The 120,837-nt window shown below is 40.2% G+C and overlaps 5 protein-coding genes across 9 annotated transcripts; 1 reads left to right on the plus strand and 4 right to left on the minus strand.

Annotated features, from left to right (window-relative positions):
* Positions 1-17,641: 17,641 nt before the first annotated feature.
* On the minus strand, positions 17,642-50,262 carry NME5 (NME/NM23 family member 5; the record flags this gene model as incomplete). The annotated part of the gene is made up of 5 exons (XM_082652542.1): positions 17,642-17,725; positions 30,634-30,752; positions 42,692-42,792; positions 43,458-43,663; positions 50,134-50,262. The coding sequence occupies 5 exons, from the start codon at positions 50,260-50,262 to the stop codon at positions 17,642-17,644; spliced, it is 639 nt and encodes a 212-aa protein (XP_082508668.1).
* Positions 50,263-51,298: 1,036 nt separating this feature from the next.
* On the minus strand, positions 51,299-53,984 carry LOC309821037 (bromodomain-containing protein 8-like). The gene is made up of 4 exons (XM_082652112.1): positions 53,686-53,984; positions 53,519-53,587; positions 52,106-52,283; positions 51,299-51,536 (listed from the first exon to the last, which is right to left on the minus strand). Exons 1-4 carry the CDS (start codon positions 53,700-53,702, stop codon positions 51,486-51,488), a joined length of 315 nt encoding a protein of 104 aa, XP_082508238.1. The 5' UTR covers positions 53,703-53,984; the 3' UTR covers positions 51,299-51,485.
* A 6,749-nt stretch (positions 53,985-60,733) lies between these two features.
* LOC309820648 (bromodomain-containing protein 8) lies at positions 60,734-80,660 on the minus strand. Of its 5 annotated transcripts, XM_082651543.1 has the most exons (22): positions 80,538-80,660; positions 79,362-79,458; positions 74,314-74,383; positions 72,937-72,986; positions 72,581-72,703; positions 72,387-72,467; positions 71,901-71,965; positions 71,107-71,243; positions 70,349-70,567; positions 69,812-69,956; positions 68,756-68,965; positions 68,084-68,364; positions 67,283-67,735; positions 66,878-66,971; positions 66,629-66,675; positions 65,640-65,854; positions 65,360-65,452; positions 65,096-65,164; positions 64,329-64,506; positions 63,248-63,352; positions 62,725-62,769; positions 60,734-61,097 (listed from the first exon to the last, which is right to left on the minus strand). In XM_082651543.1, the coding sequence occupies exons 1-22, from the start codon at positions 80,554-80,556 to the stop codon at positions 61,038-61,040; spliced, it is 2,856 nt and encodes a 951-aa protein (XP_082507669.1). In that variant the 5' UTR covers positions 80,557-80,660; the 3' UTR covers positions 60,734-61,037. The 5 variants fall into 5 exon arrangements, with proteins under 5 accessions (XP_082507669.1, XP_082507671.1, XP_082507673.1 ...); XM_082651545.1 differs by lacking the exon at positions 72,387-72,467; XM_082651547.1 differs by lacking the exon at positions 70,349-70,567.
* A 963-nt stretch (positions 80,661-81,623) lies between these two features.
* Positions 81,624-88,896, plus strand: KIF20A (kinesin family member 20A; the record flags this gene model as incomplete). Its single annotated transcript, XM_082651924.1, has 18 exons — positions 81,624-81,788; positions 82,960-83,049; positions 83,152-83,271; positions 83,852-83,990; positions 84,094-84,281; positions 84,368-84,497; positions 84,679-84,873; positions 84,986-85,097; positions 85,207-85,275; positions 85,495-85,638; positions 85,780-85,945; positions 86,056-86,220; positions 86,350-86,489; positions 86,632-86,734; positions 87,052-87,250; positions 87,495-87,586; positions 87,811-87,948; positions 88,579-88,896. The coding sequence occupies 18 exons, from the start codon at positions 81,624-81,626 to the stop codon at positions 88,894-88,896; spliced, it is 2,673 nt and encodes an 890-aa protein (XP_082508050.1).
* Positions 88,897-89,795: 899 nt separating this feature from the next.
* CDC23 (cell division cycle 23) lies at positions 89,796-112,476 on the minus strand (the record flags this gene model as incomplete). The annotated part of the gene is made up of 16 exons (XM_082652637.1): positions 89,796-90,965; positions 91,809-91,928; positions 92,006-92,084; positions 92,785-92,846; positions 93,178-93,253; positions 93,574-93,693; positions 93,814-93,967; positions 104,229-104,310; positions 104,452-104,549; positions 104,635-104,812; positions 106,375-106,507; positions 106,602-106,707; positions 107,472-107,514; positions 108,462-108,599; positions 112,158-112,230; positions 112,316-112,476. 16 exons carry the CDS (start codon positions 112,474-112,476, stop codon positions 90,795-90,797), a joined length of 1,794 nt encoding a protein of 597 aa, XP_082508763.1. The 3' UTR covers positions 89,796-90,794.
* Positions 112,477-120,837: the final 8,361 nt, after the last annotated feature.

Here is a 120,837-nt window from a genome sequence, read left to right on the forward strand (position 1 = left end):
TCACCTTCCTGTCAAGGACTCATTCCAAGGCATTACAGTGGCATTCAGATTCATTAGTTACAACCCTACACTCCTTCCCTTTTGGCTCATCCTTAACAAGCTGGCTATCATTAAGGTGACAGAACAGTAAAACCCCCGTGTTTGATAGGTCCAGGGCCCAAGACAGGCAGGTTGGCAGCCACAATCTGATAGTAGATCTTGAAAAGCTGCTGAAAAAGGAATTGACTCAATGAGAGAAACCTGTCCATGAGCCTAGTCCCACATTTCAGTAAATCCAGGCACTGATTCACATTGCCTGGAGAACAGAAGCCTGTATTTTCTCAGTCTATGCTTGCCAGGCCCCTACAAAACTTTTTCTCCTCCTCCTCCACCTCCTCTTCCTTCTCCTTTTTCTTCCTGTCTGATCTTTGCCATGGGCAGAATTAAGAAAACCCTAAGGCCTATTCCCAGAGCTTCCCATGGTCCCCTGCCAGTCTCCTCAGGGCTTGCTGGTGGGTGATCACAAGGGTGGAAAGGGAGTAACTGAGGACCTACTAAGTGTCAGATGCTTAATATATACTATCTCCTTCAATCCTCAGAACAATCCAGTTAAAGAGTTACAATTATTCCCCTCTTACTACTGAGGAAACTGTGGCTCAGAGAAGTTAAGCACCCAACCTAAAATTAAACACATGGAGGTAGATTTGAATTCGGACCTATTACCACATAAATCTATACTCTTCCTTTATACCACTTACACTCTGGGACCCCAGGGATCTCTTGCGACATTCTCCAGCTGTCATGACAGCTTTGTAGAATGACTCCATTTATATGCAGTGAAAGGTGTCCTTTTCCTCCCTCTTCTACAAGTAGAAGAGTCACATTTCTCAGCCCTTCTCCAGAAAGAAGAAACCTAACTTTTGACTTGCAAAGGCCTTCCTTAGAATGATAAAGCAGATAGCCTGGCTCCTGCTGACTTGGGAGGGCAGAATCCTGGTTCTCCAGGGGGTACTCAAAGAAAAAGGCTAACCATTGTGGTCTACATTAGAGGTCAAAGTTTCAAAGGAATGTCAAAAGAGGGGTGTTTATTTTAGAGGCTAGAGGAAAAAAATACAGGAAAGACAGAAAGACAAATTTCTAGCCCCAGATCACATACCACTCATATCATTGATCACAAAAGACAGTGACCAAGGGCCCAGATAATGAGGTTTGAAGTGTGGGGGATGAAACGAAAAGAAAGACCAGAGCAAAGACTTCCAGAAGAAGTTAAAGACCTTCGGGTAGGACTAGTGTTCTACACCATTTTAATTCGGTTGCATTCCCTACCAGAGGAGGTAAGCTAGGTTTAGAGGAGGAAAGTTCCCCCGCACCCAGTATCACCAAGTGAGATAGCTGAACGTTAGACTCCAGGGCCCTGCACACTCTCCATGGCTGGTGCCCTGCCCACCCTGCCAGGCTGCCCTTTTTATCAGGAAATGAATGTATGATGACCAATGAAGGCACTGAAGAAATTAGGCCCAGGCTCTGGGAAGCCTCAAACTGCACTTGGTCAGTGAGGGAGGAAGGAGGCTGTGGGTAAGAGAAGTGGAATATGGGTAGGGGGTGGGTGGGATGTGGGTAAGGGAAAGGTGGTGCGCATTCCTCTCAGATTCTCAGATACCTGCCTAGACCTATGATAGGACTAGGGGATCCTAAAATGGCCACTTCTTCATCAGGAGCTTCTTGCAATCTATAAGAGATCACTTGATTCAGCTACCTGCTTCTTAATAGGAGAGCTCCTAATCTAAGGCCTAAGGAAGAGAAGCACATTTTACACTCTGTGTTGAAAGACCATCAGAGAGGGAGGGAGAAGCTAGTACTTCCCTCCCTGGGATAAAGTGCCTATTAGGAAATTTGCTGCATGCCTAACTGAATCAGCACTGCTATATTTTATTTTATTATTTATTTATTTATTACATCTTTATTGGAATATAATTGCTTTACAATGGTGTGTTAAGTTTCTGCTGTACAACCAAGTGAATCAGCTATAAGTATACATATACCCCCATATTCCCTCCCTCTTGAGCCTCCCTCCCACCCTCCCTTTCCCACCCCTCTAGGTCGCCACAAAGCACTGAGCTGATCTCCCTGTGCTATGTGGCTGCTTCCCACTAGCCATCCATTTTACGTTTGGTAGTGTGTATATGTCAGTGCTACTCTCTCACTTCGTCCCAGCTTTCCCTTCCCCACCCCACCCCCGTGTCCTCAAGTCCATTCTCTATGTCTGCATCTTTATTCGTGTCCTGCCACTAGGTTCATCAGTACCGGTTTTTTAGATTCCATATATAGGCATTAGCGTATGGTATTTGTTTTTTCTCTTTCTGACTTACTTCACTCTGTATGACAGACTCTAGGTCCATCCACCTCATTACAACCAACTCAATTTCGTTGCTTTTTATGGCTGAGTAAGCACTGATATATTTTAAGTCTACGAAATCTTCTAGGACCTCTCATTATGGATTGAGGCCTTCAAAATACTCCTTTTCTCCAAGCCGAATAACCCTAATTACTTCAGTTTTTCACTAATTCTCTCTCACACACTTTTTCTTAGACCCTCTTCAAATGCACACCAGCTTTGGGTTTCTGTGAGGGGTTAGGTGAGGGTGTGAGCCAGAAACCCTTCTCAAACCTCAATTGCCATCACCTCTTTGCCCTCAAGTATCTGAAGAATCTGCCTATGCTTGGCTGTCACAGAGCTTTGATTGCCCCATCAGGCCCCACTTGCATTTCTCCATGGCCCAAGTTCATTTCTAACCCCTCCATTTCAGCCAAGTAGCCTTGATTCCCAGCTGCATCAGCTGGAACCTCAGTCATCAGGGTCCTCCTGTGCTAGAGGCTTGCAGGCAGTGCGGGGCAAGAACATGAAACTGACAGGACACACTTCCTTCTCTGCTCTCACCCGTGAAGCATTTAGCTACTTTAAAAGTCCAGTTTTATTTCTGTGCTGATGATTCCAAAATCCCCACTTCTGTGCAAGGTCTAGGCACCACAGCTCTAATATTCCACAGGATGTTTCAACTTGAGTGACAGAATTGATTTTCTCTATGATTCCTCTGCTTCCATCAGTAATCCAATGAAACTTTGAGTGACTAAGGCTTACTGATGAGTCACCCCTCACTTGTCCCTCTGCTCAACTCTTCATATTGTACCTGAATTTTGCACTAACTCAATAACTGATATTTTGCCCCTCAACTCTCCACCTAACACAATGCTACCATACTTATCTTACTAGTACACTACATTCAATTCATCATTACCTGATTAAAAACAAAAAACCTGCAATGTCCTAGAGAATACAATTCCAGTTCTTTGGCCTGACATTTCAAGTCTCCTAAACTTGACACTATCTTATTGTAAACATTAAAAATTTTTTTCTATGAATATAATCTCATAAAAATCCGAAAAATTTAGAAGTAAACAGACCAAAAAGTGAATAATACCTTCACTCCCTTCTTCCCCCAGCTCACTGCCCTCCCCAGAGGTAACTGTTCCTATTTTGCTTTTCCAGTTTTATTCCTTGCTTCCTCAGTTCCAGCTAGACCAGGTTATGACAATTCTCTGTATATGCCATTCCCATGCAATTTCTGTATCCCAGTTGAGACCATTTCCCTCCCTGAGATACCTTTGCCTCCTCAACTTCAAATATTCCCTCCTTAAGGTCTATCTGCTCTTTGAAATGACCTGCCATTTATTTGAAAGAATCTAAATTTCACTGCCTATGATATCTAGGCATTATGTATTTCTCTATGCCTCAACAATAGAGCTGACAAGTCTCCTCCTTGGAGGTAGGGCCATGTTACCCACCTTCGTGCCTCTGCAAGCCTCTCACGACACTCTGCATTTGGTGGGTGATTACTGCTCTCCAGACACTAGCCAGTCTTGCCCAAAGGTGGTGTTAAGTGTACAGGTCATGGAATTTCAGAGATGGAAGAGACCTTAGAATTCATCTCCTACAAACCTCTCACTTTACAGAAGAGGAAAGACATTTGCCCAAGGTCATTTGCCTAGTTAAAGGTCAAGTTGAGGATAGACCTCAGGTCTCCTAATTCCAAGTTCAAGCAATTGCTAGGACCTCTGCTCTTGGGGGTGGGGGAAGTGGCCCAAAATACTCTCAGGACCAATCAGCTAGGCAGTAACTCAGACAGGTAACTGATGGGGGAGGTCTTGTATATGGTATGTGATATTAAAAAATTTTTAAGTTTAAAGAGAACACTTGAGGTTCCCAAACATACAATTACCACTTGAGCCCAAAGCAAAGGAAAAAGTCAGCCCATTCATTCCCCCTGCTACACTACACTTCATGGCATGTACCCCTTTTCCCCCTCCTCGGTATTCACCTTAAATTGGCTTCACCTGAATAAAAATGTTGAAGGGCACAAAATCAGAGTCATCTTGGATGCTGATATTTCTAGAAATCCACTGCTCTTCCTATTGCTTCATGGTTTATGCCTGCTGTCCCAAGTATAATTGTAATTGCGCCTCCTTTCACTCCAAAAAGTGTACTGTTTGATGGCAATCATATAGTCCTCCTATTTATAACCCACTTCATCCATTCAATAAACGTTTCTTGACCACATACTCTGTTATAGGCATAGCACTAATGCGAGAGATGAAGAAGTTCATGACATTGACAAGGTCTCTGCCCTCATGGAACTAGTATTTTCATGGAGGACACATACAATGAACAAGTTAAAAAACAGATTATTACAGATTGAGATAAGTGTCATGATGGAAATAGTAGGGTTCTTATAACAAGGTGGCAACATCTTAAGAAAAAGTGGTCAGAGAAGGTTCTCTGTGAAGTTGACATTTAAAGTTATACCAAAGGAACTAGTTATAAGAGCTTCAAGAAAACATATTTCAGAGAGAAGCATTAACAAGCAATAAGGCCCAAAGCAGAAAAGAGCTTGGAAAATTCCAGGAACTGATAAAAGTTTGATATGACTGAAGAATGCTTTGCGTGTGGTGGCATGAGATGAACTTAGAGAAGTAAGCAGGGGTCAGATCATTGAAGACCCAATCGGTCACAGTAAAATGTCTGAATTTTGTTCCAGAGAAATGGAAAACCATTAAAAGATTTTAAGCTAGGGGATGATAGGATCCTATTTACCTTGTAAGAAAACTGGCTGTTATCTGGAAATAGTCAAGCGTGGAAGGCTGAAGACAAGGAGGCAGTTGTATTAAGACAGGCAAGAGCTGATAGTGACTTGGACTAAGGTAGGGATAAAGTGAACAGAGGGAAGAAGGAAGATGGGCAGTATGTATAAAAGAGGTAGAACCAATAAAATTTGCTGATGGATTGGATGTGATGGGTGAGAGAAGGGGAAGGATCTAGGGTGACTTCCAGTTTCCTAACTTTAGTAACTGAGTGGCAGGTGGTGCTGTTTACGGACATAGGCAAAATGAGAGGACCAGGTTAGGGCTAATGGGAAGATGGGGATCAAGAGTTCCATTTCAAGCACATTAACTTAGAAATTTTTCTGAGACATTCAAGTGGAAATCAAGCAGGCAATTGGCTATTAAGTCTGGGAAAGATACTAAATAAACTAGAAAAGAAAATTGAGATGGAGATGCAAACTTAAGAGTCGCCAATACAGAGAGAGTTTCTGAAGCCATGGGAGTAAATGAGATTTCCTAAAAGGAGTAGGAAGTGAAGGGAAGAGGGCACAGGTCCAAAGAAGCACCACACCTCTCCCATTGACGTCCACAAGTGCCTATTGAATAACCTGAGCAACTGAGCCTCTTTTTTTTTTTTTTTTTTTTTTGAGCCTCTTTTTGATTTTAGGAACAGATGGATACAGATTTGCCAGCAGGTAGGGAAATATAAGAGCTAACCTTTGTGGGGGGCCTCCATCAATCTATTCAATCAGTAAATGTCTTCTATGGGTCATGATGGACTGTGCTAGGTGCCTGTCTGGGAGGTAAACACGAAGGGACACGTTCCCTCCCAATCAAGAAGGAAAGCACACCTATGCCCATAAAAACGTGGTGTGATAAATATTCTAATAAAAGTGTGTACAAGGGGGCTTCCCTGGTGGCGCAGTGGTTGAGAGTCCGCCTGCCGATGCAGGGGACACGGGTTCGTGCCCCGGTCCGGGAAGATCCCACATGCTGCGGAGCGGCTGGGCCCGTGAGCCATGGCCACTGAGCCTGCGCGGGAGAGGCCACAACAGTGAGAGGCCTGCTTACCGCAAAAAAAAAAAAAAAAAAAAAAAAAAAAGTGTGTACAGGGGCAGTAGGAACATAGGGATGAAAGCAACCAATTTCTGCCTGGCCCAAAACTGAGGCAAACTCATCCAAGTAGTGAGAGGAGCTGAACATTAAAAGGGTGCTCTGAAGCCAGAAAGGCTTCCTTGCACGCTGTTTGTTTCTGTTTTGCTTTAAAACAAATCTCGTACTTCCTAGAATCAAGGTAAAATCATGACAGGTTGGTAGGGGTAAAAAAGGAGGCTTTGGCTCTCTGTCCTTTGACGACAGAGACTAGCCCTTTCCAATGAGCCTTAATCAGGTGTGGGGTGGGGGTAGGGGTTAGAGGTAAAAGTAGAAGAGAGTGGTTTATGGCTGTTCACAAAAAAAAAAAAAAAAAAAAAGCAATAAAATACTTTGCCCTGAGCTGCAGAAGGGTCATAATTGGTATGATAAGCTATCATTTAACATGAGGAGGAAATTGAAGTTTCATTTCCTTGCTTTTGTGGCACCCCTTGAATTGGGTTGATGACACCATTCAGTCAGTCAGCATGAGGCCTGCCTTACCAATTTTGTTTTGCAAAACAAAGCCAGTCACGGTCAAACTCAGTTGGTCAATTCCACAGATTAACATGAGAGACCCCTGGAAAGCAAGACAGCTGGGTTAGCTCTGGCTGGGAAATGACGGGTTAATCCTAGGCCAGCTAGGCAGGGCGCTTTCATAAGATCTTTCAGGCTCCTGGCACCCTCCCACTCCTCACCCCTCCAAGAGCTTCCCACACTCACCAGTGTCCTGGGGTTGACTCTAAATAATCTCCAGAGTTTGAAGGACAGGGCTGAGCTGAGAGTATGGATGCATTTCCCCATTGTGCCATATGTTGATTGCCATCTTCTCGTCTTGATTTTTTAGACGCAGACTGGGTAGTATGGTGTGACAGAAAAAAAGCAGGCAGGAATCTATATGAGCACAAACTGGGAAGAATGAAATTTTCTTTAAAAATTGACAATAATACAACATTTCTCTCAAATTCTGGGCTCCAATAGGTGTACCTACTCATTCCACAACCTAAAGAAAACAGCAAGGATGAAAATTTTGTTAAAGTTCTACTGAACAGCCAGACAGTTTTGTTGTCTCTATGGCTAAGACATTAGAAAAGAATCATTGATTCTCTTAGAGAATGATTCCCATTCTGATTCTTCTCCATGTCCAGAAAGTTGCTGAAAAATCGAGGCCACTTTAGAATAGATCACAATCTGGAGACTTTCAAAGCTCCCATTTAGCTGAATAATTCCATTTTTCTCTCTTTCTGAAGTCTGATGTTTCTGGTGAAAAAACAATTCTGCCAGTAACACATAAGGACTATCAAAAAGCCAAGAAAATCTGCACATGCAATGAAGTTGCCTGAATAATAATGGGGTTCATGTTCCAAAAGGAGATTAAGGTAATGTTTAATTTTAGTTCCCTGAAGGTTGTCTTACATTTTTCCAAAAGGATTTATTCCTGCAATCTTCTGTGACAATCAACACAATTTAATTTTGAGGTAATCAAGAGAGGTAATTTAGTATTGTGGGAAAAGTGCTGCTGATTTTGCCACAGATTTTACTGTAAAGCCATGCAAATCACTTTCTGTGCTTCAAAATCTTTACTATAAAAAAGAAGGGAATTTGATTAGATTACATTAGATATTCACAACATTTTTTTCAAATTCTAAAGTTCTATTCTGAGCCTCTAAATTTTTCTATCCTGACAGTTCTGGCCTTTATAAGATGTCCCATGCCAATTGCCATACAGAATAAATTAGAACCCCTTCTGGTTTCATGAAACATATAGCCTGTAAAATAGCAATAGTCAGATGTTCTTCATGTACACAGAGTCTTATGATTAGATTTTACTAATTTGAATTTAGTGCAGAAGGAAGCTTCTTTGTACATTATATTTTACAAGGATTTACTATTAAATTACCACCACAAGTAAGATGGCAGGTGGAGGTTTTTAACTGCTTATGACAATAATATTTTCAAGTGCTTCTTCTCAAGGGGTTCCTGGTATAATGAATAGCACTCTGGGTATGAGCCAAGAACATGGATCATCAGCCATTAGCTTTATGTGTGACCTTGGGCATGTCTCTTAGCTACCCTGAGCCTTGTTTGCTTCAATTATAAATAAAGGGGTTGGATTAGGTGGTTCAAAATTAATTAGTGGGCTTCCCTGGTGGCACAGTGGTTAAGAATCTGCCTGTCAATGCAGAGGACATGGGTTCAAGCTCTGGTCCAGGAAGATCCCACATGCTGCAGAGCAACTAAACCCATGTGCCCCAACTACTGAGCCTGCACTCTAGAGCCTGGGAGCCACAACTACTGAGCCCTCGTGCCACAACAACTGAAGCCTGCATGCCTAGAGCCCATGCTCTGCAACAAGAGAATCCACTGCTATGAGAAGCCCATGCACCGCAATGAAGAGTAGCCCCTGCTCACCACACTAGAGAAAGCCCACGCAGCAGTGAAGACCAAATGCAGCCAAAAATAAAGAAAGAAAGAAAGAAAGAAAGTTCCCTTTAAAAAAATAAATAAATAAATAAAATTAGCAAAACTTTTTTTTTTTTATAAAGTTGATGTGCAAGAGCATGTAGTGGTTAAGTGTAAATAAAGGTATCAGTGCCTTTAGTAATACGGAGAATGAAAAGGGGTTTGGAAGCACTTTCTGAGTGAAGAAGGAAGAAAACCTATGACTGTCAGCCACAAAAAGCAATAGCATAAATGGAGTAAAGCCCCAAGTCCCACTTCATTAATTTATACACAATAAATCCATTAAATGAATGAACTTGGTTTATACACAACACTCAGTTGGCCCTATGAGAAAAACAGGAAGTTTCCCATGTCTATGAAGAACCACCATTAAGTAATGGAAAGGCTTTAGAGCCAAATATAATTAAGTTCAAAACCCCAGCTCTAATAATTCCCAGATATGGCCTCTACATCAAATCGTTTTTTTTTTTGTTTGTTTGTTTTTTTTTTTGCGGTACGCGGGCCTCTCACTGTTGTGGCCTCTCCCGTTGCGGAGCACAGGCTCCGGACGCGCAGGCTCAGCGGCCATGGCTCACGGGCCCAGGCGCTCCACAGCATGTGGGATCTTCCCGGACCGGGGCACGAACCCGTGTCCCCTGCATCGGCAGGCGGACTCTCAACCACTGCGCCACCAGGGAAGCCCCCATCAAATCGTTTTAACTTCAAGATTGTTGTGAGGATTAAGATAACATAAGTGAAAGTGCTTAGCACAGTGCTTGGCACATAATAGGTAACGACAGATAGTAATCCTTCCATTAATGATGTGAAGAGAGTCCATATATAAGTTTAAAGAAAAAGACCTGAGGTAAAAAATTATAGCTAACTTTAACTGAGTGCTTACTCTGTGTCACAAGGCACTGTTAGGTACTTTTACACATTTAATCCTTAAAACAACCCTGTAAGGTAGGTATTATCATTATCCCCAGTAGAGAGAGGAGGAAACAGACTCAGAGAGGTTAAGCAAATTTTCCCACAGTCACAGAGCTAGGAAGTCATGGAGTTATGATAGAAAACTGCTTTGCTGTTTCCAAAGGCCAAATGCTAAACCATTTCACCATATGTCCAGTACATTATGTCAAAGGAGTATATTATTAAGTGCCAGATAAGTCAGCAATTAAGCTGTATTAGAGCAAAACTATATGAAATTGTCTCCTAGGCTAGGAATTATACAAGCATAAAAGAATAGGAGAATCTTCAGTGTTTGTGATGTAGGATGACAGAGTAAAGCAAAGAATGGCTTTAGCAAATGAACAGAATTAGGAATGGGCAAGGCGAGCAAACCAAACACTCTAGCTAGAACAGTGTCCATACGGCAAGTTCTGAGGATATATGTTTGGAAAGATAAGCATTGACCAGTCTGTGGGAGCCCTGAATGCCAGATTAACAACTATAAAATATTTTTCCAGCATATTATGTATATACAAGATAATAAGTATTTGTTGATTGTCACAAAGTAGTGAACATTAATTTCAAACAGCTACCCATGGAAGTAGGAAACCTGTTTTCTATACGGACAATGTCTATTCAACTTGGGTTCCCCTGACCAAACTGAATAGGAAGAAAACATGTTGGCACACTCTTTTTAACTCTTTCACTCTGTGATGTGCTTCATAATTTCAAAATCTTTTTAAAAATCATATTACAATATAACTGACATATCAAGATCTTTATAGCAGCTTATGGTCAAGAATACTGAACTCACTGATAAAGATAAAGGGAAATGATCAAGATGAGGACAGGAAAAAAGATGAGGAGAATTTTAAAATAATAGAGCTCTAAAAAGGAAGAAGAGTATTCTAAGAAGATACCAGCGCATGGAATCCAGTGAAAAGGTCAGCTCAGATGGCATAGGAGATCCCAGGGTCAGGCCTCAGACCTAGGTAACTACTGAAGAGCTGAGGACAGGTTGAGGGCACCCAGACCTACAGGAAGCTGGACAAAGGGTCTGGCTTCCTAAATACAAGAGTGTGTTCAGGTTGGACGTACAATATTAGCAACAGAAAGAGGAATATAACAGTGTGATTTCACTAATGTGCCTAAAAATATTACATTTTGACTTAATTTAGTATATTGTGTTTCTTACCACAAAGATTACAGTGGTTTCAAATAATCCATTTTCTCAAACCATCCCTGAGAGGCATGAAGGAACTCATAATGGTTTGCTACTTACGTGTTGAACTTGTATCTCTGAAATGTGCAAACAAGTTAGACTAGAACTTGGGGTTCCTAGTAAATATTTTATTTTAATTGAACTTTGAAAGACTGAAGCTTTAAAATCTAAAAATTTTCATCTGGGATGTTTAGTCTGTAGCTAGTCATCGGATGGTTAGAAGTTTGGCATGACTAATTCTTCACAGTCCATTTGCTAAATGACACATTATAAAAGCAAGCACCACTGAAAAGGATGTGCTTGTTTCGAAAGCTTCAACCTCATTGTAGACTGACTGTTTTATGTGGGTCCGTGGCTAACCGTTTTATGGTGCAAGAGGCTCTAACCACATATATATGTTAAAGACGCCTTGAAATGTTCTCACATTGGCAAGGACTAGGAACACTAGATAAAGACCAGAGAGGCTGTCATTCTGGTCCCAACATAAAGGCCACCCAGAAGGATCAGGATTTTATAATCCTGATTAAAATAAGATTTATTAACCCCTGAGATGCTTATTCTTAAAAAATAGCTTTACCCTCTCTATCCCAAAATTAGAAAACTTGAGCTGAAAAGTAACTAGATCTTAGTAGAACAGTTGAGAATGCTTACTAAGTAAGTTCAGTAGGGCTGCTTCAAAACTAAAAAGTTGAGCACTGAGAGATCCGAACAATGATGACAGAAAGTTTAAAGAAGGATCCAGAAATTGTAGTTTAGGTTGACACATTGTTGGTAGCTGTGTCTTTAAAGGACTTTGTCTATTTCACCTAATTTGTCAAATTTATAAGCATAAAGTTGTTCCTACTATTCCCTTATTGTCCTTTTACTACTGGTAAGGTCTGTAGTGATTTGACAATATTGGGCTAAGTAGAATTGTTTGAGAAAGAAAAAAAAAGGGAGGGAAATTTGAGATTGCTTTATGTGAAGCCATAACTTTTCCAAGGAGCATTCCATCGCCGTCTCAGCCAAGAAATGCAGATGAGGCAAGCGGGGGAAAAAAGGAATTTTTTTTATGGTTCTAGTGATGGGCTGTTGGTTGGATTAGCTGCCCATTTGTCTGCAAGCTGCTTTCTCCTCCCATTCCGAGCTCCCTGCCATCACAGTGCAGCTGCTGGCCAGGAAGCCTGAGGAAGGGGCTCCCTCTGGAGCTGATGGCAGTGGCACTTTGGAAAGTGCTGGCAGGGGGTGGGCTATAAAAAACAATTTGGTCTGGGAACAAAAGGCATCAATCACAGCAGTGTCATCAACCCTTGATTTGGATGAGGGGAGAGAACTTTCTGGGTCATCCTGGAAGCAGGAAAGGAACAGACATCATATTTAGTAATCTCCCCTTTCCAATGGACTAAAGTATGTAGTTAATTTAATAGGAAAACTATGCTGGACTGCTCCACAAAGATTTTTTTCTTTAGTCATGTCCTTCAATGAGGTGGGAGAAAGCTATCTCCCTTACAGTATTTATCTGAAATTGCCAAAAATCATTGGACTCTACATTTAGAAGTGAACTTCTCTACTAAAGGCTCTCATAAGCCAGGGAGTTTCTGAGATTTAGTTAACTTCTGTAAAGTAAATGAAAGGTGCAAAGTTAGTACAGTGAATGTTATTAGTAAGGGGACTAACAAAAATAAAGAACCCAAGATAAGCACCTAAAGTCAAAGAAGTAGCAAACAAAGAAGAATTGAACCATCTCTGAATGAAAATTCAAAGCTTAATCTAAATAGTTCTTACATAGAGTTAACAACAAGAGAGAAGTGGCAGTATTTCTGAGATGGAAAAGTACTTCTAGAAAGTATCTGTGACACTTTCAAATCAAGCTAATCTGTGGCACCCTTAAGCCAGGGCAGATAAACTATTGCCCTGGGTTCTCCAAATGGGGGGGGGGGCGCTTCTACATGTCATCCCAGAGCTAAACTTCTAAAGAAGTAAAGAAAAATCTAAACTTCTGTTTAGTCCCAAGTCATAAGAGAGCTGCATGCTTGCTTGCTTTTTTCTATGATCTCTTTGAGTCCTAGAGAAAGAAACTAAATGAAGTGGTATATCTTTTTTAACCAGAATACCACACTATCATTCAGTGCAAGAGAAATGCATTAAACCACCACTACTTAACAATAACAAATGTGTACACAGGACTTTGATACCACCTGACAGGTTATGTCAGAAGGCAGTCTTCTCATTTTCTTATTCATTCTATGCTATACTTTCCAGTTCTGGCCCATGAAATAATGACCTCAAATGTGTCCCAAGTTTAAAAATCCTATGGCTAACTACATTGTTTTCCATCTGCATGTATTTTTATCTATTTTTCCTCCAAAATGTATCTCAAATTAGTCTGTTTTCTCTATTTTTTTCTTCCACTTAAAAAAAAACCCAAAAACAAATGGCAGGTCTGGCGACTGAAGCTGACTTCCAGTATAGAATTTTTCTGCCATACACAGTGCTGCCTCTTTTTTGCACAAGAGGAGGCTCTTGTGGTGGAAATGACCTCCTGAAGCTGGAATCTCATTGTAAAAACTATTTGCTTTTTCCTATGTGCTCTTGACCATTGCTCAAAATATAGCCATCCACTATTTATCTTTGTTTTTAAGATTTTAGTTTGTCTTCCCAACACGATGTTAAAGGTGTTTTGAAATACAGTGGGCACACCAGTCCCAGGAGGAATATGTCCAAAAATTCATATAAACACCATAACTGAGAACTTGTAAAACATCATGGCTCTAGATAGCTTAAAGATAGTCTATTAATAAGGAAGTGTTGCTAACCCTTTTAATGTTGACAACCATTAAAATATTTATCTTTTTAAACCCTTAAAAAATGACAAAAGCAGTAATATGAACACTGTAGAAAAATTAAAATACAGCTAAGCAAAAATAAGAAAATCAGTGTATTCCCACCATCCAGAGATTATATAATAACATTTGAGTGGGCGCCCTTCTACATCTTATTCCACACATATATATGTATTTCTTTATCAAAGTAAGATCTCACTGGGCTTCCCTGGTGGCACAGTGGTTAAGAATCCACCTGCCAGGGCTTCCCTGGTGGTGCAGTGGTTGAGAATCTGCCTGTCAATGCAGGGGACACGGGTTCGAGCCCTGGTCTGGGAAGATCCCACATCCCGCGGAGCAACTAGGCCTGCGAACCACAACTACTGAGCCTGCACGTCTGGAGCCTGTGCTTCGCAACAAGAGAGGCTGCGATAGTGAGAGGCCCGTGCACCACGATGAAGAGTGGCCCCTGCTCGCCGCAACTAGAGAAAGCCCATGCACAGAAACGAAGACCCAACACAGCCAAAAAAAAATAATAATAAATTAAATTTTTAAAACTTTATAAAAAAAAGAATCCACCTGCCAATGCAGGGGACGCAGGTTCAAGCCCTGGTCCAGGAAGATCCCACATGCCACGGAGCAACTAAGCCCGTGCGCCACAACTACTGAGCCTGCACTCTAGAGCCCGTGAGCCACAACTACTGAGCCCACGAACCACAGCTGAAGCCTGCGTACCTAGAGCCTGTGCTCCGCAACAAGAGAAGCCATGGCAAGGAGAAGCCCGCGCACCGCAGCAAAGAGTAGCCCCCGCTCGCCACAACTAGAGAAAGCCCACACACAGGAATGAAGACCCAGTGCAGCCAAAAATAAAATAAATAAAATAAATTTATTTTAAAAAAAGTAAGATCTCACTGTACATATTGCTTCGTAACATGTCTTTTCAGTTAACCATCTTTACCTTCCAAGACAACACATTTTCATTGTATCTAATACTCAGTCTAGATTCAAATCTTCCCAGTTATCTCAAAAATGTCCTTTGCAGGGCTTCCCTGGTGGCGCAGTGGTTGAGAGTCTGCCTGCCAGTGCAGGGGATACGGGTTCGAGCCCTGGTCTGGGAAGATCCCACATACCGTGGAGCAACTAGGCCCGTGAGCCACAACTGCTGAGCCTGCGTGCCTGGAGCTTGTGCTCTGCAACAAGAGAGGCCGCGACAGTGAGAGGCCTGTGCACCGCAATGAAGAGTGGCCCCCGCTCGCCGCAACTAGAGAAAGCCCACGCACAGAAACGAAGACCCAACACAGCCAAATATAAATAAATAAATAAATAAAAATTTTTTCAAAATGTCCTTTGCAGCTTGTCTGCATAAATGTGGGTTCAATCTAGAAACTAGTGTTGATTCTGATTATGTATCTCACATCTCTGTTAATCTAAAAGAGTCCCTTTTCTCATAATACCAATTTGTTGAAAGACCAAGGCAGCTGTCTTACAGAACATCACATCTTGTAAATTTTTGCTTCTTTATGGTATCATTCAGATGGCCACATTATTTCCTACTACTGTAAGCAGGAAGGTGGGCCTAAAGGCTTGATAATTTTAAGGTACACATGTTTGGCTAAAACACATCATAGATGATTAGTATATGTCATTTTTATATCAAATCAAGAGCTATATAGTATCTGAATGTTTCCCTATCAACAATGTGAAAAACTGAACACCAGCTTTTGATAATAACATACAGATCTTTTTTCCCCAACTTCATTTGTGAATAGTTTTAAAGCACAGAAAAGTTGAAAGAATAGTACACTAGAGTGCCCACCACCTAGACTGAACAATTGTTAATATTTTGTTAACTTTGCTTTATCTTTACATGTATAAAAATATTTCTTGCTGAACCATTTGAAAATAAGTTGCAAACATCAAAAAATTTCCCCTAGAAATTTCAGAATGCATAACCTAAACATGATATTCTCCTTTTATGGCCATATCATTTTGACCCTTTGAAATTTAGCAATTATTCCCTAATATCACCTAATATTTAGTCCATATCTAAATCTCCTTAATTGTCCCCCCAAAGGTCTTCTATAGATGTTTTTTTAGGCAAGAGCTACTCATTGTTTTTGGTTAAGGTGTTTCTTTGGTCTTCCCCATTTCCATTTTTTGTTTTATAATGACATTGCCTTTCTGAAGAGATGAGGCCAGTTTAATTATTTACTCTTAAAAAAAGTCTTTTACAACTTGGATCTTTTTTTAAGTAAATTAAAATTTCTTTAATAACTGAGAATTTTTCATTTTTTGAAAACTAGCACTTCATCACAAAAACATAATTGAGAAATATTAACCTAAAGACTTTGGTAGAGGGACCAATCATTCCATTTTGTGAAGGATTAAGGGGCCTCAAAGCATGCAGGACTTTCAGTGATACAACCAGAAATGAGTTGTCATGCTACTGTCGCTCACCCTTGTAGGGCACTTATTAATGTTGAGGAAATAATTATATATGACTGGTTAAAACTATAATTGAGTTCTAACCATTTTCATTTTACTAAATATAGGTAGCCCCCCTTTCTGAAAGTTCACTTGATGCCACTTTGCTCTTACGAAAGACCTGCATTCGTATCTGTTTTCACTAACCAAAAGAAATCTGAAGAGGATTTTTGCTTTTATGATAAAAGGGAAAACAGAACTATTTGTTTTGCAATGAGCCAATTCAGAGGCAGTGCGCACAGCGAGCAACAAGAGTAGCACCACGAATATCATTCCTAGGGAACTACACTCAGCATCCCAGCATCAAGCCGTGATAGCTTTGAACTGTCAGTGAACACCTGGCCTTTATCCCAATTGATTCTGTGAATCTGTTAGCAACTTGTGAACTAAGGTAATTGATTCTTCACATTACACCCTTTCAGCTTACGAAAGGTTTCATAGGAACACTCTACTATTGGATAGCGGAAAAAACCCGTAATTATTTATATACTTATACTTTTTAAACTCAGCTGTCTGAACTATGCATTAATTATGCATGTAGATATAGGCTAGGGAAAATATAACGAAAATTCCATATCTTCTCGAAATTAAAAAATAATAAGCAATATCTTACATCAGCCTTCTATTACTTAATGCTTACGTCATTGTTATAATCATATCCTAAATCGACAGCCATTGCAACACAATGAGCTCCTCCACAGAGACAGCACCAGGGCAAGTGAGAGCCAGATGGGCACTGGATGACTGTGACTCATGGAGGAAAAATAACTAAATATGGGAAAGGATATCCTAAGAGACCGAGAAGCACCATCATATGCATTCTTTGGGCAAACTTGCCAGAAGGAGCACAAGAAGTACCCAGTCACCTTCTCAGAGTTTTCCAAAAGTCCTCAGAGAGATGGAGGACCATGTCTTGCACTGTAAAGCTGTGCAAAACTTGTTTTTAAACTGTATGGTGTCTTTTGTGTATAGTTAACATACTACCAAATGTGTCTTTAGCTACCCCTGTCCTGGTGGTATTTTCAATAGCTACTAACCTTGCCTAGTACATTATGGAGGTTGTAAATTGGCAGAGAAATTTAAAGTAGGTTCTTGTTGGTGCACAGCAAAAATCAGTTATATATAGAAATGGTATCTTATTATCTTCAGTTGTCTCTGTTGCATCCTATATGAACTGTTGTTCTCTTAACTGAATACCACTTTGTAACTGTAAAAATAAAAAGTTGCAGTTACTTTGTTGACATTCTAAATCCTGCTAATACAATTTTCTTATTAAAAAAAAACATACCCTAAACCAATATTTTACTTTAGATAATGTTATGTGCTGCATGAAATAGTTATTCTTTTAAAATTTATTTTTAAGAAATAATTTATGTCACATGTAGTTACTTAAACCCTTAGGAGTTACTTCTTTCTTAAGTAGAAGCATGCCTTTTACAGTGAGACAGTTCATGATTTGTTCTTTGAGAGCTTTATTTTAATAAGGTTCTTCTGCAACTGGATGATGACAAAGTTTGGGTTTGTTGGGATTATTTTTCAGCAACCAATCAGCCAGCCAAATCTATGGAAAAAAGAAAAAAAAAACCCCTTACGTTAATTAATGATTACATATTTCTTCAATATATACTATTTCAATTTAAAATAGTTTCCAAAATCACTTTAAGAATAATAAGAAAATGAGCATTAAAAATTGAAACAGGGGGCTTCCCTGGTGGTGCAGTGGGTAAGAATCCACCTGCTAATGCAGGGGACACGGGTTTGAAAACTGGTCCGGGAAGATCCCACATGCTGCGGAGCAACTAAGCTCGTGTGCCACAACTACTGAGCCTGTACTCTAGAGCCCGTGAGCCACAACTACTGAGCCTGTGTGTGACACAACTACTGAAGCCCATGTGCCTAGAGCCTGTGCTCTGTAAAAAGAGAAACCACCACAATGAGAAGCCCGCCCACCACAAGGAAGAGTAGCCCCCACTCACCGCAACTAGAGAAAGCCTGTGTGCAACAACAAAGAGCCAACACAGCCAAAAATAAATTAATTAATTAAAAAAATTGAAACAATAAGTTTTACATTATGCAATACTGTCAAGTATAGATCCAAACTGGAAAGGAAGGTAAAACTATGTCCATTCACAAATGACATGACCCTATTATATATAGGCAGATCTCCATCAGTTTACTGCACTTTGCAGATAGTGCATTTTTTTTTGTACAAATTGAAGATTTTTGATCACTCTGCATTGAGCAAGAGCAAGATTATTGGCATCATTTTTCTAACAGTACTTGCTGACTTTGTGTCTCCATGTCATATTTTGCTAATTCTCACAATATTTCAAACATTTCCATTATTATTATATTTGTTATAGTGGTCTATGATCAGGGATCTTTAATGTTACTATTGCAAAAAAATTATGACTCACTGAAGGTTCAGATGATGCCTAGCATTTTTTAGCAATAAGGTATTGTTGCACACTTAATTGACTACAGAATAGTGTAACCATAACTTTTATACCCATTGGGAAACCAAAAAATTTGTATGACTTGCTTTACTGCAATACTTGCTTAATTGTGGTGGTCTGGAACCTAACCCACAACATCTCCATGGTATGTCTGTATTAAAAAATCCCAAAGAATCAAAGAAAGCTACTAGTGCTAATAAATTAATATGGCAAAGTTGTAGGTTACAAGATCAATACACAAAAATCAGTTGTGTTTCCATATATCAGCAATGAATGATTCAAAAAGGAAATTAGGAAATCACATTCATTTATAATGGATTTGAAAAAAATATCTAGGAATAAATTTAACCAACTTGTGTCCTGAAAATTATAAAACATTGCCAAAAGAAATTTAAAAACCTAAATAAATGGAAAGACATCCCATGTCCATGGATAGATTTACTAACATTCAGATGCTAAGATGTCAATATTACTCAAAGTGATCTATAGATTCAACACAATCCCCATCAAATTTCCAACAGTTGTTTTTGCAGAAAAGGAAAAGACAATCCTCAAATTCATATGGAATTTCAAGGAGCTCCAAATAGCCAAAACAATCATGAAAAAAGAAAAAAATCAAGTTTAGAATTTGTTCTTCCCAATTTCAATATCTTCTATAAAGCTACAGTAATTAAAACAGCGTGGCATATAGATATACATATAGATCAATGGAATAGACTTGAGAGCCAGAAATAAACCCATATATATATGGTCAACTGATTTTTGACAATGGTATCAAGTCCATTCAGTGGAGAAGATATAGTTTCTTCAACAGATGGTACTAAGAAACTGGATTTCCACATGCAAAAGAATGAAGTTGGACCCCCTATCTCACACCATACATGCCGTGCAGCATGGTCAAAAAAGATAAAATAAAATAAAATAATAAAATGTATGGCATTGGCACAAAAACAGACACATAGATCAATGGAAAAGAACAGACAGCCCAGAAATGAACCCACACTTATATGGTCAATCAATCTATGCCAAAGGAGACAGGAAATACAATGGGGAAAAGATAGTCTCTTCAATAAATAGTTTTAGGAAAATTGAACAGCTACATGCAAAAGAATCGAACTGGACTACTCTCTCACACCATATACAAAAACAAACTAAAAATGGAATAAAGAATTAAATGCAGACAGGAAACCATAAAATTCCTAGAAGAAAACACAGGCATTATGCACTTTGAAATCAGTCTTAGCAATATATTTTTGAAAAATTTTATTGAACTATAGTTGATTCACAATGTTGTATTTTTAGAAATATATTTTTGAATATATCTCCTCAGTCAAGGGAAACAAAAGCAAAAAAACCCAAATGGGATGACATAAAACTAAAACACTTCTGAACAGTGAAGGAAACTATCAACAAAATGAAAAGGCAGCCTACTGAATGGGAGGAGGTATTTGCAAACAATATACCTGATAAGAGGTTAATATTCAATATATACAAGTGACTCATACAACTCAACATCAAAAAAACAAAAAATGAATTTAAAAATGGGCAGAGAACCTGAATAGACATTTTTCTGAGGAAGACAAACAGATGGCCAACAGACACATGCAAAGATGCTCAACATCGCTAATCATCAAGGAAATGCAAATCAAAACCACAAGGAGACATTACCTCACATCAATTAGAATGGCTATCATCAAAAAGAAAAAATAACAAATGTTGGCAAGGACATGGAGAAAAGGGAACCCTGGTGCACTGTTGGTGGGAATATAAATAATTGATACAGCCACTACAGAAAGCAATATGAAGGTTCCTCAAAAAGTTAGAATCACAACTACCATATGATCTAGCAATTCCGCTTCTGGGTACTTTTCTGAAGAAAACAAAAACACTAATTTGAAAACATATATGCACCCCTATGTTCATTGCAGTATTATTTACAATAGCCAAGATAGGGAAGCAACCTAAGTCAATATATGAACAGATTAAAAAGATGTGATAGAGGGCAGACAGCAGAAGCATGCAGAACTACAATCCTTCAGCCTGTGGAACAAAAACCACATTCACAGAAATATACACAAGATGAAAAGGCAGAGGGCTACGTACCAGATGAAGGAACAAGATAAACCCCCCGAAAAACAACTAAATGGAGATAGGCAACCTTCCAGAAAAAGAATTCAGAATAATGATAGTGAAGATGATCCAGGACCTCAAAAAAAGAATGGAGGCAAATATCGAGAATATGCAAGAAATGTTTAACAAAAATCTAGAAGAATTAAAAGTACAAACAAACACAGATGAACAATACAAAAACTGAAATGAAAACTAAACTAGGGCTTCCCTGGTGGCACAGTGGTTGAGAGTCCGCCTGCCAATGCAGGGGACACAGGATCGTGCCCCAGTCCAGGAATATCCCACATGCCGTGGAGCAGCTGGGCCCGTGAGCCATTGCTGCTGAGCCTGTGCATGCGGAGCCTGTGCTCCGCAACAGGAGAGGCCACAACATTGAGTGGCCCACGTACTGCCAAAAAAAAAAAAAAAAAAACTACACTAGAAGGAATCAATAGCAGAATAACTGAGGCAGAAGAACGGATAAGCGACCTGAAAGACAGAATGGTGGAATTCACTGCTACACAACAGAAGAAAGAATGAAAAGAAATGAAGACAGCCTAAGAGACTTCTGGGACAACATTAAACACAACAACATTTGCATTATAGGGGTCCCAGAAGGAGAAGAGAGAGAGAAAGGACCCGAGAAAATATTTGAAGAGATTATAGTCAAAAACTTCCCTAACACAGGAAAGGAAATAGCCACCCAAGTCCAGGAACTGCAGAGAGTCCCATACAGGATAAACCCAAGGAGAAACACGCAGAGACACGTAGTAATCAAATTGGCAAAAATTAAAGACAATGAAAAATTATTGAAAGCAGCAAGGGAAAAACGACAAATAACATACAAGGGAACTCCCATAAGGTTAAGGTGATTTCTCAGCAGAAACCCTACAAGCCAGAATGGAGTGGCATGATATACTTAAAGTGATGAAAGGGAAGAACCTACAACCAACATTACTCTACCTGGCAAGGATCTCATTCATATTCTATGGAGAAATCAAAAGCTTTACAGACAAGCAAAAGCTAAGAGGATTCAGCATCACCAAACCAGCTCTACAACAAATGCTAAAGGAACTTCTCTAAGTGGGAAACCCAAGAGAAGAAAAGGACCTACAAAAACAAACCCAAAACAATTAAGAAAACGGTAATAGGAACATACATATCGATAATTACCTTAAACGTGAATGGATTAAACGCTCCAACCAAAAGATACAGGCTTGCTGAATGGATACAAAAACAAGACCCATATATATGCTGTCTACAAGATACCCACTTCAGACCTAGGGGCACATACAGACTGAAAGTGAGGGGATGGTAAAAGATATTCCATGCAAATGGAAATCAAAAGAAAGCTGGAGTAGCAATACTCATATCAGATAAAATAGACTTTAAAATAAAGAATGTTACAAGAGACAAGGAAGGACGCTACATAATGATCAAGGGATCAATCCAAGAAGAAGATATAACAATTATAAATGTATATGCACCCAACATAGGAGCACCTCAATACATAAGGCAACTGCTAACAGCTATAAAAGAGGAAATCGACAGTAACACAATAATAGTGGGGGACTTTAACACCTCACTTACACCAATGGACAGATCATCCAAACAGAAAATTAATAAGGAAACACAAGCTTTAAATGACACAATAGACCAGATAGATTTAATTGATATTTATAGGACATTCCATCCAAAAACAGCAGATTGCACTTTCTTCTCAAGTGCACACGGAACATTCTCCAGGACGGATCACATCTTGGGTCACAAATCAAGCCTCAGCAAATTAAGAAAACTGAAATCATATCAAGCATCTTTTCTGACCACAACGCTATCATATTAGAAATCAATTACAGGGAAAAAAATGTAAAAAACACAGACACATGGAGGCTAAACGATACGTTACTAAACAACCAAGAGATCACTGAAGAAATCAAAGAGGAAATCAAAAAATACCTAGAGACAAATGAGAATGAAAACACGACGATCCAAAACCTATGGGATGCAGCAAAAGCAGTTCTAAGAGGGAAGTTTATAGCTATACAAGCCTACCTCAAGAAACAAGAAACAACTCAAATAAACAATCTAACCTTATACCTAAAGGAACTAGAGAAAGAAAAACAAACAAAACCCAAAGTTAGCAGAAGCAGAGAAATCACAAAGATCAGAGCAGGGCTTCCATGGTGGTGCAGTGGTTGAGAGTCCGCCTGCCGATGCAGGGGACACAGGTTCGTGACCCAGTCCGGGAAGATCCCACATGCCGTGGAGCAGCTGGGCCTGTGAGCCATGGCCGCTGAGCCTGCTCGTCTGGAGCCTGTGCTCCACAATGGGAGGGCCACAACAGTGAGAGGCCTGCATACCGCAAAAAAAAGAAAAGAAAAGAAAAATCTTCCAACTAACAAAAGTCCAGGACCAAATGGCTTCACAGGTGAATTCTATCAAACATTTAGAGAAGAGCTAACACCCATCCTTCTCAAACTCCTCCAAAAAATTGCAGAGGAAAGAACACTCCCAAACTCATTCTATGAGGCCACCATCACCCTGATACCAAAACCAGACAAAGATAGTACAAAAAAAATTACAGACCAATATTACTCATGAATATAGATGCAAAAGTCCTCAACAAAATACTAGCAAACAGAATCCAACAACTCATTAAAAGAATCATACACCATGTTCAAGCGGGATTTTTCTCAGGGATGCAAGGATTTTTCAATATACACAAATCAGTCATTGTGATACACCATATTAACAAATGGAAGAAGAAATACCATATGATCATCTCAATAGATGCAGAAAAAGCTTTTGACAAAATTCAACACCCATTTATGATAAAAACTCTCCAGAAAGTGGGCATAGAGGGAACCCACCTCAACATAATAAAGGCCATATACAACAAACCCACAGCAAACATCATTCTCAATGCTGAAAAACTGAAAGCATTTCCTCTAAGATCAGGAACAAGACAAGGATGTCCAATCTCACACTCTTATTCAACATAGTTTTGGAAGTCCTAACCATGGCAATCAGAGAAGAAAAAGAAATAAAAGAATTACAAATTGGAAAAGAAGAAGTAAAACAGATGACATGATACTATACAAATAGAATCCTAGAGATGCCACCAGAAAACTACTAGAGCTGATCAATGAATTTGGTAAAGTTGTAGGATACAAAATTAATGCACAGGAATCTCTTCCTTTCCTATACACTAATGTTAAAAAAATCTGAAAGAGAAATTAAGGAAGCACTGCTATTCACCATTGCAACAAAAAGAATAAAATACCTAGGAAGAAATCTACCTAGGGAGACAAAAGATGTGTATGCAGAAAACTATAAGACACTGATGAAAGAAATTAAAGATGATACAAACAGATGGAGAGATATACCATGTTCTTGGATTGGAAGAATCAATATTGTGAAAATGACTGTACTACCCAAAGCAATCTGCAGATTCAGTGCAATCCCTATCAAATTACCAATGGCATTTTTCACAGAACTAGAACAAAAAATCTTGAAATTTATATGGAGACACGAAAGACCCCGAATAGCCAAAGCAGTCTTGAGGGAAAAAAACGGAGCTGGAGGAATCAGACTCCCTGACTTCAGACTATACTACAAAGCTACAGTAATCAAGACAGTATGGTACTGGCAGAAAAACAGAAATATAGATCAATGGAACAGGATAGAAAGCCCAGAGATAAACCCACGCACTTATGGTCAACTAATCTATGACAAAGGAGCCAAGGATATACAATGGAGAAAAGACAGTCTCTTCAATAAGTGGTGCTGCGAAAACTGGACAGCTACATGTAAAAGAATGAAATTAGAACACTCCCTAACACCATACACAAAAGTAAACTCAAAATGGATTAGAGACCTAAATGTAAGACCGGACACTATAAAACTCTTAGAGGAAAACATAGGAAGAACACTTTTTGACATAAATCACAGCAAGACCTTTTTTGATCCACCTCCTAGAGTAATGGAAATAAAATAAAAAATAAACAAATGGGACCTAATGTAACTTCAAAGCCTTTGCACAGCAAAGGAAACCGTAAACAAGACGAAAGACAGCCCTCATAATGGGAGAAAATACTTGAAAACGAATCAATGGGAAATACTTGCAAATGAATCAATGGAATCAATCAATCTCCAAAATATATAAACAGCTCATGCAGCTCAATATTAAAAAAACAAACAACCCAATCCAAAAATGGGCAGAAGACCTAAATAGACATTTCTCCAAAGAAGACACACAGATGGCCAAGAGGCACATGAAAAGCTGCTCAACATCACTAATTATTAGAGAAATTCAAATCAAAACTACAATGAGGTATCACCTCACACCAGTTAGAATGGGCATCATCAGAAATCTACAAACAACAAATGCTGGACAGGGTGTGGAGTAAAAGGAACCCTCGGGCTTCCCTGGTGGCGCAGTGGTTGACAGTCCGCCTGCCAATGCAGGGGACACGGGTTCATGCCCCTGTCTGGGAGGATCCCACGTGCAAAAGAGTAGCTGGGCCTGTGAGCCATGGCTGCTGAGCCTGCGCGTCCCGAGCCTGTGCTCTGCAATGGGAGAGGCCACAGCAGTGAGAGGCCCGCGTACCAAAAAGAAAAAAAAAAAATCTACAAACAATAAATGCTGGAGAGGGTGTGAAGAAAAGGGAACCTTCTTGCACTGTTGGTGGGAATGTAAATTGATATGGCCACTACGGAGAACAGTATGGAGGTTCCTTAAAAAACTAAAAATAGAATTACCATATGATCCAGCAATGCCACTAATGGGCATATACCCAGAGAAAACCGTAATTCAAAAAGACACAAGCACCCCAATGTTCACTGCAGCACTATTTACAATAGCCAGGTCATGGAAGCAACCTAAATGCCCATCGACAGATGAATGGATAAAAAAGATGTGGTACATATATACAATGGAATATTACTCAGCCATAAAAAGAACAAAATTGGGTCATTTGTTGAGATGTGGATGGATCTAGTGACTGTCATACAGAGTGAAGTAAGTCAGAAAAACAAATATCGTATATTAACGCATATATGTGGAAGCTAGAAAAATGGTACAGTTGAACTGGTTTGCAGGGCAGAAATTGAGACACAGATGTAGAGAACAAACATATGGACACCAAGGCGGGAAAGTGGTGGGTGGTGGGGGTATGGGTGTGCTGAATTGGGTGATTGGGATTGACATGTATACACTGATGTGTATAAAACTGATGACTAATAAGAACCTGCTGTATAAAAAAATTAATAAAATAAAATTCAAAAAAAATGATGTGACATATGTACACACACACACACACACACACACACAATGGAATATTACTCAACCGTAAAAAAAGAAAATTTGTCATTTGCAACAAGATGGATAAACCTAGAAGGTATTACACTAGTGAAATAAATCAGAGAAAGATAAATACCATATGATTTCACTTATGTGTGGAATCTAAAAACCAAAACAAATGAATAAATATAACAAAACAGAGTCATAGATAGAGAGAACAAAGAGGTGATTGCCGGAGACAAGTGGGGTTGGGAATAAGTGAAAGAGGAGAGGGATATTAAGAGATATAAACTTCCAGTTACAAAATAAATGTCACAGGGATGAAATGTACCGCATGGGGAATATAGTCAACAACATTTCAATAACTTTGTATGGTGACAGGTGGTAACTAGACTTAATCATAGTGATCATTCTGTACTGTACAGAAATATCAAATCACTATGTCGTGCACCTGGAACTAATATAGTGTTGTAGATTAATTATAATTCAGTAATAAAAAAGGAATTCATACAAAACTCCAACAGATAACTGGACAAAAGATAAACAGATAATTCACAAAGGAGGAAATACAACTAAACATAGAGGGAAATGTTTAACCTCACCATTGTGTGAGGTTAGAACAACTGAATGGAAGTTAAAACAATTGAATTACCATCTTTAATCTATTTTTCCTCTCATCAAATCAGTCCCACTCCCACTCCAGTGTTTTTAACTTAATAAATAAATTTATTTAAAAAAAAGAAAGCAATGTGAGAGTATGTATTGTGACTGAAAATATTCACATTAGAAATTATAATGCAAAACAAAATTAAGAAAATTCTGAAAAAAAAGAGTAATTGAAAGGTTTAGAACTGACTTTGAAATATATTACAAACCTATGACTTAAAGCAATGTGGTACTTACAAATGAACAGATGAAATTAACAAACCAAAAAAAAAAAAAGAGAAACCCACTAAATGCATGTAAGAACTTAGTATATATTAACAGTGGGTTTTTAAATCGATGAAGAAAATACATACTGTTCAATAAATGGTTTTTGTCAATTGAGTAACCAAGTGGAAAATAAAATAAAATGTGGCTCTCTACCTCACTCCCTATAGCAAAAAAATATTCCAGATGACCAAAGACATATACATGGGGGGAGAAAAAGGAAATATTAAAAAGTACTAGAAGGCAGAATGAGAGAATGTTACTTATAATCTTGAAACAGAAAACCTTCTTCAAATATAACAGAAACCTGGAAGGCATAAAAGAGCTCAACAAATATAGTACAAAAATATTAAAATATATCCTGGAAGTAGTATTAAACTGAGAAAATCTAGTAACCAACAAAATATGTTGGTTAAAATATGTTTAATTTCTTAAACATAGAGAGTACCAATACAGTAAGAAAAAGACCTAGACGATCAAGCGCTGGCAAATGGACAAAGGCCTGGGGTAGGAAGTTCACAGAAAAGGAAATGCAAATGGCTTTAAGTAGCATATACTAAAAGATACTCAAACTCACTCATAACAAAAGAAATACAAATTAAGTTACGAGATAACCACTTTTCACCTGAGATTGGTAAAAAAAAAAAATAAAACCCACAAAACTTGAAAAAACATCAGGTACTCTCATTCACTTTTTAAAATTTAATTAATAATTTATTTTTGGCTACATTGGGTCTTTGTTGCTGCACGCGGTCTTCTCATTGTGGTGGCTTCTCTTATTGCAGAGCCTAGGCTCTAGGCACGCAGGCTTCAGTAGTTGTAGCTCACGGGCTCTAGAGTTCAGGCTTCAGTAATGGTGGCACATGCGCTCAGCAGTTGTGGCTCACGGGCTGTAGAGTGCAGGCTCAGTAGTTGTGGCTCTCGGGCTTAGTTGCTCCACAGCATGTGGGATCTTCCTGGACCAGGGCTCGAACCTGTGTCCCCTGCATTGGCAGATGGATTCTTAACCACTGCACCACCAGGGGACTCAGGGAAGTCCCCTCTCATTCATTTTTGATCAGAGTATAAAATGGTACAACCACTACAAAAGGTAATTTGGCAATATTTATCCAAATTAAAAATGCACACATCGGGCTTCCCTGGTGGCGCAGTGGTTGAGAGTCCGCCTGCCGATGCAGGGGACGCGGGTTTGTGCCCCGGTCCGGGAGGATCCCACATGCCGCGGAGCGGCTGGGCCCGTGAGCCATGGCCGCTGAGCCTGCGGGTCTGGAGCCTGTGCTCCGCAGCGCGAGAGGCCACAACAGTGAGAGGCCCGTGTACTGAAAAAAAAAAAAAAAAAAAAAAAAAGCACATATCAAAAACATCAAAATAACATTCTTTTTGACTTCGTATTTTCATTTGTAGAAATTTATTCTACAAATAAATGGTATGCTGACAAATGAATGAAGATATTCACTGTAGCAGTTTATAATAACAAAAGAGTGGAAACAACCTGAACAACCATCCATATGTGACTAATTAATAAATTGTAGGGAATTCCCTGGTGGTCCAGTGGTTAGGACTCCGCCCTTCCACTGAAGGGGGCATGGGTTCGATCCCTGGTCAGGGAACTAAGATCCCACAAGCTGCACGGCCAAAAAAAAATTTTTTAAATTTGTAGAAAATCCATAAAACAGAATGCCATAAGCTGTTCTTTTAAAATGGGGCAATTTTGTTTATGGTGCTATTTAATAATTTATAATACATATTAAGTATATAAGGTAAAAAGCGTCAAATAGTGTGTTTAGTAGCTAGCATTTGTATCTATATGTGTTTTTAAGTACATATAAATAATAAGTATTTTATTTTATGCTTATATATGTATAGAGTTTCTCTGAAAGGATATACTAGAAGCTGGTAACAATAATTAACTCCAAGGAACAACTGGGTAGCTGAGGAAGAGGAATGGAAAGGAGAGTTACTTTTCACTATATATCCTTTCGGAACTTTTAAATTTTATACCATATTCCAACATTGCTTATTCAAAAAATTAAACAGCTTAAAAAATAAGTAAGTTTTTTAAGGGATAAATTTTTTTTTTTAATTTCATGTTTTGAATTATAATTTGACTTTTTGATCTCTTTCCAAATGAAATAATCTCAATGTGTGAAAAGTGTTATACTCAGAGATGTTTATTGCTACAGTATTTATAATAGCAAACAACTCAAACAGCAAAAGAATGGTAAAGGTAACAAAAGAAACATCATGTAACTATTAAAATAATCTCTATAAAATATATACTTAAATATACCAATATTTATGGGATATGTGTTTATATGTAGTGATATAAAAAAATAAAATCTGGGCAAAGAAAAAAAAAACAGGACTAGTTTTTTTGAAACTAAACAGGATTAGTTTCATTGGAGATATAGGCTTTAAAAACCAAACCAAACCAAACCAAACCAAAACCAGTAATAGCAGCAGCTAATGTTTGAGCACTTACGCACCAAGCACTTTAAGAATTTTACATGCACTAATACATTTAATCCTAACAATATCCCTACTAGGTAGACAGTTGCCAATATACCTACATCTTATTGATGAGAATAAAGAGACTCAGAGAGAGGTTAGGTGTCTAGAGTCAGAGCTGAATCTAAGCAAGATGACTTGGGAGACCATGTTTAGGAAATGGAACCAGGAGTATCTTTTTCTTCTCTTCTTTACATTTTTCAGTAGTTTCAGGTTTCTTACTAAATGAAAATATACTATTTTCACAATGAAAAAAGACATATTAAAGAAATAACCTGTCAATCTTTTTCTTTTTGGTAAAAGTGGTAATGTTAGTGGGAAAGATTAAATCTTTTGTCTTCCAAAGGGGATTCCCTTTGAGAATGCTAACAAAGGCTAGAGATATTATTTTGGTACGGCTGGTATTAAAATAACCTTCCTTGATTATCTCAGATGGGTGGGAGTATCTATAAAGAAGGACCCCGGCTGACACTTGGCCCTGGACAATTATCCTAGGTCCTCATACTCAACCGTTCTTCCCCCTGAATGAGCAATGTTGAGGCCTCTAGGTATGTGAATAAATGTTTTCTGTTAAAAAAATTTAGATTGCAAAAAAAAAAAAAAAAAAAAAATTTAGATAGCATGAGAAACAAAAATGTTGAACACAATTCAAGTAAATAATTTTATCATTTGATTATATAAATTATATACAAAAACAATGCTCAGCAATGAAAGGATGCAAAATGACTGAAAATGTACTTAGGAAGAATTTTTTTTTAAGAGTTAAAGCACAGCAAGAAAATAAGTATAACTGACCCTTGAGCAACATAGGTTTGAACTGCGGGGGGTCCACTTACACGCAGATTTTTTTCCAATAGTAAATACTACAGTACTACACAATCCACGACTGGCTGAACTCAGGATGCAGAATCACAGATACAGAGGAAATGAAGATACGAGGGTCTACTATAAGTTTTATGTCAGATTTTTGACGGCACAAAGGGTCAGTGCCCCTAACCCCGACTCTCAAGGGTCAACTATAATCAAAAGTTATACAAAATGAAGTATCTAAAATGTATATATAAAGTTTTTTTAAATGACTCTCAATATGTTTCAAAGAATATAATATTTTAACTATGAAAACTATAGACAATATTGTTCAGTATGAATAAAAAGATTTCTTACAAAAGGATCTGCTGGTTTTTGCTTACAAAGCTCTGAAAGTCCTTTAAGCAGAGTTGGCATTACGTGCACATTTAAATAGTCCTTAGCAGCTTGTCCAACTGGAATGGGCTCAACAATCACTGCAAATACAAATGATTAAAGCTAATATAAATGATGAAATATTACACAATCATTAAAAAGGACACCTTCAAATAAATTTTAACAGCATGAGAAATACTTGAGTTATTTTTTTAAAAAAAGGAAACAGAACTATATACCTAATATTTTGTTCAAAAACACACAAGCACACACATACAGAAAATAATAAGACTCATAAGACTGGCAAAAAAACCCATCAAAATGCTGACAGTGCTCATACATAAGATTCCGATGATATTTTCAACAATCTCCTTTTCTGCATTTACATTTCCATGTTTTTTACAGTAAATACATAATGGACAATATTATGAAAAAGAAAAATATGAAGAATGTGTATAATCTAGGAGATTAATTCATCACAAAAATTAACTCCTGTCAACAAAATGGTAGGCATTTTGCAAAGTGTTACAGATACAACAGTGAATAATACATGCTTCTTGCTCTCTTACAGACTACTGAATATACACATAAAACCTATTTCTATAATAGTCTGAATATTCCTGCTGTTATTTTTCAGGTTTTAAAATAAATAATGTAAGATTTAGGGAAATTTTAGTGTTTTCAGCTTTTTTGAACACTATGTAGGTGAACCAGACTTGCAGTACAACAAAAAATATATTTCTACCAGAAAGAAATGTGTAACTCTTCATAGGTCTTTTGAGGTTGATCTCCATCAATGTGCTTTTTTCTTTTTTAATAAAATTTTTAATTTATTTTTGGCTGAGCTACGTTTTCATTGCTGGGCGCAGGCCTTTTCCAGTTGTGGCAAGTGGAACTACTCTTCGTTGTGGTGAACGGGCTTCTCACTGTGGTGGCCTCTCTTGTTGCAGAGCATGGGCTCTAGGTGCGCAGGCTTCAGTAGTTGTGGCTCGCAGGCTCAGTAGCTGTGCCTCACGGGCTTAGTTGCTCCGTGGCATGTGGGATCTTCCCAGACCAGGGCTTGAACCCATGTCCCCTGCATTGGCAGGCAGATTCTTAACCACTGCGCCACGAAGGAAGTCCCAATGTGCTACTTTTGATAAAGATAAGAAAGCAAAGCGACTAGTCTCATGTGTTCAGATCTAAATCCTCACTGACTGAAGGCAAAGGAAGGTGGGAGGATAATTTCTGTATGACTGTATGTATATGTGTATAGGCGCAGTCTCAATGAGACAAAGACTAACAATGGGAGTCATTTGCCAGGATGCCATGAAGAGCTGGGAGAAGTCTCACAGGTATTGGGTAACAGGCTCCTTTCCTATTAGTCTCATGATAGTACCCTTTATTACACTGATTACTGTAATAATTTTGTTTCATTTTGATGATATAAATATTTGTCATCTGTCTCTTCTACTCTGTAAGACCATGTTAAGACAATGTTTATCATGTTCACTGGCCCCAGGTCCTTTTATATTATTTTAAACATGAAAATCTGAAAAAAAATAAAAATAAATTAAAAAATAAAAATGAAAATCTGATTATATCGCTTTCATCCTTAAAATGCTTCACTGATTCCTTCTTTTTCTGTTTTTTTTCTTTTTTTTTTTGCAATACGCAAGCCTCTCACTGTTGTGGCCTCTCCCATTGCGGAGCACAGGCTCCAGACCTGCAGGCTCAGCGGCCATGGCTCATGGGCCCAGCCGCTCCGCGGCATGTGGGATCCTCCCAGACCAGGGCACGAACCCGCGTCCCCTGCATCGGCAGGCGGACTCTCAACCACTGCGCCACCAGGGAAGCCCCTGGTTTTTTTTTATACAGCAGGTTCTTATTAGGTATCCATTTTATACATAGTAGTGTATACATGTCAATCCCAATCGCCCAGTTCATCACACCACCACACCCCCCGCCACTTTCCCCCCTTGGTGTCCATACATTTGTTCTCTACATCTGTGTCTCAATTTCTGCCCTGCAAACCAGTTCATCTGTACCATTTTTCTAGGTTCCACATATATGCGTTAATATACAATATTTGTTTTTCTCTTCCTGACTTACTTCACTCTGTGTGACAGTCTCTAGATGCATCCACGTCTCAACAAGTGACTCAATCTCATTCCTTTTTATGGCTGAGTAATATTCCATTTTATATATGTACCACATCTTCTTTATCCATTCATCTGTCGATGGGCATTTAGGTTGCTTCCATGACCTGGCTATTGTAAATAGTGCTGCAGTGAACATTGGGGTGCATGTGGCTTTTTGAATTACGGTTTTCTCTGGGTATATGCACAGTAGTGGGATTGCTGGATCATATGGTAATTCTATTTTTAGTTTTTTAAGGAACCTCCATAATGTTCTCCATAGTGGCCATATCAATTTACATTCCCACCAAGAGTGCAAGAGGGTTCCCTTTCCTCCACACCCTCCCCAGCATTTGTTGTTTGTAGATTTTCTGATGATGCCCTATCTAACTGGTGTGAGGTGTTACCTCATTGTAGTTTTGATTTGCATTTCGCTAATAACTAGTAATGCTGAGCAGCTTTTCATGTGCTTCTTGGCCATCTGTATGTCTTCTTTAGAGAAATGTATATTTAGGTCTTCTGCCCATTTTTGGATTGGGTTGTTGTTTTTTTAATATTGAGCTGCATGAGCTGTTTATATATTTTGGAGATTAATCCTTTGTCCATCGATTCATTTGCAAATATTTTCTCCCATTCTGAGGGTTGTCTTTTCATCTTGTTTGTAGTTTATTTTGCTGTGCAAAAGCTTTGAAGTTTCATTAGGTCCCATTTGTTTATTTTTGATTTTATTTCCATTACTCTAGGAGGTGGATCAAAAAAGGTCTTGCTGTGATTTATGTCAAAGAGTGTTCTTCCTATGTTTTCCTCTAAGAGTTTTATAGTGTCCAGTCTTACATTTAGGCCTCGAATCCATTTTGAGTTTATTTTTGTGTATGGTGTTAGGGAGTGTTCTAATTTCATTCTTTTACATGTAGCTGTCCAGTTTTCGCAGCACCACTTATTGAAGAGACAGTCTTTTCTCCATTGTATATCCTTGGCTCCTTTGTCATAGATTAGTTGACTATAGGTGTGTGGGTTTATCTCTGGGCTTTCTATCCTGTTCCATTGATCTACACTTCTGTTTTTCTGCCAGTACCATATTTTCTTGATTACTGTAGCTTTGTAGTATAGTCTGAAGTCAGGGAGTCTGATTCCTCCAGCTCCGTTTTTTTCCCTCAAGACTGCTTTGGCTATTCGGGGTCTTTCGTGTCTCCATATAAATTTCAAGATTTTTTGTTCTAGTTCTGTGAAAAATGCCATTGGTTATTTGATAGGGATTGCACTGAATCTGCAGATTGCTTTGGGTAGTACAGTCATTTTCACAATATTGATTCTTCCAATCCAAGAACATGGTATATCTCTCCATCTGTTTGTATCATCTTTAATTCCTTTCATCAGTGTCTTATAGTTTTCTGCATACACATCTTTTGTCTCCCTAGGTAGGTTTCTTCCTAGGTATTTTATTCTTTTTGTTGCAATGGTGAATAGCAGTGCTTCCTTAATTTCTCTTTCAGATTTTTTTAACATTAGTGTATAGGAAAGGAAGAGATTCCTGTGCATTAATTTTGTATCCTACAACTTTACCAAATTCATTGATCAGCTCTAGTAGTTTTCTGGTGGCATCTCTAGGATTCTATTTGTATAGTATCATGTCATCTGTTTTACTTCTTCTTTTCCAATTTGTAATTCTTTTATTTCTTTTTCTTCTCTGATTGCCATGGTTAGGACTTCCAAAACTATGTTGAATAAGAGTGTGAGATTGGACATCCTTGTCTTGTTCCTGATCTTAGAGGAAATGCTTTCAGTTTTTCAGCATTGAGAATGATGTTTGTTGTGGGTTTGTTGTATATGGCCTTTATTATGTTGAGGTGGGTTCCCTCTATGCCCACTTTCTGGAGAGTTTTTATCATAAATGGGTGTTGAATTTTGTCAAAAGCTTTTTCTGCATCTATTGAGATGATCATATGGTATTTCTTCTTCCATTTGTTAATATGGTGTATCACAATGACTGATTTGTGTATATTGAAAAATCCTTGCATCCCTGAGAAAAATCCCGCTTGAACATGGTGTATGATTCTTTTAATGAGTTGTTGGATTCTGTTTGCTAGTATTTTGTTGAGGATTTTTGCATCTATATTCATGAGTAATATTGGTCTGTAATTTTTTTTGTACTATCTTTGTCTGGTTTTGGTATCAGGGTGATGGTGGCCTCATAGAATGAGTTTGGGAGTGTTCCTTCCTCTGCAATTTTTGGAAGAGTTTGAGACGGATGTTAGCTCTTCTCTAAATGTTTGATAGAATTCACCTGTGAAGCCATTTGGTCCTGGACTTTTGTTTGTTGGAAGATTTTTCTTTTTTTCTTTTTCTTTTTTTTGCGGTATGCAGGCCTCTCACTGTTGTGGCCCTCCCGTTGCGGAGCGCAGGCTCAGGACAAGCAGGCTCAGCGGCCATGGCTCACAGGCCCAGCTGCTCCGTGGCATGTGGGATCTTCCCAGACTGGGGCACGAACCTGTGTCCCCTGCATCAGCAGGCGGACTCTCAACCACTGTGCCACCGGGGAAGCCCTGTTGGAAGATTTTTAATCACAGTTTCTATTTCATTACTTGTGATTGGTCTGTTCATATTTTCTATTTCTTCCTGGTTCAGTCTTGGAAGGTTATACCTTTCTAACAATTTGTCCATTTCTTCCAGGTTGTCCATTTTATTGCCATAGAGTTGCTTGTAGTAGTCTCTTAGGATGCTTTGTATTTCTGTGGTGTCTGTTGTAACCTCCTTTTTCATTTCTAATTTTATTGAGTCCTCGCCCTCTTTTTCTTGATGAGTCTGGCTAATGGCTTGTCAATTTTGTTTATCTTCTCAAGAAGCAGCTTTTAGTTTTATTGATCTTTGCTATTGTTTTCTTTGTTTCTATTACATTTACTTCTGCTCTGATTTTTTTTTTTTTTTTTTGCCAGCCTCTCACTGTTGTGGCCTCTCCTGCTGTGGAGCACAGGCTCCAGACGCCCAGGCTCAGCAGCCATGGCTCACAGGCCCAGCCAGTCCGCAGAATGTGGGATCTTCCCGGACCGGGTCACGAACCCATGTTCCCTGCATCGGCAGGCAGACTCTCAACCACTGCACCACCAGGGAAGCCCTGCTCTGATCTTTATGATTTCTCTGCTTCTGCTAACTTTGGGTTTTGTTTGTTCTTCTTTCTCTAGTTCCTTTAGGTATAAGGTTAGATTGTTTATTTGAGATGTTTCTTGAGGTAGGCTTGTATAGCTATAAACTTCCCTCTTAGAACTGCTTTTGCTGCATCCCATAGGTTTTGGATCGTCGTGTTTTCATTCTCATTTGTCTCTAGGTATTTTTTGATTTCCTCTTTGATTTCTTCAGTGATCTCTTGGTTGTTTAGTAACGTATCGTTTAGCCTCCATGTGTTTGTGTTTTTTACATTTTTTTCCCTGTAACTGATTTCTAATATGATAGCGTTGTGGTCAGAAAAGATGCTTGATATGATTTCAATTTTCTTAATTTGCTGAGGCTTGATTTGTGACCCAAGATGTGATCCCTCCTGGAGAATGTTCCGTGTGCACTTGAGAAGAAAGTGTAATCTGCTGTTTTTGGATGGAATGTCCTATAAATATCAATTAAATCTATCTGGTCTATTGTGTCATTTAAAGCTTGTGTTTCCTTATTAATTTTCTGTTTGGATGATCTGTCCATTGGTGTAAGTGAGGTGTTAAAGTCCCCCACTATTATTGTGTTACTGTCGATTTCCTCTTTTATAGCTGTTAGCAGTTGCCTTATGTATTGAGGTGCTCCTATGTTGGATGCATATACATTTATAATTGTTATATCTTCTTCTTGGATTGATCCCTTGATCATTATATAGCGTCCTTCCTTGTCTCTTGTAACATTCTTTATTTTAAAGTCTATTTTATCTGATATGAGTATTGCTACTCCAGCTTTCTTTTGATTTCCATTTGCATGGAATATCTTTTACCATCCCCTCACTTTCAGTCTGTATGTGCCCCTAGGTCTGAAGTGGGTATCTTGTAGACAGCATATATATGGGTCTTGTTTTTGTATCCATTCAGCAAGCCTGTATCTTTTGGTTGGAGCGTTTAATCCATTCACGTTTAAGGTAATTATCGATATGTATGTTCCTATTACCGTTTTCTTAATTGTTTTGGGTTTGTTTTTGTAGGTCCTTTTCTTCTCTTGGGTTTCCCACTTAGAGAAGTTCCTTTAGCATTTGTTGTAGAGCTGGTTTGGTGATGCTGAATCCTCTTAGCTTTTGCTTGTCTGTAAAGCTTTTGATTTCTCCATAGAATATGAATGAGATCCTTGCCAGGTAGAGTAATCTTGGTTGTAGGTTCTTCCCTTTCATCACTTTAAGTATATCATGCCACTCCATTCTGGCTTGTAGGGTTTCTGCTGAGAAATCACCTTAACCTTATGGGAGTTCCCTTGTATGTTACTTGTCGTTTTTCCCTTGCTGCTTTCAATAATTTTTCATTGTCTTTAATTTTTGCCAATTTGATTACTACGTGTCTCTGCGTGTTTCTCCTTGGGTTTATCCTGTATGGGACTCTCTGTGGTTCCTGGACTTGGGTGGCTATTTCCTTTCCCGTGTTAGGGAAGTTTTTGACTATAATCTCTTCAAATATTTTCTCGGGTCCCTTCTCTCTCTCTTCCCCTTCTGGGACCCCTATAATGCGAATGTTGTTGTGTTTAATGTTGTCCCAGAAGTCTCTTAGGCTGTCTTCATTTCTTTTCATTCTTTCTTCTTTCTTCTGTTGCGCAGCAGTGAATTCCACCATTCTTCCAGGTCACTTATCCGTTCTTCTGCCTCAGTTATTCTGCTATTGATTCCTTCTAGTGTAGTTTTCATTTCAGTTATTGTATTGTTTATCTGTGTTTGTTTGTACTTTAATTCTTCTAGGTCTTTGTTAAACATTTCTTGTGCCTTCTTGATCTTTGCCTCCATTCTTTTTCCGAGGTCCTGGATCATCTTCACTATTATTATTCTGAATTCTTTTTCTGGAAGGTTGCCTAACTCCACTTCATTTAGTTGCTTTTCTGGGGTGTTATCTTGTTTCTTTATCTGGTACATAGCCCTCTGCCTTTTCATCTTTTCTTTCTGTGAATGTGGTTTTTGTTCCACAGGCTGCAGGACTGTAGTTCTTCTTGCTTCTCGCTTCATTGATTCCTTACTGCACTTATATTCAAGACAGAATTCCATACGTTGGCCCACTGACTACACTATGTGTCCTCTATTTACCTCTTCAACCTCATCTTAGTGTCTCTTCCTCCAAATCTTTCAGTTTATATATGTGCCATGTACCATATTCTTTCCTGCTCATCACTTGAGCACTTGCTGTTCTTCTCCTAGAATGTTCTTCCCTTTTGTCTGGTTAACCACTATTTATCCTTTGGATCTCAACTAAAATGTCACTCCTCAGTCGGGCCTGCCTTGTTACCAGTCTCTCATGATACCCTCTAATTGCCGTATAGTACTTACCACACAGTAACTATGCAACTCTTAGATAATAACTATGCAATTATATAGGTAATTATTGTTTAGTGGCTATCTTTTGAACACTAAACTATAAACTCCATGGGAGCAGAAACCTCATCTATTTTTTATAATTTTATTTTTTTAAAGTTTTATTGAGGTATAATTCCCTTATCATGAAATTCTTCCACTGAAGTATACAACTTATTTTATTTATTTTTTTTGCGGTACGCGAGCCTCTCACTGCTGTGGCCTCTCCCGTCGCGGAGCACAGGCTCCGGATGCACACGCCCAGCGACCACGGCTCATGGGCCCAGCCGCTGCACAGCATGTGGGATCCTCTTGGACCGGGGCACGAACCCGTGTCCCCTGCATTGGCAGGCGGACTCCCAACCACTACACCACCGGGGAAGTCCCTATACAACTTATTTAATAAACTTATAATTGTGTGATCCTCACCGCAGTCCAGTTTTAGAAAACTTCCATCATCGCAAAAAGGTTTCCTTGTATTCATTTGCAATTCACCACTACCACTCCCACCCCCAGCCCTTGGCAACCACGAAGCTTCTTTCTCTTTCTAAAAACATCTTTTCTGGACATTTCCGATAAATAGATCATATAATATATGGTCTTTTGTGCCTGGATTCTTCTACTTTGCATAATGTTTTGAGGTTCACCCATGTTGTAGCATGTATCAGGAGTCTGTTCCTTTTAATTGTTGAGTAGTATTCCATTGTATGGCTGTATGGCTATACTAAATGCTGTTTATCCATTGGTGAACAGTTGGATTGTTTCCAGTTTGGTGCTGTATTAAATAATGCCACCATGAATATTCACATGTGTTTAAGTAGAGTTACGTTTTCATTTTTCTTGTGTGGGTACATGCTGCCAGGAGTAGAACTGGTAGTGGAGTTACATGTCACGTGGATGTGTTAACATTTTAAGAAATCACCAAACTGTTTCCCAAAGTGGCTGTACCATTTTACAATAATGTATGGAGAATGCCAGTATCTCTATACCCTTGCCATTGATTATAGCATTCTAGTGGGTATGCAGGTGGTATCTCATTGTTTCATTTGCATTTCCCCGATGATTATGTTGAGCACTTTTTCATGTGCTTATTAGCCATTCATCTTCTTTTGTGAAATGCCTATTCAATTCTTTTGCCCAGTTTTTAATTCAGTTGTTTGTCTTAGTATTGAATTGTAAACGTTCTTTATATATTCTGGATACAAGTGCTTTACCTGATATATCATTTGCAAATATTTTCTCCCAGTCTGTCGTTATCTTTTCATACTTTTTAAATATATTTATTTATTTATTTATTTATTTTTGGCTGCATTGGGTCTTCGTTGCCGCGTGTGGGTTTTCTTTAGTTGTGGCGAGCGGGGTGCTACTCTTCACTGCGGTGCACATGCTTCTCATTGCAGTGGCTTCTGTTGTTGCAGAGCACGGGCTCTAGGCATGTGGGCTTCACATGGGCTCAGTATTTGTGGCTCACGGGCTATAGCGTGCAGGTTCAGTAGTTGTGGTGCACGGGGTTAGTTGCTCCATGGCATGTGGGATCTTCCTGGACCAGGGATAGAACCCGTGTCCCCTGCATTGTCAGGTGGATTCTTAACCACTGTGCCACTAGGGAAGTCCCCTTTTCATACTCTTAATGATGGCTTTTAAAGAAGAAAAGCTTTGAATTTTAATGTAGTCCCATTTATCAATATTTTCCTTTATAGATCATACTTTTGATGTCATATTTAAGAGCTTTGTCCAACTCAAGGTAATGAAGATTTTTTATATTTTCTTCTAGATGTTTTTAGCTCTTACGTTTAGGTTGATGATCCATGTTGAGTTAAATTTTGTGTGTGGTGTGATCCAAGGGTCTAAGTTGTTTTGTTTGTTTTTGCATGCGGATATCCAGTTGTCTCTGCACCATTCGTTGAAGAGCCCACCCTCTCTCCATCAAATTTTCTACATACTTTTGTCGAACATCAATTGTACATAAATGTAAGAATCTAATTCTAGATTCTCATTTCTGCTTCATTGATCTTTATGTCTACCCTTATGTCAGGACCATACTGCCTTAATTATTGTGGTTTCATAATAGGTTTTGAAATCAGGTTAGTGGAGGTCCTCCAACTTTGTTCTTTGTTTTCAGAATTGTTTCAGCTCTTCTAGGTCCTTTGCAATTCCATATAAATTTTAGAATCAGCTTGTCAATTTCTACATAAAAGCATTCATAGACTTTTATAGGGATTGTATTAAATTTATCAATTTGGAGAGAACTGCCATCTTGACAATATTGACTCTTCCAGGAACAAGTGATGTCTATTTATTTAGATATTCTTGAATTTCTCTCAGCAACATTTTGTGCTTTTCAGTGCACAAGAATTTCACTTCTTTTGTTAAATTTATTATTAAATATCTTATTTTTGATGCTACTGTGAATAAAACTGTTTCCTTAACTTCATTTTTGGATTGTTTGTTTCTGTTTTTGCTGACCATTTATTATCTGTCTCTGACCACTTATTATTTGGAAGTTGGAGGACTTCCACTAACCTGATTTCAAAACCTATTATGAAACCACAATAATTAAGACTGTATGGTACTGACATAAGGATAGACAATAAAGATCAACGAAGCAGAACTGAGAATCTAGAATTAGATTCTTACATTTATGGCCAACTGATTTTCGACAATAGGGCTGGATGAATTAATGAGAAACTAAAAAGGGTTTTCATGTTTCTTACATAGATAAACTTTCAATGTACTTTTAAAAGCTTTTTCATGGCATAATTTATATACTGCATTGTATATTTATTTTTATAGACTTTTAAAATAGAGTCTTCTTGAAAAGAGCAGAGACATCTTATTCATCTTTGTATTTCTGGCACACAGTAGTTAACTCAATAAATTTGTTGAATGAATGGAATATAGCAAAGCTTTGAATCAGCCATCCCTATTAAAAGGGAAGGGAAGAGCACTAGCTTTTTCAAGGATTAGGAATATGTTTTAGAATATCTTTGTAACTTGCTTTAGTGACTCCTCATCATATAGGGTTTTGCATATAGTTCCTGACTGACTGCTAAGCAAGAAGGAGCTCATATCATCAACTCTGAGAACTTTCTCTCAAGAACTTCACATTCTCATAGCAAGAGATCTGCAAGGTAGTAGGTAATAAATCATTTATCTTTATCCTACAACTGCTGCTTCTCAAATGTCTAACTGTATCTAGAGGATTAATTAATGGGTAAAATCAATCTAAAATAACAGTTTAGAGATATAACCCTATGAGTAAGAAGTGCTTCCAAAAATATCTTCTACTTAAGATAAATAAGCTTTTAACTCTATTTTAGTTAAAAGCTAAGGAGGAAAAGTCTAATTCACTAGTAGGACTAAATCTAAAGATCTACCACATTAAAAAGACATCTCATGTTTAAGATGTGCTCCAAAATAATATGGAAGCAGGAAAAGTAGGAGCAGGGGTTATAGATGAAATAATACTGAACTAAACCAACTATACTTCAATTAGAGAAAAAAAAGACTGACCAAAATTGTTGAAGCTGGGTGATGGGTTCATTAGGAGTTTATTATACCATGCTATCTACTTTTGTGTAAATATTCCACAATGAACAGTTCCAACGAAAAAAATATCTTAATGGGATGCATACGACAGAAACTTCTGTCACAGAAATAAAGTATGTAGTAGGCAAATCCTTTTTGTGTACAGATATCTTTAAAACAGTTTTTGTTCAAAAATCTGAACTTTTAAATCTCCAAGACAATTTTCAATTTTCTTTGAATAAATCTTCAGCAGAAAATACTGAGGAACAGGTCTAAATTACTTAGAGAAAAAAAAAAAAACCAAAAAAAATTCAAAATTGCCCAATGCTTAGACTTTTCTTTATAATGAAAATCACCAAAACTCCTTTCTGCTCTAAAAATATTACTGAAAATAAACTAAAAACCTCAGTGCTGCTCCTTATTATACCCACTTATAAAAGGTTTATAACTTTCATAACAGGTTGGAAACAAAAAGAGGGCCTGAGAACTATTAATTTCATAAAACCATGAGTTTGTTAGACAAACAGTAAACTGTTAGAGAAAATGGCAAATCAGTCATAATTTCCAAAGAAGATTCTTTTTCAAGTGTAACAAATTTGACTGATGCATTTAGGGATAACTAAAAGGAATTACAACACAGAAGAAGAAAAACCCAAGAGAAAAGAAAGAAAAAAAAGTAAACTCTTCTCAAAATATTCCCTAGAGGTCACAATTTAGTTCTGAGAAAAATGTTTTCTACTCTTGGCTTCAAGTTAAGTAACTACAATTTGACAATATGACAGAATATACTGGAGAAAAACCCTGTTATCTTCCTTCCCAGCTTCATCTCCAAAATAAAAGAGAAAGCAAACAAGTAGATGCAACTAATTACTCATCTGTAACTCACCTGCAGGAAACATGAATCGCATTTCTCTTTCTGCTGCAGCAAAATCATTACTTCCATGAAGTGCATTCCTTAGCTCATCTGTGCCATAAATTGCCCTTAGACTAAAAGCAAGTTAGAGATGATGACCATCCAATCTGACATGCTTTCTTTACTTTTTACATATGCATTCTATTTAGGAATTTTACAGAAGCATCGCCACTTCTCACATATGGAGGTCTTAATCTATTTTGAATTTAAGCATAAATCTATCTACATGAGGGTCAAGTATATTTAAATCTGTGGGAGGGATACACTGGAAAAATAAGAGTTACCTGGGTGAAAAAGAGGTGTTGTTTTGTGACAACTGAAAAAGCAATGCATTTTCAAAGTGCAAGAACTCAATGCCCTCTGGTTTCCAGACATTAATGATAATGCTGAAAATCTGAGTTTCTGGTCCTGCGTTACCAATATTCTATAAAATACCATACCAATTTTCCCAAGAAAAATCCTACACCAGTGGCAGTTTAATTCAAGGATGAGAGAAAAATAAGGCTAGTCAACCATAAATCAAAATTCTCTGAGACCTTTTGTGGTATTTGATATTAAAATACAGATTTAAGTAGTTAAAACACAAAATGGACCTCCCCCACCCAGCCCTCCACCACCACCAAAAAAAATCAGGTTATTTAGGAAAACTTTCAAATTAAAGGAAATTCCTATTACAATGAAATCAGATTTTTTTTTTCATTTTCATAGTTGGATTCCATTTCTCCCCCAGGAAAGTTACCTGTCTGGGTGTGTCTCCTTAGCTACTAAGCTATTACTTGGTCCCAAGAGTTCTTTCCAGTAAGAGATGGCTTTAAATCTAGCTAATATCATGGCAACAAGTGGTCCAGAACTCATGTAAGCTGTTAAATTGGGGAAAAACATTTTCCCATACTGTTCCACATAAAAGTTACTACAGTGCTCAGGGCTGAGACGCAGTTTTCTTCTCTAAAAGAGAAACAAAATCAACAAAAGCATTATTGACAGTTCAATAATACCTCATTCAGTCATTAATAACTTGAAATTAGTACCAATCTGACCACAAATTTGAGATTTATTTTTGTATTATGAACGAAGGGCAAGATAAGAAAGTTAAATGTAGGCTGTAAATAAGAATTATTTAACCTACTTAAGAAAAACTATTCCTGTTGGGCAGCCTCTTTCAACATATGGTATGTTAATGACAAATTCATCATATCTCCTTCTTAAAGTAAAAACACGCCAATCATCAATATTCTGTTAATACGTACTTTGTATAAAGCAACAAAATTGAGGGGCTTCCCTGGTGGCGCAGTGGTGGAGAGTCCGCCTGCCGATGCAGGGGACACGGGTTCGTGCCCCAGTCTGGGAAGAGCCCACATGCCGCGGAGTGGCTGGGCTCATGAGCCATGGCTGCTGAGCCTGCGCGTCCGGAGCCTGTGCTCCGCAACGGGAGAGGCCACAACAGTGAGAGACCCGCGTACCGCAAAAAAAAAAAAAAAAGTAACAAAATTGGACTTTAGAATATTCCAAATTCATCTTTCCCTATCTATTTGTGATATTTTCCTATTCATTGTGAAATTTTCCTACATATTTTCCTACATATTTAGAAATAGTACGCAGTATAATGATGCAGTAAACAAGTTTTTCACTTGAACATGAAAGTTGTATATTCTTTATTCTGGTTCTGCCATAAATATGTTGATTCACTATGATCTTAAGAATGATTAGTTAGCATTAAGTTTGTTAATTTGAAAGAATATGAAATGTTTGGGACAAATAAATGTTAATTTTGTTCACAAATGAGAAACTATATGAATTAATTATTAAATTTTAAAAACCACAGAAGCTGAGTCAGTCATTCTTCCAATTAGAAAGCATCACATTTTCCCTAAGAGCAACTATTTGAGTATATCTCATTTATTTATTTATTTTTGGCTGCGTTCGGTCTTCGTTGCTGCACAGGGGCTTTTCTCTAGTTGTGGCAAGAGGGGGTTACTCTTTGTCGCCACGCACGGGCTTCTCATTGCAGTGGCTTCTCTTGTTGAGAAGCACAGGCTCTAGGCACATGGGCTTCAGGAGCTGTGGCAGGTGGGCTCAGTAGTTGTGGCTCGCGGGCTCTAGAGTGCAGGCTCAGTAGTTGTGGTGCACGGGCTTAGTTGCTCCGTGGCATGTGGGATCTTCCCAGACCAGGGCTCGAACCCGTGTCCCCTGCATCGGCAGGCGGGTTCTTAACCACTGCGCCACCAGGGAGGTCCCTTGAGTACATTTTAAAAAAAATAACTCCATTACTACTGTTTATCAAATTCACTAAAGGTGGATCAGGAGGGAAAGGGCTCAAAATAGAATACAGGGATTCAAAGTAGACATCAAGGAAAACTTGCTGGAGTAAGGATGATGAGACATGGAGATAAATTACTAGGGGAAGGCTAAAAATCTCCAAGATTAAGGCAGATATCTATCTTTCTAAAATGGGTTAGAGGGCTTCCCTGGTGGCGCAGTGGTTAAGAATCTGCCTGCCGATGCAGGAGACATGGGTTCGAGCCCTGGTCTGGGAAGATCCCACATGCCACAGAGCAACGAAGCCCGTGCGCCACAACTACTGAGCCTGCGCTCTAGAGCCCGTGAGCCACAACTACTGAGACTGTGTGCCACAACTACTGAAGCCCACATGCCTAGAGCCCATGCTCCGCAACGAGAAGCCACTGCAATGAGAAGCCCGTGTACTGCAACAAAGAGTAGCCCCCGCTCGCCGCAACTAAAGAATAGCCCAAGCGCAGCAATGAAGGCCCAATGCAGCCAAAAATAAATAAATAAATAAATTTATTTAACTAACTAAATAAAATAAAATGGGTTAGATTTTCCTGAGAGTACAGTGTGAATTTTACCAAGTGACCTACCTCTTAAAGTTCCTTCCAAAACTATCATGTGTCTTCAAGTTTCAGAAACTTGATAAAATTGCTTGGTTTGTAGAGAGGGATCTAAACTGCCCAGAGCAAGAATCTTGTAGAGATGCTTACTAGGTAAGTCAGCAATGCTATGAACAGGCTCTACTGGACAAACATAACATTCTCACTAGTCAAGGATCAGTTACAGTACTGTAAAAAAAAAAAAAAAAAAAAGGTGCTGACATCTATTCTCATATTAAAATTCATACAGTCAAGAAATAGAAGAAATTTGAGAAGTTATAACAGTGCCTGATTTAGTATAATCCTTGATTCTATTATTTAAAATTAAGATATGCCAGTATTTGTGATTCTTATGCATATTGATTTGAGTTTTTTTTTTCCTGCACTGTAAGCCCTTATCTGCCATTATACCCCTTAACAAGCAAGGGAAGCTATATTCTGCAGGTATGCTAGCTAATGCAGCGTAATTTTAAAAATTAAGGGCTCATCTTAAACTAAAGTTGATACTGAATCAGTGATTCCATCAGTTGCTTTAAAATTAGATCAGATAAACTTTTTTGAAATTTAGATTAATATTTTCACAAAGAGGGAATTCCCTGGCAGTCCAGTGGTTAGGAGTCTGTGCTTTCACTGCCAAGGGCATGGGTTCAATCCCTGGTAGGAGAACTAAGATCCCGCAGCTGCGGCCAAAAAATGAATAGAAATCAACAACAAATATTTTCACAAAGAGGAGTTATTAGTTTGTAACACAGGAAAGGCTGCCACCTACTGAAAGAATACATCATATTTTAGGAGTTTTTTCCTAGATGGAACAAGAAAGCCTCAAGTTCAAGGAACTCCCACCTATAATAGAGCCTACTTTTAAAGCATACAGTACAAAGGACAAATGATTCCACTGACATGAGACACCTGGAATAGCAAAGTCATAGAGACAGAAAGTAGAATAGTAGTTACCAGGGGTAAGGAGAGGGCTGAACAGGTAGTTAGTGTTTAATGGGTACAGAGTTTCAGTTTGAGATGACGAAAAAGTTCTAGAGATGGATAGTGGTGATGGCTGCACAACAGTGTGAAGGTACTTAATTCCCCTGAAATGTACGCTTAAAAATGGTTAAAAAGGTAAATTTTATGTTGTGTATATTTTATCACAATTAAAACAAAAAAGAAGCATACAATATACCAAGGCGTTCTTTGGTTTGAAACTTCTTGCTGACTAGGGAAAGTGTTAAATATTAGCATTTACACTAAGTTTTTTTTTCTAACACTGTTTTAATTTATAGTTATCATTAACTCCTTAATTATTAAGTTTTTCACTCATTCTTTTCAAAATATGATTTAAAAGACAAATTGGAAACTTTATATTATTTGTATACTTTGTTTCTTTCTCAAATTAATGAGTAATATACTTACAGGGCTAAAAAATTCAAAGCAATATAAAAAGGTTTATATGAAAAATCTCATTCCCATCCCTGTCCTAACCCAGCCTGTTCTTCCTCGCCCTCAATATGCAACCATTTTTTAATGGTTATTTATCTCCTAGTTTCATTTTGCAAATACCGGCAAACATGTATATTACTTTTTCTCTATCATAGAAAGTAGCTACACATTGTTCTGCATCTTGCTTTTTTCCATAAAAGGACACAGAGGGGTTTATAATTAGTTGCATAGTATTCAATTTGGTGGCTCGCCAGGGTCAATTTAACCAATCTTCTAATGCTGGGTTGTTTTCGATCTTTTGCCTGTAAATAAATAATGCTGCAAAAAATAACCTAGATATAGGTCACTTCATATTAATACATGGGTTATAGGAGAGATTCCCAGAAGAGTACTGCTGGGTTTAAGGGTATATGCATCTGTAATACTGATAGATAACTGCCAGATCCCCTTCCATAGGGGTTATGTCATTTACTTTTATATTCTTGCCAGATGGTATCTCAGTGTCATTTTAATTTGCTTTATTTCTGCTTAGAGATTGAGCATCTTTTCCTATGTTTCAGAAGCATTTGTTTTTCTTTTTCTGTGACCATCCACATGTACTGCCCATTTTCAACTGAATTTTTATCCTGTTCTAGCAGCTTTTTATATACTAGGGAGATTAGCCTTTGTGATATGAATTACAAATCTTCTTCCCAAGTCTTGTCATTTGTGTTTTGACTTTGCTTATTATGTTTATTTGGCCATGTGCAAGTTTTTTATATTTATACTTTTTTTTTTTTTTTGCGGTACGCGGGCCTCTCACTGTTGTGGCCTCTCCCGTTGCGGAGCACAGGTTCCGGACGCACAGCCTCAGCGGCCATGGCTCACGGACCCAGCCGCTCCACGGCATGTGGGATCTCCCCGGACCGGGGCACGAACCCATGTCCCCTGCATCAGCAGGCGGACTCTCAACCACTGCGCCACCAGGGAAGCCCCTATATTTATACTTTTATCAATCTTTTCCTTTACGGTACCTAGACTTTATTTTTTTTTAAGTAAATTTATTTATTTATTTATGTCTGTGTTGGGTCTTCATTGCTGCACATGGGCTTTCTCTAGCTGCGGCAAGTGGGGGCTATGCTTCGTTGCAGTGCATGGGCTTCTCACTGCGGTGGCTTCTCTTGTTGCGGAGCACAGGCTCTAGGCACACGGACTTCAGTAGTTGTGGCTCGTGGGCTCAGTAGTTGGGGCTCGCGGGCTCTAGAGTGCAGGCTCAGTAGTTGTGTCGCATGGGTTTAGTGGCTCCGCAGCACGTGGGATCTTCCCGGACCAGGGCTCAAACCCATGTCCCCTGCATTGGCAGGTGGATTCTTAACCACTGCGCCACCAGGGAAGCCTGAGTTTTCTCCTTTTTCTATTTTCTAAAAGATTCAATAGGCAATATGACACTGTATATTTATTAGAGAATAAAAAACTGAAATTTCAAATAAGGATGGTAGAGAAAAAAGGAAGATTAAAAATATTCCATTTTAAAGACGCAGACATAGAGAATGGACTTGAGGACATGGGGAGGGGAAAGGGTAAGTTGGGTCGAAGTGAGAGAGTGGCATGGACATATATACACTACCAAATGTAAAACAGATAGCTAGTGGGAAGCAGCTGCATAGCACAGGGAGATCAGCTCAGTGCTCTGTGACCTAGAGGGGTGGGATAGGGAGGATGGGAGAAAGACGCAAGAGGGAGGAGATATGGGGATATATGTATATGTATAGCTGATTCACTTTGTTATAAAGCAGACACTAACACACCATTGTAAAGCAATTATACTCCAATAAAGATGTTTAAAAAAAATTCCATTCTATTTAAGTTTTTTTAAATTTGATAATGTTTAACAACACTCTATATTCATTTTCAAAACTATCAACTGCAGAACAAGTATAAGGCTTAAAACATTAAAAGTTTGTAAATAACTGGAAAAAAAAAAACCAACCAAAAAAACACCCAACAGGGGCTTCCCTGGTGGCGCAGTGTTTGAGAGTCCGCCTGCCGATGCAGGGGACCCGGGTTCGTGCCCCAGTCTGGGAAGATCCCACATGCCACGGATCGGCTGGGCCCGTGAGCCACGGCCGCTGAGCCTGCGCGTAAAAACACCGAACAGTCAAGAGAAGACCAAGTAAATAGACTGTGGCTCATCTGTACAGAAGAGTATTACACAGAAGTTAGGAAGAATGAGATAGATTCACATGTAATGATCTGGAATGCTATCTGAGGGACTCTGTAAAGGGGGTCAAGGGAAGGGGACTGTCCTACTTTATGGGGGAAAAATGTTTGTAAATGCATAAAAAAAATCCTGGAAGAACAGGAAAGTGTTAAGTGGTTGCCTCTCTCTGGAGTTTAGGACTTGAGCTGGGAGAGGAGAGATGGAAGAAAAAGAAATTTTACTTCTCATTTTATATCCTTTTGAAATGTGAAAAAACTTTTGTAATATTATCACATATAGCTTTTATACTTATAAGAATAAACCTAAATTTCATGCTAAATACTAAGGATCTAAATGGGCTGACACATTTACATAAACATTTTTAAAAGGTAAAATCAAAGGTAATCTTGGACTTCCCTGGTGGCGCAGTGGTTAAGAATCCGCCTGCCAAGGCAGGGGTCACAGGTTCGAGCCCTGGTCGGGGAAGATCCCACATGCCGCGGAGCAACTAGGCCCGTGCGCCACAACTACTGAGCCTGTGCTCTAGAGCCCACAAGCCACAACTACTGAAGCCTGCGTGCCCAGAGCCTGTGCTCCGCAACAAGAGGAGCCACCGCAATGAGAAGCCCACGCACTGCGACGAAGAGTAGCCCCTGCTCACTGCAACTAGAGAAAGCCCGTGTGCAGCAACAAAGACCCAATGCAGCCCAAAATAAAAATAAATAATAATAAATTAATTTTAAAAAATAAGGTAATCTAAAATAACAGTTTAGGGATATAACCCTATGCCTAAGAAGAGTTTCCAAATATATCTTCTACTTAAGTGAATTTTAAATTCTATTTTAGTTAAAAGCTAAGGAGGAAAAGCCTAATTCACTAGAGAGAAAAAAAACATGATGATCCTGCCCAGAAGTTACCTGAACAATGGTGAATCCAGATCTGAGAATAATATCTTGTATCTCCTCCTCTTTGTCAACAATATCTGGTTTGATAATGGCCAGAGTCTTTTCTACATAGATCTGAGGTGGGGGCATTGATAGCTCCATTCTGGCTTTTCAGTGTACAATTTAAGAGATTCTTGACTGGTATCAACTGTAATGACAGGCACCCCCCACCAACCCAAATTTAATGTAATTGTGACTAAAGAGCATTATCAGGTGCTTAATTTTATTAATTTATAAAGCTGGAAACTGTCATACCTTTTTCAACAAGAAGCGTCTCAATAATACGATTTCTACTCTGCTTCTAAGTCCTGCGGTGGGTTTTCCTAAGCACTTTCATGGAGGTGGAGAGACCAAGGAGCAAGGCGAAAGCCTAGACCCTTGGGACCCAGGAGGAGACTAGGTCTGCAACCCTCCGCGCCGCTCACCGGCCCGCACCACCCCGCCCCCCCCCTCCGCCCCCCGGGGAAGCTTAGCGTCAGGCCCGGTTGGAAAGGAGAATCCCTGACCCTCTGTGGGCTGCACCCCCAGATTCCTTCCGAATCCGACCCTCAACTGGGCACTCACCTCAGCCCGGGCTCCTGGAGAGTCACCACATGTTGTTGCTAGGAGACCGGAAACCCAGCTTAGAGACGGTGGCTGCAGAGGCCCAATTCCAGCAGAGCGCTTGGCAGCCCTTGGCTAGCTCAAGAAAGGGAACCAGCCACAGGCATTTTTATTCCCCTTGCACATCTTAAAAGCAATAGACGTTTTCTAACATTTTCCTCATAATTTATCTTACTTCATCCTCCTAGCCATTCGAAGGACACTTCAATTATCTCCACTTTATAAATGATGAGACAAATCATACACATTTTCCCTCGTCCTACCCCAGCCCCTCCCAGACAGTGTATGTAAGAAAACCCACGTTAAATACCTTCCTTATTTCACCAGATAATGCTATCCCCTCTATTCCCAGCTTCTGTAAACATTAAAAGGCAATCTTTGACTTGTGAAATAACATTTATTTAAAGAGCAGTAAAAGAAGTTTCATCTATTTACCTCTAAATTAAGCCTATGAAACAAAGACATGGGCAATACATATGGCATAACCCCAAATCTCAGCTTTCTGTGTTTTCTTTGTATTATGTCCACGGGCACCTTTAATTCTTTGGTTGTAAGTTAAGGCATTATTCTTATTGGAAAAGAAAACAGAGAAATGGTAAACAAGTACTGGGATCTTCTCTAGGTCAGAGTCTCAATGAAAGATCCAAATTCCAGAAAAGTTCAGGGTAGCAGCTCCAAGTTAGCAAAATAGGTTTTCCATCATCCATGGGGCTCGTTAGTTCTCATTCCAGACTATTTAAGACTCTTCTTTCATCTAACCAAATACTCAGCACCTACAGGGTCAAGGCAGACAACAAGCTATGAATCTTTATGGAGGTTTGAAAGCAGTTTTATTTCTTTCTCCGCAGAGATTCAACTACACTTTTTTTCTTTAAAGTAAGAAGCTACCCAGAAAAGAAACCCTCAAATGTCTTCTTCTGGCTACCATATCTTACCTTCTATAGATGGGACAATGTGAACATATATTAATACCAACAGGTACAGCAACCAAAAAATGGACAGTGACTCCAGCCTCTGGTTTGCATGTTCAGCCCTCTGACTTGAGGCTCTGGAAGCAGATGCGCCCATTATTTATCTATCCCCAGGTCTCTTAAGAGCTCTTCACTGCTGCCTGCCTTCCTAGACTATTTTATTTCACTATCTATTAAAGCTGGTCCCACAGAGGCTCAGAGTTTTCCAAACCAGCAGGTACAATGTCAGTCCGTCAGGTCCTTGAATCACCTCTGAACATAAACTCTGGGAACGCAAGGTCACTTCAACACCACCCTTATTCTCACAGACTTTCTAAAATCAGATTCCAGAAACTACATTCCTTTTTCTTGCAGCTCTCTACCTACAGTACCTGAATCTGTTCCAAGACTTCTCGCTGCATCTCCACAGCCATACGGTACACCTGATGATCAGAGTCATTGTACATCACAGCATTCTGGAACATCAGCATCAGGTCCCTCTGGAACTGAGCCACGGTGCGAATACGTCCCTTAGACAGGTTCCTTTTCAGGCTAGTTAAGTCCATGGGTCTACAGGTGGCCAAGAGAAACCAGAGGAAATCAAACCTTCATGTGGAACATGTGGTGACCTAACATGCTCTCCTGAAGAACTAACCAGCTCTTAATGAAAACAGTAGTAAAGATAACAATCCCCATCAGATAATAAAATAGCAATAGCAGCTAACATACGACTGCTTACAATAAGCCAAGTGCTATGCTAGATACTTTCTATATGAACTCACTTGATCCTCTCAATAAACCTATATGGTAGGTACCATTGTCACAATTGCCAATGAGGAACCTGAAATCAAAGAAGTTAGGTACTTGCCCAAAGTCACACAGCTTAGTTTCCAATTCAGAAACAGCCTGACTCCAGAGCCCACAGGCCCAGCCATTTCACTTTACAATTGGAGGTATCAAAGTTATAAAGAGCTCCAATGATCAGTTTGTCACAGGGTAGTTACTGACCGATTGTTTACAATGTGTAGTCATATACTACGTATTTAATCAACTGTTTTTACTGTATCATCAAAAGCTCAGAGGTTTTTTTTCTTCTTTCATGGAGATGAAAAGAGAATCAAGTGAATATTAAGGTAAATATTATATAATGCAACACAGAGAGTGGGTATATAAAAGGCGGCACAGCAGCGTAGAAAGAGGACTGAACTGGGAGGTAAGACTCTGGGGTTTAGTTCTAGCTCTGCTATTCACTGTTGATCACAGACAAGTCATGACCACCTCTGAGTCTTAGTTTCCTCATCTACAGAATTAAGGAGTCTGTCTCCAAAGGTTCTTTTCTGATCTTTTATACACTACTAACACACACTGGTTTATGACAGCATCTTAGATGAACTATGCTATAAAAATCCAAAATACTGCAATCAACCAGTGTTTATAACATCCATTTGGATTACCATCTTTGCCTTAGCATACCTATAACTGCCTGAATGAATACAGTGTTCCTTTTAAAGTTTTGCTCTGAAATAACAGTGCCAAAAACTACCAAAGGCAAATGTAAGATTATAATAAATGGATCATACTACTTAAAAGTCAATACTGATAAAAGCCTCTTTATCCTTTTGTTCCCTATATTCTCAAATGAGGACTGAGCTTACCTTACCATAACTTTATAAACTTGTTCAGCTGTAAAATATATCTTGAGCTTAAGTAATGTAAATGAAATAAATAATCTAACAGATGTGAAATAAAGTATGAAAAGACAGATATAAAAGCAACCAACCTTTCTTGACCCCATTTCCACTGACCTTTTCACCACATCCTTGTATCCTGGGGCCTGCCTTTCTGACACAGGCTTCAGAAACAGACTGCTGAACCTGTTAAGGGACAAACCCAGAGAGGATGAAGAAACCCTGGAAAGTCACCCTAAATGAGAAGAGTGGCTGTGAATACCAAGAGTGGCTTGGAGTCCTACCTGTGACTGGCTATCATCTTCCAGACTGGCAGGAGAGTCTTCTTAAATAGCAAGTGATCCTGAACAGGGTCACTATGGCCTAGATCAGACCTATAGGATAAAGCAGAGCAGAAAACAAACAGTAACTTCACAAATGGTATTCTGTTCCCCCTAGATGCTTGATAAGGTTTCCTCAACACATAGTGCTCCTAGTTAACATCTGAAGGAAATAACACCACAGGAATGAAAACATGCTTTCATAAAGGACCCCAGACTCTATAAATATTCTCTTACTGATCAGTATTATCAAATGAAGTGGTTAAATTCTTGTAAAGTGTACTAAAAATAGGCAACTGCCTTTGCCTTTTGGAATCTTGTTGATTTGCCCTTTAGCACCTGTGACTTTAAAGAACTGGTCTATAAAAGTAGTCTTTGTTCACTGATGTCTCCCAAGTTCCTGGTACATACTAGGTGCTCAAATAAGTATTTGATAAATGAATCTGGTCCTGTTTTTTTATGCAGAAATATGCCACATTAAGAAGTATCTCTCCCATACTTCCAGAGGAAAAAATACTTGGTTTCATATCCCAAGGAATTCTCTTACACTTCATCTGAATGCTATACAATTTAAATACTTTTCCTTTTCACTCTCCTCTGTATAGTAATCTTTAAAATACCAAGAAAAATCCATTTCTCCTCATGGTCCTTCCTTCTCTGGGCTAAACTGCCTAATTTATTTAGTTTTTCTTTAGAGGTGCAACTGCTCAATGTTTTATTTCATTTTATAATTTTCCCAGTTGGCAAGTTTTCTATTTACCCCAAAGTTAAACATCATGTTACACTTCACACTTTATACACTGCATTATTCTCTCTAAATAGGCTCTCTTCACACCTAAGGTTTCACACCCTCATTTTGCTTTATGTATCACATTGTGTGCATCCATTTGAGCACAACTCATACCTTATCATTCTCCAATTTGAACAGCTCCACATAACTATTCATTTTCATGATGCACTATCTCACCTGTATCTAAATTACATACCACAAAAATCAATTTTTCCTTAAGCCCAGAACCCTATAAGAACAAGGGACTTAAAGCCCAAAGCAAACCTCTTCCTTTGTCTCTGATCAGTCAGTCAGAATAAACAATAGGTCCTTGGTACTGATGCAATTTTGTTCATATAGCCACAGAACAGGTATTTATTGTTTCCATTACGTGAAAGGTACTACAATAGGTTTTGTAACTTCATAATCAATCACCTTTGCAATATTTTAAGAAACAATCCCTTGCTTACCTTTATTTCCATCTATTTGGAAATGCATGCCAAGCAACTACAAGTGAAAGTGTGGGAGTGGAAAGGATATGCACTTGGACTGGTACTCCAAAGGTTCTACTTTACTCCTGAGAGTCAGTACAGACTAAGGAAGAAGCCAGAAAAGAGGGGCCTAGGGAATGTCTATCTTTCAAAGTAGTTTTAAGGTTCCCTAGTGATAGCACAAGAACTCAAATGCCTATCTCCCCTTAAGCTATCTAGCCAAGCAGACTCAATTACTAATATCTACTGCTTTCTAATAAAGATTTCATGTTTAACCTAAATTCTAAGATAAGAGTGTGGTGTTTGCGTTTCAAGATGCTGAAATGTCATGAGATAAAACATCCCAGATTATTAAAGATTTCCCATTTTGGGGATAGTCATCATATGCCATCTGCTCATACTCACAAACGGAGTTATAGAAAAGCAAAGGAAGCGATTCTTCAACAAGCTAGGTTTTTAGCTGTATTCTATTTGTGTAACAAAAATTTGTAATCTGCTATTTACAAAAATATATATGCATGGCTCAGTTGTATACCTTAAACAAAAGAAGGCTAAAATAATTACTGGTTTGCCTCCCCACAGATAATGTGGGTGGATCTGGGATACATCAAAGAAAAAAAAACAGTTCATACTATCTTCTCTCAATACTTAGACACAAAACTAGGCCCAGAAAATGAACTATTTGTTACATAACAAAAATAACTTTGTTTTTCTGATTTAAAAAGAAATTCACTTTACTGAAAAAAATTAAGATTCTAAAATGTGACCTCTGGCCCCATAGTTATTTATGTTAAAATCAGATAATTATATAAACAATTTCCCAAGATGTGTGAAAAAGGAACAAGGGCGATAATAACTTAAAAATAATTTTTAATTTCAAGTTAGTAGGAGATGTTTTAGTATTTTTAAAAGTATAGTTTGTATAATAGTAGACTTGAGTGACAATCTGACTCAGCAACGTTTCCTGAATAAATACAGAGAGAAGGATTACTTATGAAAGAGATTCTTAATGTTGATAAAACAGTCTTGTTTTATAAGATGAGAGCATATAGACTGCTATTTATACAGTAAAATTATATTTAATTATATTACTAGTGTTTTCGAGCTCTAATTCTCTACTTTTCAATTTACAAAAGTAATCAATGCCCGTGGCAACAAATTCAAGTAGGCGTAAACAGATGTAAAAGTATTAATCCTAACAACATGGGATAAAAGTCTATACTTACAGCTTTGAGGAGGTAGCATGGCTGAAAAGGATATCCACCAGAGGAGTCTCCTGGATGCTGAAGCTATCATCACACTCACCTGAAGAATGCTGGTCTTCCATCTCTGACACATACCCTTCACTCTGGTCCTGCTCTTTGGATTCTTGCTGAACCTCCCCCTGGGAATGCCAGGAAACAAAGGAAAGTTTAGAAAGAGATTTACTATCAAGGTAATTTTTCTTGCATGGGGTAAATGAAGGCTGATCTTAAGGTAAGAATAGGCCAGTTATATAAAGCTATAGAATAAGTTGGAGAAAGGTGACTTAACTAGACCTAAGACAAAGAATTCTTAGAGAACTCTGACTCTGTATCCCAAGAAAAAATGAAAAAGCAATATACTCTATTATAGATAGATGTTGTTTTCTTTTAAAACTGTCATTATTACTTGTGGCCCTGGAGCTAACTAGTCTAGCTGGCCAGATGATATTAATGATAACGGTATTCTAAATTTTACTGATTGCTTACTATGAGCCAGGGACTATGCTAAGTGCTGCACATGAATTATCTCATTTAAAACTCACAGTACACCTGTAAGGTAGAGCACTATTATTCCATTTCAGCAGAGAAAACTGAGGTTCTAAAATGTTCACTAGGGCTTCCCTGGTGGCGCAGTGGTTGCGAGTCCGCCTGCCGATGCAGGGGACACGGGTTCATGCCCCGGTCCATGAGGATCCCACAAGCCGCGGAGCGGCTGGGCCCGTGAGCCATGGCCGATGGGCCTGCACGTCTGGAGCCTGTGCTCCACAACAGGAGAGGCCACAACAGTGAGAGGCCCACATACCGCAAAAAAAAAAAAAAAAAGTTCACTAACCTGCCTAAGCCTACACAGCTAACTGATGCTAAAACCAGGATTTAGACCCAGGTAACTGAACTCTCTGGAGTTAGCCTATGTTCTCTAACCATTCTGCCTGCCTCTTTGGTCAGAGGACTGATCAGACAGCTGGTTTAAGTTATTCACTTACCTCTGCACTCGCTGTGGGTTGTTCCTGAAGTGCCCAAATATCTGAGGGAGGTGGAGCCACCTCTGGCCTTCCATTTTCTCCCAGTAATGACTTCTCAGTTACCAAGGGGTCTACCTTGGCTGAAAGCTCTTCAGGCTCTTTGCAGGGCTCCCCCTCTCCTTCAGTAGCTTCAATTCCCCTCGCCTCTTGTTGTCTGATGCCAGATGAAGGGGAGCAGCCTTCACCTGATTCTTTTTTGCTAATGCACAACGGCTCCATTAAATAGACTACCTGCAATCATAGTTTACTGTTAGATGTATAAGAACACCAGTGGAAATCATCATCTACATATCAATAATGCCACATCACAACACTACTACCACTGTGACTAAGTTTGAGATGGTAAGGGTTAATTGATTCATTCAGTCATTTTAAATTTATCAAATATCTTATATACACAGGTACTGGGCTAATTGGTTGGGATCTAACAGTAAACAAGATAGACATGATTCTTGCCTCAAGGAGCTTATGTTCTAATTTTTCACCTCAAGTGTCAACTCAAATCAACTGGTAACGACTGTCTAAAAAACTGCTGAAAACTTTGTCTGCCACAAACAATGCAGATAGAATTGGCAATATGTGAACAACTGGCAAGACCAGATTCTTGCTGGTCTTGACCTAGGTTCTACTGAATATGTAGAGTTGCCACATAAATATAAACTCTCTGTCCAACTCTTTATTTCTGGTCCTCAGCCCTTCACTAGGGAAATACGAACACTGCAAAATATTGCCTGGAAGTCTTAACATTATAAGCGTCAAGGGGAGTTTGGGCAAGTGTCACCTCCCATGACTCTGAAAGAATGAATTACAAGGATACTCCTAAAGACAGGCCTATATACAGAAATCCCACTTCCTCTGATCAGGCTCCTAATGACTGGGATCTTAGAACATTCAGTCAAAAAGTACATATTTGGCACATGTTTTGTATCAGCACCAAGTGCTGGAGACACAGAAATGAACTCAGTTCCCGCCTATGTGGACCTTATATTTTAGTAAACAATAATGAGAGCGGTAGATATATGGGTAAACATTCTCTTAGGAAGTTGAGATTCTTCCCACCTTTGGAAATAATGGCTCCCCATTACCTCAGAGATAAAGTGGAGGAGGTTCTGGCGGCTGACTTGCTCCGCCTCTTCCTGAGATTCCTCACTGCCACCGTCCCCCACAAGCAGCTCACGAGGTTCTCTCCCTGGGCTGCTTTCCTCTAGTTCCTCAGCCCCTGGCTCCTCAGTTTCCCTCCAGCTGCCCAAATCAAGATCCAAACTGGAGTCCCATGAGCTGAAGAGTGACCTGCAATCGTTGCTCAACTCAGAGTCATTGGGATAGTCTTGTTCAGAATCCAACCAAACCCATTCATGCCTCATCTGTAAATACACAGAAAAAAATGCATTAAATTCACTCAAATCAGTATTCCTAAGGCATTTCCATCTCCCAATTTTGGTAGAAAGATAAGGGGTCAGAAATTTTTTTCGACTCAACATTAGGAAGAGTAAAAACTAGCTGAAGGGAGACATCAAGAGAAAAAGTGATCCGTCATTGGGAATAAAGAAAAAGCCCTATGTCAAGCAGTATAATAGAATTATCACCCAATAATTATTTGCTGTTAGATTTCCTCATACTCTAAAAGAGAAAAAACTGGAGCACTGCTAGCTGAAATGAATGCCTCTATCCCAAACCACCCTTAAACTCAACTGCAAGGCAACAATTTTGATGGACAAGGGATCTTTTCCTCAGCATACAGACATTTTTAACCTATCAACCATTAAATCCTCAATGCATACTAAGATACCTGTGGCATCCTTCTGGTCATATCCAGCTCTCACTTCTCAGAAAGAGAACTGCAAATCAAGTTTTAAAAATATCTTTCCTTGCTTTCAGTACACTGCATTCCTGGTTTTCTTAGTCCTTCATCCTCTCCCTTTTACTACTTTAATACATCCATCTTCTATGTTCTTGTTTGGGCCTCTGCTTCCTTAATATGTCCTTAAAAAAATGTAGCTACTTTGAGGTTCCAACTTTGATCTTTATTAAGGTGGCTTCCAAATCTCTCCACCTTTACTTTTTATATGCATTCTGGTCTCATTTCTCCATGTACCCAAAGGTCAACTCCCTTAGGTGCCCTACCATCTCCTTCAACTCAACACTTATAAAACTAAAATCACTTTTCTTTCTGAACATCTCCCAATAATTGCTTCTCCCCAAATTCCTTATGCCGATCATCAACACTATTTTCTTAGTCCTATTTTGACTCTTTCTTCTCTTATATTCAGTAAATAAGTCCACTTGCCAATTTTCTTCCACAATAATTTTTCTTAATGCCCATCCTTTACATCTGAATAAATGTGATAGCCTCCTGGTCAGTTTCTCTATTCTTAATCCAACCTGCTCTGAATAGTCTCCCTATTCAATGCTTTACAATAGCTATCACCTCAAATTTCTCAATCTGTCACTCAAAGCCCTCCATAAATCAAGCTCTATTTTGTCCCCTTAGCCTGGTACCTGTAATTCACTATTCTTTAATATGATTCCTAATTACATTAGTCTCCTTATTTCCCCCACCTCAGATGCCTATACCTTAATTTAGCTTGCTAAGCTTGTAAATCACATTCTCTACCAACCCAAAATCTACGTCCTTTAATGGACCTCTTCCTCCACAAACTTCTCCAACTTTTAGGGCTCCGTTGCTTATATCACATGCATGTTTGCAGACTGCTTTGGGAATGTACTGTAATTGTATTTAATTTTCTAACTCCTGGATTGATTGAACTATCACTCACAAAGACGGTATCTTCTACTTCCTTAGGATCCTAGCAAGCTTTATAGTTTTACTTAAGCCAAAAAGATCCGTGACTTCCAATCATAAAGTTCTATATCTTTCTCAAGAAGGCTCAAAATACTAGACAATACCCTATTAATCTCCATCTCTTTTTAATAAAAAGCTCACTAGTTCACTTCACTGATTTAGTTTTTATTTAGTAACAGAAGTTGGAATAAACTCAGGTGATAAACTTGATAACGGAGTTTAGCCTTCAAATAGTAATGTTATGAATTCTAAAATACACAAGAACCCTACACACAGAAAGGAATAATAATATACTATTCAAGAAATACCATGTGCAAAGACAGTATAAGTAAAACAAATGCCGAGGATAAAGATGCTACCTATATCCATGCTTTAATCTTCTTTAAGCAATGACATAAACAGAGAACTCTGAAAACCTTAAGTTTTACCAAACATTGAAGAAAGGCTGAATAAGGCAGTACTTACAGCACAATGCAGTACTTTTAAACATTATAAACTCAATCTTGGTTACTTACCTTCTCTGACCTGTAGTAGAACAGTTCATATTATAAAACCACTTTCCCCCCAACAATCTCGTTCCCACAAATGACGAAAAGTTTCTATACAGAAGAAATCACAAGTTTCACACACACATTCACACACTCAAAGAACACACCAAAGGCTAGAGTTTTCTTTTCTTTCAGAGTTTATTGTGTACACATACACTTCACAGGTTTTGTTTTTTTTTTTTAAGTCTGTACACTTCACAAGACAGTACAAACTAGCTACAATCTGCTAGCAACACATCAGGACATTAACACATCCCATAATTTTTGCCCTAAAACAGGCAATTGTGCTACTCCAGCTCTCTGAGAGAGATTTTTCCAGCTCATGTCATGTGGCCCAGACACCTCCTCTTCTGTAACTTCCACTTCTGGAACTTCCACAAGCCCAAGCTCTATCTTTACTTCTATTTCATGTTCAGCTCAGTGCAGATACTCTGGGGCTTCACTTTTTCATCTTCATATCTGCTTCAATGGCACAGCGGCGCCCCCTGGTTCCCCCATCCTAGATGACAGGCAGACAAAGACAGGGAGCATGAGTGAGTTAGCTATGAGGTTAGAGAAAAGGTGCAACAAGAATGCTGGGGATTTGGTTTTGGGGGGGGGGAAGTGGGGGGAGAATCAGCAGAAAAATCCAGGAAATGAGGGGCATTTATCTGTCTTCCCACAGAGTGGGCTAAAAAGCACCTGGTAGTAGTGTGTGAGAGGAAATGTAGGACAGAGTACCTTGCTTCTGCCCACCATAGAGGTCACTGGAGTTCACCTGGGGTCCCACAGAATGACTATCAGTCATCCCACCCGGGCCCCAAATCATGTGCAAAGGAACAGGAAGAGTAAAAGATGGGTGGGAGAGTCAGAAAGGGCAGTGGATAGTGAGATTCTTGGCTAACATACCTGTCCAGCTGTTGATCCCTATAAGAAAGGCCTTTCCTGCAGACTGACCCTGGCACTAGTTCCCTAGCACCTCCTGAGTTGTTTTCCGTGAGATCAGGACAATCAGAAGGCTTCTTTCCATCTGCTGCTCTCTCCCTGCAGCCCAGCTCCTTCCTCTTGTGCAATACTTTGCTGTCTTCAATAGATAAAAGATTCTATTAACCAGCCTTGCAACAACCAGCCAATTGCCTGGGGATTCAGAGTCACTGTTGCAGGCCAGTAGGAAAGAATGGAGATTACGGACTGTGGTACGGACTAAGGCCTGTAGGTAAGATGAGCTAGTGAACACTTTTGCTGGGCCAGGCCATTTTTACATTTCTAACATGCAAGGACTCTAAAATTCTTAGATCTCATGAACACAAGTTGCCTTTGAGGCAACAGTAAGTATAAAAATACCACCCTTGCATTTGTATAACACTTCCTTTTTTTTTTCAAGCCATTTTATCCTCAGAACATCCCTGTGAGGTACGCTGGACAGGCACCTCATTATATTACCTCCAGCACACAGATGAGGAAAACAAAGCTCCAAGAGATAATCCAGAGTTTTAAGATCATGTGGTTTTCTAGGCTGATATCCTTCCATTACATCATGACTTAGTGCCTCATAATGAACAACAGAGAGTCAGAGTATTGTTCAAATCACAGAGGAAAAGATTAGAAGTCTTTCGGCTAGCTTTACTAAGCTTATCTCTAATTCCACCAGCCACTACTGTTATGTAGTGGTCACTGTTACTGAGATCTTTATCTTAAATTTTACTGAATGTTTGTGTATCAGTCATCACTCTTGCAACTTAGTATTAGAAGAAAAGAAAAAACCCATGTGCTGAGTATCTGTAGGTATGAGGAACACTTTTTAAAAGCCAGCTAGCAGTTACTGCTCTGAGCAATCTTCTATTTGTAAGAAAAGAACTGTCAAAAGGTGCAGTCAAGAAATGAGGAGAAGGTGCATCCTAGATCCTTACCAATAATACCTCATTTCAGCTCAGTGAAGTCATAAATGGTCCCTACCCAGCCCACACACACACACATGCAGAAAGACAGGAGTGCAGAAGAGAGAGTTTCTTATTCGATGACTTGAATAAACAGAAGTTTAAGACATTGCCACAGTCTGCATGTTCGATTTCCCTCTGCCACCCACCCCCAGCAAGAGCTGAGAAACTTTGTGGCAACACCACCCCTTGCAGCCATTCAATACTTACAAAGAGAGAGAGAAGGAAGGCAGGAGAGCCCATGGGGACACTGTCCTGTTAGAGGACAAACAAACACTGATCAGGTTCCACGGAAACTCTCAGCTGCAAGCACCCCAAACCTCAGGACAGAGACACAAGCACCACACACACAAAGACAAAAATTTTTTAACTCAAGAATAAGAGGAAAGAGATCCAAAAGCAATCTGGCCATTATGCCTCTGGAATAGGAACTGATGGTCCCCAAATGCTGCAAGCTATGTCATTTCTCCCACCTTGTGAGCACTCTCCGAGAGGAGATAATAATTCATGCACTCAGCTCACAATTTCTCCCATGTGACTGGGTCTTCCAGTCACAGCAGGTTTCTTCAGTGTTTGGATGGGAGCAAACAACTACCATTTTAAAATCTTTATGTCTGTATACCATTGGAATGTAGAAGCCTGGAAGTACCAAGTAGTAACATAAGGTTCCTTGGATGCTTCAAACTTCTATCACTGGAACACTGGCACACAGGCTCTTCCTTGGTCTCCTCACCTTCTCTGAAGAATCCTGTTTGCGGGTAGAATCTCTCCCTCGAAGACTTTTAGCACTGATCCCAGATTCAGATGTCTGCATAATCAACTGTGTGGCCAGGAATTGCTGTAGGGAGAAGAAACAGAGTTGGCCCTAGAGACCTGATCCATCAAGGAAGAATGAAGACACCTTAGGCTTTGTAAATAGGAGTACAGTACTGTTCTGCAAACAACATTCAAATACGTCTTGAATGATTAGGAGTTTTAGCACATTAGGTTTTAGTTCTAGTTGTGCATGCTAAGGAATCGGAAAATGCCAAATAGCTCTAATTTTTTGTTGTTGTTATAATATAGCATCAAAATCTCTATGCTCTTACTCTATAGCACAGGGAATCAGTATCTTGTAATAATCTATAATGGAAAAGAATCTGAAAAGAATATACATAAAAAATTGGGGTGGCCAAAAGTTCGTTAGGATTCTTTTCTGTAAAATGTTATCTGAAAAACCTTAACTTTTTAGCCAACCCCATAGATATAAAACTGAATCACTTTGCTGTCCACTTGAGACGAACACAACACTGTAAATTAACTATATTTCAATTTTTTAAAAAATCCTAAAAAACAGATCTCTATGCTCTAAGAATGAGAGAGAATAAAACTAGATGAACCAAAGCAATTTAAGTAATCAGTAAGCAATTTAAGTAGACTGGCAGACTGCAGAGATAGACAACATCCCTCCAAGTTCAATATCCCAAAGGGTGCCTGGTAATGTAACTACAGGATAGAAGTAGGTTCCCTGCAATGAAAAGGATCGTCTACCATGTACATAATTCATATCACTTAAAAATATACATTCACCATTTCACAAAAATTTTATTAAAAAACTTCAGGAAACAAGATATTTGCCCAAGAAAGGCAGAATATTCTCTCACAACTCTTTTACCAAACCAGCATGAGAAAATCATCATGAATCCAGCAAGAACAAAATTGTATCTTCCTGTGTCCCTGATGGCTATTCCAAGCAAAAACCACAACACCCCTTCCTAACATCAATACAAATCCTTCTCTTGAGTATTTTAAAATTCTCAGGATCCTCAAAGTACCTGGATCTGCTCCAAGACATCTCGCTGCATTTCTACTGCCATGTGATAGACATCGTGGTCTGAGCTATTATACATCACAGCATTCTGGAACATCAGCATAATGTCACGCTGAAATTCAGCTGTGCTGCGGATCAGTCCATTTTCAATGTTTTTCTTAATAGTTGACAAATCCATAGGCCTAAAAAACAGAGCAGGAGGAAATGGGAGCATAGAGGGGAAAAGGACTCCACTGATCTCTGAATATACTATTACCGTATGCATTTCCTCATATATACCATTAGTCCCAGCTACCAGGACTCAAACACCAAGCCTTAAAACAAGTACTTAACCCCAAAACCAAATTCAGCCTATATAATAAGTACTGAGAAAGGTAATAAAGGGGGTTAATTCTTTTAGACTCAGTGATCCAGTCAGTGAAAAAATTAGTTTAGCACTTGGTCATACTTACATCAAAAACATCTGCTTTAAACTTTGTCTAAACCAAAAGTCCACTAAGGGGCTTCCCTGGTGGCGCAGTGGTTGGGAGTCCGCCTGCCGATATGGGGGACACGGGTTCATGCCCCGGTCCGGGAGGATCCCACATGCCGCAGAGCGGCTGGGCCCGTGGGCCATGGCCACTGGGCCTGCACATCTGGAGCCTGTGCTCCGCGGCGGGAGAGGCCACGGCGGTGAGAGGCCCGCGTACCGCAAAAAAAAAAAAAAGTCCACTAAGACTGGACAACTTACAATTCAGGCCTAGTCAGCGTGCTGAATGGATCATGGCTTACCTCTGTACAATGCTGTGGTAGCCAGGTGCTATGTCATCTGTAACAGGCTGCAGGAAGACATTAGCATACCTGTCCAAAAAGAATATGGTGAAATTACTGACTTATCCTCCAAGAAGCACAGGTGAGGGAACTTGATCTAAGCGGCTGAAGGTTTAAGAGCCAATGCCATCAGTCCTGTATAAGCATACTCAGACTTTTTTCTAATTATCAACAATGAAGAGGAGCAGGAGAAAATGTTCCTACTACTTGGTAAAGCCCACTCACCTATGATTAGCTGCGGCTCTCCATACAAGCATGATGGCTTTCTTCCAGATTTTCTGTGCCTGAATAGCTTCCTGATCCTCACTACAGACAGAGCTGAAATAAAAGAAATATGGGAGTCCCACTTGGCATAAGTCCAAAAAAATGTGTCTTAATTACTTCTTGTCAGATGTTTGTTCCAGGCCAAGAAACAGAAGATGAAAAAGTAAGACTAAAGAAAAGATCCTCTCCTACTTCTCACCTTCACTGCCTTGACCTCAAAGAAAGAATCGCAGATACTCACAACTGTGAAGAAGCAGGGCTGCTGGGGATGGAGTCTGCCAGTGTGTGGGACTGCAGCGTAGCATTGTGTATGCTAAAGCCATCGTCACTCTCACTCACAGGGGGCTCATTATCCATTTCTGACAAATAGCCTTCTCCTTGATCTTCTTCCTTAGGCTCCTCTAGGCTGGCCGCTTCACTGACTCCATCTTCCTCCTCATCCTCACCTGGGGCATCCTTAGACATAGTGTGCTCCAGTCAACAAATGGAAAGGAGAGCAAAGCTATCCAGCAAAGCATCATTAAACATGATCTGTCTTTTGGGTTAGATCAGTTCTAGAAAATGACCTCACACTGTTTCCTGACTGAGCCCTCTATCACTTATACTACCATCTACTTAAAGATACTGACTGATCAAGTAACTTAGAACCTGGACAAAGAATAAGACCCAGGATCTTTTTAAAAGGAAGAAAAAAAAAAGCTACTTACTTAAGACTAAGCTAAGAGGCGTTCCTTCTTTCCCCTTGCTCTTGAGAGGAACTCTGACCCTGGGTACAAAGTTATCAAAAATAGTTTTTATTTTGTGTCTCATCTGATGGAGCAAGCTCACATCGCACTAAGTCTGTTTGTTACTACTGCTTTAGTAATTCTAATAAGAAAACTTTGGATGACTTTCTCTGAATAGTATAATTAATAATCTGATTTCTATATGCTCTCCCTGGCTCTGATATCCCTACTCACTCCAAATCACTCTGGATGTATCAAAGCTTCTTTGTGCATTATATGCAAAGAAAGGTCTGTGTGATATTCACAAACTCTTTCAATTAGGAAGCACCTGTTGCCATAGTACTCCCACTATGCCTAACTGTCCACTGCAGCTTTTCCCCATGCAACTCCTTAACCAGTCTCATCTCAGAGAATAATGATGCGAATTTACTGAAATTCATTAAAAGGTAGTGCTATAGGGAAATCTAGTCACACAGCAAGAGGAATAAAGAAAAGTCTGAAATACCTTTATCTGGCTTCCAAAAATAGTCCCTGATTCTTCTTTCAATGAGTCTGCAGAGGAGAGAAAGACTACCTGAAGATTTTTCCACCTTAGCCTTCCCCTTCCTATGGACAATAGTCCCCTGCAGCTCTCCTTTCCATGCTGACCTATTCTACCTCCTCTACTTGCCCACAACCCACAAATCCCTCAGAAGCCAAAGCAAATGATTTAAAGTTAGTTATAGAGTACATATTTCCTGGCTTTATTATTTACCTGACATTTCAAACTTGTGCTGAGTCTCTGACTCTAAAGGATCTTCAATGGGATTTGAGCCATGTGATGGAGACAACATGCTTTCAGGGGATGCCTGAAGACCAAAAAGAACAAATACCTTAAGTCCTGGTAAATCACTACAGCTTATACATTATTCTTCAATGATAATGAGACTATACAAGAAATTCTAAGTCCTCCTACCCATGTAATATGATTCTAATGGTCACCTTAATAGAACAGGGTTAAGTATATATAGCACTGATCATACCTATGGGCTTTGGACACATCAACATGTCAGAACTCAGGCATGCAACAGGAAAACCAAAGGCCTAAAATGTCACTTCTTACCTAAGATATAACCCTCCACCCCCTGCCCCCATCCCCCAAGCCCCTGATGTTAAATACCTCTGTCTTCACTGTTGTAATTGGAGTTTCATCGCCTCTCCTACTGGAAGCATCTGCTTCAGTAATTTCTCCAGTTGCAGTACTTCTGGGTTCCTCATCTAAGTCCTGACTCCTGAGTTCTGGTGGCTCCATACTCGTGGCTGGAACAACTCCAGATACTATTTCAGCCCCTGAAATGCCTTGCTCTGGTTCTGCAGGTTCCATTTTGATCTCAACACTGGGTTCCCTGATGTCCACCAGTTCATGGATTCCTTTGCTTTCTGTTTCTTCAAAGTCCAGCCTCTCTTGCTTGACCGTCATCTCTGGTGCAGGGAGAGGTACTGGCTTGTCCCGTTCCTGCTGCATAGGGTGCTCCCAGGGGCCAGGCAGGGATTGGGGATCATCATTCTCTTCACAGAATGACAGTGCTGCTTCCACTGCTGCCACATCCAGCACTTCAGGATGATCATCTACCTGTCCCATAATATAAACACTGTTGAAGCCACAAAAAGAAGCCCAAGTCCCTCAATTCATTAGCACCAAATGAGATGGCCTGAATCTGAAGCTTCTCTCTCCATCTTCTCCATGTAGCAGAAGCAACCAATGGACAGGTACCTGTCTGGTGCAAACCAGTAACATAGGAAAGGCTGGGTAGATGACTAGTATGTCAGCATCAAAGGCCTTTGGGACTACAGAGATAGAGATGGGAAGAAGCAGGAGAGTTGTTTATGTAATTCTTACTACAAGAAGCAAGGAGAGGCTGAGGAGAGAAGCCTATGTAGGACCCATGAGACATTCTTTGGGGCTTTGCTGAATAGTTACCTTGTCCTCAATGATGGCAATGATGTCCCCAACAGTCTCAAAGTCCAGTTCTTCACCTGTGTAAGACACAGCAATATCCATCTTCTCAGCCAGATCTAAATCTTCCTTCCCATCAATGCTAGGAGCCTTTGATCCTCCAGGGGCCTCTGCTACCCCTGACCGGAAACACTCTTCTTTGATAGAATTGATGATCATGGAGATTTCACTGCTATCCATGGAGACAGTCACAGTATGTGGATCCCCCACAGCCTCCATGGGAACACAGGTGTCAGGCTGACTCACTGAATAACAGGAAAAGAAAACCATCTCAGAAGCTTATTTGGTACCAACTGCCCACCTGGAGATCACACCAATGCTGTGGACAGATGTCAAGCACCCATACACTTAAGCTCAGTAAAAGTTATCTTACATCTGCCCATGTTTTCTTCTCCTCAATTTTATCTAGAAAGGTGAAAACACATTCTCAAGCCCATTCATATATGTACACTTAGCCCTTTTGCCCCAACACATAAATGCCCACCCACTTCTTCTCACATCCTTGTTTTTGTAAGAATAAAGATGCACATGTCCACAGAGAACAGAAGCTGATGCTCTTGGTCGCCTTTCTCTAACTGAAGCTCAAAATGAAATTTTGGATCTAGTTGCTGCTCAGGGCGTGGGTCAAGGACGCACCTGGAGCTACACTCTCAGGAGTGGAGACAGCCGGAGCAGAGGATGGTGCTGGCAGCGCAGGCATCATGACAATGGTAGCTTGGGACACAGACTCTACAGGGGGTGGCACAATTTTAACTGGAGGTTCACTGGCAACAGTAGTGAAGGAAGCAAGAGGTGTGGTGAACTGTGTAGGACCAGCTTCTAAAAGCCGGGAAAGAGTGGGAGCACCTAACAGACAAAGAGGTACACAAACGAGGTAAGAAGAAAGCACATGAGCAAGAAGCAAACAATAGCCACTTTAAGACTCAAACCAAGAAAATTTTTAGTCTCAAAGGATGAAAGTAACTCCTCTGTTAAATAAGCTCATTATCTATATCCTTATTTTTTCAAACCTTACTTAAGATCTTCTGCCAAGTTAGGAATGACTCAAAGCACTAGAATACATAACTCACATGAAAAATGAGTGGTAATTTAAAAAAAAAGGTATGAATAAATCTGTCCCTTCTGCTGAAGTTAAGCATGCTATAAACCACCCAAATTTAACACCACTCAAATACTAAAATCAAATGTTTGGCAATTTTTAAAACTCTTTTTTGCTTTACGTTTTCTACCTCATTTAATTCTCACTACATCCTTGTGAAGTATATATATTGCAATTAATTAAGAGGAAACTGAGGCTTAAAAATTAAGTTACCTATCCAAGGTCACAAAACCAGTGTGTGGCAGGCCTGAGACTCTTTAAGTCTAGTGTTCTAGTTCCAAATCTTATCTGCCTATGCTATAGTCTCAGGTATCCCTAGCACCCTTTTGTGATTTTTGCACCTTCACCATTAACTTCACTATTCCTCTCATTCAGTATCTACGCTGTGGTCATCCAGGACAATCAGTATTTTGAAGATGACATGGATTTACAATTTCGAGCACCACGTGGTTTAACAGGTGAAGTAGCTCCAAGGTTGGGCTTTAAATCTAGGATGCACAGTTGATTAATAACAAAGGCTAGAAACAAAGGGCAGTCAATGCCACGTTCAACATCTCTAAAATAAAGTCGACAACGGAAAAGTAGTGACTTACCTGAGGCAGCTGGGGAGGCTGCAACAGTGTTGGGTGTTTGCTGCATCTCCCCACCATGTATCATGGGAAGGACCCCGCCTACCTCCAGGAGGACACCTGTACTGTTCAGGTGGCCAGAAGCCACAGCCATTTCACTCTCATTGACCTACCAGGGAAGAATAGAGGTGAAGGCTACACTCAAGCTTTCCTTTATTACCACTTCCCAAAAAAGCTCCAGCAGTTGGCCAAACTTCATGAAACTAAAAGTTAACATCCAAAGAAAAGGATTTCAGACCCAAGGGAAACTCTGATTTTCAAAACTTATTGACAAGAGTTCTCTGGAGAAGAGAACCAAAATAATTATGGCTTCAGATACCTCAGGACCCAAGGATACTACTATCAACTATTTTGTTTTGTTGTGTTTTTAAATTAACATTTAACTAGGAGATCTCTTCCTCTTTTGAACTTTTTTTTCCATGTTATATTTTAGGTCCCAGGCACTCCCTTCCAAATTACTTAATCACCACAGCTCTCAAACACCCACAGAAGTCTCCATACCAGTCTGGGGCTAGTAGGCAGGAGGCTGCCCTTCTTCAAGAGCTCTGACAGCAGAGGGGAGGGGGGTGGAGTTGCTTTCTGTCCAAGCATCTTTTTCTGGGGTGAATCATCTGTTACTGGGGTCATGGGGGCTTCTAAGGGTGCAGAGCCTGGAGGAAGGGTGTCAGGAATTCCAGGAAACGAGGTGACTGGGGTACTCGGCAAAGTCCCAGGGGTTACCTAAGAGACAACAGAGAACCTTTATCTGACTTCTCAAACTCAGGAAGGTTCCCTACTCATCTGGATGGGTTAGTGTGTCTACCTATTACTTTATTAGTCCTGAGTGGAACTGCCCAGAAACCCTCTACCCGTCTTGCTCTCAACCACACCTTTCTTCCCCACAATTTTTTCTCTTCTACTCACTCAAACCCAAAGTGACTCAATCATTCCACCCAATTTGCCTTTTATAAACTCCTTACCCACTACCAATATTATATTTACATAGAAATCAGCCTATATTTCAGCAGGAATTTCGTAAGACCAGTACACTTACAAGTAATTCCTTGTTAGTCTTTTACCTATCTCTAAAAATGTCAAAAGCCTCAATGTTTTTAGGTCCATTCTTATCTTAGAGCACAGAACATGGTAAATTATGTCTTTAGAATTCAGACCAAGAGAGGAAATTGCCTCTAAGCCAAAAGTGGTTTCCTCGTCACTCAGCTCTCTGCTGGCTTACTGCCCCTTTGCTGATCAATTCCTGTGGATGGAAATATACTCACCCCAGAGGTGGCCTCTTCCATAGTGGTTGCAGTCAAGTCGGCAAGTGGATAATCACCTCCTGGGGAGGCAGAATCTATAGGAGAGCGAACCATCACAGTAGGTAACCTCCGAGGGGGTGTTTTTACTGCTTGACGGGCTAGAACATACAAAAGAACAATTTCTGTCTTCAAGATTGAATAAATAAAGCTAGACTCTGCTATTATATAGTAAAGGACAAATAGGGATGTTACATTACTAAGGCAGCATTAAGAATCTGGATTAGAAAGCTTTCTTTACAAGTTTTTAGCCTAATTTTTCCTATGAGCAATTCTCACCCTAAGCAAACTTGTGTACCCTAAAGGTCCTTGGAGTAGGAAAGTAGTTTAAACATCCCTCAATATCCTCTTCAACAACTTAAGATTCTGCTTTTAACAAGAGGGAAAGACCTCAATGGCTCAAAGCATGTATTTCTAGAATTACAAATGCTGAAGTTCCTCCCCTTATCCAATGACTAAGTTATTCTCAATCTTTTTACAGGCTTTGACTTCTAAAACCTTGTTTATGTTCAATACGTTATTATCAGGCTTTTGTGTCTTAAAAGAACATAAGGTCTAGTGAGATCTCATCAGAGCTCACTTTCTAAGAGTTTCTTCCTGGACATAAAGGGACGTTTTTATTCTAGTAAAAGAGAAGATGACAGAGAAAAGCATGCAATTGGAATTAGTAGATTCTGTGTTAACAAACAGTCTTCAACTGTCATCGTCAGGCAGTAGTGTATAGTCAAATTGTTAAACAGTCACTAGGTTCACCTTACCCTGATAAGCCGCATCCGTAGCCTTCCTCTTTACTTCAGCCTCCTCTTCCTCCAATTTCTTTTTCCTAAAGAGGAAGATAAGGGTTAGATCCTAGCCGGCTGTAGCTCCTTCACAGTGCCCTCACAGGGAAGTTTTTTTGCCAGGCTAGCACTTTCTAGAGGAAAAACCTAAAAAATAAATCTTTATCAGCAAAATAGGGAATTTTGAGTATACTGCCTAACTACCAAGTTCTTTACCCAGGCAAACTAGAGCCACTTTTAAGTTAGAACTAAGTTATGTTCTCACACTGAAATATTCTATCACATTACCTTCTAGGACTCACTACCCCCTCCCAGCCACCAGGCCACTCTGCAGCTTTCCCTTTCCAGAATCTCTCAAGTCTAAAGGGATGGCAGACGTAGGAAATAAGCCAGATTACTTAAGAAGTAAAGAGGATAAAAAGAGAAAAAGGAGTACAGATGGAAGAACAGTATAATATAACCCACATCGCAATGTCATTGCAAAGCTCATCCAGTCTGCTGTCCATGTGCCCAGCTTGAATTAGTTCTGCATCTCTTTTCAGCCGTCTGTAGGATGAGAGGTAGGTAGACTGGGTTTTTTAATCTATTTAAAAAATTCTGACTAGTATAAGCCAGGCCGATTTGTCTCTCCCAACCATTCTGCATTCTCTGATAAGTACCTATATTTTTCCTGGGTTTCCTTTATCACTTTCTTTAGTTCCTCAACTCGCTCAGCAGTCAGTTTCCGAACAATGACATCTTCAACGGTTTCTACCACTTCTCCCTTTTCACCCCGTTTCCGTCTATGGAAAAATTTAAAAAACAAACAAAAACAAAACAAAACAAAAAAAACACATTTGAATAAGAGAACATTTTTTCCTACTCCCACTTGCTTTCTTTGAGCCTTCTCCAACATCTAACCAGAGATAATTTCTAACTTTTATCACACCATGATATAAACATAAAAAAAACAGACTTCCACAGTAAATATTCTCCACTAAAGAGATTTGGCTCAAGTGCCTGGCTTTGTACTCACTTTGGGGTCTCAGTGGTCTCTAGGAGCTCTGAGTACTGGGAAGCACAATGCTATGGAAAAAAGTGAAAATATGATGAGCAAGCCTAAAAAGAAATGACCTTTCAAAGTTTCAACATATTAGACTAAGGTTTAGACAGGGGAGCTATATTTAAGGTAGGAGTAGCTTCTAGGAGGACAAATTACTTTGCAATCAAGTTAGTTCAAAATAATCAATACCATAACACAGAAAAGGGAGTCTTCTGGCCGGGAGTTTGTCTATTTGAGGAAAGACAAGCTAAGAGCCAATATTTATACTTAATATCTACTGAGTAGTTACCGTATGCAAGGCACTGTGCTTAATGCTTTCTAGGTATTACCTCAACTAAATACTTTCAACAATCCTGAATCAACTTTTATCCCTATTTTACAAATCAGAAAACTGAGGCTCATGGTTCAAAGTTTTCAAGTGGAGTCATATTAAACCCAGATCCATCTAATGTACAAGACTGGTCTTTTAACTGTTATGCTACACTGACAAGAATAGTTTGTAATAGTGTGGGCATACATGGATGGATCTGCAAATATTGAGAAAAAGGAAAAGTATTCTCAAACTATTCTTCATGGTACAAAAGCCTTGTGATTAAAATGGTAGGACCTGGTCACACCGGTCAGAATGGCCATCATTAAAAAGTCTACAAATAATAAATGTTGGAGAGGGTGTGGAGAAAAAGAGAACCCTCTAACACTGTTGGTGGGAATGTAAATTGGTGCGGCCACTGAAGAAAACAGCACAGAGATTCCTCAAAAAACAAAAAATAAAACTACTATATGATCCAGCAATCCCACTCCAGAGCATATATCCAGACAAAACTATAATTTGAAAAGATACATGCAACTCTATGTTCATAGCAGCACTATTTACAATAGCCAAGCTAAGACATGGAAACAACCTAAATATCCATCGACAAGTGAATGAATAAAGAAGATATTCACAGACATAGAGAACAGACTTGTGGTTACCAAGGAGAAGGGGGTGTGGGGGAGGAAAGGATGGGGAGTTTGGGATTAGCAGATGCAAACTATTATATACAGGATGGATAAACAACAAGGTGCTTTTGTATAGCACAGGGAACAATATTCAATATCCTGTGATAAACCATAATGGAAAAGAATATGAAAAAGAATATATGCATGTATAACTGAATCACTTTGCTGTACAGCAGAAATTAACGCAACATTGTAAGTCAATTATACTTCAATAAAATTTAAAAAAGAAATAAACGTAAGAACAAATAAATAAGATACTTAAAAACCAAAAACAAAAAAGGCAGGACCTGGAAGGGAACCCACTTCACACCTCAAAAAGTGCTCTAAAAGAACGTTTACTTGGGAACTTACTTTTTGAGAGAACCAGTCTGGAGGGCGGCCAGGTTCTGCAAAGGGCTTGATTGCTCTGCTAACTGATACCCTACAAAATTAGAAAAGCTTATCACATACCAAATTGAAAAAAAAAGAGAGAAGGTATACTGAGAGTTCAAGGTTTAGAGTACAAACTTTGGAGTAAAAAACTGTCACTGGGATATATTCTGCAATATGTGACTATGGAAAATGACACAGCTACTGAAAAGTCATTTTAGAGGGAAAGCGTCATTGCTAAACAGTCTTCCTACATGATGTATTTCCTGAGTGAAGTGAAGCTATTAGGACCTAGTAAAGTACCATTTCTGTTCATTTGGGAAAATATTTTTATGTTGATCTTGGTTCTTTCAGAAAACATCTGTCATTTGGGAAGCAATCTATAAAATATTCCAGCCTCCAAAAGTTATCTTTTGATCTATTAATACAACTCTTAGGAATATAAGAAAATAACAAAAGAAGCAAGCACCAGGAAGAAAGCACCATGTAGACTTGACCAGACTGATGAACAGTTAGGTTTTTCCTAAATACCTGCAAGAGGATGTTTAACTTATGGCACTTCATCTCTAGAAAATATTAAACAACCCATAAAAATAACTATGAAATATAAAATATACGGTGATACAGAATGTATTTATAACATAATATTAACTGAAAAAAAGTGACACCATTTTCTGCTATGATGCACTCATATGACTTTTTAAAAAGTTACAGGTATAAAGACAAAGGAAGAAACAGGCAAAAATGAAAATAGACTGAAATGGTTTGATGCAAGAGCGTGAAGGGGCTTCAACTGTGTCTATTTCTTTAAAAAGATCTGAAGGAAACATGACAAAATATTAAGATTTCTTAAATGCAGGTACCAGATACATGGGCACTCTATTACTCTCCCTACTTTTCAATGTGGCTGAAGTATTTCACAACTTTAAAAACAAAAAAGTTTTGAATTTTGTGTTGGGATAATGGTTTCAGAGTTTTTTCTTTTATAAAAAATTTACTTTATCCCTGGTGGCGCAGTGGTTGAGAGTCCGCCTGCCGATGCAGGGGACACGGGTTCGTGCCCCGGTCCGGGAAGATCCCACATGCCGCGGAGCGGCTGGGCCCATGAGCCATGGCCGCTGAGCCTGAGCATCCGGAGCCTGTGCTCCGCAACGGGAGAGGCCGCAACAGTGAGAGGCCCGCGTACCGCAAAAAAAAAAAAAAAAAATTTACTTTAACATTGTTATGTGGATAGCTATCAGCAAAAAATAAAGTTTGATCCGTAAATTACATCTTTCTTTATACTAAGAAAAGCCCCCAAATCGATCAAAGATTTATATATTTTTAAAAATATAACCATAAAAGTACTAGAAGAAATCAAAGGAGATTTTATAACCTCAGACTAGGGAAGAACTTTCTAATTATGTCACAAAATCCAGGAGCTATAAGAGAAAATTATTAATAGACTACATTTTAAAACTCTTCATGTAAAAATATTACATTAAGCAAAGCCAAATAGCAAAGTGGTTTAAAAAAATGCACCTCAAAATAGACAAATGGCTAATCTCCCTAATATATAAGGAGCCACCCCACCCCCCCACCCCCAGTCAAAGAGAAAGACTAATAGTCAAATAGAAAAACAGGAAAAAGCAGTTTACAGAAAAGGAAATAAAAGTGGCTCTTCAACACAAGAAGATATTTAACTTCACTCATCATAGGATAGATGCAAATGAAAGATATGAGAACTATTTCAAAGTTTGATCTTATACTGTCAAAGATCAAAAATACATAACACCACATTCTATGAATCAGGCCATAGAAAAACAGGTACTATGACATATTACCAATGGGAGTATAAATTGAAACAAATCTCTGAGTAGGGCAATTTGAAATACTTACCAAATTTTATAAACATATATATTCTTTGACTCAATAATTCTACTTTCAGTTTATCTTAGATACAATTCATACATAACTACTCAAGGCTATATTTATATTAGCAAATGTCCATCAACAGAGTTCTAGTTAAATAAATTATGGTACTGCATAAAATATCATGCAGCTGTTAAAAAAAATGAGCTAGATCTTCATATGAAGATATACAAGGGTCTATAAGATACAGTACTAAGTTAAAGAAAAAGTAGCAGTGACAAGGTAAAGAACACTGTGCATAATATATAACCAGTTGTGTTTAAAAAAGAGAGGGGAAAAGAAAATATTTATTTGTTCATGTATACAAATTTAATGGCAGAGAAACACACAAGAAACTGCTAACCCTGGGAGATAAGATACAGTGATGGGAGGAAAACACTGTGTACCATTTTAATTTTTATTTATTTCTTCACTTATTTTGGGCTTCTTTGGGTCTTCATTTCTGCGCGCGGGCTTTCTCTAGCTGCGGCAAGTGGGGGCTACTCTTCGTTGCAGTGCACAGGCTTCTCACTGCAGTGGCTTCTCTTGTTGCAGAGCATGGGCTCTAGGTGCGCGGTTTTCAGTAGTTGTGGCACACGGTCTCAGTAGTTGTGGCTCACGGGCTCTAGAGCACAGGCTCAGTAGTTGTGGTGCACAGGCTTAGTTGCTCCGCGCCATGTGGGATCTTCCCGGACCAGGGCTCAAACCTGTGTCCCCTGCATTGGCAGGTGGATTCTTAACCAGTGAGCCACCAGGGAAGTCCCAACCATTTTGAATTTTGAACCTTATGACTTAAGTACCTCCTCAAAATATAAATACAATTTAAAATTTTAAAGTTTTACTTAAGTGTTCTACTATTTTTTATATAAAAATATAAGAAAATATACAGATTAGATTCTACTTCAATTCAGTTTACTTGGTATTTCGTTTAAAAATGAGTTCAGTTTATATTTGAGTTATATTTAAGTTCAATCTGAGATTTACCAAATTAGTGTGCTTCGTTTTGTCACAGGATTTACCAGCTCGAGAACAGTTGCTACCTGGAAGATCCTGGTTTCATCTTTGAAAACTTATTTGAAAAATACATAAAGGGGCTTCCCTGGCGGCGCAATGGTTGAGAGTCCGCCTGCCGATGCAGGGGACACGGGTTCGTGCCCCGGTCCGGGAAGATCCCACATGCCGTGGAGCGGCTCGACCCATGAGCCATGGCCGCTGAGCCTGCGCGTCCGGACCCTGTACTCCGCAACGGGAGAGGCCACAACAGTGAGAGGCCCGCATACCGAAAAAACAAACAAACAGAAAACATAAAATTGTTTAAGTGTTAAGTGTGACCAGCAATGGTGCTTTGGTAAACTCATTTGAATGGTTAAAGTAGTAGAGATATACCATACAAATGCAAATTTGTATATTAAGTAATCTGAACACTTAAGACAATTAAAAGGTGTCCTTAGATCCTGAGGGAAAAAAGAGGGGGGAAAAAAAGGACTAATGTTAAAAATGAAAGCGTATGTCCTGGTAGCAAAAAAGATTGGAAACCACACACAGTCCTATTTTCTGGTACTTAAAAGAAATACTGAGTGCTAAGACAATTCAATAGGGAAAGAATAATGTTTTCAACAAATACTGAGTCCTGGGACAGTTGCATACCTACATGCAAAAGAGACTCCTGCTTTACAACCTACACAAAAATTAACTCAAAATGGATCAAAGACCTAAATGTGGAGAGTTGAAAGTTGTTAGAAGAAAATATAGACGTAAACAGTTTCTTAGCTACGACACCAAAAGCACAAGCAACAGAAGAAAAAATAAACTCATGTCAAAACTAACAACTTTTGTGCTGTAGGCAATACCAACAGGTATCAACGATACCAAAGAAAGGCACCACACAAAACAGGAGAAATATTTGCAAATCATCTATCTAACAAGGGATTTGTGTCCAGAATATATAAAGAATCTTAAAACTCAATAATGAAAAATAATCCAAGGGATCTGAGCAGACATTTTTACAAAAAAGACATACAAATGGCCAATAAGAACATGAAAACATGCTCAACAACACTACTGGTCATCAGGGAAATGCAAATCAAAACCACAATGAGATACCATTTCATACTCATTAGTACAGCTATAACGAAAAAAGAAAACAATAAACGTTGTCAAGCATGCAGAGAAATTGGGGCCCTCATTTATTGCTGGTGGGAATGTCAAACAGTGGGGCCACTTCCTAGTTTGGCAGTTCCTCAAAAAGTTGAATAGAGAATTACAATATGATCTAGCAATTCCACTCTTTCAAGACAACTGGAAACATATCTGCACAAAATCTTGTACACAAATGTTCATAGCAGCATTAATTATAACAGTCAGAAAAATGGAAACAACCCAAATGTTCATTAACTGACAAATGGTAAACAAAATGTGGCATACCCACACAAGGGACTATTATTTAATCAAAACAAGGAATAAAGGGGACTTCTCTGGTGGTCCAGTGGCTAAGAATCTGCCTTCCCATGCAGGGGACAAGGGTTTGATCCCTGGTCAGGGAACTAAGATCCCATGTGCTGCAGGGGAACTAAGATCCCATGTGCTGCAGGACAACTAAGCCCGCGCGCCACAACGAAAGATCCCGCATGCTGCAACTAAGACCTAATGCAGCCAAATAATATTTAAAAAAAAAAAAAAGAAATAAAGTACTGATACATACTCCAACATGAATGACCCTTGAAAGCACTATGCTAAGTGAAAGAAGCCAGTCACAGACAACCACAAACTATATGATTCTATCTACATGAAATGTCCAAAGTAAGTTATCTATAGAGAGACAAAGTAGATGAGTGGTTGGTGGGGAAGGGGGAGGGGAGATGTTAGAGAGGTAAAGAGGAGACTGTGGAATAACTGCTAAGGGATAAGAGGCTTCTTTCAGGGGTATTTAAAATGTTCTAAAATTAGACTCTAGTGACGGTCTTACAATTCCAAATATACTAAATTCTGTGAATATACTTGGTTAATTTTATGGTAAGTGAACTATATCTCAATAAAGCTGTTAAAAAACAAATGCTGCTTAAAGGTTAACTTATGGAATCCACCGGTATAAAAAAAAAATACCCGACAGTTTCTAATCCCCAAGAAAGCAGATACCTTACCAATTTTGATCTCCACTCCTCATAACGGAAGACGCTAAACACAGCTTCTCTCGGATGGACCATGGCTCTGTAGGGCCAGTACTCAGCAGCTTATGTTCTGAAAGGAGAGAAGACTTGGAGACAACCACTGAGACACTAATTCTAAGCCCCAAAGGGAGGACTAAAAGCCTAACACAGAACATCCCAACCTGTAAGGACAAAGTGAGCCACTATCACCAAATCTTGATTTTCACCTCTCTAGTAAACACCACCACTAGGGTGACGCCTATTCATTGCATGAGAACTGCACTGAGTATATGGCAAAACATTTTTTCTTCAAATGCCATGGTTACTCTATGTTTTTTTTTTTTAAAAAAAGAGTCACTAATTTATCGCAGTTCTCCCCAGAGACCCAGTTTTAAGAATGCTTTACTCCAGGGACTTCCCTGGCGGTCCAGTGGTTAAGACTCTGTACTTCCACTGCAGGAGACACGGGTTGGATCCCGGATGGGGGGAACCAAGACTCTGCATGCCCCGCGGCGTAACCAAACAAGAATGCTTTATTCCAATTTGGACGCAAGGGCTATTTCCCAGGATTCCGAGCGGCCAACCCCCACACCCCACCCTGCACTGCCCCACCTCCTTCTTAGCATAAACTTGTTTACTTCTCTCAGGAACACCCACTACCCTTTAGCTGCTGGGCCTAAAAAACCTTTTCACTCCGTGAAACAGGGGGAAATGGCTGAGATGCACGAAATGCAATTTCCCCCCAGTGGCAGAAAAAGCTCACGGTTAAGATACCCCATTTCTCTGTGAGTACAGGCCTCACAAACGTTCGTCAGAAAACGACTCTTTGAGACGCCGACCATTCCATATAGCTGTTGTGTGGACAACATGTCTGCCCACACGCCCGAGCCTCTGAGGAACCTTTTTTCCTCTCACTCCGCGGAGCGCCCAAACATACAAGAACTCCCTGAGGTGCTTCTCTCAAAACTCCGCGGCCTTACTGAAACACAAGACTCTACGCTTCTAGGCCCCCAACCATTGGCCTTCACAACGCCGGTCGAGGGCAGGTCTTTGACGGCCCTGGGCCCTCAGACAAATCATTGCTCCTACTCTCTAAGAGCGTGACAGAAATCTGTTGCCTGGCCTTGGCTCTACAAACACCTTCCACACAAGAGCAGCGCAATTACTTACTGCCCGTTCCGGTCGCCATCTTGGCCCCGAAGTCTCCAACCCCTGAAGGAAGACCGTCTGGTAGGGCTAAAGCCCGCGGGATTCTGGGAAATCGAGTTCCGGTGTTTGTTCGCGGTGCGTCATGGGAAATGTAGTCCCCACCCCCACCCCCCCACCCCCCAACCCCCACCCCCCCACCCCCCCAACCCCCCACCCCAGGATGAACAAGCGCCCTAAACTAGGTCTCCTGTGAGAGGATGGCGACTGAAGCCTAAGGATTGCCTTTAGGCTTCTTAGAAAAGAAATGCCTAGGGTTCAAGAAAAACTGATAAACCGGAGTTCCAGTGGGCCCAACTCCAAACTCCGACAGTTGGTAACCCGTCCTGCATTAGAGCAGAGAGGTCAAGCCGTAGCAGTTTCCCGGTCTCGCCCGCCCCCTTGCGCCGATTGGTAGGTGCAGATTTCGCTATCTGATTCGCTGAACGAAAGCAGCGCGTAATTTAAAACATTGTATCAGTAACAAAGGTGCACCTCGTGGGCGGAGTTGTGCTCTCAGGCTAGGAAAGTCCAGGTTCGGCCGCGGAGTGAGAGTGAGACGGTACCGTAGAAGTGTGGCGTCTTCGGGTGAGTGTGCGGCTGTGCTTGAGCCCAGCTGAGGTACTTGCTTTTGCCCTGGCGGATTCGGCTTTCAGAAAGCGGAACTGCCGCCATCCCTTTTTTTCTTAATACCACTGTCCTCACTGTGGGCCTGGGGGGCGAGGTTGGAGCAGGAGCCTAGGGCTACTGACACCGCCTCCACGACACCGTTGAGCGAGGCACCCTACTTGGAGCGTGGCCTTATGCTTTCGGAGCCGGATATCTGTTCATTCCTGTTCGCAGTCCGAAATGCTGCCTCAGATTGGATTAAATGATTAACTCTTTCTCTCATTCCCTTCCCCTTTGCTGGTAGTTTAAGGGAAAAGGGAGTAAGAATTCAGGCAGCGAGACTAGATTGTCCTGGGGCCAGGGAATTGTTTCTTACCCAGAATTTGCCGCCCCTTTTATCCCTTAAGGTTCTCCTCTCTACCCACTCTCGTCTCTTTTTAGACCTAAACTGCCCCTGCTGAAATGTCGCAAGGGATCCTTTCTCCACCAGCCGGCTTGCTGTCGGATGAGGAGGTCGTAGTCTCCCCCATGTTTGAGTCCACAGCTGCAGATTTGGGATCTGTGGTACGCAAGGACCTGCTGTCAGACTGCTCTGTCATCTCCACCTCCCTGGAAGACAAGCAGCAGGTAAAGGAGTTGAAGAGTGGCTTGGGGACAGAAAGTGATATCCTTAGCCTACTAGTTGTCCATACAGAGTAGCATGAGGTAAAAAATCCAGCAATCCTAGGGTTTGAGGGATCAACTCAAAATTAAGAGCATGACAAGTAAAAAATGTACAGTTGTGTGTCCATAAGAAAACTATTAATTGCATTGCATTAACGAAACATCCTCAAATGCATACTCTCAGTTAATCCTATGAGGGAAGGCAATTGTTGTGTCTCCTTCGCCATGAGTCCCAGACATTTTAAATAATTTGCACAAGGTCGTATTGCCATTAAGTAGGTGGAATGTAAATTCAGGTTTTAATATCAACCACAGCTTCCATTTAAGGAGCTTTTCTTTCTGCTGAGCTGAGGTTTCTCAGCTGCAGCATTATTGATATTTGGGGCCAGATAATTCTTTGTTATACAGGGCCGTCCTGTGCGTTGTAAGACGTTAAGCAGCATTCCTGGCCTCTACCCACTAGATGTCAGTAGCTGCTTACCATTTGTGACAACCGGGAAACCTGTCCTGACATTACTAAATGTCCCTTGAAAGGGAAATGGCCATGATTGAGAACAACTCTACTCAGAAGTCTCCCCTTTTGTAGAAGTTTCATGAGAGCAGGAGCCTTGTTAATGTTCTTCACTGTGGACTACCAGAGCTCTTAGAATTTCTGGGCCAGAGTAGACAGATCTCTAAATATCTGTTGAATGAACGTGGTGGGTGCTATTATTAACTCCACTCTACAGATGAGGAAACTGAGGTGAAAAGAATTTAAAGAACTTGTTCAAGATCTCATAGTTACTAAATGATGAAATTGGGACTCAAATTCAGGTATGTCTGCCTTCAGGGTGCTTAACTACTGTCTTTTGCTATATCACACGCTGATTTTCATACCAGTTAACTAGTTCTGACTCAGATACTCTGTGGTAAGCCAAGTTTTCAGGATAGTGAAGAGACAAGGAAGGGTGATTAAGTACTGAAAAACTCCATGTGGGTTGGAATGATTATGGAACCCAAGTAATAGCACAGAGTCATATGAGGTGGAATAGAGATAGTGTTAGCATGATTCCCAGGAAATATGCTATATTTGCCCATCTGCTCAGAAGTAACTGTTGAGATTAATCTGTGATATTGGCCTGGAATTCTGCCACAGGTTCCATCTGAAGATAGTACAGAGAAGGTGAAAGTATACCTGAGGGTCAGGCCCTTGTTATCTTCAGAGTTAGAACGACAGGAGGATCAGGTAAGTTTCTGAGGAGGGAGGATTCAAGGTGGAATGATACAGCACAGTAGAGGTTCCCAGGAATGTTTCCTTCTGTGACAACTGTGTTTTCCCCCTTCTCAGGGTTGTGTCCGTATTGAGAATATAGAGACCCTTGCCCTACAGGCACCCAAGGACTCTTTTGCCCAGAAGAGCAATGAGCGAGGAATTGGACAGGCCACCCACAGATTCACCTTTTCCCAGGTATGGAGTTACTGACATGTGAACAAGGGACCAATACCTAGGGGCAACTTTATTCCCTCTTTAGAAGGAAAGCTTTTTACTTGACTGTGACTCCTTATATATGCAGGTCTACAATCTGGGGGACCCTTGTTATGTGCTAGTCAGTGTGTCGAGTACTGTATGTGCATTAATTCCCAACAACTCTATTGTTATTATTATCATCATTGTCCCTAATTTCCTGGTAAGGATACTGTGGCTCGGTGAGTATAATGTTGCTGAAGCCATGTAGCTAGTCATTGGTAGAGTTAGGACTTGAGTCTAGATCCATCTATCTCCCAAGCCCATGCTTGTGACCATTATGTTGTTCCATTTTGTGTGCAGCATTGGACTTAGTGGATAGCATTCCATAAGTATTTGTTGATTTGGATGAAAAATGGACTGGCAGAGAGTATTTAGGCAGCAGCTGGCAGCAATGCAGGAAGAAGTTGCTTGAGTAGTCTCCAGAGCCAACCACCCAGGAAGGGATGTATCTCTACTGGCTCTGCACAGAGAAAAGTGGGAAACGAAGGATGGGCCTCTGAGAAATTGGGTATATCTCTAGATCTTTGGGCCAGAAGTGGGCCAGGAATGTTTCTTCAACCTGACTGTGAAGGAGATGGTCAAGGATGTACTTAAAGGACAGAACTGGCTCATCTATACATATGGAGTCACCAACTCAGGGAAAACCCACACAATTCAAGGTGAGTAATAGGCCTCACAGAACTGCTGACTGTCTTTGCCTTTTGATGCTCTGAGTTGGGGAACAGCACTTACTACAGCTGTCCACCTTTCACATGCCTCCAGGTACCATCAAGGATGGTGGGATCCTGCCCCGGTCCCTGGCTCTGATTTTCAATAGTCTCCAAGGCCAACTTCATCCAACACCTGATCTGAAGCCTGTGCTCTCCAACGAGGTAATGTGGCTAGACAGCAAGCAGGTCCGGCAGGAGGAATTGAAGAAACTAGCCCTGCTAAATGGAGGCCTCCAAGAGGTAAAGTGTTGGTGTTCACAGAGGCAGGGATGGGGGACAAAATCTCCAGAAAGTTTTGTGCTTATGTTATCCCTGGACTCCTCCAGGAGGAGCTGTCCACCTCCTTGAAGAAGAATGTCTACATTGAAAGTCGGATGGGTACCAGCAGCAGCTTTGACAGTGGCATTGCTGGGCTCTCCTCCACCAGTCAGTTTACCAGCAGTAGCCAGCTGGATGGTATGTACCATGACTGGGCTCTGTGCCAAGTAACAGTAGGAACTTATTCTCTACTCCCCAAAACTTCCAGGGGTACAGACCAGAGGTTGCAACCTGAGCTTCACCTTCTGAGGCCCCTGCAGGCCAAAGGGGAGATGGACTACTCTTGAGTTGATGCTCTGTACATTGGCTTCTTCCCCAGAAACGAGTCACCAATGGGCACAGCCAGACACTGCCCCAGTAAGTGTCCCTGCAGATGTTCGCTTCTCCATCTGGATCTCCTTCTTTGAGATCTACAATGAACTGCTTTATGACCTGTTAGAACCACATAGCCAGCAGCGCAAGAGGCAGACACTGCGGCTGTGTGAGGATCAGAATGGCAATCCCTACGTGAAAGGTATGGGAAAGCAGGGAGGCTGGCATGAACCCTGGAGGGGACCTTGGGAGAGACTAGGAAAAGAGTTAGGTGCTTCCCTCTTATGTATGCCTTTCTTTCCTTGGCCTCTCAGATCTCAATTGGATTCACGTTCAGGATGCTGAGGAGGCCTGGAAACTCCTGAAAGTGGGTCGTAAAAACCAGAGCTTTGCCAGCACCCACCTGAACCAGAACTCCAGCCGCAGGTTGGTGGGTTATGAGTCAGCCTTTCTTTCAGTGTGTTCCAGGAAACATTAGTCCTCCACCTGGTCATAGAAGATATGCAGTGACTTTTCTCTCTTTCTTAACTTCCAGTCATAGCATCTTCTCAGTCCGGATCCTGCACCTTCAGGGGGAAGGGGATATAATCCCCAAGATTAGCGAGTAAGTTTTTCCATTTAGAAATTTGGGTTCTTGGCCATAAATGGTAATTGGGGGAGGGGACGAGAGTGGTCCTCAGGGGAATTACTTCCGTTAGATTCATGCTCTCCTTCCTTGGGTACAGAGATTCTTCATGGGTCCTCCCCTCCCTAAAACTATACAAAGGGCTAGAAAGCTCATAACATGTGGGATCCTTATGTCAGATCCTGTCCATCATTCAAGGTTATCACTCTGTGATCTGGCTGGTTCTGAGCGCTGCAAAGATCAAAAGAGTGGTGAGCGCCTGAAGGAAGCAGGAAACATTAACACTTCTCTGCACACCTTGGGCCGCTGTATTACTGCCCTGCGCCAAAACCAGCAGAACCGGTAAGCTTTTCACTGCAAGCCAGGATGGCCTGGAGCTCTGCAGTTTGCTAAGAGACTTCCTGGTCATCACTGGGGCTAGTGCTAGGATACCCCCAAGGGCTGGAGTTCTGCTCATAGCTCTATTCTCTGATTCCCTGCCAGGTCAAAGCAGAACCTGGTTCCCTTCCGTGACAGCAAGTTGACTCGAGTGTTCCAAGGCTTCTTCACAGGCCGAGGCCGCTCCTGCATGATTGTCAATGTGAATCCCTGTGCATCTACCTATGATGAGACCCTTCATGTGGCCAAGTTCTCAGCCATTACTAGCCAGGTGAGAAGCTATAGGTGTGATGACTGTGCTCACTTTGGGCTGGTACCTGTACTTAAGGAAGCTACTAGGGACTAGTAATGGATTCAGTTAAGATTTTTCCCCCTCACTAGCTTGTGCATGCTCCACCTGTGCAACTGGGATTCCCATCGCTACATTCATTCATCAAGGAACACAGTCTGCGGGCATCTCCCAGCTTAGAGACTGGAGCTAAAACAGACCCATGCCTTGATGATGATATTGAAAATGAAGTTGACATCTCCACATATGGCAAGGAGGTGAGAATGCAAGAAAGCTTTGGTGTAGGAGCTTGATGGCGATACATTTTCCATGCTACCTTCCAGGTGGGCCTGTGCCTTTTTAGGGCATGGGCTTCTAGTGACCTCTGACCTGTGTTTCCCTCCTAGGAGCTTCTACAGGTGGTGGGAGCCATGAAAGCACTGCTTTTGAAAGAACGGCAGGAAAAGTTGAGGCTGGAGATGCAGCTCCGTGATGAAATTTGCAATGAGATGGTGGAGCAGATGCAACAGCGGGAACAGTGGTGCAGGTACCAGCTGAGTAACCCCTCTTGTTCTGTCACTTAGACCTGATGGTGGGAAGCAGAGACTAGGATGGAGTAGTGCCTCAAAATCTGCTCTCCAAGCTCACTCCTCAGAATCTTCACTCACTTCTCTCTTCTCCTCTGACAGTGAACATTTGGACACCCAAAAGGAACTACTAGAGGAAATGTATGAAGAGAAACTAACGATCCTCAAGGAATCACTGACAAGTTTTTACCAAGAAGAACTTCAGGTGAGTTGCCCTAAACCAGTCCCAACTAGCTGCTCAGATTCCCATCGCTACTTGCCTGAGATAAACAGATTATATAAACTCTCATAGGGGTAGGAATATGTAATTCACCTTTCTATAGTCTCCTTAGTGCTTTGTACTTGTCAGTCTATGTTTGATTAATTGATTAAGAGTTTGATTGGCCAGGAAATGGTGTAAGTGCTAACAAACAGGATTTTGAGGCCCATGTATCACGGAAATTTTTGTTCATTGTTCAGTCATCTATTCCTGTAGGGTTCGTCTGACTCTGAATGGAATTGTGCTCTCTGCTTCTTTCTTAGGAGCGGGATGAGAAGATTGAAGAGCTAGAAGCTCTCTTGAAGGAAGCCAGACAGCAGCCAGTGGCCCATCAACAATCAGTGTCAGAACTGTCCCTACGGCGGTCACAAAGGTTGGCGGCTTCTGCCTCCACCCAGCAGCTCCAGGAGATTAAAGCTAAACTGCAACAATGCAAAGCAGAGCTAAACTCCACCACTGAAGGTGAGGAAGGAGACAGGGCAGGAAGCATAAGTTTCAGGGAAGAGCTGTTCTTCAAACTTGGGCCTTCTGGTGCCAGCTCCAACATAATTTCCTTAACTCCAAGCTACATCCCCCTGACCTTTCATCCTAGGATGCACACAGCATCACTTGTTATGTTTGCTGCAAGCTACTGTTAATTCAGTTAAAGAGATAAGTCCAAGGCTAGAAAGCCTACACATGTAAGGTTTTTGTTTCCTTCTCTCAGAGCTGCAGAAATATCAGAAAATGTTAGAACCACCACCCTCAGCCAAGCCCTTCATCGTTGATGTGGACAAGAAGTTAGAGGAGGGCCAGAAGGTAATTACCTTTCTCTGTTACCAAAGCTCTCACCTAAGGCAATTTCCAACACTATATCCCTGGTTCATATGAGGACAAGATGTTTTCTCTGCAGTCCTAGAGAATGGCTACCTCATTCAAATGACTAGTCTTTCTAGTTTTACTTCTCTTCAAATGGTTCTCCGACTCCTCCAGATCACTGGTTGATCTTGGCCACAATTTGGTTCCTACTCCTCCTTTTTCAGAATATAAGGCTGCTGCGGACAGAGCTTCAGAAACTTGGTGAGTCTCTCCAGTCAGCAGAAAGAGCCTGTTGCCACAGCACTGGAGCAGGAAAACTTCGCCAAGCCTTGGCCACATGTGATGACATCTTAATCAAACAGGTTAGGGAAGCCTATATACCACTTTCTCCCATCAGCCCACTTCAGAGTATACGTGAGAAAGAGAAAGGTAAAGATTTTTAGGCTAATCTTATAGTGAGGGGAGTTTCTCTTCCTTGCAAAATAAACATTCACTAAGTACAAGGCATTATGTTAAGTAATTTGTAGGCTTTTTCTGTTATATAACAACCCTAGAGAGGTAGATACTATCATATTTCATCCAAGATGCTTAGATTATAAGAAACAATTAATTGTAAGACAAAACACTAACAATTAAGCTATGACACTGTCATCAGTAAATGCATCCTGATTCCAGATGTATTCAAATGTAAAAAAAAAAAAACCATCCTAGGCTAATTTGATACCTAGGAACTGAGGCTCTTGGAGGTTAGGTAAAATCATTCAAGCTCATACCACCTGATGTGTTAGAAAAGGTCCTTCTATTCAGTGCTATTTGTTTGGGTCTTAAAGAAAATACCCTCCTATTCAGTTAAAAGCTCTGACCGTAAAGAGTTAATCTTTGTAAAAAGCAGTTTTAGTAACTAGTAGTGGATAGTGTGTATTACCTTGCCCTCCTGTTTCTCTAATAGATTAGACAGAAATGTTTTCTATAACTTTGTTGATCTTCCTTAGGATCAGACCCTGGCTGAGCTGCAGAATAACATGATGCTAGTAAAACTGGACCTTCGGAAGAAGGCAGCATGCATCGCGGAGCAGTATCATACTGTGCTGAAACTCCAAGGCCAGGCTTCTACCAAAAAGCGCCTCGGTGCCAACCAGGAAAACCAGCAACCAAACCAACAGCCCCCAGGGAAGAAACCATTTCTTCGTAACTTACTGCCCCGAACACCCACCTGCCAAAGCTCAACAGACTACAGCCCTTATGCCCGGATCCTGCGCTCACGGTGCTCCCCTTTACTCAAATCTGGGCCTTTTGGCAAAAAATACTAAGGTTGTGAGGAGAGAGCATTGCCCTGAGGTGGGTCAGCTGCTCAGCTTAAGAAATAGGTTTCTTTAAAGCTTTACTATATATATACCTGGAACTCTATCCAGAATGCAATATTCAGACATTAGTTTTTCTCCCTTTTGTAATATAATCACCTATGTATTCTTACACTTTTTTACTTATATGGTTTCTATGCACACAAAAGTTATATTAAAATAAAGATATTGTTCACATTTTAAATTTGAATTCTAAATTTAGCATAATCATTGAAGTAAATTATAAAAGGGGCAGAAAAATTGAAAATCAAGTATCATTCGGGCCCCTGGGAACTTTGCACAGGAATGGCAGTGCAGACCAGCAACTGGTGCACAGCTAACCCAAGAAAGCTTGGCAAGAAATTAATTCAAAGGACATTAGATATTCTAAACCTTCCTTAATATAAAATGAAGTGTCACCAATAAAGATGTTAAAAAAACCAAAAAACAAAAACAGGTTAATTAACTAAATGATTAAAAGGTTAATAAAAAAGTTATTCATAAAAAAATAAAATAAAATGAAGTGTCATACATTAGGAGATGAATGGGTAACAAACTTGTTTTGGAACAAAAATAAAGGAAGGCTGGGCCCTGAGCTCAGAATAACCCATAGCATCTACTGTACAAATTCATTACAGCAGGTATTATAGTCATGGCATATTACCTCCTACTGAATGCACAAGCACAGGCCTGAAACTCTCCCAAGAGCATAGCAAGAATGATTACTTTTACCTTGTCTAATAGATGAAGGCTAGAAAAAAAACATTCTTGTGGAGATGGGGGGGCATGTGGGGGGGAGACAATTATGGCAAAATATTTATTAAAACAGACCGACTCTAAGAGTTTATTTTTATCTGTACAATCACAGAAGTTATCACACCCAAATGTCCATGAAACTCTGTAACCCTGCCTCCTTGCTGTGCTTTAGTAGGTGTATAGCTAACTCTATAGACATCTTTTCCCCTTAGTAGGGGCCATCAGCAGTTCCACACTCAGTGAGAGTCCTTTTGCCCCTTCTTTTGTTCAACTCTAGTAAGTTACTTCCAATTTGAAAGCTTCTAGGAGACGCCTCAAAACCAAAACGCCAGGGCTTCCCTGGTGGCGCAGTGGTTGAGAGTCCGCCTGCTGATGCAGGGGACACGGGTTCGTGCCCCGGTCCGGGAAGATCCCGCATGCCGCAGAGTGGCTGGGCCCGTAAGCCATGGCCACTGAGCCTGCGCGTCTGGAGCCTGTGCTCCACAACAGGAGAGGCCACAGCAGTGAGAGGCCTGCATCCCGCAAAAAAAAAAACAAAAAAAACGGCAGAATGTCTTCCCAGTAAGAACAAAAGTATACCTTCACCCCATTTAAACCTAATCTCTGATATCAGAATAGTCATGCTCAGCAAATCAAAGAATGATGAGTCATGTCTATCCAGTGCCCTGACCTTCCTAGGGTATCCAGTGCCCTACTATCAGCAGAGGGTAGAGTTGCAAGCTTTTCTCCCTTCTTTCTTCCTTGCCTCTCTAAAGAAATCTCCCACTCCCAGCAGCATTTAAACTTTGTCCCTGTAGCCTTGCCTGTGCTAAAGTGCTGTTAAAGGGATGTTTTGGGGGGGCAAAAAGGTCTGGGGAAAAAGGCCAAGATCTATAGCCACTCTGAACAGAAGGGAGATAGAAGTGCTTCAAACTGGCAAAGACAGACTCTGTTCCTGCCAGGATTCTTCTGTCAGTCTACTGTGCAGGTGATTCTATAAACTCCCCAAGGAGCTGTTTCCATGTGTACAAACAAAAAGAACTAAGGTCCTTGGAAGAATAGATGTGGCTGTTCTTTACATGGAGGTAAGGCTTAATATGGGTCTGGCAATGTGCTGGCTTGAAAGTAGCCAACTATGGTGTGACTGAAGACAGGTTGAGTGGAGAAACTCTGCGTGTGGGAGTGTTGTTAGCAGACAGTGAAGCAGGGAGGAAAAAGGGAGCAGGCATCTCGGTGGAGGGAGTCTCGCCTTGGTTCCGAAGCTGTAGGATTTGCCGGAGCAAGGCCTTACCTTCTTCCCGGGTCTGAAACAAAGTCAGGCAAATGTGTCAAAATATGTCCAAGGCTTTTCTCAAAAACAGTTTCTAAAATACTGACATACAAAAAAAAAAAAAAAAAAAAGAAACAAAGAATAAAATACTGACATACAAAGTTCCACAGAACAAGGTAGCCTTTCCAGTCACCCTGTTTTATTTTTTTTTTAATCTTTATTGGAGTATAATTGCTTCACAATACTGTGTTAGTTTCTATTGCACACCAAAGTGAGTCAGCCATATGCATACATATGTCCCCATATCCCCTCCCTCTTGAGCCACGGCAATCAGAGAAGAAAAAGAAATAAAAGGAATACAAATTGGAAGAGAAAAAGTAAAACTGTCACTGTTTGCAGATGACGTGATACTATACATAGAAAATCCTAAAGATGCCCCCAGAAAACTACTAGAACTAATCAATTAATTTGGTAAGGTTGCAGGATACAAAATTAATGCACAGAAATCTCTGGCATTCCAATACACCAACAATGAAAAATCAGAGAAATTAAGGAAACAACCCCATTTGCCATCGCACAAAAAGAATAAAATACCTAGGAATAAACCTGCCTAAGGAGGTGAAAGACTTGTACTCAGAAAACTATTAAACACTGATGAAAGAAATCAAAGATGACTTAAACAGATGGAGAAATAGACCATGTTCTTGGATTGGAAGAATCAATATTGTGAAAATGACTATACTACCCAAAGCAATCTACAGATTGAATGCAAACCACTCACCCTCTTAACCACCTTCCACTTTCCACCCCCAGATCATAGTAAAGTCATGTGCTAGAACCTAAAATCCAAACCTTTTACTAAAGAACCGATACTCACATCATTGAATGCACAGCACTTTTGGGCACAAGCTGAAGCTTCATCCCACAGCTTGCACTTAAAATAATACTGGGCCAGATAGCGGAAAGCAGTGCTCTCCTCCAAGTGTTCCACTATTTCCTAGATAAGGAAATCAGGAATGACTGAGGTGACAAGAATAATATCAGCGACCCAATTCTCATGCTCATGACACATACCCCACACGAATAGATATCTTGGATATATTTGATGTAACATTGGGCTGCCTGTTCTGACTCAGTCAACTGTTCATGAAGCCTACAAAAGAAATTGGTCTTTAAGTATAAATCATATCTCAAAGCAAGCTAGTGATAAAAAGTAAAAGCACACAGTTAAGATAAAAAAATGATAATACATAGACAAGTACAAATTTTGACATAAATGACACAGTGGGACCCAGAATAGTATTAGTGCCCAGAGGTGGTGGTTACTTCATCAAAGCTTAGAATCATTACTCTGCTACTGGTGATGGAGGAAAAGTTAGTAAACACTTAAGCTGGATAATATACCATTGCAAAAATTCCCTGGTAATACCCTGAGTGAGATTAAAAAAGATACCAAGCAATTCACATGTTTTGTAAGAATCCAGAAAAGAACTGGCAGGAATGAAATTGCATTTAAGAACCTCTTTCCTTATCATTTCTGAGTTATTCCTTATTTTCCTGGGCCTTATCAGGAGGAGATTAGTACCTAAAGTAGTTTTCCTAGACTGCTCTGACATAAAAATTTCATTTCTTTCAATTCATTCTTGAATTTTCCAAATAGGAAAACAATTCCTCTTCAAAGAGAAGTAGCATTCTTTTGAGTCGAGATGGCTAAATTTCCAGATCAGTAATCATACACTGTGCTACATCCCCTCATTCATGTAGATGATGGATGGGAAGCTCTAGAATGTGCAGGACCCACCTCACCAGAGAAGCCAACAGAAATATCACTAGCGTGTCACTCTTTCACTCACTTTGCCAGTTTCACCAGAGCCATCTTTTCCACATCTCCCACGGCGTAAGCTCTCCAATAGCACTGTCAAAAAAATAAATAAACCGGTCACTTCAACCACTGCCCCATGTGCCATGACTAATCACATAGAGACTCAGGTCCTGCAAGCCTCCCAGAAGTTCAGACTTGGAGAATACAAAGCATTTTTACTAGATCTGATAGGTCCAGGCTACATACTAACATTCCCACTAATGATGTCAGCCCAACTTTGCTTTATACACCCTATGTGCCTATAAATATTCAGACTTCCCTATGTAGATAGATCTACATGAAGGAAAATTAAGCACAGATAGCTCAACCCCTCATCCAAACAGCGGATTTCCACACAAACTCTTCAGGACCCAATTTCAGATACCTTTTTGGCTTCCACTAGTTGATTGAGTTTCTCATAACATTCTCCTAAAGCGACCAGCATACGAGAATCATTGGGCCTGAGAGGGAAAAGAAATAGGAAATCCAAGCAAAAACTGAAGTCCTCCCTTGAGGAACCACCACCACTATTTCAAAGCTATGAAGGGAATGGGCTTTAATCCAATACTTCATGTAATTATATTATTTTGTGTTCACAATTATACAATTAACACGTTAGTAGAATACACTACATAAAAATGACCAAACAACATATGGCATGTTTAAACTCAGGTCTCTAAGAGTCAAAACCATTCACTGTGATTCTTCAATAGCTATCAAAAGAGAAAGAAGAGTGTCAGCCCTTCCCACAACGAACACATCATCAAGTGGCCCGACTTACCGAAGCTGGTGGGCCCGTCTATAATAATAAAGGCAATAAAATGGCATCTTAAGGATTTCATAGGTCTGCCCAAGGCCATACCAGGCTCTGTAGTCCCGCTTATTGACCTCAATAGCATGCCTAAGAAATGGAAGAGAGACTGGTAAGAGAGCAGAATCAAAGTTAGCGACTTGCAGGCTCAATAGAGACTCCTAAAATCACAACAATCTGCTCCATCTCCCCCTCCAACTAAATGCTCACCTATAAGCCTGAATAGCAGCAGATGTGTTCTTCATTTCCATGTACTCATGTCCCATCAGCGTCCAGGCACCAAGATACCGAGGATTCAATTTCAGTGCTCTCTGGAAATACAAGGCTGCTTTCTCATGCTGAGAACGCAAACTATAATAATTGCCTAATTGAAAGACAAACAAACAAAATATATAAATAACTAGAAAGGCAAAAATAAGTCACTAAAATAGGCAGCATTCCACAGAGTAGGCATGAACCATAACCCATTCCCCCAAAGTCCTTGCAGAAAAGCCAAATTCTACATATGGGCAACATCATCATTCCCTTGGAAAATATATTTTATCTATTACACATTCTGTTGTTTTTAAAAAAAAAGTTTCCTAACACCACAAAGATTTTCTTCATTTTATTTCCTCTCAATATAGCACTTATACATATATTTCCTTAATAAAGGGTAGGAAATTCCTAGAGTATGCTTTAGATTGGTGGTTTTCCAACTATCTTCCTAGGTTTCTAAGGAGGTACCTAAAGGATTAAAAAGGTAGCACTCTGAACTCCCCTCTTCCACAAGAATCAAGGAAGTTCTATTATCATTGGTCTTAAAAAGAATATATGAAAGATTTTAAGATTCTATAAAAACTTTTATTTGAAGAAAGGGAATAAAGGCCATCTTTCTTATACTAACTAGTAAATGGATAAACGAAATGTAGTATATATCCAGACAACGAAATACTTCTCAGCAGTAAAAAGAGAAGAACTACTGACATATGTTGCAACATGGACAAACCTCGAAAAAGAGCTCAGTGAAAAAAGCTAGACAATAAGACTAAATATTCCAAGATTCCACTTATATGAAATTTCCAGAAAATGCAAAACTATACAGATAGAAGGCAGATCTGCTGGGGATTGGGAGTAGGGTTGACTGCAAATAGACCCAAGGGAACTTTTTGGGATGATGGAGTGTTCTAAACTGGATTATGATTATGGTTACACAACTGTATAAATTAGCAAAAACTCAGTGAACTGTAAGCTTAAGATAAGTAAATTTTATGTTATGTAAATTATCCCTCAATAAAGCTATTTTTAATATATACCAATAAAATGGACAACCTAGAAGAAATGGACATATTCCTAGAAATGTATAAGCTCCCAAGATTAAATCAGGAATAAGTAGAAAGTATGAACAGACCAATTACCAGTAATGAAAATGAATCAGTAATAAAACAACTCCCAACAAAAAAAGTCCAGAACCAGATGGCTTCACAGGTGAATTTTACCAAACATTTAGATAAGAGCTAACACTTATCTTTTCCAAATTATTCCAAAAAACTGCAGAGCAAGAAATGTTTCCAAACTCATCCTACAAAGCCAGCATCACCCTGATACCAAAACCAAAGATACCACAAAAAAAGAAAATTACAGGCCAATATCACTAATGAACATAGATGAAAAAATCCTCAATAAAGTATTAGCAAACTGAATCCAACAATACATTAAAAGGATCATACATCATGATCAAGTGGGATTTATCCCAGGGATGCAAGGATGGTTCAATATCTGCAAATCAATCAATGTGATACACCACACTAACAAAACGAAGAATAAAAATTATATGATCATCTTGATACAGAAAAAGCTTTTGACAAAATTCAACATGCATTTATGATAAAAACTCTCCACAAAGTAGGTATAGAGGGAACATCAACATAATAAAGGCCATATATGATAAGCCCACAACTAACATCATACTCAAAGGTGAAAAGCTAAAAATTTTTCCTCTAAGATCAGGAAAAAAATCAAGGATGCCCACTTTTGTGACTTTTTTCAATGTAGTACTCAAAGTCTTAGCCACAGCAATCGGATAAGAAAAAGAAATAAAAGGAATCCAAATTAGAAAGGAAGAAGTAAAACTGCCACTGTTTACAGATGACATGATTCTATACATAGAAAATCCTAAAGATGTCACCAAAAAATTACTAGAGCTCATCAATGAATTCAGTAAAGGTGCACACTACAAAATTAATACAGAAATCTGTTGCATTTCTATACACTAATGACAAACTACCAGAAAGAGAAATTAATGAAACAATCCCATTTACAATCACACTCAAAAAAATAAAATACCTAGGAGTAAATCTAATTAAGGAGTTAAAAGACTTGTACTCAGAAAACTATAATACACTGATGAAAGAAAATGAAGACACAAACAGAAAGATACACTTTGTTTATGGATTTGAACCATTAATATTATTAAAATGACCATACTACCCAAGACAACCTACAGATTCAATGCAATCCCTAACAAAATACCAATGGTGGGACTTCCCTGGTGGTCCAGTGGTTAAGACTCTGTGCTCCCAATGCAGGGGGCCCAGATTTAATCCCTGGTCAGGGAACGAGATCCCGCATGCCACAACTAAAGATCCCACATGCCACAACTAAAGATCCCGCATGCTGCAACAAAGACGCCACACGCGGCAATGAATATTCTGTGTGCTGCAACTAAGACCCAGTGCAGCCAAATAAATAAATAAATATTTTTAAAAAAATACCAATGGGATTTTTCACAGAACCAGAACAAATAATCCCAAAATTTGTACGGGAACACAAAAGACCCTGAACAGACAAAACAATCTTGAGAAAGAAGAACAAAACAGGAAGCATCACATTCCCTGACTTCAGACTATACTACTAAGCTACAGTGATCAAAACAGTATGGTACTGGTCCAGAAACTCACGCACTTATGGTTAATTAATCATGACAAAGGAGGCAAGAATATACAATGGGGAAAAGACCGCCTCCAATAAGTGATGCTGGGAAAACTGGACAGCTACATGTAACAGAATGAAATTAGAACATTTTCTCATACCATATAAAAAAATAAACTCAAAATGGATTAAAGATCTAAATGTAAGAACAGAAACCATTAAAACTCCTAGGAGAAAACAGAGGCAAAACACTCTTTGACAGGAATCATAGCAATATTTTTTTGGATCCATCACCTAAGGCAAAGAAACAAAAGCAAAAATAAACAAATGTGATCTAATTAGACTGAAAAGCTTTTGCACAGCAAACAAAACAATCAACAAAACGAAAAGACAGGGACTTCCCTGGTGGCACAGTGGTTAAGAATCCACCTGCCAATGCAGGAGACATGGGTTTGATCCTACATGCCGTGGAGCAACTAAACCCATGCACCACAACAACTGAGCCCGTGCTCTAGAGCCCACAAGCCCAAGTACTGAAGCCTGCGCGCCTAGAGCCCGTGCTCCACAACAAGAGAAGCCACCACAATGAGAAGCCTGTGAACCGCAACGAAGAGTAGCCCCTGCTTGTCACAACTAGAGAAAGCCTATGCACAGCAACAAAAACCCAATGCAGCCAAAAATAAATTAATTAATTAAAACAAAACAAAACAAAACAAAAAGACAGCTTACTGAATGGGAGAAAATATTTGCAAATGATATCCAAAATATATAAACAGTTCATACAACTTAATATCAAAAAAACAAACAACCCAGTCAAGAAATGGTCAGAAGACTTGATAGACATTTTTCCAAAGAAGACGTACAGATGGCCAATAGGCACATGAAAAGATGCTCAATATCATTAATCATCAGAAAAGCAAATCATGGGGCTTCCCTGGTGGCGCAGTGGTTAAGAATCTGCCTGCCAATGCAGGGGACACGAGTTTGAGCCCTGGTCCAGGAAGATCCCACATGCCGCAGAGCAGCTAAGCCCGTGTGCCACAACTATTGACCCTGCGCTCTAGAGTCCATGAGCCACAACTACTGAGACCATGCGCCACAACTACTGAAGCCCGCGTGCCTAGAACCCGTGTTCCGCAACAAGAGAAGCCACCGCAATAAGAAGCCCACACACCACAACAAAGAGTAGCCCCCAACTAAAAGAAAGCCTAACTAAAAGAAAGCCCATGTGCAGCAACTCCTAGAAGAAAACCGCAACTAAAAGAAAGCCCACGTGCAGTAACAAGGACCCTACACAGCCAAAAATAAATAAATAATTTTTTTTTTTTTAAAAAAGAAAAGCAAATCAAAACCACAATGAGATATCACCTCACAACTGTCAGAATGGCTATCATCAAAAAGACCACAAATAACAAATGTTAGTGAGGATGTGGAGAGAAGGGAACATTTGTACACTGTTGGTAGGAATGTTAATTGGTGCAGCCACTAGGGAGAACAGTATGGAGGTTCCTCAAAAACCTGAAAACAGAACTACGATATGATCTAACAATTCCACTTCTGGGCATATATTCAAGGAAAACAAAAACACAAATTTGAAAAGATACATGCACCCCAATGTTCACAGCAATATTATTTACAATAGCCAAGATATGGAAGCAACCTAAGTGTCCATCAACAGAGGAATGGATAAAGAAGATGTGGTATACATACATAATGGACTACTACTCAGCCATTAAAAAGAATGAAATTTTGCCATTTGCAACAACATGGATGGATCTGGAAGGTATTATGCTTAGTGAAATGTCAATTTGAGAAAGACAAACTATCTATTATCACTTATACATGGAATCTAAAAAATAAAACAAATGAATGAATATAACAGAACAGAAACAGACTCACAGATATAGAGAACAAACTAGTGGTTACCTATGGGGAGAGGGAAGTGGGGAGGGCAAGATAGGCATAGGGGATTAAGAGGTACAAACTACTACGTGTAAAATAAATAAGCTACAAGGAAATATTGTACAGCACAGGGAATATGGCCAATATTTTATAGAACTTTAAACGGAGTATAATCTATAAAAAACTTGAATCACTATGTTGTACACCTGAAACTAATACTGTAAATCAACTATACCTCAATTTTTTAAAAAAAAAAGAGGGCTTCCCTGGTGGCGCAGTCGTTAAGAATCCGCACTGCAACAGAGTAGCCCCCGCTCGCCACAACTAGAGAAAACCCGCGTGCAGCAGCAAAGACCCAATGCAGCCAAAAATTAAATAAATGAATAAATTCATTTAAAAAAATAAATAAATAAAAATAATAAATAATAAAAGAAGAAAAAACAATTTGAGATATACCAAGACTCTGAGGGATTTTTCATGAGATATTGTTGAGTGAGAAAAGTAAAATACAGAGAAATGTGTGTAATATGATCCTATTTTTGTAAGCAAACAGCCCATTAAACCCTGCATATGTGTATGTGTATGTTTCATGTGGTATGGGACATGCTAACACAAGTATGTTAAAGGAGGAAAGGTGCAGTGAGGGAAAAAAAACTTGCACTTTAAAAAAATTTCCATTATGTATAAATTGCATGTGCATAAACTAGATAAAAAGATGGATTTAAATGTATATATACTAATTTACAGAGATAATGATATACTGTCAAACGGAAAAAGCAAATTGCAGAGAAATTATACAATTCCACTTTGGTAAAAAACAAGTAATAAGATTTCTATATATGTGTTTGTCTTTGCTTTTAATTTGTCTAGATTCAGCTGTCAGTTTGATTCAGGAGAAATTATTTATAACAATTGTCTGTATCACCTAAGATCATTCAAGTTCACATTCACCTGGGAAAAAAGATGGAGGGCTTTATGTCCTATAAAAGGATACCTTTGCTTCTGCCACTGACTCAGACCCAGAGACAGAGGAATAAGCAAACTCTAGGCAGATTGTCCAAAGGTTAACTTCTGTAATAGAATAGGAGAAGTGAAGTAGTGGTAGCAAGGGTATAAGCTTTAGCTGCTAAAGGAGTCAGGATGAAAAGGAGGTGTTAAGGAAGTCAGAACAGGCAAGTTCTGGGCAAAGATTAAGTAGATGAGATTTTCTGACCAGTTGGAACAGCTAAAATGTACTGAATGATTACAATGTGCTGGGCAACTTACATTGTTAAAAGTGCTTTTTATATGTTAATTTACTTACTCCTCACAACGAATACATGGGAGAATGTTCTACTGTTATTATCCCTTTATGGATGAGGAAAGTATAGCACACAGAAGTTAAATCCAATGTCACACAGCTAGTTAGTAACAAAACCAAGATTTAAACTTGGGCAGTTTTGTTCCAGAGTCCAAATCTTAACCATGCTATACTGTAATATATACATATATAAATACATATACGTATTTGTTTGTGTGTATGTGTGTATGTGTGTGTGTGTGTGTGTGTGTAAAGCTGCCTCTCAGAGACTGGGACTCCAGAAAAGATGCAGAGGAAGCATTCAATTCACATCAAGACATAACTGCAGAAGCAAGGACTAAACAAGTAGGAGATTCTTGCCATCACTCTATTCTTAAGTTGTTTCATTCTCTTTCAGGTCTTCAGTTTCTTCTCGTCTCTCTCCACCCTTCTTTCTCCTTTGTGAAAGCTGAAATATATTTTTTGTCATATCTAATGTTCCTTTTTCTTGATTTTTAAGATAGGTGGGCTGAATTCAACAAACATTTATTGACCATGAGTCAGGAACTTCGCTAGGCATTACAGATACACTGAAGAACAAACAGTTCATTAAGAAGTTTACCAATCAAACGATTATTTAAAAAACCAGATGGGAATTCCCTGGCAGTCCAGTGGTTAGGACTCCGCACTCTCAGTGCCAAGGGCCAGTGTTCAAACCCTGGTCTGGGAAATAAGATCCTGCAAGCCACGAGGCATGGCCAAAAAATAAATAAATACATAAAATAAAAAAAAACAGAAACTCCTAAAGCATTACTCTTCATATGTACGTATCCTTTGATTTTGTTTTGTTTGGTTTATTTTTTGCGGTACGCGGGCCTCTCACTGCTGTGGCCTCTCCTGTTGCGGTGCACAGGCTCCGGATGCGCAGGCTCAGCGGTCATGGCTCACGGGCCCAGCCACCCCACGGCATGTGGGATCTTCCCGGACCGGGGCACGAACCCGTGTCCCCTGCATTGCCAGGCGGACTCTCAACCACTGAACCACCAGGGAAGCCCATATCCTTTGATTTTAACTGGCTTTAAGTTAGTAAGCTAAAAAAGGAACAGTTCATTATCTCCCCTACCTCTATTTCCTTTCTTCAGGTGAAGGACACTGTTATCAATCTGGTTACCCATTCACCAATTCCTGTAAGTTCTACTTCCTAAATATCTTCTAAATCTAATCGCCTCTCTTCATTCCTCCTGCCAATACCTCAGCTTGGGCTCTCATCATCTCTAGACTGGATTATTGCAAAAGCCTCCTTGTTGGTCTTGCCCTTTTTCTAATCCTCCCAGCACACTGTCTCCTGTTATCATTTGAAAATGAAAATCTAAAAACATTTATCATTCTCTGGTTTAAAATCCTTCAGAAGACTTCTCCTGCCTTAAGAATAAAATCCAAACTTTTAGTAAGGCACAAAAGGCTCTTCAAGATCTGGCCCCGTTCATACATTCCCTCCTCCCACACCATGCTTCAGGACACTAAACTATTTCAGGATCACTGTCTGTTTCACACTTCAATGCCTCTGCACTGCAATACCCTTCCCAAGTCAATCCATCTCCTCCTTTAGTGAACTCTTTCTCTCCTGCCCATCCTTCAGGTATCACCTTCTCAAGAAGCCTTCCCTCATCAGACTGGATTAGCTACTTTTCCTATATACTCTCTTAGCATCCTATGTTTACTTCAATCATAACCCTCAACCCACATAGTTGTTTCTTACTGGTCTTCCTCAGTAGGTAATGAGGTAGATACTGCAACACAAACCACCATATCTGGCACTCAGAAGATGTTCAAAAGATGTTTTCTGAATAAACTGGAGTTCCATCCTCACTTTAACAGACTTTATACTTCATTCTCAATGCTCTGATATTGAAAAGATTATTTGTTCCTCTTACCTATGTTCCCATAGGATTTTTCTTTTTTTAATATTTATTTCCCATACTACACTACAACTTCCTAAAGGGCTGGAAATATTTATTGAATGACTGAATTGAAATTCTATCAGTTTACTAACAACATCCTAACATACAAATGTATGTTCTCAATGCAGTGTCACCAAAGACCCAGGAACAGGGTCTTTCATCTCCAGGAAACTTAGGCTTTCAATCACAACCAAGTTTACTTTTATCCAAGAGTGGCCATTCATCTATTTATGTCAATTGATTATCAGGTCACAGTAGTGTGGCCAAGTACATAGGGCCATGGTTCTCAACCAAGGATGATTCTGACCCCAAGAGGTTATTTGGCTTTATCTGCACAACTGGGGGAAGGAGGTTATTGACATCTAGTGGGTAGAGCTGGGTATACTTCTAACACCCTGCAATGTATAGGACAGACCCCCACAAAAGAAATTATCAGCCAAAAATGTCAATAGAGCCAAGAGTGAGACACCCTGATACAGAAAAAGATACACTCTCATCTCTTTTCATAGGATTGGAAATTCTTACAAACATTTTAGTAATATTAGTAAGTTTAAAATACACAGGCTTTTTTTTTTTTTAAATACACAGGACCTCCCTGGTGGTCCAGTGGTAAAGAATCTGCCTTCCAATGCAGGGGACACGGGTTCGATCCCTGGTCAGGGAACTAAGATCCCACATGACATGGGGCAACTAAGCCGTGCGCCACAACTACTGAGCCTGCATGCTGCAAACTAGAGTCCACGCACTCTGGAGCCCGCACGCCACAACTACAGAGCCCATGCACTCTGGAGCCCACGCACCACAGCTAGAGAGAAGCCCGCGTGCCACAGCAAAGAGCCCACGCCGCAACAGAAGATCCTGCATGCCTCAACAAAGACCCCGCGTGTCGCAGCAAAGAGCCCACACCGCAACAGAAGATCCTGCATGCCTCAACAAGGACCCTGCATGCCGCAACTAAGACCCAACACGGCTAAAAAATAAATAAATAGGGGCTTCCTTGGTGGCGCAGTGGTTGAGAGTCCGCCTGCCAATGCAGGGGACACGGGTTCGTGCCCCAGTCCGGGAGGATCCCACATGCCGCAGAGCGGCTGGGCCCGTGGGCCATGGCCGCTGAGCCTATGCATCCGGAGCCTGTGCTCCACAACAGGAGAGGCCACAACAGTGAGAGGCCCGTATACCGCAAAAAATAATAATAAACAAATAAAATAATAATTTTAAAATACAGGGACTTCCCTGGTGGTGCAGTGGTTAAGAATCCGCCTGCCAATGCAGGGGACACGGGTTCGAGCCCTGGTCCAGGAAGATCCCACATCCGCCAAGCAACTAAGCCTGTGCGCCACAACTACTGAAGCCCACGTGCCTAGAGCCCGTGCTCTGCAACAAGAGAAGCCACCACAATGGGAAGCCCACGCACCACAACGAAGAATAGCCCCCGCTCACCACAACTAGAGAAAGCCCGCGTGCAGCAACAAAGACCCAACGCAGCCAAAAATAAAATAGATAAAATAAATTTACTAAAATAAAAAACCCACATATATATATAAAAAATACACACGTTTTTGATCCAGCCTTTCAAGGAACTAATTATACAGAAATAGTTGCATAAACATGTAAAAATAAATATATACATACAAAGATGTTTCCTGAAGCAATTTTTATGTTAACAAACACTAGCCACAACTTATACAACAGAAAACGATTAAGTAAAAATAATGGCACATCTATATAATAAAATACTAAATAGCCATCAAAAATAATACAATACAACTCTACATGTACTAGCATGGAAAGATGGAAAAGATATATTGTTAGGTTAAAAAAAAGGACATTACAAAGCAGTGTGTATAATGATACAGTTTTTGCAAGCAAACCATACACACACACATACACCATTTATAGTACTCACACAGAAAAATATTCTGGAGTCATATCCACCAATCTTGGGGGTGGGATTACAGTGATCCTTCACATTCTATTGTATATAATTTTGTTACCTTTTTTTTTTTTATAAATTTATTTTATTTATTTATTTTTGGCTGCGTTGGGTCTTCGTTGCTGTGCACGGCATTTCTCTAGTTGTGGTGAGCGGGGGCTACTCTTTGTTGTGGTGCGTGGGCTCCTCATTACGGTGGCTTCTCTGTTGTGGAGCACGGGCTCTAGGCACGTGGGCTCAGTAGTTGTGGCACATGGGCTCTAGAGCACAGGCTCAGTAGTTGTGGAGCAAGGGCCCAGTTGCTCCACGGCATGTGGGATATTCCTGGACCAGGGCTCGAACCCGTGTCCCCTGCATTGGCAGGCGGATTCTTAACCACTGCGCCACCAAGGAAGTCCCAATTTTGTTACCTTTGACACTTATTTTTTTTGGCTGTGCTGTGAGGCATGCAGGAATGCAGGATCCCAGTTCCCCGACCAGGCATCAAACCCATGTCCCCTGCAGTGGGTGCACGGAGTCCTAACCACTGGACCGCCAGGGAATTCCCTTTTTTTCTTTTGACACTTTTATATTATTGTTATTTTTACATTTGGATTACTCACAATAAAGATAAAAAAAGAAAAAAGATGGTGACTCTTACCAATTACACAGCATGTTTCTACACGATATTTATCAATCTCACAGAGGTTGTGAGCCAGATAACTCAACTCAGATTTCATGCTCTGAAAGAAAAGAAAGACGATCTAAGCATGAAAAAGGAACCCCTACATAATTGTTCTTGTAGCTAATGCTACTAGGTGACAATCCAACCCAGGAGATCAAAGCACAAAAGAGCTTAAGTCCAAGCAAAGGAAGGAGCTCACCCTGACATAAAGAAGGTTGGAGAATGTGTCCATATTTTCAATCCTGTAAGGGTCTTGTTTCCTTAGCTCATTAAAAATAGAGAGGGCTTTGTCGATATCTGCAGAAAGAAGACAGAGAGTTCAGAAAACAACACAGCACTACCTTCAGGGTTTGATGGTATTTCGTTGTCCTTATTCACTCACCTCTGATATTATGATAGGCAACTGCAATTTGGGAAACAATATATGAGCTCTTAGAGAAGCCCACATCAATGAGATTCTGATACTTTTGCAGGGCCTCCTCTATCAACTGCAACTCTGTGTATATATGAGCCAGAAAAAACTCTTTCATCCAGGTGTCTGGCAAAGACAGGAACTTCAGCTGGCAGCAGGAGAGAGAGGAACACACTTAATATACTTTGACCTCTCTCCCAAATGAACATCAAGGAACTATATTGTCTAAAAGAATTTATCACCAAAATTTTATTAGAGTACCTAATAATGAACACAGGGCAGTTCAATTAAGTGAACAGGACTTACAAGCACAATAGGGAGGAATAGGGAGGAATGGTCTAGCTGGGGACAGCTTCAAAGAAACGACAGGATTTGAGGCGAGCCTTGGAGGATGGGTAGAAACTGAATAGAAAAAGGGAGAGGAAGAGAAAAAAGACAACATTCTAGGTAAGGACAATAAAAATAGAGGAAAAACAGTCATAATGAGTGTGGGTAAATAGAATGAGGCAACTAGCTCAGTTTGAGGGGAGGCTATGTGTTGGGAAGAAGTGGAAAAATAAGACTGAACTGATAGGGTGGGTCCTATGCTGCAACAGGAAATGGGATGCAACAGGAAACCACTGCAATTTTTGACAGGAGAATGACATGATGACATGGGTGCTTTAAGAATAAGTTTGGAAACAGTATGTCAGATGGCTTGGAAGTGGGAAAGTTAGATAGAAAGTATTTATTACTTTTAAGTAATCCAAATTTGAGATGATAACCAAGACAGCAAAGGAAACCAAGAGAAAGAGATGCAGACAAGAAGGTAACCATGGCAATGTCTGGCGACTGACTAGATAAAGGGAAATAAGAGAAAGGGAAGAGACAAAATATGACTCTGAGGAGTCAAGACTGGGTGCATCCTGAGAAACAGAGATACAACTGAGAGTCCATCAAGTTGGGAGGAAGAAAGAGAATTTGGTAGGCAAGATGAGAAATTTGGTTTTGCATATTCTGAGTTCAGAGATAAAACAAACTTTTAATGAAAGTCTAGTAGGCAGTTAGAGATAGGTAAATACAAGTAAACCAAGATTGAGATTTCAGACACAAATGTAGTAGCATGTATCACTATTGGGGAAAATCAACCAGCCCTTGGTCCTTTAGAGCCAACAAAAGGAAGTGTGTTGTTGCTTCTATTAACTATTGAATAACAGCAAAATAAACTTTGTAGACAATGTTCTCTAACAATGACTAATAAAACAATGCAGTTTATAAAGCAATTTCATATACATTATTTCATTTAGAGATTTCAACAAATCTCTAAATCTCAACAGAGACCTATGAGAGCTCAGAAGAAACATTAAAAATGTTTTTAACTCAATTCTTGATATCAGAGAAATCGTTCCTATAGCATCTTTGGAATTAGTAGAGAAACTATAATAACATTTAGTCTATAAAACAAGTTACAGTAAAACTTGAATGTGAAACATGAATATGAAAAGATACTCTAAGTCAACTGAATGCAAATGCAACAGCAACTACCAAACAAGATCTAGACATCAGTCTTTCAAATAAAGACCTAAATCCCAACAGTGAAAGAGACTAGAGAAGGAGCAAAGAGGTAGCTATAATGAAAGGTTTAGCAAAACTTTCTCCCCCTACCCCATTATTAAAGAATTACATAAGACTTGAAGCAGAAGATTTTTTACATAGCTCATCTCAATTTACCATCTCCTTGTCTGTAATCAAGTTACAGAGCTCTAGCCAGGCTCCCCAATGCAAAGGCAAAACATGAGTAGCCTCCACAAACACATCAATGGCCTCTTTCACCAAGTCCAGCTTTCGAAGCACCACACCATACCTAGGAAAGAAGGGAACGATCACAGAAGTTAACAACATCTCCCCTCTACTCAGAAGAATATCTCACATAAGTTCCAAATTACTATAACACTTACAGATAAAGGCCAAATCCATCAAGCTCCCGAGCCTGGTGTTTTTTGCTGAGCTCCACTCTCAATTCTCTGAGAGCCTCATTTTTCACTTGACCTTTCTCCAGTGGGCCTAGGAAAGAAACAGAGTTTCTGATCTAAGGGTAGACTGCTGTTTTTCATTTCATAGACCTAGATATTCCCTTTGGCATCAACCAAAGTTACACCTGGAACTTCCAGCAAACACTCACAAGTGGCCAATGACATCTTTTTTTTTTTTTTTTTTTGCGGTACGTGGGCCTCTCACTGTTGTGGCCTCTCCCGTTGCGGAGCACAAGTTCCAGATGCGCAGGCTCAGCGGCCATGGCTAACGGGCCCAGCTGCTCCGCGGCACGTGGGATCATCCCGGACCAGGGCACGAACCCATGTCCCCTGCACTGGCAGGTGGACTCCCAACCACTGCGCCACCAGGGAAGCCCCCTCCAATGACATCTTACACAGTCCATTTACTTTATTATAGAAACTGCAACTGATAAGTGGTCTGCAGTCATATTTTGTTAGGCCCACACAGGTTTTTAAAAATCTGAATTAATTATCAATGCTGAAAACTCAGAAGCCTCAACTAAAAATCTAAATTTCCAGGTTCAGGTTGCAGGGAACAGGTTAGGGCCAGCGGAAGAAAGCCCCTGACAACACCAAGCCCCTGACAACACATTTCCATAGGGCAACCCTCAGAGGGAGTTGGGTGACAACCAGCCAGTTGTGCTCTCCAATTTGCAAACTCCTCCTCAGTGGACTCCTCTTCAGTCCACTTCCCATGTTTATATTAACTGCCTGGCTCCTGTAGGCATTATAGAGTTTGTTTTAGTCCAAAAGGTAAGAGAAAGAAATTCATACCTAGGCTGTCAACTGTTTCATCATCCTTCTTCTTTTCTCCAGACTGTAAGAGAAAATCAATAAATAGGTCTTTTTTCCGCTTATTCTGAAACCTGTAAAAGCCTGATTCAACCAAAAAGTCCAACCAAAATGACATCTACTATTGGTCACTAATTTTAAACAACTATTCGGGGGCTCCCACTAGCCAAATCTGGAATAATCTGAGTACCAAAATGATAAAGTGAAATAATGAATTATAAACAATTAAAAATACAGGAATTCTTGAGTCCATACTGATACTAGATAAATGCATAAATAAGTGGAGAAGGGGAAGACAGACTCTTGCTTAGAATTTACTACTCAAGAGAGTGCTGGAGTAGAAAATCATCATTTTGCAACATTTTAATAAAGAATACTTCAGGCAAAAATTAACAATGAATTTCTTGACTAATGGTTATTTAGGTTTTTAATTTTTTTGTCTATTACAAAAAACCCTTCAATGAACAGCCCTGTACATATATATATCCTTGTGCACACACTGAAGTATTTCTATTGGACAAGCTAAGTTTCTTAAGGAAGAATTGTTTGGGCATAGTATTTCAAATTGACATAATCTGCCCAGAGCAGCGGTCCACACATGTTGGGGCGTGGGTTTCATCTCCCCATACCAAGAAGTGGGTGGTGGGCTGAGGCCCCAGTGGTTCTGGGTGCCAAATCTCACCCACAGGCACGCCAACCAAACCAACGCCAAACTACTTTTACTCCTGAAACAGAGTGTCTACTGCCCCATACCTTTGTCAATAATGAATATTACCAATATTTTTATATTTTCTTTCGTACTGTCATTTTTTTTACTTTACTTATGATGTCTTCTTTATTATTGCTAAGTATTTATAAAGTACATTCACCAAGTAGACTTTTGCTAAACTATTTGAAGATTAAACTTGCTACTGGGATTCTAAATATGGATGCTTCACTGACAGTAGAATGACATCTTAAAATGGCCCTCACCAGATATCTAGAATACATGTACAGGAAATAGGCTTTCTTGCTATTGCAGCCATGCAGGAAATGTGCTGCCCGATCATACTCTTTAACGTCAAAGTAGGCCTTGGCCAGGGTGTAAGCATCCATATCCTGAGCATCCTCCTAAAAAAGAGACAAGTTAATGTAAGTGGTTAGGAACAGGATAACGAAAGTTCAAATCCAAGAATATTCATTAATTTCAAGATGTAAGAAAGGATAATTATTTTCCTCCTCCCAAAAACCTAATACTTATTTATTAGTTTATGAAGTAAGGTCACAGAACATTTTTTCAAAATAAAAGCTTGGGGACAATATTAAAATTTAAAAAACTAAACCAATGCACTCAGAAACTTTTATTGTTTCTGCAAATGTTGTGGGAAATTGCATATGCTTTAGTGTTAGGGACTTGGATTTAAATTCTGACTGCTTGATTTCCTGGTTTCAAGACATTAGTAGGGAACTTACTTAGCTTCTCTGAGTATTCACTTCTTCATCTGTAAAATGGAGCCAGTAATACGGATTTGATATGAGGAAAAAGTGAGAAAGTCATGAAAAATGTCTAGCATTAATATGTGACATGCCTTTCCTTCGGCAGACTTTTAAATTTCCACATAAATGCAACATGCTGTGGAATTACTTACACTTTTTGTATTTCAACAAAGTTTTGACATGTTAGTATTGTAAAAACCAAAAAAACACAGTTATAATTCTCTATGTAAAAAAAAAAATGAAATGATGCACATTTGAGGTAAAAACATACAATCCCCGCAAATTCTAAGGATAAGTTGATTAAAACTTTAGTAATTTCATTCTCCTCATCCTTCATGTCCAAATATTACCAGCACAAAACTGGAACCAAAATTATGTTCAATATTTTCTTCATTGGATGAAAATGTCCTAAATATGGCCATTCAGCTTAGGATTGTGGTGGCCCTTTTCACGTACACTCACCATTTACTTATTTCTTCTCCTGCCTCTCTCACCTGCATTGTATCTTTTGGATTAAGGAACATTCATTGTTTTTAAGTGTGTGTGTGTGTGTGTGTGTGTGTGTGTGGTTGGTGGGGGTGGTAATCAAGAAATGGCATCTTCAGGAAAAATAAAATGGATTATGATAAAGATCTTTCAGATGACACAGACTATGTAAACATATATACTATAGATCATACATAAAATGTATTCCTATCTCATTTAATTGTCTCAATATCCCCACAAAGTAATACTATTATCCACAGATGGGGAAAACTGTGGCTCAGGAGGTTAATTAAGTTGCCAAAAGTCACTAGTATGGCTGAGATTTGAACCCAGAGCTGTCTGGATCCAAAATCAGTTTCGTGCTGTTGTATTGGGCTGGCCAAAAAGTCCATTCGGTTTTTTCCATTAGATGGCTCTAGTAGTGCTTAGTTGTCTTTAACTTCATTTGAAACAATTCTGTTAGAGTGTATTGTGACAGCTGTCACATCAGGGTTTTTTTTTTTTAATATTTATTTATTATTTATTTTTGGCTGTGTTGGGTCTTCGTTTCTTTTTTTTTTTTTTTTTCGGTACGCGGGCCTCTCACTGTTGTGGCCTCTCGCGTTGTGGAGCACAGGTTCCGGACGCGCAGGCTCAGCGGCCATGGCTCACGGGACCAGCCGCTCCGCGGCATGTGGGATCTTCCCAGACCAGGGTACAAACCCGTGTCCCCTACATCCGCAGGCAAACTCTCAACCACTGTGCCACCAGGGAAGCCCGGGTCTTCGTTTCTGTGCGAGGGCTTTCTCTAGGTGCGGCAAGCAGGGGCCACTCTTCATCGCGGTGCGCGGGCCTCTCACTAACGCGGCCACTCTTGTTGCGGAACACAGGCTCCAGACCCGCAGGCTCAGTAGTTGTGGCTCACAGGCCTAGTTGCTCCGCGGCATGTGGGATCCTCCCAGACCAGGGCTCGAACCCGTGTCTCCTGCATTGGCAGGCAGACTCTCAACCACTGCGCCACCAGGGAAGCCCTCAGGGTTAATTTTTTTAAAAACTTATCAAAACTGGTGAACTTCTGTGTAGCCATTTTAATATTGAAGATAGAAGGAAAAAAGCAACATTTTCCGCATATTATGCTTTATTATTTCAAGAAAGGTAAAAATGCAACTGAAACGCAAAAAAAGATTTGTGCAGTGTATGGAGATGGTGCTGTGACTGATCGAACGTGTCAAAAGTGGTCTGCAAAGTTTCGTGCAGGAGATTTCTCACTGGATGAGGCTGCATGGTTGGGTAGACCAGTTGAAGCTGATAGCAATCAAATTGAGATGTTAATTGAGAACAAGCAACGTTATACCATGCAGGAGATAGCTGATATACTCAAAATATCCAAATCAAGAGTTGAAAATCATTTGCACCAGCCTGGTTATATGAATTGCTTTGATGTTTGGGTTACACGTAAGTTAAGCGGAAAAAAACCTTCTTGACTGTTTTTCCGCATGTGTTTTTCTCTCTTAAATGCAATGAAAACGTTCCATTTTTAAAACAATTGTGACGGGCAATGAAAAGTGTATAGATACTGTACAATAATGTGGAACAGAAGAGATCGTGAAGCAAGCGAAATGAACCACCATCAACCACACCAAAGGCCGGTTTTCATCCAAAGAAGGTGATGTTGTGTATATGGTGCAATTGGAAAGGCGTCCTCTATTATGAGCTCCTTCCGGAAAACCAAACAATTAATTCCAACGAGTACTGCTCCCAATTAGACCAACTGAAACAGCACTTGATGAAAAGCCTCCAGAATTAGTCAACAGAATACGCATAATCTCCCATCAGGATAACGCACGACTGCATGTTTCTTTGATGAACAGGCAAAAACTGTTACAGCTTGGCTGGGAAGTTCTGATCCAACTGCTGTATTCACCAGACATTGCACCTTTGGATTTCCATTTATTTAGGTCTTTACAAAATTCTCTTAATGGAAAAAATTTCAATTCCCTGGAAGACTGTAAAAAGCACCTGGAACAGTTCTTTGCTCAAAAAGATAAAAAGTTTTGGGGGCTTCCCTGGTGGCGCAATGGTTGAGAGTCCACCTGCCGATGCAGGAGACACGGGTTCGTGCCCCGGTCCGGGAAGATCCCACATGCCGCGGAGCGACTGGGCCCGTGGGCCATGGCCGCTAAGCCTGCGCGTCCGGAGCCTGTGCTCCGCAACGGGAGAGGCCACAGCAGTGAGAGGCCCGCGTACCGCAAAAAAAAAAAAGATAAAAAAAAAAGATAAAAACTTTTGGTAAGATGGAATTATGAAGTTGCCTGAAAAATGTGAGGAGGTAGTGGAACAGTGAATACGTTGTTCAATAAACTTCTTGGTGAAAATGCGTGATTTGTATTTTTATTTTAAAACCGAAGGAACTTTTTGGCCAATCCAATAAAAACCTTTGACGCTTCTCCCCGTTATGAATACTATCTAGTTTGAGCTAGAAAACCTAAAAGGCTGAAATCTTAAGCAAGGATTGTTTACTAATCTCTCCAGCTTAAGTAAGAGCACCACTAAGTCTTTCAAAACTCAGCAAAAACATACAGATAAAATCGCTTAAAACACCCAGCTCTTTGAATGCTTGAATTTCCCCTACAAACATCCCTGCTAAGCAGTATGCTCCCTTCCGGTGACAGAGCACTCAGTATCTCTTCTGATGATGGGGAGCACTCACTGTGAAGACGTGCTTACCTCTGTAATAGGCGGCGGCGGCTGCAGCTCGGACAGAGGCAACGCCGGGAGGGAGAAGGCCAACTCCGCAGACCTGGAACACCCACACAAACTGAATCAGCTAAAGACTCCCAGGGCCGAGGATCCAAGCCCGGTCCCCTCGGACTCCGACATCTTACCATTTGCTACTGTGCAGTAGGCCCCGCTCCCGGGTAAGGCCCGCGATAAGTAGCAGCTGCTTTTTAATTTCCCGCAAATTTGAGAAATCGCCGCTCGATGACAGGGCGGGGACCACGGCAGCCGACACTGACACCGGGACTACAGAAGAGCTGGCAGCCATTTTCCTGTCTTGACCACCCCAGCCAATCACCAGCGAAAATACTAGCTGCCCCTCCGCACCAAAAAAGTCTGTCTGTTATTGGCACGCTCTTGCTCCAGAGAAACCAATCAGAAATCTTCTTTCTCGTAACGTCAGTAAGAGGTGGGGAGGGAAGAGGAAATTACTTCTCCGATTGGCGAAGAACTAGTGGGGCGCGAAAGTTAGAACAAGAAAGAGGGGGGATAGCCACGACTTCTGGGCGGGGCAGAGAGGAATGAGTGATTGGGAAGGTGGCTTGGGAAACTAGGGTTGGGAATAGGGGCAAGAGAGTGCAGAATGATGTGATTGGACGAAAGATAAGAGTGTAGTTCTTGGGTAGATTCTGCGCCGCTGGATGACATAGTGGTGTATGTGTGTAGCAAGGATGTCTGGTATCCTCTAGATTTTTTCTTAAAGAAGTAAATTGTATGGCCACAGGTGGAGAATTCTTCCTCTTTACCCACCTTTTTCTTACCCCAGGGGAGTGGGGAGGGTAACTAACATTTATTGAGGGCTTACCTTATGACAGGTTCTGTACTTTTACATACATAATCGGGTTTAACCATTAAAACAGCTCTATGATATTGTATCATCCCAGTTTTACAGATGAAGAAAACGAAAGCTCAGAGAGTTTGCATCACTCTTCCAAGGAGAGTGTTTAGATTATAACCCAGCTCTGACTCCAAAACCCAGAGTTCTTAAACACTACATGAACATTTTCAACCTGTTTTGTTTTTAACCCTTTCATAGTAATATATGGTTTTACCAACTCCCTTGGGAATGTTTTGAACCCATTCTTTGGGTGTTATATAGAAGTGATTTTAAGTAAATCATGTTGTTTAGATTAACATGTATTATTAAAGATTGTATTCTAAAGTCAACTTTATTGCAACATACTATACAATGCATGAAGGCAAAATTCTACTTTTTTCTTGTTTCATAACTGTTGCACACTTTGTATTTGTTTTAAATTTATAATTTAAGAAAAAATGATTTGTTAGCAAATACAAAAATTACAGTATATCATACATCTACTCATGTGTATCTATGTATATATATACTGAATATAAACTGAATAAATACTGACACATAGAATGAAATGTAACTGTTTATGGCATTATAGATAGATAATGCTTTTATGACTTGTTTAGAATTCTTATATTTGCCCTTTAAAATGTTATTGTTTATTTTTATAATTGTCTATAATTTAATAGTTTTTGTTTTGTTTTTAAATAACAAGAAAATAGAGATGATTTCAATATGCTTTTGGCAAGCACTTATTTACAAACAACACATTTTTAGTGTAGCCAGTCTTTTGTCCCAATGAATGAAAAGATAAATTGGATATAATTGTCACACAATTTTTAAAAATAAATTTATTTATTTATTTATTTATTTATGGCTATATCGGGCCTTTGTTGCTGTGCACGGGATCTTCTCTAATTGCGTCGAGCAGGGGCTACTCCTCGTTGTAGTGCGCGGGCTTCTCATTGTGGTGGCTTCTCTTGTTGCAGAGCACAGGCTCTAGGTGCATGGGCTTCAGTAGTTGTGGCACGTGGGCTCAGTAGTTGTGGTGCTCAGGCTTAATTGCTCCACGGCATGTGAGATCTTCCCAGACCAGGTATCGAACCCGTGTCCCCTGCCTTGGCAGGCAGATTCTGAACCACTGAGCCACCAGGGAAGCCCACTGTGGGTAAATTTTTAAAGTATATATGACTTAAAATAAAACACTACAACAGTCAAATCCACCAAGGAGGCTTCCAGTGTTCAGCTGAGTAATACAGCTGACCCTTGAACAACATGGGTTAGAACTGTGAAGATCCACTTATATGCAGATTTTTTCAATAAATACGTATACGTGGGCTTCCCTGGTCTGGGAAGATCCCACATGCTGTGGAGCAACTAAGCCCATGCACCACAACTACTGAGCCCATGTGCCACAACTACTGAAGCTCGTGCGCCTAGAGCCCATGCTCCACAACAAGAGAAGCCACCACAATGAGAAGCCTGCGCACCGTAATGAAGAGTAGCCCCTGCTCTCTGCAACTAGAGAAAGCCCGCGCGCAGCAATGAAGACCCAACGCAGCCAAAAAAAAAAAGAAGTTATACTCAGATTTTTGACTGGGGGGCGGGGGCTGGCACTCCGAAATCCCATGTTGTTCAGATGTCAACTGTAAACTGTTTCATGTTCCTCTGATCACCAAGAACCACCTCACATTCATTCTTTCATTCACTCAAGACCCAAACTGTTTCCTTTTATCAGGAGAAAATATTTTAATAATTATCTTATTTGTTAAATGTTTAAAAAATGAAAGCCATAATCACCACCTTTAATGATGTGGACTGCCCCCCCCAACACGTTTGTGAACTCCTGATCTCTACTTCCTTGCCTTTCCAACACCACCAATCTCAGCCCAGTTCAAAGGTGTTTTATTTCCAAGCTGACATCAGTCCTCCTTTTACATTTCTTCTCTCTCCAGGGGTACAACGGTGGTAATAATGAGTTCTTTACTGGGAAGCAGTTGAGTGGAGAGCTGTAGAATGTGGGCCCTAAGCCATATTACCTAGGTTCAAGCCCTAACTCCACCATTACCAGTATTCCCAAGATCTTGAGAATATCATTTATTCTATGTGCTTTAGGTCATTCAATGATAAAATGAGGACCATAACAATAATTCCTGCTATTCAGTTGGGGTAAGAACTGAATGAGATAATCCATGTAATATAGTTAGAGCAATTGTTAACACAATGAGCACTGGATACATGTAAGATATTCTTGAACACTTACTCTCTGCTGGGATCTTTGCATATCAGATCACTAATTTGCAGGACAACCCTGCAAAGCAGTTTACAGGTATGATACATTTATATCAGATACAGTATATAAGTATGCTTATACATAACATACAGTGTATAAGAACAGTTTAAAGAATAATACTAAGGGACTTCCTTGGTGGTCCAGTGGGTAAGACTGTGCTCCCAATGCAGAGACCCGAGTTCGATCCCTGGTCAGGGAACTAGATCCCACGTGCATGCCAAAACTGAGAGTTTGCATGCCCCAACTAAAAGATCCAGCATGCTGCAATGAAGACCCAGCGCAGCCAAAAAAGAAAGTGAGGGAAGGAAGGAAGGAAGAAAGGGAGGGAGGGAGGGAGGAAGGGAGGAAATTAAAAGAGCACACATGACCCACTACTTCGATTAAGAATAGAACAGGGCTTCCCTGGTGGCGCAGTGGTTGAGTCCCCCTTCCGATGCAGGGGACACGGGTTCATGCCCCGGTCCTGGAAGATCCCACATGCTGCGGAGCGACTGGGTCCGTGGGCCATGGCAGCTAAGCCTGCGCGTCCAGAGCCTGTGCTCCGCAACGGGAGAGGCCACAACAGTGAGAGGCCCATGTACCGCAAAAAAAAAAAAAGGAATAGAACATTACCAGTTCCTTAGCAACCTAAATGTCCATTGAAAGAGGAATGGATAAAGAGGATGTGGTACATATATACAATGGAATAAATTAGTCATAAAAAAGAACAAAATAATGCCATTTGCAGCAACATGGATGGACCTAGAGATTGTCATACTGAGTGAAGTAAGTCAGACACAGAAAGACAAATATCATATGATATCACTTATATGTGGAATCTAAAAAACGGATACAAAAATGAACTGACTTACAAAAAGCAGAAGTAGAGTCACAAATGTAGAAAACAAACTTATGGTCACCAGGGGATAAGGGGAGAAGGGATAAGTTGGGAGACTGTGATTGACATATACACACTACTATATATAAAACAGATAGCTACTAATAAGAACCTGCCGTATAGCACAGGGAACTCTACTCAATGCTCTGTAATGGCCTATATAGGAAAAGAATCTAAAAATGGATATATGTATAACTGATTCACTTTGCTGTACACCTAAAACTAACACAACTTGTAAATCAACTATACACCAATAAAAAAAATTTTTTAAAGAATACCAGGGCTTCCCTGGTGGCGCAGTGGTTGAGAGTCCGCCTGCCGATGCAGGGGACACGGGTTCGTGCCCCGGTCCGGGAAGATTCCACATGCCACGGAGCGGCTAGGCCCGTGAACCATGGCCACTGAGTGTCCGGAGCTTGTGCTCCGCAACGGGAGAAGCCACAACAGTGAGAGGCCCGCGTACAGAAAAAAAAGAAAAAAAGAAAAAGAACATTACCAGTTCTTTATTTTTATTTATTTATTTATAAAAAATTTTTTTAAACCAGAACACTTAATGCATGACTAGCCGTTGAAACCCATAAGATGAACTGTATGCTGCAACAGCTGCCCTCTTGGGTTTAGGTGTTGCTCCTTCACAGAATCCATGCCTGAATCCACAGCATACAATTTTTAGGTGCCTCATTCACTGGTCAAGGCGATATTTTGTCTTTTAGCCTTGGCACTCCATTATACTTTCTCTTCCTCTTGGCCAGGTAGCCACATTTGCCACAGGTTGACTTCTGAAGGTGGGAGGCGGCAAAATGTATGCACCTTACTGTGACGCTTTCTCAGTGATGACATCCCCTTCCTAACCTCTTCTGTGGCCAAGACCAAAGAGATTACCAGTTCTTTAGAAGCCCCTCCAGTGACACTATCCTTCCTCCTCCCCTCCCTTCCCTTTGCTCTTTCTCTTTTCCTTTCCTCCCTCTGTACATTCTTTCTTCCATTCTCCTCCTTTTAAAGAATTCCCTCTTTTTTTTTCTTTCCGCACTCTGCTATTTCACAGCTATGAAACCTAGAGCAACATACTTAATTCTTATGGACTTCAGTATCCTTATCTATAAAATGGGAATAATAAGAACAATACCTACCTTACAGGATCGTGGTAAAATTTAATGAGATAGTGTTTGTGTGAGGGTTAAATGAGATAATCTATGTGAAACCTTAGCACAGACCTTGGCATATGGTTGGAAGTCAATAAATAGTTGTTTATATATTTATTATTATTTTAAAATCATTTCTTCTCTGATGGAAGAATTCTGTGGTATAATGGAAATAGGCCTTTGGAGTCATAGAGACCTGGGTTCAAATTGTGGTTCCATTATATACCAGCAGTGGCTTAATGAAAGTCACTAAACCTCTCCATCTATAAAATGGGGGTGATGATACTAATGGTCAGTAATTGACCACACAGGGTTGTTGTGAGGATCAGAAGAAATGACACATAAAGTACCCAGTAATCAGTTAAAACCTTTCCCTTCCTCTCTCCTTTTCTTCCTCTTTCTTTGATAAATTTTCTTCCCAACAGGGCTATTAAAAGCAGCTGTGTGCTTGTGCAGTTTCTCCTAAACTCTGGATTCAGCTCGGCAAGTGTTTAACAAGCACCCACTAGGTGGCTACAAACACCTTCCTGGCTGGTGTGCTGTTATGCCTAGGACACTAATCCCCTTTGAGAAAATGAAGTTCTAGGATCATCTCCATTCCTGGGTCTGGACCCCTGGGATAATTTTTTCAATAATTTCTAAAAAGAAGAAAGAATAAGAAGTTGCTGAATACAACTCTAGGCCCTAACCCCAAGCTTGTCACACACGACAGCTTCAGTAACAACTTTATCCAGTCATGTGCTGTCCCAACTAACATTCTCCAGCTGCCCTAGGGGTTTGTAATACAGTGAAGGTTGACACACCTGAGGCCTTTCCCAGAATAAACTCCATTGTCTTCTCCTACTATGATCCCAGCTCTGGCCAACAGATAGAGCCATTTCCTCCCTCCCTTCTCTTCAAACTGCCTAAGCAGAAAAGCTGTTGCTCAAAAGATGTGTGGTCCAGGAATGGGAGAACTGTGGCCATCACCAGACACCAGAGCTAAAGAAGGGTGAGGGCTGACTACTACCAGGAAGAATCTATTACATCTAAACTGGTGAGGACAGAAAGAACAGTCAGTTCCCATCAGGGTTTCAGCCCTACGGATATCTGGGACTGTTTAGTTTTTTGTTGGGGCTGGGAGAGGGCTGTCCTGTGCATTTTAAGATGTTTAACATCCCTAGCTGCTAGCCTCTAGATGCCAGTAGCATTCCCCTCCCCAACCAAAAATGCCTGTGACAACCAAAAATGTCTCAGACATTGCCAAACGTCCCCTGTGGGGCAGAATCACTCCTAGTTGAGAACCACTGGTTTGCAGCCACTAATAGTGTTGGGGCAATGGTCTATATAGAATAGACTCCTGGGGACCTTCAGGGGATGTACTCTGAGGGCCACCTGCCCTGACAGCCCAGTTTCCAATGCTTGGGAGTTGCGGGAAGGCCCTTAAAACAAGGAAACTAGCCCTCACCTGTTGAGTAAGAAAAGCTAAGGGGGTCACAAACAGAAGGGAAGAGAGCAAATGTGGAGTTGAAACCCTCATGGTTAGGATTAGACTGTGAGGTGTGGTTTATTTTTTTATTTTTAATTAATTATTTAATTATTTATTTAGTTATGGCTTCGTTGGGTCTTCGTTGCTGCGCGCGGGCTTTCTCTAGATGCAGCGAGCAGGGGCTACTCTTCGTTGTGGTGCAAGGGCTTCTCCTTGCGGTGGCTTCTCTTGGTGCGGAGCACAGGCTCTAAGCACGTGGGCTTCAGTAGTTGTGGCACGTGGGCTCAGTAGTTGTGGCACATGGGCTTAGTTGCTCCACGGCATGTGGGATCTTCCCAGACCAGGGCTCGAACCCGTGACCCCTGCATTGGCAGGCGGATTCTTAATCTCTGCGCCACCAGGGAAGTCCCTATTTTTTTTAAGTATTTATTTTATTTATTTGGCTGCACCGGGTCTTAGTTGCGGCAGGTGGGCTCCTTAGTTGTGGCATGCAAACTCCTAGCTGCAGCATGCACATGGGATCCATTTCCCTGACCAGGGATCGAAACCGGGCTCCCTACATTGGGAGCATGGAGTCCCAACAACTGCGCCACCAGGGAAGTCCCCAGGTGTGGTTTATTTTAATCTCTAAAGATAGAGAAACTGAGGCTCAGCGATCAAGCAACTTGCCTAAGGTCAAACACCTAGGAAGTGATAGAACTAGATTTCAAACCCAGGACTATCTCCAAAGCCTTATGCTGCAACTCTGGGACTCCTGGAGCCTTATTTATGCATTCATTCATCCATCTGTTCATTTAACAACTACTTAGTTTCCACTATGTGCCAAGCTCTGGGAATAGAGTGATAAACAAGATAGTCAGTCCCTACATTCATGGACCGTGTTGTCTAATGGGAGATAAAAATGACAAAGAAACAATCATACAAGGAATTAGTCAACAACAGTTATAAAAGCAGTGAAGGAAACACTTAGGGAACTAGACCTGTGCTAGACTATGGCCAAAGATGGCTCTAAGTCCTTCTATCCCTAGATACATGCCCTTTTACAAGGTGACTTTTCATCAAGAAGTGAGTCTATTTCTCTGCTGTTGAATTTGTGCTGGCCCTATGACTTTCTTTAACCTATTGGTAAAACAAATGCAGTAGAAGTGACATTATATGACTTCTGGGGACCTTCAAGGGATGTACTCTGAGGGCCACCTGCCCTGAAAGCCCAGTTTCCAATGCTTGAGAGTTGGAGGAGGCATCAAGGGACCTTACAGCTTCTACTCTCACCCTCTTGCTGCCCTGAAGCCACCATGTAAGGAAGCCCCAGGTTAGCCTCCTAGCTGTCTCAGGCATTCTAGCTGTCCCAGCTGTTTCCACCATTTTGGCTGAGGCTCCTTACAATGAGCAAGGCTATCTAGGAACAGCTAGCAGCCAGTCAACCCAACAACTGACAGCGGCTGCAGAGGTCACCCAGGCAAGACTGAGCCCAGTCAAACTGCAGAATCATGAGCAAATGGTTAAGGGAAGTTTGTTATCCAAAGACAGAAATCCAGTTGAAGGTCCTAACCTGATCTGGGGGTGGGGAGTGGGTCAGGGGAGGCTTCCTTGAAGACATAGGTTCAAGCTGAGACCTGGAGAATAAGTGGGAGTCAGCCTGGTAGAGCATGGGGGAAGAGTATCCAGGCAGCAGAGACCACCATTTGAAGGCCTTGAGCTAAAAATGGAACTGTGTTTGTCTGAGGTCCTACGCAGGGAATGGTGGCACGAGATGGTCTAAAGAGAGAGGCAAGCCCAGCATTGCAGGCAATGACCAGTGAGTGAAGTGCTTTACTTACCACCCACCACCCATCTCCATCTCCATCCTGGACCGACTTTTTATCACATTCTGAATACATCCATGGGCTGTTTCAAGCATGTAAATTTCATCCACTGTGTATGTCAAAGAATTAAAAAGTTGAAAATACAGATGCACGTTAACCTGCCTCCCAGAAGCTTGCAAAAGGTTGAGTCACAGTCTTCTGGGGATGAATGATATGAAGATGACAAGGCAGCC

This window comes from Grampus griseus, assembly GCF_964374135.1.
Source record: "Grampus griseus genome assembly, chromosome: 3".
NCBI lineage: Eukaryota > Metazoa > Chordata > Mammalia > Artiodactyla > Delphinidae > Grampus > Grampus griseus.

What these genes read in the sequence shown, in the direction of transcription:
- LOC309821037 (XM_082652112.1), bottom strand. An exon ending in TACAAGGATGTGGTGAAAAG is followed by an intron (nt 52,284 to 53,518) that starts GTCAGTGGAAAT and finishes GGCCACCTGTAG; the next exon opens with ACCCATGGACTTAACTAGCC. An exon ending in AAGTCTTGGAACAGATTCAG is followed by an intron (nt 51,537 to 52,105) that starts GTACTGTAGGTA and finishes TTGACCCTGTAG; the next exon opens with GTGCTGAGTATTTGGTTAGA.
- LOC309820648 (XM_082651543.1), bottom strand. An exon ending in TGGAAGAGGCCACCTCTGGG is followed by an intron (nt 70,568 to 71,106) that starts GTGAGTATATTT and finishes GTTGTCTCTTAG; the next exon opens with GTAACCCCTGGGACTTTGCC. An exon ending in AACAGGATTCTTCAGAGAAG is followed by an intron (nt 62,770 to 63,247) that starts GTGAGGAGACCA and finishes GTCCTCTAACAG; the next exon opens with GACAGTGTCCCCATGGGCTC.